The 129,191-nt window shown below is 37.0% G+C and overlaps 6 protein-coding genes and 1 long non-coding RNA gene across 7 annotated transcripts; 5 read left to right on the top strand and 2 right to left on the bottom strand.

Moving 5' to 3' along the window:
- Window positions 1–10,183: 10,183 nt before the first annotated feature.
- On the top strand, window positions 10,184–23,109 carry LOC100892869. Its single transcript, XM_030988450.1, has 7 exons — window positions 10,184–11,279; window positions 11,851–12,093; window positions 13,718–14,413; window positions 14,814–15,041; window positions 15,600–15,733; window positions 16,189–16,429; window positions 21,588–23,109. Exons 1-7 carry the CDS (start codon window positions 10,466–10,468, stop codon window positions 21,674–21,676), a joined length of 2,445 nt encoding a protein of 814 aa, XP_030844310.1. The 5' UTR covers window positions 10,184–10,465; the 3' UTR covers window positions 21,677–23,109.
- LOC115925143 lies at window positions 17,300–17,595 on the top strand. Its single transcript, XR_004064561.1, has 2 exons — window positions 17,300–17,357; window positions 17,548–17,595. It is a non-coding gene; the product is annotated as an uncharacterized LOC115925143 (long non-coding RNA).
- A 7,275-nt stretch (window positions 23,110–30,384) lies between the features above and the next one.
- Window positions 30,385–45,577, bottom strand: LOC115924994 (adhesion G-protein coupled receptor G6-like). Its single transcript, XM_030988100.1, has 12 exons — window positions 45,094–45,577; window positions 41,778–41,933; window positions 39,677–39,949; window positions 38,854–38,960; window positions 38,249–38,395; window positions 37,724–37,906; window positions 36,565–36,948; window positions 35,978–36,118; window positions 34,438–34,562; window positions 33,458–33,741; window positions 32,540–32,606; window positions 30,385–30,895 (listed from the first exon to the last, which is right to left on the bottom strand). The coding sequence occupies exons 2-12, from the start codon at window positions 41,857–41,859 to the stop codon at window positions 30,385–30,387; spliced, it is 2,304 nt and encodes a 767-aa protein (XP_030843960.1). The 5' UTR covers window positions 41,860–41,933; window positions 45,094–45,577.
- Window positions 45,578–48,704: 3,127 nt separating this feature from the next.
- On the top strand, window positions 48,705–56,303 carry LOC753036 (A-kinase-interacting protein 1). Its single transcript, XM_030988449.1, has 6 exons — window positions 48,705–48,816; window positions 52,916–52,968; window positions 54,022–54,150; window positions 54,691–54,771; window positions 55,153–55,260; window positions 56,005–56,303. The coding sequence occupies exons 2-6, from the start codon at window positions 52,957–52,959 to the stop codon at window positions 56,149–56,151; spliced, it is 477 nt and encodes a 158-aa protein (XP_030844309.1). The 5' UTR covers window positions 48,705–48,816; window positions 52,916–52,956; the 3' UTR covers window positions 56,152–56,303.
- Window positions 56,304–71,637: 15,334 nt separating this feature from the next.
- Window positions 71,638–75,448, top strand: LOC105445329. Its single transcript, XM_030988099.1, has 3 exons — window positions 71,638–72,451; window positions 73,023–73,265; window positions 74,706–75,448. The coding sequence occupies exons 1-3, from the start codon at window positions 71,638–71,640 to the stop codon at window positions 75,446–75,448; spliced, it is 1,800 nt and encodes a 599-aa protein (XP_030843959.1).
- A 430-nt stretch (window positions 75,449–75,878) lies between these two features.
- On the top strand, window positions 75,879–85,133 carry LOC105445330 (adhesion G-protein coupled receptor G6-like). Its single transcript, XM_011680752.2, has 10 exons — window positions 75,879–76,029; window positions 76,829–76,884; window positions 77,399–77,545; window positions 77,868–78,050; window positions 78,883–79,266; window positions 79,730–79,870; window positions 81,589–81,713; window positions 82,400–82,683; window positions 83,568–83,634; window positions 84,239–85,133. The coding sequence occupies exons 1-10, from the start codon at window positions 75,879–75,881 to the stop codon at window positions 84,768–84,770; spliced, it is 2,070 nt and encodes a 689-aa protein (XP_011679054.2). The 3' UTR covers window positions 84,771–85,133.
- A 23,420-nt stretch (window positions 85,134–108,553) lies between these two features.
- Window positions 108,554–114,625, bottom strand: LOC115924993 (low-density lipoprotein receptor-related protein 6-like). Its single transcript, XM_030988098.1, has 4 exons — window positions 114,523–114,625; window positions 110,265–110,516; window positions 109,757–109,931; window positions 108,554–108,785 (listed from the first exon to the last, which is right to left on the bottom strand). The coding sequence occupies exons 1-4, from the start codon at window positions 114,623–114,625 to the stop codon at window positions 108,620–108,622; spliced, it is 696 nt and encodes a 231-aa protein (XP_030843958.1). The 3' UTR covers window positions 108,554–108,619.
- Window positions 114,626–129,191: the final 14,566 nt, after the last annotated feature.

Raw genomic sequence — 129,191 nt, 5'->3', positions numbered from 1 at the left:
CATACACCCTCGCTCTCCTTCTCTCACATACACTCATACGCTCACACTCACACGCACCCACACACATAACAACAAGACAAACAAAAAACCAACGCAAACAAGCAAAACAACATAATATAACAATTTAAAGAAGATTAAGATGTACCCCGACTTCAATAATTTGTCTAGGCGAACATAATAGCTTTTGGCTTTGGGATATTGAAGTTTTCCATTTGTCGAGTTCAAAAATCCCATAAATTTATGTTTTTGTCTTAAGCGCCTTCTACCTTGGGATATTACTCAAACAATAGGGACTTTTAGATTTGCATGTCGACAGCTTTGACTGCAACGTGTGACGTCATTTTAAGGCACTTCGCATGCGTTACGTCGTCTCAGTCGGTGACCGAGAATGCGTCAACCTTGATTCTTCTAAATCTAGTACATACATAAATACATAATTGATATTTATATAGCGCCTTTACATGCTCAAGGTACTAGTATGCCGCGTGCGCATAACATATACAGTTCCTCAGGTAGACAAAGGAACATCCCTTCCCTGCTATTATGTAAAAATGTGTGGAACAGGTGTCACATGCACCTGTTCTACACAATAGCAGTAAAGGGATGTTCTTTTGTTGAGGGTAGAATGAGGAACTGTATATTTTGTCTTCTTTCTTTGTCCGTGATGTTCAGAGTGTTTCTTCCTGCATGTATGTATATCGTCGAGTGCAATCTAAAAGATTTCTAATTGTAGTCAACATGGGCAATTAAGTACGTTGACACGCATGATCAGTCGGCGTTCGTCGTGTTCTCGTCCACTCAATCTAAAAGTCCCTAATATGTTGGCTTGCATACCACGAATGTCCTCTAAACAGAAAAGACGCTCCCGAGTCAAAGATGATGTTAGAAAGTTGTTCGGCGTTCCACCATTATAGTGCCCATACCTTTTAGTGAATACAACTTTCAACAATTCATTACTTTCTTACTTTTTGTCTTATTTCCTTCAAAATTTTCTTCGGTTTGCTTCTCTGATTTGTCTGCTTTTCACTTAGAATAGTTGTTAGGGTAGGATTTTTCTTTAAAAGTTGATACTTCTTTCTGAATAACAGTCTTAGCTGGCACTCATACTGTTTCCACACTGGCAATATTTTGCTTAACCCCGTACTATAGTACTGTTTTCACACTGGCAATAATTTGCTTAACCCCGTACTATAGGTGGGGTTAAGGGGGGGGGGGGGGGGGTCTTAGCCCCACCTATAGTACGGGGTTAAGCCTATTCCACTTTCTGTTCAGACTGGTTTTTACCAAAGTGGGCTAAAGTTGGCTAACCCCACCTATAGTACGGGGTTAACTAACCCTGCAAAATAGCAGGGCTAACTCCGCAATTGTGGTGCTAACTCCTGCTAACCCCGCAATTGCGGTGCTAAGCAAACGAATGAGAACAGAAACGAAAAATAGTCCGGTACTACGCAATGGAGGAGCGTATCGCAGCTGGCCAGATGCGAAGTATGTCCTATCATAACATACACGATATCCGGGGTTAACGAAATGCAGTGAGAACAGCGGGAATTTTCTTATTCCGGAATAGGCGCTAGTACGGGACTAAAAACAGCGAGTGTGAAAAGCCAAAAAAATAGTCCGGGGTTAAGGATAGTACGGGGCTAAGCAAAGTACGGGGTTAAGCAAAACCAGTGTGAAAAGAGTATAAATAGCAGGGCTAACTCCGCAATTGTGGTGCTAACTCCTGCTAACCCCGCAATTGCGGTGCTAAGCAAATGAATGAGAACAGAAACGAAAAATAGTCCGGTACTACGCAATGGAGCGTATCACAGCTGGCCAGATGCGAAGTATGTCCAATCATAACATTAACGATATCCGGGGTTAACGAAATGCAGTGAGAACAGCGGGGATTTTCTTATTCCGGAATAGGCGCTAGTACGGGACTAAAAACAGCGGGTGTGAAAAGCCAAAAAAATAGTCCGGGGTTAAGGATAGTCCGGGGTTAAGGATAGTACGGGGCTAAGCAAAGTACGGGGTTAAGCAAAACCAGTGTGAAAAGAGTATAGGTGGGGTTAAGGGGGGGGGGGGGTCTTAGCCCCACCTATAATACGGGGTTAAGCCTATTCCACTTTCTGTTCAGACTTGTTTTTACCAAAGTGGGCTAAAGTTGGCTAACCCCACCTATAGTACGGGGTTAACTAACCCTGCAAAATAGCAGGGCTAACTCTGCAATTGTGGTGCTAACTCCTGCTAACCCCGCAATTGCGGTGCTAAGCAAATGAATGAGAACAGAAACGAAAAATAGTCCGGTACTACGCAATGGAGCGTATCGCAGCTGGCCAGATGCGAAGTATGTCCAATCATAACATACACGATATCCGGGGTTAACGAAATGCAGTGAGAACAGCGGGAATTTTCTTATTCCGGAATAGGCGCTAATACGGGACTAAAAACAGAGAGTGTGAAAAGCCAAAAAAATAGTCCAGGGTTAAGGATAGTACGGGGCTAAGCAAAGTACGGGGTTAAGCAAAACCAGTGTGAAAAGATAGCAACTGATACGTGTTTCCTCGAAATAACAGAACGAAACGTCATACATTGTACCATTTTCATAGGAAAACAATCGTTTCCGGTTATCTCTCTCTCTCTCTCTCCCCCCCCCCCCCCTCTCTCTCTCTCTCTCTCTCTCTCTCTCTTTCTCTCTCTCTCTCCCTCTCTACACAGGGTATTTTATCCCCTTTGCTTTTTAGAAATCCATTAACAAAAATTAATCATGAACTCTCTGATTGGACAATGATGTGTCATTCCTTCACGAGGGGCGGAGCCTAATAATATTTCCTCTGCAAATAGCATGTCCATACAATGAGAAATACACATCCTTATAATAATGGAATGCTTCGAAACTCTTGGGAATAATCACATTGAGGTACTGAAGTGAACACACTGCGTGTGAACAAGGTGAAGCAGCATCATTGTCATCCAGTAAAAAGCTCAGGTAAACAAAATCTTTTAAATAACATCATATAATATATAGAATTAACGACTAAATTATTCATATCCTTATCGAGTGTTTTAAAATTTTCATTTAGTATGTGATTTGTCCCGATTTATGTTTCTTGATAATTTACATACATGTATAGGGCCCTATAATTTAACCTGTCCACCCTTCATTCTTAAGTTCAGTCAAACCCTCACGAATAAACATTATATTTACAATGGGTATGAGTATATTGTTTCTCTCTCTCTCTCTCTCTCTCTCTCTATATATATATATATGATACATAACACAAGCTGAAAATAAATAAATTATTCCGCCATGAAGCTGAATAAATGTCTTTGCGAAAATTCAAACATTCAGACGTTTCACGGAATGATTTATCTTCAACTGGTTAAACCTATTCATTTGTTGTTGTTGGAAGTATTCCGAAGCCCACAACTAATTTTTACTACAACATTGTATAGTATATTATATGTTTGTGTGTGGAGGTGTGTGTCTTTGTGCAATTCGAAAGGAGATTAGGGGATCGTCACATTTTCTTTCGCATTGTATTCATTTTCAGGAGAGTTGCCAAAACTGCGGTATATGTTGTTTTCGTATATTTATGTATATATCATATATGGCATGGAATTTATTTCATTCCTCATAAAAATCATATACAATACACACGTAGCATAACCAATTGAAATTTAATATAAATAAATACATGTAGAAGGGTAATATTACAGATAATAAGAATACAATGAAATTAACAAGGAAATAGGTTCAGAGAGCAAATTTATGTCGAATGAGGGGTCAACATAAAGAGTATAAAGAGTAATGTTTTGATAGAGTTATCCTCCCAGTATATTTAGGTACCATTTTCATACTGGGAGGATAACTCTATCAAGAGATATCATGAAACCCATGATTAAATATTCATACTTCAAACGATACAACTTTTAAAAAGTGGGACATTTTTCTGACTCGTAGAACGTAATAACAACAAAAACGGCAGCAACTGAAATTTTTCTCCCCGGCATGTAACGGTTTATATCACAATATATATGTATTTTAAATTTTAATCTTGTATATGCCTGCACATTTCAGATTATTGCTGCAAACCATGTTGTTTAATACATATGGAATTTTGAAAGTTGTAATCACTCTACATTCATTTTTTTAAATAACACAGTTTTTATAACATCATCCCCAAATCGGTTGAAAAAGAATGTCACAAGTAGCCATTATTATGGATGGATAACCTATTATACTAACCTTTTTGCAATTGAGCTTTTGAAATTATTTATTTAAGCTCGATCTGACAAATTATCATGCAATTTGTTCCACTTATTGTGGGAGGTATGTATTCATTACCGTTCACTATGACGGCTTACATTAGAACCATGGGGACAAGGTAAATACATAGATGTTTATTGATAATTAATTTCTGTCTGTGCGTGTATTTGCACGTGTCATGCGCATTGCTTTCGAGGTCGTATAAGTCGATTTTTGCACTCTCGCAAACAATGCCTCCTGTTCATCCAAGCGTGAACACATACCACACAAATATGATACCAAATGATTTGGGATAAAACACTCTTTCATAACATGTATAATAATTTACTGTTCAAAGAAGATTTTTTTAAATAATTAGCAATTTTCTAGGTGTAAACGTTTTTTGGACTAACATGGTATAGGCCTACAGTCTTCGAAATATATTAGACCAGATCCATGTTATGTACATCATTTTGTCGAATTGGTAAAGTCCAACCAATTTACTATAAAAAGCCGATATGTCTTACAAGAAACCACTGTCACCATCTTAATCATTATCCCCATCCTCATCAAAATCATCATCATCACCATCATCATCATCATCATCTAAAATTACCCGTCTCTTCATGTAGAGCTAGTTTGTGAAACATATCCTGCTCCGGATGTATCACTGTATGAACACGACACAGAATTAAAGTTAATCTTGGTCGAACCAAGTTTTACGAAGGTGTATGAACATAATATTCTTTCATAACGTATTGATTAAGATAGTTGTGACATGCGAAAGCGAGAACAGCTTTAGGTTAAATCATGGAGCTCCTAGGAGGTTTTCTCTCTTTCATAATCTATGTGGGCGAGGGAACTATTCGAGGTTTTATGAAATGATTGAACAATCAGGGGGCGTTTCACAAAACTTGTCATCAGTGACAAATGACAGTTTTTGTTATAAGCTACTAAAATCCTTGCTTCTGTTTGGCTATCAGCAGATTTGACACTGATTTTTGTTTTTTTTTGTCATTGAAAAAAGGCTTTGTAAAACGCCCCCATCCCCCCCCCCCCCCCCTGGAGCTCGCTGACGTAATGATCTATCTGAAACTACCTTTATATAATTATATATACATATATTTTGTATACGTTTTTATCATATGGTTACTTACGCATTGGTAGATATGTCAACAAAAACTGCGGTATATAAATGCGTCATTAGAATATTTTGTTTTGTGAATATATGTTTCGATTCTGGTAACTTGTTTATTATGGATGGATAACCTATTATACTAACCTTTTTGCAATTGAGCTTTTGAAATAATTTATTTATGCTCGATCTGACAAATTATCATGCAATTTGTTCCACTTATTGTGGGAGGTATCTTGCACTGTGACGGCTTACATTAGAACCATGGGGACAAGGTAAATACATAGATGTTTATTGATATTAATTTCTGTCTGTGCGTGTATGTGCACGTGTCATGCGCATTGCTTTCGAGGTCGTATGAAGCGAGCCAAGGGTATTTTATTGGAATAAAAAATATTAGTTTTCCGAATTCATGAGTGAAGTACGTTTTAATGAGTAGTGATCATAATGCATGTCCGGGTTCACACAAAAGCGGTCTATTTTTATAGGTATATCAAAATTTGCCCGTGTACGGTTTATATCTCCAAATGCATAGTATACATGCTAAAGCTGTGAAATTGTCTTCAAACAGTTCGGGGGGAAGGGAAAAACCCCAAATGAATTTTCTTTTCGTTTCTGTAGTTATGATGGACGTGACCGGCAACTTCTATATCCTGTTACAGTTTGCTCCGGACCGACATAGCCTTGGTCTAATTATGTTTTTGCCTATTCATTGCAACCAAAAGGTTGGAAATCAAATGCAAATAAAAGATAAAAAGCGATAAATAACAATGGTAGAAATAATTTAGGGGTGATATATACTGAATTTATATAGAGTAAACAAACTATGTGGCATATGAATAAATGAATTAATAACAACGTGGTTAGCTCGCTGCGAATGAATGAGTTCAGGTAGAGATGAAAACTTTGAGGTTTCTCAGTGCATTTAATAACCGGAACAAATGACCTCATATTCTAAATATGAATATTTTTATGCTATATTTCCATTATAATCATTTCAAAATCTTCAGGTACATGTTTACATCAGGTCATAAGTACTATATATGTACATGATCAGTCTTTCCTAAATGGCTCTAGGCACTTTTTTCACAGGTCGACTTTATCAAACCTCCTTAATAATTCAAACATTGTGAGTCCAAAAAAATTACACTTAGAAAATTGCTAATTATTTAAAAGATCATCTATGAACAGTAAATTATTATTTGAATTATTTGAATTGAAACTAGAGTTAGGGTTAGGGTTAGGGTAATATACCGGTTTTTGATATGTCCTGTTAATGTATACATTTAGGGTTACATATAATATTTGATATGATTTTTTTTATTTTATTTCTGCATTTTTCCAATTTATATAATAACAAAATAACAAAGAACATATAAACGTAAAGTATAATACAAAATATACATACAATGATAACTTTTCATGTACATTTTTTTTTTTTTTTTTTTTTTACATATGTACATATAATAACGAAACTTAACATATTATTATGAATTTAAAGTATTATCCAAACTATCAGTTGAAAAAAGTGCAGGAGACCGCAATCATAAGCGAAGCTTGACTAGGATGGCGGCCTCAAAAAGAAAAAAAAATCTTAAGGTAAAACTTAAAATTAAAAAATGTTTAAACGTTCTTTGTGTATTATTTTTAAATTATTTTAAAATAATTCCATAAATTGGGGTAAAACAAAAATATTCCACCTATATGAGCGACAGTGTATGAAAAGGTCGGAGGCTATCTTATTGATTGTTTGTATCGTCACTATGGTCAATCAAGATGGAATGAAGCATTATCTTTAGGCACCAGCATTGGAGTTTGTACATTGCATGGATACCATTTTAGTTCAGTCGACAGGGTACACACATTCGGTATCATTTGACTATCATGCCATTGAACTGAAGGTAAAATAGAATAATAAGAGAGAAATTAAGAGGGAGAGAGAGAGAGGAAGAGAGAGGGAGAGAAGGGAAGCGAGAGAGAGAGAGAGAGAGAGAGAGGGGGGAAGAGAGAGAGAGAGAAGGGAAGAGAGAGAGAGAGAGAGAGAGAGAGAAGAGTCCTCTTCTATTACTGAGAGAGCTTTCTCGTGTGGAGAGTGACAGTAAATGACAAATAAGTACAAGAATGTTTTGAAGTTACTAACCACTTTTCTGTCATCTATGCGCTTTTTTTTTCTTTTTTTTACAGAAATTAAGAATTCCGTTTTCGTACAAGAATTTTATGAAGTTATGAATCACTTTTATGTCCTGTACGCTACCCAATAAACAAAATCACGTGAAAATCACATCAATATCAAGGTATCGTCTTGAGGAGAGTTACGTTCTTCAAACACCGGACATTTACGTAAATGTGTTAATACGTTTATTGCATTAGGTAACCTAAAACACACGTACACTAAATCACGCAATTGTCACTGCAATATCCCCATTATAATAACGTGATTATCCCTACCTTGGAGACCATGGTTTGTAAACCTAATACTCCCGTGTTTGTTTGGTTATGAAATTACATCTTCATACACGAAATTATCGCGTCACAGAAACACGTGAAGCGTTAGTGATAGTTTTAGTCAAAATATCTGCGTGAAATTCACGTGAATATTACGAGGCTGACTTGAGATGAATCATGTTCTTCATTCACGTGGAATTTACGTCGAAGAGGAAGGATGTTACTGTAACCCGCGTTCAACCCAATAATTACGCAAATGTTACACAATAAATGAACCAATATAATGACGTTCTCATCCCGTTTCTGAACATCGTGTCTTGGATCTTCCATAATTACCTCCAGGCGCGCCGGAAGCAGTTTGGGATTAGAGGGGGTTGGGTGGGGGGGGGGGGGGGGGTGGGTGCAAACATCCCAGAAGAGAAAGCTAGTTGCAACTGGTCCAGTTGATGAACCATTTAATGCCAACTGGTAACCCTGGCAATTGAAATGGGCTAAATGATCCAGTTGATCCAGGCCAGTTATAATTCAACTGGTCTAGCTGAGCCATTAGAACCATTTGGTAAAACTTCCAACCAGTTGAACAGCAACAATACTTCAATACTGGTACGTCTGTATTTCCAATGCAAGGGCATTGGTAATAAGTAGACTTACATAATTGAATTATTCGAATAAATTTCGTATACTTCTACTTTATTGAAATTATTTTAGTTCACAGTTAATGTTTCCCTTATTCATGTTTAACTAAATGTAATTTATACGAAGTAGCGAAATGTCCTAATAACTGGTAATTTATATTTGTAGTATTTTCAAAATGAATTGCAAATAACTAAATCATCAGTAATTAAGAAATATGCTGTAAATTCAGATAAATTGTTTAAAAAGCATAGATCTGCACGCACCCCATATTCAATATGCAAATGAATTGGTGTCAGCTGGGTCAACTCGAAATATGCCAACGCTCAGTCATCAACTGGTGCAACTGGAAATATGCACACTCCAGTTATCAACTGGTGCAATGAAAATATGCCAACAGTCAGTTATCAACTGGTGAACATAGAAATATGCCAACAGTCACGGGATTATCACCACGGAACTTAAATGGTAACTGTGAAAACATCAAGACACCCAAGAATAACTCATTTTCACACATGGAAAACACGGAATACCCAGCTTATATTAATAATCCGTTTGAGTCACGCGATCATCACCGCGGAACTGCTGACAACTTTGACTACCATTTAAATAGGTGTTTTAAGACACCTAATCATGACTAATTTTTCACACATAAAAGTCACGTATGCCCAGCTTAGATTAATAATCCGTTTGAGTCACGGGAATATCACCACGGAACTTAAATGGTAACTGTGAAAACATCAAGACACCCAAGAATAACTCATTTTCACACATGGAAAACACGGAATACCCAGCTTATATTAATAATCCGTTTGAGTCACGCGATCATCACCGCGGAACTGCTGGCAACTTTGACTACCATTTAAATAGGTGTTTTAAGACACCTAATAATTACTAATTTTTCACACCTAAATATCACGGATTCACAGCTTAGATTAGTAATCAGTTTTAACTACGTGATCATCACCAAGAAAGTTATGGTAACTTTGAAACCATTTAAATAGGTGTTTTAAGACACCTAATAATGACTAATTTTTCACACCTATAAGTCACGTATGACCAGCTTAGATCAATAATCCGTTTGAGTCACGAGATCATCACCGCGGAACTTATGGCAACTTTGACTACCATTTAAAAAGGTGTTTTAAAACACTTAATAATTACTAATTTTCACACTTACATATCACGTTTTCACAGCTTAGATTAGTAATCAGCTTGAGCCACGTGATCATAACCAAGAAATTTATGGTAACTTTGAAACCTTTTAAAGAGGTGTGTAAGACATCTCATAATTACTAGTTGAATATAACCAGAGATTCACGGACAGAACAATAAGACGATTAGCCGGTGTAAGTAACGTGATTATTACCATCAACTTTGGATAACCTGTGAAACCAATCAATAAAGGTGCTTACAAGACCAAATAATTACGTTTTTATCGCCACCATCGGTTAACTGACAAAAAACTCGTTGCTTGGTCAAGTGGTTATTTGGTCATAAACACTTGATTTACAGAGGTAATTGGAATCACGTTACTCCAGTCGCGTGATAAACTGGTGGTTTTTAAGTTAGATGAAAACGTGAACAGGAGTACCTTTTTTGTTTAAATGAAGGCACGTGTCGATAACGTTTAAATCTAGTTCAAAAGGCACTATACTTTAAAATCACTTAAAATACACTCCCAAAAGAGGTTACTTTTAAGTGTTCTGTTTATTGGGTATTTATTCTAATACAAACATTAATAAGTTCATTTTTGTATACGAAGTTAATAATTACTTTTCTGTCCTCTACGCCCTTTTTCTACAGAAACTAAGGATTTTATTTTCGTACAAGAATCACTTTTATGTCCTCTTCACTATTTATTTTAATGCATAAACTAAGGAGTTCATTTCCGTACAAGAATTGTATAAAGTTACTAATCACTTTTCTGTCCTCCGTGCCATTTTTTGTTATATACAGATACTAAGGAGTAAATTTTCGTCAGAGAACATCACAGCGTTAGATCAAAGAGCTTGTCTACCATGAAGGCGTTTCTAACCGTCCTTGCGACCACTTTGCTGGTTGCCATAGTATCGGGTCAGAATACTACGCCACCAGAAATGGAAGATGAGCCATTCGTCAACCCAGGAGAGATCGTTCCTGGGCTTACAATCCCATATCTGATCAACGCTGCTGGCGGCATCTGGCAGCAGGATCGTGTCATTGATTCCATGGCCTATGCTTGCAGAGAGGTCCTACCTTATATAGGTTCGGTAATACCAGAGGTAGACCAGAGAAGTCTGTATTGGGGTCCGGTCTGTGATGACGTCATCGAAGCTTCTGATGATCTAGATGCCTTTGACGCAACGGGGTGGTGTGATGATGACATAATCCCTATGATAATGATCACCAACTTGACGTCCCAGGGCAGTGATGGAAGATATCGCAGACAAGCAGGACCAACCACGGAATACCCTGAATCCATGGATAATCCCCTGGATATCATTGAAATCCTGACCAACATCACCAGAGACCTCTATGGAATCGACATCAACATGATCATCAATGACCCATCTACAATCAACACCATCTGCACCAACGTCAAGGAGAATTTCTTGAGGCCATCTCTTCAAGATTTGACCTCTCAGTTCGCGGCTGAGTTGCTGAGTGCGTTGCTTCCCCGGGCAGCTCCACTGTGCCAAGACTGGGATGGTTTCCTCCAGGACTTCGGGATAAACTCTGCCTCTCCAGAGTATCCTTTGATCCAGGATTTTGCTCGTATAGGATCTCAAGCTATGGGGTACGACAACAGGGAGGAAATCTGTCAAGCTATCACTCAAACACTCTCCGTCCAAGGTAAGAGTTTCATTTAATGATAAATTTGGGTACTAGTCATGATATTATATTGCTTTAGAAGGAAGAGTTGATTTACTGACACGTTTTTTGGAATAATGAAAATGAAAGAAAAATGGCATAGAATTTCTACCCCCGCATCTCATGGGTACTCTTTACACCCAACCTGTGGCATTAGAATTTGGGGCCTAACTTTTTAACTCGTGTCATAATAGTGAATGTATATGAGAAGATAAACATCAGTCCATTTCAGGAGGGATTTCTACTTGATAAACTGCCAAACTGCTATCCAAATAACGATGAGGATTACAAAGTATTTTATATGGTCAATATCAGAAATCCAACCTTCGCTTTATTAGTTTGATCACAATTATGCAATATACAAGAGAAGCTAGCATAACGTGTGTTTGTGCTGTTAAGATTACTCCAAAAATTATTGATCTTATTTCCTGATGAGTTTTAAATGTCCTTTGCAACGATTAAAATCTTCTAAGGTCATATTTAACCACACCCAAATTATTGTTTAGTTTGTTTGTATATTTATTTTTTTTTTATTTATTTCGTCACAATACAGGTGACAATGGTGAAGCGAGACGGTCATTCTCAACGGATTTAATTCTCAGCCTTTTAGAAATCCCGACAAACTCCGCCAGGTGTTCAATGCTGGCCAATGGAATAGTCTATGACGTCATCGAACCAGTCATCAACATCGGCGACGAAATAATGATTACCGATGAACAGCTTTACCAGTACACGGGATTCCAAAGACCGAACCCCCTTGATTCGCTCTGCATCTTCGTAGAGAATGCTTTCACAAGTGAGCTTACCATCATGATTATGTATTTATTCACTTATTTATCAGGAGAGTGCATTTATCGTATCATTCAAAGAAAAAGAAAGGGCTACACATGCAGAGTTAAAGGGTCACTCTAACCAAAATGTGCTAAAAAATGGAGAGAAAAAGACATGTAGAATAAATTTTGACGGAGATTCCGAATATGACAATGATTTTCCTTAGAAATCATCAATAATTCTGGAATCCATTAAAAAAAATGACGACTCAAAACGCGCAGAAAAACAACCCAGTTTCAGTAATGACGCATTTGACGTCACTACAGGCGTCTTTCCGGTGAAAATGTCTTTAAAAAGCTAACTATGATGTTAATTGAAAACAAGACATTTATCCGAAACATAATATGCACTTGATAATCCCAGTACGTTTCTGGCAATTTCGTCATTCCTAATTATGAAATTATGAAGTTATCAAATCGGACATGCCCGCAATGATGTCAAATGTGTCATCAAACCACGTGACCGTATTACCTTTTTTAGTGGGGCGTAGCCCAGCAAGCATGAAAACTGTGAAAATGGATGGCTGTCATCATTTTTTAGCCCTCTCTATGTCTGTCTTAAGGACCTCTAGTGGGTCTACGTAGCATGCGCAGTGCAGGTTTGCGAATCCAGCTGCAAGGCCACCCAGCGAGAATTGCCTGGAGGAGCCAGAGCAGTGAGCATAAACAGTACACCGTGGAACTGCGATAACGATGAGCGTTTACGATGAGCGTTTCAAATCGCTCATTCTGCCTTCAAGATTGAGCTTAAACGCACCCTAAATCGTAGATCTGCCTCTTCCTAAATTAATAGACCGGTTTACTAACATATTCAAATCGAATGAATACTTTTTAAACAAATGTTGTTCTTGACAACTTGACAGCTTGCCCGAGGCTTGCCATACAAAGCAGCATCTAACGTATCCTGACTGGATTCCAAGTATTGTAGTTCATTCATAGATAAAAGGTTAATAAACAATTCGTCACTATTATATGTCCCCTAGGATAGAAACATCCATAAATTTGAATATGTTAGTAAACCGATATATTGAGTTAGATTTATTTTCATGTGATAATTATTATTGTAATCTTTGCCAATGATCTATAGCCTGTGAATGTGGTACAGTTTAAGTTAAGTATTATCACGATTACAAATATTTTCGAAAAACAAATGTAGGCTCACATTGAAATGCGCCAATTATAGTGACTAATTACGCAAACCAAACATGTTTCTAACGGCTCGTCCAGACAAGGCGCGGCAAAACTTTGGCTTAAAAAAAAAGATTATGTTTACATAAGGTGCAATACGTTTCACATGTCTATATGTTATGACACATAGCTCAGTTGCCCTTCATATACACGTAACCCCCCCCCCCCCCAAAAAAAAAAAACAACAACAAACAAACAAACAAACAAACAAAAACAAAAACAAAAACAAAAACAAAAACAAAAAACAAAAAAACAACGTTAACAACAACAAAGCCCCATATCCGAATAAAAAGCCCTAAGGGATAAACAATAGGGTCTAGAACTTGCCATTGAGCTGATTTCTTGAAAATCCGAGCGATCGTTTTTGTTATATTTATTGTTTCTCCTCCTTTCAAACCCCAGCTGTGGTGGATCTACCAGACCCAGTTCCATTCCGGTTCATCCCAGACACTAATCTGACTGTCGAGTTCTTTATCAACGCCGCAGGAGGAGTATGGATCCAGGAACGTACCATTGATTCTCTAGCCTTTGGATGCACTGAGTTCCTGCCAGATCTTGAGTCCATGATACCCGATTTCCGCACGTTCTCTGCTTTTTATGAGCCAGTCTGCAGAGAGGTACTTGTAGCAGCCAACGACCTGGCAGTCTTCGACGCAGAGAGTTCCTGTACTGATTTAACAGCTGTTTTTACTGATTTGATATCCACGGACGACGGCTACAGGAAGCGGAGGCAAGCAGATATGGCGGAGGAAGATATGTTTGATTTCATCGGAATCCTAAGTAATACTACCAAAGACCTCTACGGCTTGAACATCTCCGACCAATCCACCGTATGTCCCAATATCAAGCAGTTTCTAGAACCATCATTACCCGAAGTGGCCACCAGGTTTCTCACTGAGCTGACCAGCGCAGTGCTTCCTCAAGCAGCCCCCTACTTTTGTGAAGATTGGGAACAGTTCCTTTCAAGTGTCGGGATCTCCAAGACATCGCCCCACTATCCAATCATCTACGATTTGGCAGATATAGGATCTCAAATGCTTGGACATGACAGCAGGGATGCTATCTGCGAGGCCATTCAACAGGCTCTATCATATGGACGTAAGGCATTTAGGATCAATACGGACTTTACACTATCACCCCAATAGCATATTGATGATATCGGACCAGCCCCTTCCGACAGGAAGCTTACACTCAGTATGGGGGTGTTTTTGTCTGTCCCGAAGCTTGTCAAATATAAAGCCGTAACTTTTGCCTTAGGATTTACAAAATGTATGCTTCACATAGGACTAACAATATGTCTTTCATATTATTATATAACATAATTCTTAAAATAATTCTGAAATACTGCATATAAGTTTTTACATATTCATCTTGTAGAGTCAAAGACATATTGTTGCATTTGCGTCGCATGGAATTTCGTTTGGTATCTCTCTATATTAGTTGTCCGATTGTTCCATTCTTTAACATATTTTGTATTCTATTTCGTGTGTACACATAGGGGCAGACCGGAAGGCCTTAGGGAGGGATGCTCTTGAGAGTTTCCTCGATATCTTCACCGACGTAGAGAGATGTATGATGATTGGGAATGACGCAATTGATGACATCATCGAACCTCTCTTCGGGATCGATGTTCCTGGGTTTGAAGTCACGAGCTACCTGATCTCTCGATACACCGGTTACAATGGAGTTAAAGATATCTGCAATGCACTGGAGACGGCATTTACCGGTGAGTTTAAACGATTTCGTACCTAGGGTGGCCACACCTGCCCAAGAATGGGAGATGCCTAGACTAGCAAAGGTGTCATGGTGTATTAGTAGGCCTATAGTGGTTGAATCTCAATCAAAAGGTCGAGGGTTCGAATCCTAGCCTAGGATTAATACGACTAACGTTCTCTGGCAAGCCATTAATCCAATTGTCTGCCACTCTCAACCGGGCATTAAATAGGTACCCGGTATGATGCGAAAGTCATTGTGGTTTACTCAGCATCTTTGGGGCGTCTATTTAATAGGGACTTCTAGATGTGCGTGGACTGCTACGTGTAACATCCTTTTAAGGTACTGTCAGTCACATGTGACGTCCTTTAAAAGAACGTCACACGCAGCAGTCCACTTTGTCAACGTGCAAATCTAAGAATCCATAATGAGGCATGGCCAAGGGGTGCACTCGGGTGAGAATGTGCATATTACATGGTGTGCAGGTAAGCCTGCCAGTGCATAAGAACTCAGCATAAAAGTGGATTTCCTTATGATTGTATTATTTTGTCTTCACCGTTATTGTATACAGTGTTATCTGGGAGTACTCTGACACTGACCATAACCGGTGAAACCCTTAATGGCGAAGAACTGATGTACACAACTGACCTGACCAACATGGCCTCCCCTGCTTTCAAGAAACTTGAAACAATCTACTGCGGAGTGGTACGTAAACATTGTTACATGTCATTTTTCCGAAGTCCATTATTCTGAAGGTTCGTTTTTTCTGAAGGTTCGTACATATTGAGAGAGGATTCACGATTCCGAAAAAAATTAAAGGGTTCAATACAAATGGTTCATACTTCTGAAAATGAGTTCCTGATATACTATCGAAATTTCACGAGATTTGTATCTGAAAAGATGGCCGAAAAAACCCGAAGTTTTTATATTGCTATGCACTTCCTAATTCCGCAATAATGTACCTTCATTCGGAGATTGCAGAATCTTTTCTTATTTGTAATAGATGAAAAGCTCAGTCTATTAAAGTAAAGTTTCTATGCCTCCCTCTAATTTTCTATCACCCTTTTCTCTCTCAATATGTTTCGTATCACACATAAAGTGAACGAGGTCCATAAAACCCATTTAAACAAGAGACTGTGTCGATATCGTTTTCTTGACAGGCCACGAATCATCTCGAGCGGGAGCTAGGATCAGATCTTCGTAGACTGGACTGTGTAGCCAATTCGTTCAATCCTGGCAGCATTGTCGCTGAATTAGAGATTCAAGTCTTTGCTACCACCCAAGATGTGGCTGATTCTCTCGCTGAAGACGTGGCTGAGCTGTCTACCGGTGAAGGTCTCGTTCTCTCCTCCGATGGGGACTCCATGTCCGTATCATCGTTCTCGGCTACTCCTAATTCCGGTAGGCTAGTCCATCTTTAAAATAGTTATAGTCATATCGATGTGTGGTGCAGTGGTCAAATGGTCTAGTGGTTACGCCCCGGACTGTATATAATGATAACAATACTAATATTTCGCGTATATAGCGCTTAATACAATGTCTCTAAGCACTTTAAAGATATACTATAACCCCGGTCATTGGATTCAGTGCTTACCCACACACACTGTGTGCGCAATCTCCACTCCCTGGGGAGCATTCTAGCCAGGTGTTACTCGACGCTCAAAAACTATTCGACCAATATCACATGGTTCATGGTTCGCGATACAAGTCCCGGCTGGAAATATTTTTCCTTTTGCGAGACATTAACATTAGGAAAACATCTCATTTGAGCTCTGCTCACCAGTTCACCACTTTTCCTGGAGCTACCATAATCTGATAGGAGCACTGACCACTGATAAAGGGATTACCAGTAGGGTCCATGGGGAGAGAGACAGTGGTCAATCATAGCCTAGTTACTGATAAAGGGATTACCAGCTGGTATCTGATATCCAGTCCAGATTCATAGTCTTCTTATCGCAGACCCTACACCTATATTTATAATAGGCCTGGATTCAGTGTGTCTAAAGTCTCACTTCATATTGTTTTTTTTAGCAAGTACTAGCTATTTAAGTTTCTTTTACGTATAGAAGAGAACATTGATGTGCTTGGCAATGGAAAAATGCAGAAGGAAAATATAAAGGGAGGATAAAATAGGGAAAGACGGGTGATAATAAGGAAAGATGGAAATGGAGGGAAAGAAGGAAGAGAAAATAAAGAATAGCATAAGGAAAGATGGAAAAGGAAGATAAAAAGTGTAAAAAGAAATACATAAGGAAAGATGGAAACAGAAGATAAAGAAGGTTAGAAAAAAAAAGAAATACATGAGAAAAGATAGAGAGAATAAAACAAGGTGACAATAGAGGAATACATAGGGAAAGATGAAAAAGATAAAATTAGGAGAAAATAAAGAATAACATAAGGAAAGATGGAAAGGGAAGATAAAAGAAGGTTTAAAAAGAAATACACAGGGAAAGATGGAAACAGAAGATAATGAAGGTTAGACATAAAGAAATACATGAGAAAAGATGAAATAAAACAAGGTGAAAATAGAGGAATACATAAGGAAAGATGAAAATTAGAAAGACGGAGAAAATAAAGAAGGGCATAAGGAAAGATGGCTAAAGAAGATAAAATTAGGAGAAAATAAAGAAATATATAATGAAAATTAGAAAAGAGATGTTGAAAGAAGGAGAAAAATAAAGAATAATATCAGCCGAAAGGTATTATAGAACAAAGGTGATAATAGTGAAAAACATGAGGAAAGATGGAAAGGAAACATTGAGAAGATAAAGAAGTTAATTGGACAAATAAACTTTAAAAAAACCACCAACCAACAAGCGTTAACTGGACCAAACTTTGATTGGTCATGTTGCTGCATAATAACCTAAAAAGGGCGACTTGAAATAATCGCACTGTCACAAGTATTTTAGTTTTTCTGCATAAATATAATCATTACCTTAAAACATAAAGGTTAGATGGCTTATGTATTGAACCAAATCATTAATAGGCAAGCTTGCCCATGCAGTACCTCTTTGATCAAACGACACGGCAAATTTTTAAGAACACTAAAAGAAAATACACTGAAAAACGGCCGCTCAGAGTGCCGGGCGCATTCACGATACTGCATGTGGCAAGCTGTTCCGAATTGGGTGGTGGAGTAACGCCTTTAACAGAGGCTATATTTGTCGACCTTACCCGACTTTCAAATGGAGAATCTCACTTTTCGGTGAACGGGGACCGAAATACCCCACTTGCGTGTCTGGTATTACAGACCGCTTTCTTTCCCGATATCTTCGCGTACACCAAGCTTCGTGAGAATGAGCAATCTCAGAATCTGGATGAATGTTGTCCTTGTAGTGTGAGGTTCATGAGTAATTATTGTTATAAACTACGACATATAGTATGGATGATAATGTTTGTCAAGTTTATTGCGGACTATGTCATCCTCATAAAAGTATTAGATCAAGTAAAAAGGCTTCAATTAAAATAGTTAAACATGACCAGAAATCATTTCGATGTTAAGATATTTTTGACGCACTTCTCGTCATGATATTAAATTTATAACATACAACGAAACGAGGACATCATAATAATAAAGACGTTCGTTGTGCAGATATGTATTTGCTTATTAATACATACAGTGACAAAAAGAATAATGCGCTATAATCATGAGCAAAAAACCAAGAGGTTTTGGAGAAAGGTAAAAAATCATCCGAGCAGTCAATTCTTCAACAATCTTTAGTATCAGAAAGCGAAAAGGTTTAACTGTCGTGATAAAAATGAGCTTGTCATAGAGATTTATTATACAAGTAAGCATCGAAATGTTTCTTTAACGAACTGCTATAAAAATTTTAAACCAAATACACTTGTGCTGAAATTTCATATCCTCAGTATCGAGAAGCATAATGTTCCATTATGGTTGCATCAACTATTGTAAAATAGATTAAGTCCTTCGATGTCTTGTAATGCCCTAATTACTCGGCTAATTATTATCTTTCTAAAGGATTGTAGATTTGAGAGTTTCTGTTTCTTTCGTGTTACATGCAATGGACATTCAATCATCACGGCTTGATGTGTTGCGGGGAAATAAATATTGTATCCTATACGTATACAGATCATATTAAATCGAATAAAAGTTTGATGAAATTCAATTCTTATCTTGCCAGAATCATCATTTTTTTAAATACCGTCTTTATAACGAATTCCAAGAAATATGCCGTCTGCCTAAACAACCACCCCCCCCCCCCTATTTCAAATTTGACGTCTGAGCCCCGGCCACTCCCTATTTTCAAATCCTTGATCTGCCGTTTGGGGGGGGGGGCAAGAAATAGGCAAAGAAAGTTGAGTAGACCTTGAGATTACGCACGGAATAAATGTAACGAAAACAATATTTACAACATTCTATTCTTGCTTTCATACCTCAAAAATATTTAACGGTCAAACCAACAAAATGTATGTTTTCCCGGCCTTTCCTTATAGGCCTACGCCTACACCATTTTTCTAAACGCGTTCGAGTTTATTTCGTCTATGCGAATAAATTTGGTGGCGGAGTAACGCCTTTAACAGAGGCTATATTTGTCAACCTTACCCGACTTTCAAATGGAGAATCTCACTTTTCGGTGAACGGGGACCGAAATACCCCCACTTGCGTGTCTGGTATTACAGACCGCTTTCTTTCCCGATATCTTCGCGTACACCAAGCTTCGTGAGAATGAGCAATCTCAGAATCTGGATGAATGCTGTCCTTGTAGTGTGAGGTTCATGAGTAATTATTGTTATAAACTACGACATAATTTTAGTATGGATGATAATGTTTGTCTTTCCGGACCGCATGACCGTTACCAAAATCGCGGAAAAAGGGGTCAATTTCAAGCAATGTCCGCGGACAAAATATTCCTCGAAATTAAGAAAATAGGGGGGCACATGTGTCCCCGAAATTGATAAATAGGGGTCAGGAAGAGGGAAAAGAGAAAACCGGGAAGGGAAAAGAGAAAACGGGGAAGAAAAATTCTCGGAGCCGAGTCTTGTCCTTGAAATATGGTAAAATAGGGGTAAATTTGCGAAACTGTCCTTACTATCTTATAAATAGGGGTATTCCAAAGTACGATTTTGTCCTTGTTTTGACGTAAAAAAGGGGGTTAAATTTCACAAAATGTCCTTGAAATTGACCGCAAAAGGGGGTTATATGCATTGGTGGTAACGGTCATACGTGTCACTCTTTGCAGGGGAGTGACCCCACCGGGACTATGTCATCCTCTTAAAAGTATTAGATCAAGTAAAAAGGTTTCAATCAAAATAGTTAAACATGACCAGAAATCATTTCGATGTTAAGATATTTTTGACAATTTTAGACAATATCATATTATTTAATTGTGTCCATGTACTATATCGAACTAGACAATTATGATGAAACTTGAAAGGAACATAATTATAACCAGGAAGTTCCTGATATAACTATGCTTATAAAGTGAAGCAAGGAAGATGAAACTGGCATCTCCCATGTATACCGGTAGCTATGAGAAAGGACATAATCCGAACCTATATGAGACTGCGAATAAGACTAGAACATCATGGAGGAGTTCCAAGCAGTACTTATCAAGGTTGGGCTGGCGATGTCCTGGCAAAGTTTGTTTATACTGCAGATTAGGGACTCTAACTCTCTCTTGCTCTGTGGTGAGCTTACCACCAAAATGCACCCCACTTTCGGGTCCAAAGTGGGGTGAAGTTTAAATGGACTGTTTTCATCATGTCTACATATGCCACTCTCCATCCAGGTGTTAAATTGGTACCCGGTTGGAAGCGAGCGTTAGTGTTGTTGGATTGGCATGTGTGCGCTTGTAAAGTGGCGCATGGCCGAACTACTCCTCAGGGAGCGCAGCGTGTGCACCGTCATGTGCGGATCTGGAATTGAATCCAATGACAGGGGAAATAATGATAATAACAATTTAAATGGCTCAGAAACGTAGTAAATAGCGCTTTACAATATGACTATTATTCACTATGAATATGACGGACAAAGAAAGAGGTCAAAATATACAGTTCCTAAGGTACACAAAGGAACATCCCTTCACTGCTTTTATGTAAAAATGAGTAAAATAGGTGAATATGCATGTGACACCTGTTCAACACATTTTTACATAATAGAAGTGAAGGGCTGTTCCTTTGTCTACCTGAGGAACTGTATATTTTGTCCTCTTTCTTTGTCCGTCATCTTCATAGTGATTATTCCTTCGATCAAGGATTTAATTTATTATATACATTTATTATGGGGTACGAATTACACTGATATAAAAAAAGTTCACCAAACTTCGGTCGAACATGACAAACTGACCTTTTTTCAAGAATTTAGATCGATAAATGATATTCAATACAAGCAATTAAGAGTTTTATTTTGGTATATTGGTTAAATATAAATACATGAACACAACATCGAAGGGCCTCCACCGGTCACCGGACTCTAAACTCTAATTTTAAACGCAAAATGTACATACTCAAATTATTATTAAAGTTTTATTCAAGACAGGTCTTGAGAGTATTCTTTTAATTATGTTTCACTTTCTTCATCTCTCTTGAATTCCAGCTACTACCAATGGTGGGCGGGGCTTGTTAACTGGAGCTATTATAGGCATTGCAGTGGGCGTGGTCATAGTAGATGTCGTGGTTCTATAACTCATTGGATACTTCGTCGTTCGCCGCCCAGGTCAAAAACGTTCGACGATTGCCTGAGAGTACTGCATTATTTGGTTGGTTTGTTTGAATGTGTGTTTGCTTGTCTGTTTCTAGTTTGTGCTGAACTCAATGTTTTTTGGCTTCAAGCACATCACGCCATGTTCAGACTGAAGCCCTTGTGTATCATCACCCCTTAATGCACTATTATGTTAATGCTACGTTGGTATGTAAAGGTAATATATTGTTTAATGTTTTGTTTGTTTGTTTCTACTTTGTGCTGAACTCAGTGTTCCTTGGCTTCAAGCACATGATGTAATGTTTAAATCAGACAATATTGTCCATACGGTTTGTAAATGCATTGTCAATCATTGTTTTTTTTTATGTAAGATGAAACAGTAGCAAATAAATAATTCAAAATCAGTTACAGATGTAGATGAAGAATAATTTTGAAATCATATCATGATTTTTAATCGAAAAATTTATTAAGAATGTAATTGCTAATAGCACTTGTAAATGCATTGATTTACATTGGTATGTAGAGGGTGTATATAGTTTAAAGTCCATACGTTTTGTAAATGCATTGGCAATCATTGTTGTTTATGTAAGATGAAACAGTAGCAAATGAATAATTCAAAATCAGTTACAGATGTAGATGAAGAATAATATTGAAAATCATATCATGATCTCGAATCAAAAAAATGTATTAAGAATGTTATTTCTAATAGCACTTGTAGGGGCACTGAGGTTTATAATCACATGATGTGCCATATAAATACACCATATTATTGTTAAGTTTGGATACCATCATACTTCATCTCTGTAATTAAGTTTTGGAAATGTAAGACATAAAGGCGTTAATTCAATTTAAAATACGATAACATTAGAATCATTAGATCCCTTCGAATGTTAAAAATTGATATAACTCTTATAATTAAGAGCAAAGTAGGAATTTTGAATTCCTTAAATTGTCCAGATATTTCAGCCATTTTATTGAGAAATACTCCCTTTTCAGACTTATATACAGTCCAATCCATTATGGTATGAAATTCATCCCCAACCCTTCCTAAGTTACATTCATTACAAGTACTTAATGTGAAGGTATTTTTTCCAGTCGTCTATGTCTTCCAGTTTCTATCGCCTAGATGAACTAATTCTCAGTCTGCAGATATTTGTTCGTAATTGTACGGTTTTTAACAGTTAATACATATGATTCTGTTTGTATACTCTGCTTAAATAGTATATAATTATATTCTCAATTGATCGTGTTCTTGCCATGTACACACTCATTACATAAATCAATTTAGAACTGGCATTGCCAAAATCTTTAATTTTGGTTTATATTTCTAATAATTGTGTTGCTTTTTTAATATTAGGGAACTTGTACCCGAATTATTGGAATAATTTAAATAAAACTGTCTTTGATATATTTGCTAGATTAACCCTCGTGTCCTTGAATGTTCCATAATTATTAAATACAAGACCTAAATATGTTGCCTGTTTAACAATTTCAATCTTTTAACCATTCACCTTGAAATTTTGATCTTTCAACATCTTTCCGTTCTTGTTACAAATAGTCATGTTCATTTTGTCAATATTAACATTCGACAGCCATTTATTACAGTACACATAAAGTCTTTCTATTATGTTTGCATTTCAATTCTTGACTTTGATATCAATACAATGTCACCTGCATGCATTAAACATTTCACTAAACTTTCCATTCAATTACACGGGATGAGTATCAATAGTTCCCAACTCATGTGGCAGGTCATTTAGGTATAGCTTAAACAGGGTGGGACTTAAAGTACAGCCTTGTTTTACGCGACAATTGGTTTCAAAATACTAGGTTATCCTTTCATTCACCTTTACACTCAGTTTAAGGTTGTTATACATGTCAGTAATAATTTCGTAAACTGGCCTCCAATTCCACAGGTCAACATTAGATAAAACAGTCCTTTCCTCCAAACACTATCGAAGGCTAATATAGTACCGAAGCTGTGACATCATACAAATCTATTTTTTTGATTTCTCAATGTTTTCTTCATTTTCCAAAAGAGCATCACACATTTTGAATATGTTAAGTATTTGCTGAGATATGACTATCTGAATAAAAATATTCCCTATAGAAACTCAGTGTTATATCGCTCTTATTTTTGATGACGTTACACTTCACCACTCTTTTTCAGCAGATCAACAAAGCAAAAAATAGACATGACTCTTTTCACCAGCCTTGTTTGTTCAATTGTGGTTTTAAGTGTTAATATATGGTCTGACGTTCTCAAAATTGCATCATATCTAGGTGTTTCATTTACTTTAAGTTTGTTGATACATGTAAAAACCTAAGTAGACTCAATGGAAAAATACAATAAGCTAAAGGTCTTTGTCAGATTCTCTTCATTTAATAGTTGACTCTCAATAACTGGATGGTATGTTACGGTAAGTTTAACAACAAATCTAACCCTTAGGGTTCGACTTAAAATGTCAATTGGTATTGAGAGACAACATAGAGTCTTTTAAAGAAGTGTATTAATCTTTCTCAGATCACCTGGTCGGTCAGATTTTACCATCTACCAATCTACCTTTCAAATGAATTTCAAATACAGAGAACTCTCTTGAATACATTGGATGGTAGTCTCGAAAGCGGAATAACTTTAGTCCATGGTTTAATCCACCAAATAAGTATGGAATGCCAAGTGTCCATATTAATATATTTTTGAATAATTTGATATGTCCCTAAATTACCATGATAACATAATTATATCATAGTTATATTGTTGTTTATTTATTGTGTTATTAATTTCGTTTTAATTAGTGACAGATTAAATTATTCAAAAATATATTCATATGAACACTTGGCATTCCATACTTAGTCGGTGGATTAAACCATGGACTAAAATTAGTCTGCTTTCGAGGATACCACCCATTCCCTCTGATGTGTAAATTATGCAAAAAATTGTATTAGGTAACATGCTGTTGTAAAAAAAGGCTTGCATCCAATAAAAAAAACATTGCATGCTCGATCTTGTTATTGGAAGCAAGTCAGATTTTAACCTACGATATATTGCTTGCTAGGCAGCGACTTCATCATCAGGCCACCACTGGTCCATTACACGGTCATGATTATGAAAAATACCTCACATCTCCTGTAACATTGTGACATATTTATTTTGATCAGTCTTCCTTTAGAGCAAAAGCTTTGAATGTAAGATTTCCTGGGAGAAATTTCAATTGTTCTTAAAAACAAACCTTGTCAAGTTAGAGCACGCGATGGCGGCTTCAAGAGGAATCGTGAGAGATATCAATTGTTGTAATTCAACTGAAACTTATTAATAGATACGAAAGTAAATATTTTCCAAAATAAATCATGGCAACAATATTAGTCTAGATATAAAAAGCCTATTCCTTTAAAAAAACATTTTGCATGCGTTTCGATTTTAAAGTTTAAAGTTTTATTTCAATTCGAATCCATAAAAAACAAATAAGATACTGATTATATACAATATAGAATACAGAGAACACACACAAAATGGAACAATGTTTACAATGACTATGCGTTTACAAGAACTTTGGATAGTACTACCCCGATTGCGAGAAAGAGAGAGAGAGAGAGATAGAGAGAGAGATAGATAGAGAGAGAGAGACGATAGAGAGAGAGAGACAGAGAGATAGATTGAGAGAGAGAGATACACAGAGAGAGACAGAGAGATAGATACAGAGAGAGAGAGATAGATAGAGAGAGAGAGAGAGAGAGACGGCAGAGATAGAGTACACAAGAAACAAGAGAACAACGATCATAGAATAATTATAGGGGCGATGGATCCCTGTGGATACCAGCCTTTGTCGTTAGGGTGTTCAACCCCATGTGAGGAGAAGAACAATTATGACTGAAATAAATGTTGAGCAGCGAAAAAGAAAAATTGACATGAAAATTGAATGGAGGAAGAAAAAAGGGTGGAAAAAGCGACAGAAAAGGGAAAGGTGAAGATGGAATAAGAGTGAAATAGATAGTGTGTGTGTGCGCGTGTGTGTGTGTGCGTGTAATTGTGAGTGTATAGTAGAGAAAGTGAGTGTATAGTAGAGAAAGAGAAAGAGAGAGACTGACAGTTATATCTTGTTCTGTAAAGATTTACACATTAAGGATAAAGAAATAAAGGTTTTCCCAAACCAAAAACCATGGGTCAGGAAGAATTTGAAGGATTTGTTTGTGCAAAGAAACAGAGCTTTCTCACACCAGAATGATGATGAACTCAGGGACATTAATCTTAGCATTCAGAAAGAAATTGTTGATGCGAAAGGAAAATATAGAGAACAATTAGAGAGTAAATTCAGATCTAATAATCCACGTGAAGGTTGGAAGTGTATGCAAACGATGACAGGTTATAAAAAGAAGCAGAAATCTCCACCAGTGTCAGAATCTAGCTCTGTTTATGATACAGCCAATGAATTTAATACGTTTTATGCAAGATTTGATGACAAATGTTTTGATGCCGAAAGTAATAGGATTGTAAATACTTTGAAACAGTTCAATGATACACCCACTGTATGTCAGTACAATGATGTTGTCAGGTACTTCAAAAAGACTAATCCAAGAAAATCTATGGGACCGGACAGTATCTGTGGGAAAGTACTCAAAACATGTGCCTGGCAATTAGCCACCCCTTTTGTCACTCTTTTCCAAGAATCTCTGAACCAAAACCATGTCCCATTGTGCTGGAAATCATCGACAATAATACCAGCAGCCAAAACACCCCAAGCATCTGAACCCAATGACTATCGGCCAATATCCCTCACCTCATTGGTGATGAAATGTTTTGAACGCATTATTCTTCAGAAGCACATTCTCCCACAGATACTGCCTGAAATAGATCCTCTACAATTTGCCTACCAACCACGCAAATCTGTTAATGATGCTGTGTTATTGTTAATTCACTTGGTTGCACAGCATATTGACACATTGGGTCGTTATGTTCGTACAACATTCGTCGATTTTTCATCGGCTTTCAACACAATACAGCCCCATCTCTTGATGAATAAGCTTACCGCTATGAATGTAAAACCCTCTCTAATACTCTGGTTTCATGATTTTCTAACAGGCAGAATTCAAAGGGTAAAATTGCATAATGTTCTGTCTGATTACGTTACTACGAGTACAGGTTCCCCCCAGGGTTGTGTGCTGTCAGCACCATTATTTATCATGTATACAAACGATTGTATCTCGTCAAATGATAATGTCTCAGTTGTCAAATATGCTGATGACACAGCTATCATTGGCATGATCCAAGGCAACGATGAACGCCAATATCGGGAGGAGCTATTCTTGTTTGAGAATTGGTGTGAAGAAAATTTCTTGGTACTAAACATAGCTAAAACGAAAGAGATGACTTTCGATTTTCGTACAAACAAAGGTCAAGCAAATCCAATCATGCTTAAAGGAGAGGATATACAGAGTGTCAAGAGTTTTAAGTACCTTGGTACAATAATTGATAACGAACTCTCATGGAAAGACCAATGCCAATCTCTGTATGCAAAGGCTCAACAACGAATGTACTTCCTACGAAAACTGAATTCGTTCCATGTAGACAGAACCATTCTGATGTTATTCTACAAGTCAGTAATAGAAAGTGTAATGCTTTTTAGTTGTGCGGTTTGGTACGGTGGGTGCAGAAAGGATAACCTTAAGAAACTGCAGAGAATATCCAATCATGCTAGCAAGATGACTGGCGAAGTAACAGATCTGAAACAGGAATGCGTGTGTACAATACTGAAACAGGTATCCCAGATTTTGGAAAATGCTAACCACCCCCTTCATCACTGCTATACCCTAATGCGATCGGGGAAGCGGTACAGATCAATGAAGGCTCGAACCTCACGATTCCTTAATTCCTTTGTCCCGCTTTCCATTCGTAAATACAATGAACAACTCCAGTCAATTTGAATAAGCCTGTATCTTGCCACTTCGCTAGTCATCAATTTGCATTGTACCCTTTCCTTTCCTTTCCTTTCCTTTTCAACCGAATGTACCAGTATCACGAGCAAATAAATAATTAATACCCTATGATGCCATATGTTATTCCAAGTTGTAGTTATATACCGTTTAATTTATGAAGGAAAGAAAGAAGAAAGGATTCAGCTATAAAACCGTGACAAAGAATGATACATGCAATAAATACTGTTGATGATGATGATAATAATAATAATAATAATAATAATAGTAACAATAATAATTATGATAACGATAATAATGATGATGATAATAATGATAACAATAATAATAATAAAATATAACAACAATACTACTTCCAAATTCTACGCAATCGTACATTTTCAATAGTGTTGGAAGTCCTTTTATTTATCTATTTTACTTTTCTTATATAATTCCACTTTGTAAAAACGACTTAATGTTTTCATATGAATTTGTCATTGTACATGTTTCCATATGAATTTGTCATTGTACATGTTTCCATATGAATTTGTCATTGTACATGTTTCCATATGAATTTGTAATTTGTCATTGTACATTTGCTACTGTATATTATCTATTCGCGTATATTATTTTCTATTGTATATTGTTCATGTGCCTATGTAACGCCAACAAATGAATTTCCAAATGGACCAATAAAATTAATCTGAATCTGAATCTGAATCTGAATGAATCTGAATAAGGGTTATAAAAACAGTAAAAGAGAGATAGAGAGAGAGTGTGTGTGTGTGTATGTGTGTGCGCGTGTGTGTGTGCGTGTAATTGTGAGTGTATAGTAGAGAAAGAGAAAGAGAGAGAATGACAGTTAAGGGTTATAAAAACAGTAAAAGAGAGATAGAGAGAGAGTGTGTGTGTGTGTGTGTATGTGTGTGCGCGTGTGTGTGTGCGTGTAATTGTGAGTGTATAGTAGAGAAAGAGAAAGAGAGAGAATGACAGTTAAGGGTTATAAAAACAGTAAAAGAGAGATAGAGAGAGAGAGAGAGAGAGTGTGTGTGTGTGTGTGGGCGACATCATTACCATAAACATATTGACTCAAGACAATCCGTCGTAATGTTGCAAGGTCATTCATTTTAGTAAACACAAAAACATCACAGTATTGTTACCATGTTGGTTTATTAGCTTCATACCAACAGTCAAGCCAAAACGGAAGAAGGAAGAAAATCAAAGCGTTCTCTGTTTAATCATTGTTGACGGCTGTACGTCAAATCGGTGCTCCTGTGAAGATTTCCCTGCAATCAATTTCCTACCGAAATCGAATTCATAACGCAAATTCTGGAGGACTGTATCATAACCGCAACCATATTAGTTACTCAATGAAGACAATCATTTCGGATCACCAAAGCAATGTAAAACATGCACAATTTGACAATAAGGACTATTCTTATTTGTTTGTTTTACCTGACTACTTAGAAAGCATATGTAGTAGTTTGAAGTTTGAATTTTATTTATTCCACATTTACATCGAAAAGCAATTCAATTTTTTTTACAAGCTTATATTAAGTCAGAATAGATTAAACACACAAAACAAGTTAAAGATTTCAAATCAAGTATAATGTACGGAAAATAAGTATATACGAAGTTTCGAAATATATAGATTTGACAGGCAAGGTAAAACAATGTAACATGTGAGGAGCCTAAATAAAAAGCATAGCTTGTATGTGAAAAAGGTATTATAGGAGACGAAAACGGAGTAGTGTAGTATGAGATTGTAATGACATACACGAAGAGTGAATGTGAGAAGGAAAGAAAAATAGAATAAAGAGAATAGGAAATAATGAAGGAAGAAGAAAAAGAAAACAAAAAATAAGTGGAAGAAGAAGAGGCAGAAGAAGAAGAAGAAGAAGAAGAGAAAGCAAATTGATGAAATCAATGGCATTGTAAAAAGAAAAGAAAAGACAGCTTTAAGTAATCTCCGAAAGCCCTGGTAATGAGGATTAATGCCTTACAAAAGGGCACTGGCGCATCGACTTGGTTTCAAACCCGGGACTTCCCGGTTAAGAGACCAATGCTCTACCACGGAGCCATATAGCCCTTCCGTATTCTCTTTTGCAGAAGAAACGATAATTCGATCAAGGATGGAAGGGGAAAGGGAATACCTGGTAGAAAATATGGACCACATTGGTAGCAGCATCATGAATATTGTTTCCCAATGGGTTATAGTTTTACCTCCCATAATTTAATATATAAATCTTACATTCTCAAATTACTATTTATGTTTCATTCATAATATTTGTTAAATTAATTGGTGAAATTCTCAATTGAATCTGTATAATAAAATGATGCTTTCGTTTTGCACGTGAAACATAAAACTATCTGTTCTGTTTGCAGCATACGTATAGGTTACCTTCATTCCAATTATACCATGCGAAAAAATCATAATGTATATCATGAACATGTTTAAAAAATGCATCTTCTTCACTCACTCGTTAAAAGGGGAATAATCCTATTACACAAAAACCCTCCAGTTAGAAGTCCACCGCCAACAGTTCGAATAATACTAATCAACGAAAATTCAGTCAACTACAAAAAGATCTGTAATAGAAGAAATAAGTGATGTATTAATAGAGCGGTCGGAATAAACTGCTAAAAATTCATCGAAAACATACTTGCATGTTTGAATTTTTTACAACCCTTTGGTCCAATCCACAATCTATCAGTTCTACATGGTATCTGCACCACTCTGTACCACCATTATCATACGAAGCTCTAGAAAGTCTATCCGGCGGAGCTAGCCTCCTGTCTCTGGGCGGATTTCCGCTGGAGTCCGAGTTGGGAAAGGGCCGTCCTTCAGGTCTGATGAGCTGTTCTTGAGCGTTGAGCTGGGTTGTCCAGAACCGGAACTGACCGCAGAGGGCGTCGTGAAATATTTAGGTAAGCAGCATTTGAACTGGGAAAGCCATGCCATGCGCACCTGAGGCTGTCTAACGCAATACAGCATGAAGATGAAAAACCCCTGAAGAGAGTTCAGTACAGTGAAGATTCCTTGCACAACCGCACTGGCTGGTTGTATGATGCTCAGGTAACCAAGAGACCACGTGAGACCCATTAGAGTCAAGATGCAAACTGCGTTCTGGAAACGTCGAATCCGCTGGCGCTTCTCCGTCTTGTCCAGGTGTTGTCCTTTCATAGTTTTGTTTAGTCGCATGAGGACCCGAACATAGATGACAAAGTTGAAGATCATGACGACACCAATAGGTATCAGGAGCCCACTGATCACAGGCCAAAATGCAAGGAAGCAACTATAACACAAAATTGAAATGTAATAAAACATCATCTTAACAGATTTATATTTCTGAATTGAGTGTATAACACGATCACCAAGACTTGAGATAAATGTGGGTCACCTTTAGAAATGTGCGACATTACACTGACATATCACATAATGTAAATAATAATATTAAAACAAATAATAAGGACAACAATGTTACAATAAGAAAGCCCCTTTTCATTAAATACTGAGCGCATATACAAGAAATACTTACAAAGAAACATAAACAGGGAACATTATCATACAAAGCTTTACAAACGGAGAGGAACATTACAACAAATTATAAAAAGATGTGTTTTCAGACACCTCTTGAAAGCAGTGAGAGTGTGGCAACTATTTAGTGGAGGGAGTAAGGAGTTTCGGCCCTAAATTACATAGGCGGTACGCGCATATTTTTTTTTTACACAACAGTACTGTTTAGCCACTTCAGTCAAAGATACTGTGCAAACGACTAGAGACAGAGTCTAACATTACCCTCGGCAGTTTCGTTGGATTTAGCTGTACCAAAAACACCTCACTGGCTGTACATGAGTACGTACTCGTTATTTGTTTCGGGTTAAATCTATCCTCTCTTCTCTTTCATGATGTATTTCTGTGTTATCCTTCAATCTTTCCTCTTCTCTTTTGTCATGTATTTCTTTTTTTCTCTTCAATCTATTTTCTCCTTCGTTATATATTTCTTTGTTTTTTCTTCAATCTGTCCTCCAGTTCTCCTTCGTTATGTATTTCTTTTGTTCTCATTTATTCTAACCTTTCTTTTTTGTTTTATGTATTTCTTTGTTTCTCCTTCAATCTATCCTTTTCTCCTTCGTCATCTATTTCTTTGTTTTCATCTGATAGATTCCCTTTCTCCTTCTTTATGTATTTCCGGATGTACTTCTCTGGTTTTCCTTAATCTAGATCTATGATCCTCTTAGCTCTTCAATATTATCTATTTCTATGTCCTTCCTTTGACTTATCCTCTTCTCTTTTCTTATGTATTTCCTTGTTTTTCCTTCTCTATATCCTCTCCGCTATCCTTGTTTTCCCCTATAGCTATTATCTTCCCTTCACTAGGTGTACGTGCTTGTACATATATAGTGCACTGACGACTTAGACTCTTTCACCAGAGCACTTCTTGGAATGTTTTCGCGAAAATGGCTAAACAGTTGTGTAAAAAAAAATATGCGCAGGCGGTACAACAGGCTCATGAAATGGCCCTTTACTTGACTTTCAAGTTCTTTGTGATCGTGTGAAGTCATGATGCCAATATAATGGGATGTTATCTCTTACAGAGTGTCAAAGAACACGAAATTCAGTCAGTCACAACCAGGTGATATTAGATTATAAAACACAACAGTAACAACAGTACAAATCAAAAAACAAATACGTGTTCAGAATGTTAGAGGATTTTTGATAAGAAATCGATAATTTCACCATCCAGTATTTTACGCATGCATATAATTAACATTCACCTACATGAATATGTATATGGTTAACAACATATCGCATTTGAGATATAAAACACCATTGCCTTTCTAATGCAGAAGTAATTCCCCCCGCACTACCTTCGACGACTGAAGAATTTCAATATCCCGATGTGTTAAAAAAAGATATTCTGCATGAAGAAACTTACAAATCTGTCTGTGCGTAGTGTTGTCTTGAAGCACCCGCAGTAATCCCGACTATTAACAAAGGGCAACCTACAAAAAGAACAAACAATTTGAGAGTGGTCAAGTTTTTATTCGTCCTTTTCTTCCTATCCCTTTCTTTTCCCTCTTATTTCTTCTTTCTTCTTTATTTTTGTCTTTCTAATTCCTTTATGATTTTCGTTCTTTCTTTCTATATTTCTTTCCTTTACGTCTCTCAGCAAGTGACCTACATATATAATCAACATTTGCTCATCCTTTCAAGCCTCGTCATTGATTCTTGTTATCTGTTATGTTTTTAAGCTTGAACAATTTCATGGAATTAGTTTATAAGGTGTAAAAATGAGGTTACGTGTTTATGCTACTTGATTGTATGATTTTTTTTCTTGTTTTAATGGATTTTCAGGGCCCTATGAAAGACCAACTTTTGTTGAATGGGATACCCTGAAGAAATATAAATGAATGAAATATCTAAAATGAGATGAAATAAGCGAACGGGTTCAGGAATTTCTCCAGAATAGTTCTACTACATATAAGGGGCTTCAAACAAGCACTTCTTTAAATTGTATTCCCTTGCCAACAATCATGATAAGTGTGAAAAATAAATTTCCTACATTAACTTTTCAGGCGAGGAGAGGTGGTAGGTGGAGTCATGTTATAATAATCCGTTTTATCGGCGCCCCAACGGACAAACACATGATCTTCGTAAAATCTAGTAAACCCAAATACTCGGAAAACAGTGAACAACGCACAATGAATATTCTGCCCTCTCGTTCAAAGTCTGTGGATACATTTATTTCATATGTTTGCATATGGAACGAGGGAGGGGAGGGGGAAAGCCTACGTTCCATCCCCTCCTTCTAGTGACGCCCTTGTATTAATTCAAGGAGCAGATGAAATCTTACCCCATGCGATCAACGAAGCTTTCTTCATAGACCGTGGCAAATAGTAATGGTGGACCAGTACGAGGAGATTATGCATGTTGTAGCCCTCAACGGCCATCCAGAAAATAGCTGCCAGGATGAAATATTGGAGGAATGCAGCCAGGATCGAGCAAGGGAGAGGGGAGAGCTCAGTCACATCCCGTTTAGTGTCCACTGATATCATGACTATAAATACCACATAGAGTCCTAGTAAGGCACAGCAGAGGGATAGGAGAATCTGGTTGGGTTTCCGGTCTCGAAGCTTTCTGAGAGATGAAAAAGAAAACCAGAAGATACTCTGTGAATGCTGCATTATCATAATAGAATAACTAAAATTCATGAACAAATTTACAATTTCTTTAAATCCTCTAAAATGACCTTCAATTGAACATGTGGAAGTCTCAAGTTGACTTGGAATAACTTCTTTGCAGGGGAGAAATATTTGATTTGTTTCAGTTATGGTTCCGGTTAGGGTTAGGATAATCACATTTCTGTTCTCATTACGTTTAATACCATTGACAGCCTTTTTTTTCGAAACAGTGTACATTGGAGGCGAACAATAATATCGTCATCGTATTAACATGTGGAGGTTGTTATTTTACCCGACTGCTAAGAAAGCATAAATGCTTGTACGTAAGCAACCAGACGGCCGACGGCTTTATGTCATCTCCGAGGGACCTGGTAATGAGGATTAATGCCTTACCAAAGGGCACTAGCGCATCGCCTTGGTTTCGAACCTGGGTCACCGGATTACAAGACCACTCCTCTACCTACTGAGCTATCGCGTCTCCTCAATTTAGACATGTATTTCTTTTTATCAAATGTTGATGTCTAAATTAAATGAAACAAATACGATTGTATGAGATTACGCGGGTTCAAATTCTTCTCCATGTGCTGAACAAAAATGGTTTCTTATTATTTATAAAGACAATAATAATTTGGCACTGGATATTCGTACTCACTTGTTTGTGGCAAATGTAAAGATTGTCATAACAAGGCCCAATATTGAAATCAGGCAACCAACATAGCTAACGATCTCGAGGATGAAATCTGCTTCACCTGATAATTGTTCTCCTCCATAGATATCCTATAACGGAAAAAAAAATGAAGGCTTGAAATTAACTGAGAAAACATGACGTTATTATCTATTCTGAAACACAAAAAAGAGCCTCTATTTTGGGATTCGAATTTCAAATCTCACGTTGAACTTATAGGCGTAATAAAGAAAAATGATAAAACAATAATTGGGTCTTATTTACTCCGAGTAGCTTCATTAGTATTGCACGCTGATTCTTTATACGATGGAGTGAGGAATTAAACATAGGAAAAGCAGTATTTTAACTAGATCAAAGAAATAGAATCAAATACATAATTTTATTCTATGGAAAAAGAACATTGTATGTTTAATAAATATTATTATCATCCCAGTGTTTCCCGGTATTCAAAAGAAATCCCTGGGCACCTTGTACAATGATGGAAGCACAGGAAAGGATCGAATCTTGGAGACGACCTCTCGTATGTGAGTCAATAGTCTAGAATCTGGACGATTTAATAGTTTTAATATTAAATCTCCACCACCTTGATCTCCGCCTACTTTCTGCAATCCGAAGACGACGTGATCTCTGAAAAGCCTAGCGGAAAAAAATCCGAGGCTGGGCGTCCGAGATCGTTGAGTACGCCATCTTCAGCGGCTTGCAGGAAATGTGGGCGACACAAATATGAAATAAGAACCGGCCCGATTATTGACTAGCGAGTCAAGGGCCTTTACTAATAGATCACAGTGCTCCCAGACTAATGAAAGATTGGAACAAAATGCTGATGAACATATTATACGAATTTGGACCCCTAGAAAGAATAGAGCCATCAAATGAATGGCTCTTAATAGAGCCAAAAACAATCAAATACAAATAATGTACATTATTAAAATACAAAGAATACATACCTAAACAAAAGCAAATAAGTGAGAAAGGGGGAGATAAGATGATAAACCAGTACTTGGAGGGAGGGGATACAAATGTAAAGTTTCTTGTGGGGGTAAATCCCCAAACGAATCATATCTTACTGTAAAGATAGTGAATCAAAATGGGAGCGGTCATTCCAATGACCATTGCTGAGCTACCATGAGAGTTGCATTTTTCAACAATGATTTTTTTTTTTTATAAAATAAATTTGTTTTGAAGCTTTAGAGTGATACAGAGTTTAAAATGTTATTGTTATCGGTTAATCAATTACAGAAGACTTGGCCTCTGTATTTTACTCTGACTTGTTTGTCTGTCGGTAGTTTTAAAGAATATAGAGTATAGTTTATGTAAGCTTCTGGGGTTGTATTTATGGATGTAATCATTTGCTAAACACTAGTCACTATACCTTTGAGGCAAAGACCTGTTAACATGTTTTAGCATAAACTCTTGACTGGCAGACTTAGCCTGTTCAATTCAGTAAAAAGATTAAGAATGAATCAGTTTACATGAAGATATTTCGGACGAAGAGTTTAACACGTACCAAGAGAATTCCGAAGTTAGTCAGATGATTACACTCGCATTCGATCCTGTCACTGGTGTCATTACTCGTCTTGTTACATCCACGTTGAGACCAGGCTTTGTCGTCAAAGTCCCAGAATACACACTGAGCATTGGTCCCATTCTGAAAATAAAGATAAAGTAGAAATTAAACGAATTAATTTATTTTTTTCTCTAAAATGAAGTAAAATATAGTTCATTGTTATTGTCAATTGTTTTTTTTTTTTGATGGATCTATGAAGTTCTTTGTTGCATTTGCAAAATATTGTTTATGCCAATCACCCTATGATATCACAGTCCAAGGTTTACACCAGATTCTCTTGATTTGTCTTACATATCCTCTTCATCTCTATTTCATTACCTCCTTCTCTCTCTCTCTCTTTCTCTCTCTCTTTACCATAGGTATTTACTATCATGAACCTATTAATTCCTCAATCCATTTCTGCCAACTTTAAGTTTTCTCTGCTTATCATTTCGTGTCATTTTACAACGTAAATATATCCATTGAGTGACGCGATACAATTCTGTATTCGCTATAAGTTCAATAAATTAATTGTCATATCTTCTTACTGGATTTAGAGGAGTGAACGATATCCTGACTGGTTCGCTCAAATCCTCCACCTTTTCGTTATTGAAAGACGCCGATATGATCCTAGAATTCAAGGGTCCATTGTTCTCTTCTACATCTTGGTTGAACTGCGCAATCCCCGTATCCTGGAACATAGATGGCACGCGATACGTCGTGATGACGAGACGCCCTCTGCGTCCAGAGAACCTGTCCGCTAAACCCGATGGAATAAAGAGTGTAGCCTGTGCCTGGGTGGCTTCTGGCTCTTGCGTTAGGTCACCTCTTTCCACCTTGAAGTCTTCGTCAGAGATGCTCTCACCGTCATCAGTTACAGCCATGAAGACAGTATAACCTTGGCTGATGTCCTCGGGGGTCACATCAAGTACCTGAAACGGAAAGACCGAATGAGAGTGTTTTTAAAATATATAGCCAGTTCAGGTATGAACAGATAATTATCGACAGCTGGTCACAGAAACAGTCCCTGCAAGGGAGGACCCAAACATGCCATTAAAATTGGTTCGCTACTGTTCAGATGAAGTTATGTACGGCTAATCTGTAGAATATAAAATTAATCAAATATTTTTCTAACTTACATCACATAAGAAATTTGTGGCACACAAATTATGGAAATATGAAAGTGTGCAATTATATCGGATAAAAGTGATATTGCATGACAGATCTAGAAGCTAGCCTGACTTTACAAGAATCATTCCATAATCAAAGAAGTTGTGTCAGCGTATTACTTCAAGAAATTTGCATTGGATCTAGTTATTGTTCCATTCGTGTTACTGGTAGTGAGGGGAAAGGATACAAAGACAAGAGAACAAAGTACGTTTTGCGTCACGATCCAACTCGATATGTCACTTTTCTTCAGTACCCATTTGCACTACGGTCAAGGATCAAGTTTCGTTTTGTTTTGTTTGTCAATTACTGAACGTGATTTTGAGATTATTTAAATTGGTTGAGATTCACAAAACTCTTATCAGGCATGGCGCACAGGAAGGTTTATTGAGCTGATAATCATTTTGTACAAACACCTAATCCCTCATTTGAGTGGTATGACAGCCGAAGTAGAATGTCACATATATTGGACATTTTCAAAACACCCATGTCATGTGTACTTCTCTTAAACAATTGAAAAGTACAGACTGTCTGCCCTACCTCAGCAGCAACATTGGTTTCCACAAACCGACTACTTCCATTTCCCACTTCTATGACAGCAAGCTGTGCTTCGAGAGCCAAGACTACACGGCTGGGCGAGCTATTCTCTTCCTCGGCCATACCAAGCTGTTCGTCAGGTAAGGCTGCGATGTTATTTACAATTCCTACCATAGATTTCGCCACCTATTGTTCAAGAAAATGAAATATAGTATGAGTACAAGTAAAAAGTTTTGATTGCATCGTGACAGAATAATGCTGAGATCTTCCTTTGTAATTGACTTATGTAAGTATCACATTGAAAACCCTAGTAATCACTAGACAGCACTTGAATCGAGACTATTATCATGTAAGAAATGTACTAAACATTATGAGACAATGAAAAGGGGACCGTAAACTTGTTTATTAGCACTTCTACATATGAAATACCGGCTAGAGTAGTTTAAGCATTCAGCTGATAGAAACAGGTATGTTTCTTTAACCATGATTGAATAAATAGATCCAAATGAATTCGAAACAAATACCCACCTTTGTTTCTGTAGAATTTATTTCATTTATATCCTCAAGAAGTTCTGCAACTACATTGAGCCCCTCTAGAGAGATGTTCTGGCCCATGCTTGTGACGTTTTCCAACTCTTCAGCGACATTTGCTGCGTTATCTAAAGTGATTTCTACCTGCGAAATCAAATGCAGATGTTATCAAATAGAGAGAGAGACAGACAGACAGAGAAGAAGAGAGACAAAGAGAGAGCAGCAGAGATAGAGAGAGAGAGAGAGAGAGAGGAAGAGAGACACAGAGGAATGAGAGATAAAGGGAAAGACAGCGAGAGAGAAATCGAGAGAGAGAGAGAGAGAAAGAGAGAGAGAGAGAAAAGGCTAGCCAAATATGACTAACTTGTATGATAAAAATGCGATTTTTTTTTTTTTTAAACCATAGACCTTGGGTTTTCCTCACGAACTAAATAAAAAGTTGTTTATTAAATTTCAATTTAATTTCAGTTTCATTTATAATTAAATTCCCTTGTCAGTCCAATTCCATTACTTTTTCAATTTGATCCCACTTCCAATTTCATGTTTATTTGCTAACAGCGTCGTTTCAAAATGATGGTCCTGAAATTCAAGAATATACTGACGTTTCTTAAGATCTCAAGAATCTCTTCAGCAGTTAGGTTCTTTCCGCAGCTCATCTTACAAGCATTGGTATAACAGCCTTCACATGGACCAACTGTAGCCTGACCTCCTGCAAAAAAAGAAAGAAAATGTATATAATATTGATACATATTTTTGTCCCGGCTATTCATAGAGGTTTCGTATTCGAGTGTTCTGACGTTATCGTGTTCATTTTTTTACGTATTAGCCCATGAAAATATGCTACTACTACTTTAACAAAGTTATGAAGTCTTGGACTGTGCGTGGGGAAAGGCCTCCATCCCTACACACAATGCTCTACAAGATCTCCTTTTAAGTGGATTTCTCAATGTCCTTTGAAATTCGACTTAATTTATGATAATATTATGCCTTTGTATCTTGAATCTTAAATGCTTTGATTACTTTTAGACAATTGATAATGTACAATTACAAATTAATTTCATTTTCTATATTATAAAATTATTATCAAATGACGTTAACTTTGCAATTGCAAACGTCAATTGATATCAATTTTATGTGAGCATTCTTGTTATGGTTTGATTGAGTTATGGAAATACAATTATTTGAAATAGATAATATCTTGTTCATGGATTAGATAAAAGCACTACACGTGATGAAAAATATTTATAATAGACACCAGCTAGAGGACAGAAAATATGAAAAATATGAAAAATATCAATAATTTGAAGAAAATTAATAGCTAATTAGATTTTTTTTAAATATATAAATAACTAATGTATTAATTAATTATTCTAAACTGTAAAAAAGAAAGAAAAACAATTCAAATTGGACGAATTTCTGACAAACCTTCGCACGTGTAGGCTACCTCAAGGTACTTATATGTTCCAATGCACGGATCACCAGCAAGGTCATTCGTTGCAGTAATGCTGCATTGTGATCGGCCGTTACATTTTGAACCGATAACAGCCACTACGTCTGATGCACAAGACGTGTCTGATACTTGTGGGTTAGGACAGGTTGTGGTGTCACTTCGTCCGTAGACAGCGGTAGCAATGTTGATCAGGCCCTCTTCGCAATTGATTTCACCCGTCGTCCTCTCACAGATAATTATCTTAGTTTCTGAAGAAGAAAAGAGAAGACCACTGGCTTAAAGTAGCATGAACAGTATGATCCTCGCCCTTAGTTCACAGTTGTGTTTACATTCAGACCCTTCGGAAATACGAAGGCGAGGGACGAATAACGTGGAATATCATAACCATTATTCTAAGTCATGATATGCATACACTAGTTGCAAATATTTAAATATCTAGACATAGAATTCGTCATGGAGACAAATTAGGTGATTTTGTTTTGCTCCCGAAATTTTTAAAATCGAGCCGGCCGAAATATCGCTCAGGGGGGAGGGGGGGGGGGGGGGGTAGTGAGCACATTTTTTTTTTAGCCCTTGAAAATTTAAAAATTTGCATCCCCCACCCCTTGAGCTTAAAATTACGTGTTTTTACATGTTTGTTTTTCCCAGGGGGGGGGGGGGGGCCTGGGGCAAAGTGGATTGTTAATATTTTTTTAAGTTCATATCATTTAATAAAACTGATTATTTGAGAAACATTGTAAGTGTCATTTGTTAGTGGTAGTCCTAAGGTAAAAATGTAAACCAAATGTTTTGCTTTACTTTATTTTGTAATCCTGTTCTGGTTGTTCTAATTTTTGGGGTCCACTTTGCCCCGGGTTCCCCTACGGCCCTGTTACCATTAAATTTATGACAGGAGTAGGCGGTCTTAGGAGTATCGGGTCGTACATACATGTAGCAACAAGAAAAGCAATGTTAGTGGTCGAGAATCGAGAGGAGAAACTGTGCAGATGAGAATTGTAAGAGAGATAAAGTATTGATGGAGAATAAAATAAGAACCATGAAAATTCACCAAATCTGACCATGATGAGGCTACAAGGTTAGACAGGCTCAGGATAATGACAGAGGAGGGGAATAGAAAAAAATATTGATAGTACTTTCATAATCAATATAGATACGATATGAAATTTACAAATGTCCTATTTTCCCCGATATGAGGCGAAGGGTAGCCTGAATACAAAATACAGTGATATTTAACTGTATTGTGATATAAAATTGTACATGTTCTCGGGTTTCAGCCCCCCCCCCCCCCCCACATTTAATATTTAATATCGGACCTCGTAGGCCTATGACTATTGTAGTGAATGTAATGTAAGGTGTTAGACTCTTTTGAAGCTTATCTGCCGTAGTTTATAGAAGAGATTAGACTGCCCTGCAAGGTCACTGGACAGGTGGTTATCTCATCAACTTAGCTCTCAGTTAACATAAGAAAAAGAGGATCATGGGGGACCACTGGTCAATGATTAGGCATTGTTTGTTATATAGAGAGCGCAAGTAGCTACAAGTAGTGCAGTGGGCCTTTAATTTCAAATAATTCGATGCTATTTTGTCCTTCCCATATTCCCATTTTGTTTTCTAATAGAAGGAAACAAACATCTTCTCATCTCAAACAATAATGAAGGGCAGACTTAGTCATGGACGTGTTGAATCAGGATTTGCAGTGTTCAGTTATTTCACTTTTCAAATTATTTTTCCTGCAATAGAGAGTTTAAACCACACATCTTGGAAGCATCAGAAATCGCTTCATGTATTTGTATTGTATTTATTAAACATCATTGATGTACATCAATATTCTGTTTATAGACATAGTTATAATCACTTTACAATGTAATGCAACAATCGATATATAAAACATAATATAAAACATTTACAACACCTTTCTAAATAAACAATAAGTCATGCAATACGAGATATGTAAATGAGAACTAAAACAAAAGCATAAGATTGTACACGACTACTTTGTTATAACATATAGTATCTAAAATTACCCCTCATTGCAATTATGTTTTCATGTATAGCAAACATGTTTCAGTAACTAACCTTGTCCACTAACACTGTACATTGTGACAGCGACAAGAAATAATGTCGAGATAAACATTTTCCCTCCACACAGTCCCGACATGATGTATCCTGATACAATTGTCAAAACTTTGGCGTCAGATGGCGGGCTTCGATAGATCAATGGTGTGCTAAATCCTGCAAAAAATCAAAGTAAAGTAAAAGTTGCTTTACAGAAAATCTTTATTTACATACAAACAGACATATATAATAAAAACTAAAGAATGGAGGATTCGGTGTTTAAATCCAACAGTTTTAGTATGTCGACTTACTTAGCGTCTAATAATCAAGCAACGTAGGCCTACTGTGCGTCGAAAATTCGTTACCAAATAAAACTTAAATTATCTTCTCTTCTCCATTTATTGGGTAATATACCAATTCGTGGACCAATTGTCAGAAATAGCCTATATATATATATATATATATACACTGTCGTTGATATAGTTGACAAATTTTGTTTTACCCCAATTTATGGAATTATTTTGACAATGATTTATTCCTGATAGATCTAGATAATAGTATACATTCTCAGATTTTATTGAATAATAATTTGCCAGTGTTTGTTTTGCGTGACTGCTAAAGCATGTGTATGCTAGTATGCTTATCAACTAGGGGACCTACGCCCTTAAGTCATAACTGACAGTAATGAGGATTAATGCCCCACAAAAGGGCACTAATATAGCACTTCGACAGGGTATTGATTCGGGGCCCACAGTTACGAGGCCGTTGCTTTGTCACTGGACCATGAGTGTACGAAGCGGGGGCTAGGGTAGGGGGCAGTTCCAACAAATAAAAAAACTAAGAAAATTCAATAATTTTTTCAATAATTCATTGAATTTTCCCCCGGTCCCCAACATAAAAGAATCCTCTGTAAGGCCATATATAATGGCTTAAGGCATGGGCAAATTATTATTTAATAAAATCTGAGAATTTATACTATTATCTAGATCTATTAGGAATAAATCATTGTCAAAATAATTCCATAAGTTGGGGTAAAACAAAAATATTCCAACTATATGAGCGACAGTGTATATATATATATATACATAATTATTTATATGTATATGTATGTGTGGGTGTGTCTTTCTCTCTTCCCCGTCTTTCTCTCTAAATCTCCCCCTCTCCGTTGTATATAATGTATACCTTTTAAATAGATCTCTGGGATTTTCGAAGACTCTGTTGATCCGGAGTTTATCTGAGGTGACCTCTGTTTCCGGATGAGTAACGAAATATCATGAGACTTCGAAATAACAGGAAATAACACCTACCGCGTATTCGGTCTAGGCTTACTTTGTGAAAATATGGGAAAAGTCCCCAAACATGATCTGGCAAACAAACTTTACCATCTTTACTGCAGGCCTACTTGTACTAAGCAGATGCTCTAATAGTTTGCAGACACAAATAAAGCCTTGTCAGTCGCTGTGCGTTACAGTGTCTGCGCAGTGAGACAAGGCTCAGGGCATACTACAAAGGCTCTACTGAGCTGGTTTGATGCAGCAAGAGACTGGCAGAGCTAGGGTCTTTTTAATGCTTTAGGATTTGTGGTAAAGTGTCAAATAGGAGTCTGTGGCTGGTTTCCTTGAGTGGATTCCTTGACCACGACGAAAGTAAGAAGGGCATTAATACTCCGTTTATTAAAAGTAGGCCCGCATATTAAGTCAAAATCCCTCCGGTTCAAGTTTTGTTTATAAAGACTATCAAACTTTTCAGACCATCACACTCAACTGCAAAGTTTTAATTTTAGTTTGAATTTGAGATTATCAACAACAACAATTAGAACATGTAAAAAATAATGTTTCAATCATGATAACATAATATATAACAATATATCACAAGATAAATAACATTAGACATGATTAAGATCAACATTGTTTGCCAAAGTATGTTTTTATACAAATGCAAGAAAATTACTGTGATTTTTATTTAGGCAGTTGTCCATGTTCTTTGCCCTATGTGCCATATCTGTGCTCTATTACCTGACAGTATTCAATTAAATAGTGAGGAAGATTGCCATTTAATAAGTCATAGATGAAGGTTGAGACAGATCGAAAATAAAGGTTGTAAACATTTACAATGTTTATCTTTTGGAATAGGGTTCCAAATGGTTACCTCTTAGGCTAAAGGTTATCGCTCTCATCGCCATAATTCCTGGCTAGACCATCATCCATTAGAATTCGTGTAGGCACCCTACCTTTCAGCTGGGGCAAGCCACGGACTTCCCAGTGTTTATTTTCCTTCCCGATTCTTCCTATTTCCTTTTCAATTTTGTCAAATGTTTTTTCCCGATTTTTCCCGATTTTTCCCGATTTTTCACTTTTTTTTTCATATCTCCTCTAATCTCTCTGATTTTTACAAACTTTGCTTGACATGGAAACTCCTCCCCCCCCCCTCTCCCCGCTCCCGTTTATGCCACTGTCATCATAAATAGCTAAGCGTTGCTGTGCCGGAAGTTTTGCAAAAGTGAAAGTCCGTTCATACAAGCATTGCGGTGCGGCATGACCGCAGTGCTGTACCGCAATAAAGTTTAAAATATCTTTTTAATTGAAATGCCATGACTTCGCGTTGAGTTGCGTCAAAAAATAATTTATATATCGGCAAGCATAAAACAATGTACCGCTCATAAACCGTCGCGTTTCGAGTAAAAATTCAGCTTAAGTCTAATGGACCGGTCAAATTACATATGTTTGGAAACTCGAAATTCAGTCCTTGTTTTCTCATGGTCAGGGATTTAGGACAGTCGGTAAAATGTGTACACTCTTTCTTTTCAACTATAGAGCAATAATAAAGCCAAAATGATAAAGATGTGGACAAAAGTATTCACCAAATCGCGTGAATTGAGTTTGAATTTTAAATTTTCTTGGGCTAGGGAGAATGTTTCCCAGACAATCGACATCAGATACATTATATACCTTAATAAAATGAAGGAAGTTGTTTGAACATTTTGTGAGGGGCAATACAAATATATAAAATAAAAGATGTATACAAATTTTAACACATCAAGATCTATGATAAGATTATTGTACTGTGTGACGCTATATTTCATTTATTATGCTTTGTTATTATTTTGATTGTCATCTACCGCCAAAGAGAACGACTTATTCTAATTTGTTATGTTATATAGACATTCAAAACTTATAATAAACCTTTGAACTTCATTATATATTATAAAAGTGCACCATTCAGAATCATTTATTTGTGTGTCCTATAAATTACAATAAAGAGGGAGGGGGATTCTGCGACAATCAAATCAACTCTACTGGCAAATAGGTTTGTGTATATAATTGTTTGTATAGCTTACCTGTATAGCCTCTGAGATGGAGAATCCTTTGTTGAAGCTTCGGAACTTCTAAAGACTTCAATACGACAGATTCGAGAAATCAAACAACGATCACTTCAAGTGAATTCCATAAAACGTGTACGTAAATACGTGTCATCATAAATCGGACATACCAATACCAAGTTTTCTTCTTTTGTTTCTTCCCAATTATAATAATTCCGATGTTTCGAAAGTTCATAAATGTCCGCAAGTGGTTATTTTTGTGTTCACATATGGTATATAATCCAGAAACGCATTTTATTTATGTTCGTTCAATTAATGTCAACGGAAATTATGACCCACATTCAACGTGATCTTATATACTACAACCAGCGCTACGGTCTCATACTTTCACTTTCACATGATGATCTTGCTGTTTCCTTAGCTATGGGAAGCAGGAAATTCCGCAGGAGATAACAAAATGAACAATTCAAACTGGATTTATTTGATGATAGGGATACCCGTAACGGAAATAAACTCAGATCCTTCAGAAAATAAAAAAATACAATCAAGCAAAACAAGTATTTATCCCATATATAAATTTCAGAAAAAATATCACCAAACAACGACTGAGCGCACACAACTGAATTACCCATAAAACGGGAAGATATAAAAGATCAGGAAAAACGCCCCCTTATACGATTCTATATAGACGGCAATATGAATCTAGTAGGAGATGAATTCCATATAATTATGAAATGTGATGAATATAAAGATTTACGGGTAGATTTTTTTTTTAATTAGCAATTTGGAAGAAAATTGTATTAACTTACATATCATGAGATTAGACAATAAAGATATGATAGATAGTATCTCTTCGTTCACGAAAAACATAATTGCAGTAGGTGAGGGGTAACATCAAAATTCTGTGTAACAACAAAATAAAAATAAAATAAAAAAGCCTTATTGAATTTGATAAAAGATAAGTGTACAACCCTATTATTTTTTCCGTATTTCTTTTATGTATTCGACCTAAGGGGGTCGCATTTATAGGTACTATTACGTCATAGTTGTAGGCGAAACGATTATCCATTGCATTCCATGTACCTCATTTACCTATTTTGTAAGCATGGGTTATAATTTATCAGAAAATTGCTATATTATGTTTTATATATCTAAATCTTCGGATGCATTATGGTACATTATATTATTTACGTTATGCATTATGTGACATGTTATTACAAGAATAAAAAGATTCGTTTCTACTGTATCTAATTTTCCTTCTGTTTTGCTACACTGCATTGTAAATTGATCTATCAACTTATGATATATATGTTAACAAACAGAATATGGATTAGTTACATTCGTTGTAAATTGATTTATATGTTTATAAACAGATTATCGGTGAACATCAATGAAGTTTGTACGGGGGTAATTTAAGCCTCGTCCATTTCTAAACGAAGAAATACATCGAATGGCCATGGTTTGTGTTTAAAAAAAGAAAAAAGAAAAGAAGAACAAAAGTATTGATGGGCAGCCTTGTTGATCTGTTTTGATTGCCGGTTCTTAAAGAGAAAGTTCATTGATTTAAAAAACTAACTTTAAAGCTTATCTGTACTAGTTTACAGGAGGGATTAGAGCACTCTGCAAGGTCACTGGACAGGTGGTTATCTCATCAACTCAGCTCTCAAATAACATAAGAAAAACAGGATCATGGGGGACCAATGGTCACCGATTAGGCATTGTTTTCTATACAGAGGGAGCAAGTAGCTACAAGTAGTGCAGTGGGCCTTTAATGTCATTATTGCAAAGGTGACACTTTGATTGGCCAAGGTTATCAAAAGCCAATGCTTCGAAACATTCGAAATAATGATTATTAACACTTACAAAACGCTTAGATACAGCCCCGACATAGCACCTGAAGAGCTCCCCGGTCGTTGCTGAGATTATGACGTCACATCTTGAACATGACGATGTCCCATGACATCTCACACAATTTCAGTGCCTGTTTCATTCATCTTTTCTTCAGTTATTTCTCTTACTTAAATACCCTCAGGCAAAATGTTTAATCTATTGCCTCACTCTAAACCCCGTGCATGGTATTATTTTGATAAAAATGCAAGGATAAAAAAAAAGGAATCCGTCGCTTGTAAACAAAATAAGACGCCATTGTATTTTCAGCTGCATACATCGCGGCATGTTCGGCGTTTCAAGAGGGAACAAAATGACGTCCATGCTATCATTCCAGATGTTTTTTTTAATTTGAAAGTGTGGTTTCTTTGATTCAATTCAATTCAATTCAATTCAATTCATTTAATTTTCCTCTTTCAATCGTTTATATTTACAATGATGGTACATTTTAACATATTCACATATTTATATACATATAGATCAATTTGCACAATACAATACATTACAAAAATAAAAATGAAATTGAAAGGGAAGGAGGGCCGAAAAAAAGCTGAGCTTGTAGGGTGTAAGCCCCCCTGTAAAAGTAATTATTATGAATTATTATTTTATGAGAAAAAACAACAACAATAACAATAACTGATTCAGTAAAACGCAAAACATTGATATCATAAATACATACATCTAATTTATAAAAAGAAACAATCAAAGTTGCATAAAGTAACACTACAACTTATATTTGATTGGGGAATGCAATAGCCTAGTAACTATTCAGGAGAAAGCTTTTATGTCTCCTTTTAAAAATTTGTATCGAATTACACTGTATATATCATTTGAAAGAGAATTCCACAGTTTTGGACCTGTAAAAACAAATGTTCATCAACTCCTATCCTGTGTATACAAACAAAATAATTTAGTTATCAGAATGGGGGTCATATCCCTTTTTGAATGGTGTAAAATTCCATCACATTTATATACACTAAACTCATTATAATTTGAGAAATAAAAGCATTGCAATTATGTTCATTCTTTATGGGATGTCGTCTGCTTGGCCAGGGTTGGTTCATAATAATTGTGACGGCATTAAAACATTGTTATTTTCTGGCGAATCTCTCGCATATCCCAGATGCTATGGATGTTGTTTTATATGTATTTTTATAAACCACCCGATTATGTAGTTGACCTAAAACTTGTGTGATGGCCATCTGTTGGCTTACCAGTCTCTAGTAATACGCTATTAGCCATATTTGTGATTTTCTATGAACCCGCACTTTAAAGACCGTCACCACTACTGGGCCAGAAGGGATTAGACCACACAGAGAGCCATCGAGGTCACTATGACAGGTGGCTATCTCATTAACTCAGCTCTCATTTAACATAAGAAAAAGAGGATCATGGGGGACCAACAGGCACCGATTGGGGAAGTTTTCTATATAGAGGGAGCAAGTAGCTACAAGTATGGCAGTGTGCCTTTAAAGGAAGATAAAAAAAGAGAGAAATTAGGAAAGCCAAATTAATTAAGGGTCAAAGAAAAGAAAAGGATAGAAGAAATAGAAGGAAAAAAAGAAAGAGAGAGATAGAAAGAAAGAAGAATAACAGGGAAGAAGATGAAGAAGAAAAAAAGAAGTAGAGAACAAAAGAAGAAGATGATCCGGAGGAGGAGGAAAGGGAGAGGGTGGGTGTTTTACATAGTTACCATGCATAATTATATTGAGAATGCATTAATAACTGTCTGGAATGTAGGCTAGCCAAGCGCGCGTATCGACGCTCTGAACAAAACAAAAACAAATAGCTTTTCCATCATCCCATCCAGGCAGGTCAGAGCTGAGTTCAAACTTGACAAAGCATTGTGTTTGGGTAAGAAAAAGATGTGACAATTGTTTTTAAAATGCTGAGATTGGGACAAACAATCATTTAACGGGAATGGAATGGTGACAGGAATGCATTCTATACACGTATTCACAAGAAAACTTGCATAACATTACGCATTTTTTAGGACTTCAGTCCCATGTGCTGAAAATCATGTCTGATTGTTGTCGAGTTCTTAGAATTACGGATACGGGCGTGTGCACGTGTGTGTTTGCAGGTGTTTGGATTGAGATTGTAAATAAAGATTGTAATGACTGTTCACTGATTACTAAATATAACACTATTTTTATTTTAGATACGAGGAAGCAAGGTTGCAAAGACAATAAAACACATGACGAATTGTATTCCCTTTTCTTTATTATAATTTTATTGAGGTAGGTCTATTCTTCACTAGAAAAGTAGAAAGTATCAAAATAGTCTAGATCTAGATCTACTATTACTAGTCTAGTCTAGTCTAGATCTACAGCAAGTGTATTCGGGCAAATAAAATAACCATTAAGATTAAGAATGACATGAAAATTGTGGATATTACTTGGCCAATACTAGACTATATGAGATGTTCATGTAGACCACATGAATAGGGAGGCCAATGCCCAAATCTAACTTTTTAATTACTAGACACTAATTTGTTTATAATAAAAACAAAGATTAAAAGAAAGTATTTTCTTTCACTAAGAAAATTCACCTATCTGCCAACTCGAGAAGTTCCATCAAATAGGAGATATCCAGCTCTTTTTATCCAGCTTCCTTCTACGCCTATCCATACGTAAGAGCCTTGAAACAATTATATTTCATGTCGCAAAATTACGTTCATAATTAGACAGGCCCGAGGGGATTGGGCGTGTCATTGCCCGGACAACAAGTTTAAAACTTCGCGCGAAATTCCATTCATCATCAGCGGTTAGCCTTGAATCGGACGCACACACCGACACAGCTAGGTAATTGCATTGCAAGCCGCAGTCCTGAAATCGAGCCATGGAGGGACAAAACATGAACTGACAGAAAAAAACACGTAGATCTACGTGATTGTAGTCAATATAATCCTAGAAAAGAATTAAAATTAATAAGTAGGCCTACCTTAAGGTGATATTCCAAATCCAATAGTATTTCCTCATGAGTAAAGATCAATCTGACACTGCATTATCAACGATCAAGAAGTTACGAGGTCCAATTAACATCCATCTTGCAGCGAACACAATAGGACAGCAGCATGCATAGCGCATATCCATGCAACGTACGTGTACTAATATTTCTCTCACTCTCTCTCTCTCTCCCTTTCGCTATACGTAACATACACACTCACTAACCATGTATCATACAACACACACCTTCAAATCATGGCTTTCATTTCAATTCTCAATTGGAGTATAGACTGCTCACGTAGACTTATTTTTTTACTGAAATATCTTTTTTAACACTTCTCATACATTACTGCACAACACTCGTATCTAGTGCTGTGAGAATAAGGTACTAGGGTCTATAAATAAGACTGTTTTGCGCACGATCTGACAAGAGCTCAGACATATGTCGCTATACCCTTTATTTTTGGCACGAACAGTGACGTCACTGTTCACAGTTTTCCTTCTCATTTTAAGATGGATGTAGCTATAGGGCTCAATCCAACGCAAGATTAACAGAAACATCGTACTCTATCTACTTTTGAATGTTCAGTTTGTAAACATTTGTATTTAAAAAGATATAATCTTTTTTCTTTATATTTTCTAGTTGTTAGAAGTGGCAATTGTGAACATCTGAAATGTTGATCTCTATCAAAAGTTCTTTACTCAAAACGGATCCCATATTTTTAGGATCTACCTTCTGCCAATGAGAAGGTTTTTAGTGAGCAAACCTCTACGTCCTCTAGGATTTTCTTAGGCGGTTGTGCGCGCCCATCATGGTCTTCTGCTGCAACAATTATTGGATTAAAATACGTCAAAATCTGCAAGATCGTCAACAAATGGTGAAAGACTGTTACAGATCCGTGATTATAGTGTATGTTGTGAAATGTATAATTGTATTTTCTTTTCTTATTTTCATCAATTTTTATTTTTACATCATTTTTTTCCCTCTGCTAATTTTTTGAAGTGGGCGACGAGCGCACAAATCATAGGTGTAGAAGCCTTACGCCCGGGCATTGGCCTCCCTAACATGAATAAATGCAGCGAATGAAATAAGTTTTCTACAATTATTACAAATAGAAATGTCGTCCAAAATCCAATGGCAATGGAAATGATGACTGGCGCTGTCGAAGAACAACGAAAAGGGCTCACGCGATGATGTGGAGGCTTTAAGGCAGAAACACAAATTCATTCTCTGGCTGAAGAGTCGTAAAGAATGCGATGTCTGCGCTGACACTCATGAAGTTGATGATGCTCGAAATGTGGACAAAAAGAGAAGTGAAGTCTGAAGAAGTGCTGCGCTTGGCACTCGAGGAGGAAGCAGTGAATCCCTGATGCATCATAAGCATTGGTCTTGCTTTTTCATCTCTAGTCTCTATAGAATTTACACACAAATGTGTTCGTGCACACGAACAATTTTTGACAAAGATGATAGTCATACATGTAGATTTAAAAAAATGAAATTAAGTCTTGTGAATACAAATACTTTAATTAGATTTTTCTCAATTTGTACTCAGGTTTTCATGAATAGTCCATACATGAACATTTAGCTCCTATCGTGGCAATGAAAATGCAAAATTGTATTTATTGAGCAGTTGTCCAGTCAGACAAATACAGTACATGTAGTCTTCAAAAAGAAAATCAAACACTCTACCTTCAAAGTTTCACAAATATTCTAAAAATATTTCAAAGACTTTAAAGGTATGTGTGAGTGTTAATTAAATTACGAAGACAACAAATTATGTTAATAATAATCATAGTAATAATATGTTTGTTTTATTATATAGAGCTCTCACACAATTGGTTTCACTGCGCTCAATACAAGGTATGAAGACCTTGGGAAAATCAGTTAAATACATAATAAATCTTCAAGTGTCTAGAGTGAGTGCTATACGGATGATCCGGGGCAGTTGATTCCAGGGGGGGGGGGGGGGATCAAGGTAGACATTAGACAACCTCCCACTATACTGTCTGCTTGATTAATATGTTGTGTTTTATGTTGTTCTTGTTAGGCTGACCAATCTAAAAAAGATTATTTCTGCCTGGCTGTACTGTTTTTTTGTAGTTGTTCATCATTGATGATTGGATAGCGCTGTTTCTTTTCCTCTTCAGTGGGTATCATCATGTACTGTGCAGCTTCGGATTATTTGATGGTGCGGGCAATAATTTAGGTGTCGACCATGAACATGACCATGTGATTATGCCATGTTATTCAACACCTACGTGGATCCTTGTCATTTGATTGGAGGATTGTTGGTCACATAATATTCAAAATATGTTATATTGCACGACCGTGCATTTTTGGTTATATGCGCCGTGCATTTGTGGTTACATGCAGACTGCGTACCTCTCTGCCATGCGCGTATCCCTGTGTGTATCTGAAGCGAAGGCAATCTGAATGTAATCGAGAAGGCTTGACTTCAACTTTAATTTATCTTTCATATAAGGAGTGAAGCATAATTTATTGACTAACGTTCTATTAGATCTTCTTTGATGTTGTATAAAACAAATACTGAATGTTTTTCATTCGTTCAATAGTGCGAATATTTTCATTTGTTGAGATTAATATTAATTCTATTCAATTCGGCTGATGCCTCGTTGAATAGAATGTTAATCTTTCAACTCATGAAAATATTCGCACTATTGAACTCATAACCATTCATTATTTGTATATTATATTATCTGTTTGTTTGATTGTTGTTGTTGTTTATTTTTGAATTTATTTCTCTTGAAGTGTGGTAATATAAGGAATCAGCCTTGACAGGCCAATGGCCTTTGTTCATCCCTCACATCCACCACCCTTCATCCTTCTTTCATAGTGCCATGTCAATGAATGTTTTTATATTTATATTGTTTAATTTAGACTGATTTGTTTGTATATCTTCCGACGTGTTTTTAAAGAGATGTGAAATAAATTAAAATTGAATATTATTATTATTTTTGATATTATATCCTGTTATTTTATACAGTTGTGAAATCTCAAGAAACTGCAATCCAGAGCCATCACATAATGAACCACTCAGTGAGTATAATTTATCATTATTATATTCTTTTTCTTTTTGAAGTAGAAGTGAAGAAACTGGGCATACCCACAATAACAAGAACAATTTGTGGAATAATGTGGGCCTCATCGTTGCGCCATGTGTTATTTGATAGTACTCTCTGTCTTTCTCTGTGTAAAGCAAAAATCAGGCACATGCAGGCCTGATAAAAACCCAATTTAAATCAGTTTCCTGATTTTATTTTTTTTTGTTTTCCTGATTTTTTTTTAATCACAATTTTATCCTGATTTTCCTGATTTTTCCCTTATTTTCTCTATTCTTCCCTATTTTGCTCACTCAAAAAGGGGGAATGTTGTTAGATGCCCTCCCCCCCCCCCGAATCCTCTTGTTTTTGTTTCACTCAAGTGCTCACTATCACCCCTGCACATGACTTCACTCTCGTCTTCCTGTTCAACAGGAAGCTGAATGCAACATTTAAGGCAGTTCATTTCCACAGTCTGATCACTCTGATGGTATCTTGGAAAAATGTTATTTTAAAGCCAGCAGTTCTTGCATTCTGAACAACAAACTTGTGGGAATTAATGTCAGAAATTATTAGCCGCGGAGGGGATTTATAATCTCTCTCTCTCTCTCTTTTTCTCCCTTACTAAGTTCGATTCAGTAATCCATCACTTAAATGCTGTCTCTCTTCCTATTCCTATCTCTCTTTCTTTCTCACGGCAGGCTTGTGCCAGGATGTCTTACACACTAAGTAGCAGGTCTTAGAGAGAACTAGAAGGAGAGAGGTCCCCCCCCCCCTCTCACTCTCTACTTCTCTTTCTATCCCTGTCCCCCCTTCTTTTAATTGGTACTGTAATAATTCACAGGTTGTTGCTCCGTCGTCCCTTCCTTACTGTGTTGGATTCTGTAATAAGTCATATATTGTCTCTCTCCCTATCTCTCTCTCTCTCTCTTCCTCTCTCCTCTCTCTCTCTCTCTCTCTCTCTCTCTCTCTCGCCCTTCCTCTCTCCCCTCTCTCTCCTTCACTGTAAGTAATCACTCATGTATTATCTATTTCTCTCTTACACACACAGCATGCTGAAGACTGGATGTCCTGCACACTGTGCAGAGCGAACCACCAAGGACAACAGGTCTTAGAGAGAGCGAGAAGGAGAGAGGTCACTTGGCCCGAACCTAGAGAACAGGGGACCCCTCCTGTTCAGGTCAGTAATAAAGATTTAATTGTATATACATGTAGCACCTAATATGAAATATTGTAGAGGTATGGAGGATGTCTAGTGGATACATCACTGCACTGAGGATCACAGGGTTCACGCCCCACGGTCATGAGTCCCGCCTTGGCACTAATGTCCTTCAGCAAGACATTAGGGACTTAGATTCGCATGAAGACAATGGGGATTGCTACGATCGACGTCCTTTTAATGCACTGCCTTGAATGGAGGTCACACGTATCAGTCCACGCAAATCTAAAAGTCCCTATCAATCAACAGGTGATGAAAATGGGTACCCTGTAGGAAAAAAATTCCCCTAATGCTCCGCTAATGTCGAGGTAATAATAGTACAGGGCTTAGAAACATTGGCATCGACCGCTATAAAAATGTTACTATCATTATCATTATTAATCGGTTGTCTTTACATTATTTTTTTGTAGATATTGCTGTTGTTGCTTTTCTATTTTTTTTGTATTTATTATTATTATTCTTTTTTTAAATCTCCATTTTTCATTGTTGCAATTTCTCCAGGATGCTCTGACTTACACCACTATAAATGAAGCCTTTGGCAGCATCCTGCAGTATATGACTTCAAGCAGCAGACAATGTAGAGTAAGTTTTGTACTTTTAGATGGGAATCCATGACCCTTCTTACAATATGTTACACTTTGATTTAGTTTTTTTTTGTTATGCTATGCTAAGAAAGCATGTGTATGCTTGTTAGTAAGCAACCTGTATTTTTGTTCAATACAAGATGCAAAACATGAACAATAGCATCAGCAAACTTCATACATAATGTGCTGAAACAGCAGACTCTCACAGAGAGCCTTGATGGGCCAATCTAGTGGTTCACTGCATCACAGAATGACTAAATCACAAAACAGGCAATACAAAGGAACAAACTAATACCATTGTGAACGATTTCTCTCACGTTTTTATAAATCCTCATGTATTACCTCTGTAACATCTATCTTGTGTCATTCCTTTTGACAGAGATACTACTCCAGCATTCCAGCGTCTACCCATAATGCACTGGACAAGCGGCATTGTGGGAGATTTCATGCTCCGAGATACACAGAGCCCCGGAAGACGACACACCCAGTAAGTGGACCTTCCCATTCAGTAATGGATTACAATATCATCATGAGTTTGTTTGGAATGAAATCAATAGGGTGGATTCACTATAAACAGTGCCCCCACTGGCATGCCATGACAGGTAATTTTACGGTTTGAGATTGACATATTTAAACCGGTGCAGCGCAGCAAAACGCAAGCCACCGATCAAATTGACCAAAGTGATCTGACCTGCGTAAATTCATTCAATGAGATTGACTTGTCCTGATATCAGTGCACATTTCTGTATTGAATTTGGACGCGAAAATTCCATTCATCAATTGGTTCTGACTCGAATTTGGCCTGATTTTCTTTAAAATTAATACACATGGGCATTTTGGGCCAAAAAGGTTACCAAAATTATTTCAAAATTCTTGTCGAGGGCGGTCATCTTGACTATATTTTCAAGCATCAGGACAACTTCTCACAAAGAAAAAGCCCATCTAATCTCCTTTGATGATAATAATGATTGGAAAAATTACCCTTGACCAAAGATGGCTGTAAAGGTTTAAGCGAAAAAGTCACTAAAGTGACAAAAATATAGGTTCAGTAACACAAATTTTTAAGCATTCAACAGGGACAAATATGGATAATGTTAGGCCTCGGCCACAAATTCCATTACGAACACCGTAAGAACGATTATCAGACAATGGAAATTCGGGTAGACGAATTATCCTTCGTACAAACCTTTGTGACCGTAGCATTATTTTTCTCTTTTTCTTTTTTTAACAGCTGCAGAAAACTGAAGATGTTCACATCCAAGTCCAGCCTGGGACTTACGCCGTGACGGCCGGAGGCTGGGGCAGAGGCAAAGGTCAACAGACGCACGTCGTCCATGTCAACCAAGGTCAAAGTGTCAACCTTGATTTCACCATGTGACCTCGACTTCGTGAATCCACCAACGGCAGCTGATTGTATAGACTTTTTTTAGAAACTGATTGCGCTGGTGGTTTTATAGACTGATTATAATAATAATATCCCATGTTTATATAGCGCTCAATACATCGATCCAACGATGTGCCTATTAAAGCGCTTTACAGATATATTATTACCCCGGTCATCGGATTCAGGCTTACCCGCACACAATGTATGCACATTTTCCACTCCCTGGGGAGCATTCCAGCCAGTTGCCATTTTACAAACGCACACTTGCTCGTCCAACCATATGAACTTTTGCATCCTACTGGGAGCCAGAAGAAAGCTTGTCTTATCGTCTTCCCCTGTCCCTGTATCTATCTGCGCATGTGATTAACCTAGCTGTGCAGTGTAAGAGGAAGGCTGCCATCTACTGTCGAACATCGTATTTGTGGTAGGGATAATCCTCTATGGAATTGAATTTCAATATGTGTGATACACACGTCTGGCATATAGTGGCGAAAATTAAGTATTGATGTTAATTTTGTAAAAGCTGTTTAAATCATGAATGAAATTCAGCAGTAATGTTTGTTTCACAAATAAGATTAGTAACCCTTATTCCTTCTGTTGTAATCCTATTTTTGCACAAAAGTAATGGTTTCCAACCCCTTAGTTGCAAAAATGTCTGATTTAAGAACAAAGTAGAGAACTTTTATTTGCAATCTTGTTTTCAATTAATCTTTTATCCACGTTTTTATAATCACCTCTATTAAAGTTTCTAGGCAGGAACTTGTTGTACCCTTTGTCAAAATTGAGTGAGTTGGTTCACTTTTGAATATATGTTATTTTAAGGCTACAAATGGCTCTCCATACTTTTTAAGTCAAACTTAGAGTTTAGTTCAACTTAGGATCTTTGTGAAACACCCCCCTGGTCATGCAATATTGTTGAGAAAAGAAACTGGAAGCAATCGGGAAACGCGAAAGAGCATAAAAAATAATGTCCGAATGTTGAAAACCAATTGAATATGTTAAGTATTGGCTGAGATATGACCATCTAAATAAATATATCATCCTTGTTTTCACGAAGTGACGGTAGTGAGGAAAATCGTCACGCAAAGTGAATGCAATTTTTTTTTCACTACCGTCACTTCGTGAAAACAGCGACGATATGTCATATGGGAACTCAGTGTTATAGTGCTCTGGTTCCTAATGTTATGAATATGACTGCAGTTGAAGAGTCATCCTCTGCAGTGTTTTTGTTTTCTGTGAAATTCTTCCATCTTCAAATGAAAGGAATGGAAAAGCTTACACCATTTTCAATTTCCCACCTTTCCTAGAACTCACCCTTCTCTTGAATATACAGGGTGTATCATAATAAAGGATATTGAAGTTTAATGACGATTTATATGAAAACTACTGATTTCATAATCAAGCACTTATGTCTGTTGTAAAGGACAGAATGTCCTCTTTTTAATGACACCCCAATCATACTTCTACTGTCACAGTTGACTGAATAACAAAGCATTGCTGTCCACCATGTCAAAGGTGCACTGTGACAAGTTAGCATTCAAAGATTAGTGCTTGTGTCAGCCCAGACATATTGAAATGCTGAACAATGAGTGGATTATGTGTCTAAGAAGGAAATGTTATCAAACTTGGCACAGTGCACCTTTGACATGGTGGACAGCAATGCTTTGTTATTCAGTCAACTGTGACAGTAGAAGTATGATTGGGGTGTCATTAAAAAGAGGACATTCTGTCCTTTACAACAGACATAAGTGCTTGATTATGAAATCAGTAGTTTTCATATAAATCGTCATTAAACTTCAATATCCTTTATTATGATACACCCTGTATATTGGGTAACCTTGTATGGGATTATTTCCCCTCGGTATTCTGTTTCTTAAAGGTAAAGACCAGTATTGGAAACGCCCCCCTCTCAAAAAAATGAAATGGAAGCTCTTATTACCAATCATGTGAAAGAATATGTTTTGATCCGAATTTTGCTGAGAAACCACCTACTTTGATATATTTGGTAAATTATTATATCTATTTGGACCTGATAGATATACATGTAACGCATGTGTCGCACACGTGTGCGTAGTCCCATATACATCTTTCTGTGTACAGTGCTTGTAACTTTACCAAGACTGGACCAAATTTCTTATCATTTTGATGATTCCAGAACCTTGCAGTACACACCAACACTTATATGCTACATGATCAACCTTTTTTTACAATGCGATCGCATGACCATAACTGGTCTTTATCTTTAAGCCCTCCCTCCCCCCCCCCCCCCCCCCAATGCTTGCTTTAAGTGACAATGCACTCATGAGACACCATGCATGTGGGCATTGGAATTCAAGTGTAATGCAAGCATAACAATTTCAACAGAGATGGTGACATTTTCATGTTTTTCTTGAAAACAACAAGCCAAATAATAATAATATAGATCATTTAGGAGCGCTGAAAACAAAAAGTACTATATATATACAAAAAGGACTTTTAAAGATAGTTAAATCGTAAGAAGTATGTTTTAAGGCCCCACTGTCCTACTTGTAGCTACTTGCTCCCTCTATATAGAAAACTTCCCAAATCGGTGCCTGTTGGTCCCCCATGATCCTCTCTTTCTTATGTTAGTTGAGAGCTGAGTTGATGAGATAGCCACCTGTCAGTGACCTGGCTGGATGGTCTAATCCCCTCTGGCCCAGTAGTATTGACAGTCTTTAAGGGGTCTTTATTGATAGAGGCAAGACAGCTCAATTCACCGATGGACAGTTAGATATATTGCTCCATGAAGTTCAAGAACATGCTTTATACAAGCATAAGATTAACTTTTGTACAAAAAAAATGTAGATTTTAAAATGTGTATAAATTTTTAAAAATATATGCCTGTTTCTGTCTCGTTTGTTTATTTATTCATTCATTAATTGATTGATTTGTTTATTTGAATGAGATAGTGTAAATTTATATAATTGATACAATTGAATCAGTTTATACGAAGGCAAATGTGATTTTTTTTGTTTTTTTTTTGTTGAAACTCTGTTTGATTTGAGGTTGTTACTGAATGTGTTTTGAAGTTGATGCACCTACTAGTAGGTTAGGAGTGTTGAAATGTCAGTGAAAGTGAAAAGGAAAAGAGAGAGAGAGAGGGGAGGGCAGAGAAAGAGAGAGAGGAGGGCAGAGAGCGATAAAGAGAGCAAGATTTAGACGGAGAGGGGAGGAGAGAGAGGGAGAGAGAGAGAGAGGAAGAATGATAGATGGGGAGGGGGGGGGGGCGGTCTGGGGCTGAGGGGAATATATTATGGAGGCATTGGAGGAGTGGGAATAATAAACCGAAATATATTTTTGTTTTACGTTCATAGAGTTTAACAGAAAGAAACAATAGAGGCAAAGAGGTCGAATAAAAGATAAACGAAGAGAAAAGGGGCAATGTAAACAGAGAGAAGATCGAGTATGTTTCAAAAGATAAATACAAGAAGGCGAATTATTGAAATGGAGAATGAGAGAGATGCATGTAGAAAAACGGGAGAGGTGAGAGTGGGGCTTTCATACCAGAAAAACATTAGCATGATAAAGAGAGCAAAGAGTTGTTTTGCCTCAAAAATCCTTAAAGTTACTTTATTACAGTCTAGTGTTGCCACGATTAGATTAGATTACTGCTCTGTTGTATGGTCGAACAGATTTCATTCTCATACAACTAAGCTGCAAAAAATTCAAAAGAGGGCCGCAAGAATAATATTGAACAAGACATGACACACCGTCGGCTGGTTTGTTCACAAGTCTTAAATGGATGACACTAGACAAGCGGTTTGAGTTAAGTCGCGTTATGATGATATATAAATGCGTTCATAACTTAGCACCTTCTTACCTTCAGGTAGGCTTAATCAATCCTAATGATGTACATGAGCATCATACGAGGCAAATAGACAGTGGAGGTTTACGTGTGCCTAGATTTCACACTGATTGTTATAAGTGTAGCCCAATTGTTTCTTCTATATTTAAATGGAATAAGCTAGATAATTCGTTGAGAACGGCTTCCTCTGTAAATTCATTTGATAAGAGATTGTTTAAACAAAGTTGTAATTTGTGAATGGCATGTGCATGTTCTGTAATATTTACATGACTTATTCACATAATTGCGACTTAATTAATATTTTCCTATTGACATTACTGTTTACTAGGTTAATGATATATGTTTATTTTGCAAACGAGTGTTATTTGTGTAACTGTTCTGTATAAATGTTATAAACGATGTAAATGTGTTCATTCAGGGCCCCATGGAAGACCACTACTTGTTGGTGAATGGGCTACCCTGTCAAAAGATTAGAAATAAATAAATAAATAAATAAAATACCTCATTCTCTTTTTCTTTCTTTCTTCTTTCCTCTTCTCATGCTATCTCTCTCTCTCTCTCTCTCTACCCCCTCCCCTATCTCTTTCTTACAGACGGACAGACACACAACCTAGTTATTTATTGATTATCTTCCGCTCATCCCCCTTTTTCATCTCTCTCTCTCTCTCTCTCTCTCTCTTTCTCACACAGACGGATAGACACACTCCCTAGTTATAATCTTACTCTCTTATCCCCCTTTTTAAAAATCTCTCTCTCTTTCTCTCCCCTCTCTCTCTCTCTCTCTCTCTCTCTCTCTCTCCCTCTCTCTCTCTCTCTCTTTCTCTCCCCCTCTCTCTCTCTCTCTTTCTCTCTCTATCCTCCTCTCTCTATCTCACACAGATGGACAGTAGACACACACCCTAGTTATTTATGTTTTATCTTCCGCTCACCCCATTTTCCCCATCTCTCTCTCTCTCTCTCTCTCCCACTCTCTTTCTCTCTCTCTCTCTCTCTCTCTCTCTCTCTTTCTCTCTCTATTTCAATGTTGATATAACCCCTCACTCTCATACACCCTCGTTCTCCTTCTCTCACATACACTCATACGCTCACACTCACACGCACCCACACAACAACAAGACAAGCAAAAAACCAACGCAAACAAGCAAAACAACATAATATATAACAATTTAAAGAAGATAAGATGTACCCCGACTTCAATAATTTGTCTAGGCGAACATATGGCTTTTGGCTTTGGGATATTGAAGTTTTCCATTTGTCGAGTTCAAAAATCCCATAAATTTATGTTTTTGTCTTAAGCGCCTTCTACCTTGGGATATTACTCAAACAATAGGGACTTTTAGATTTGCACGTCGACAGCTTTGACTGCAACGTGTGACGTCATTTTAACCCTAATAGGGCCGGGCTATTTGAAGTCTTAGTAGGGCCGGGGGGGGGGCATTATGCCCCCCCCCCTTAAGATCTCGGCCGCGAAGAGGCCGATCGCCGCGAAAATTTGCACGCATGTCAAGTGAAGTGTAAAGAATAATATGATCATTTCAATTTTTTGAAAAATTCACTCATTTGCATATTTATGGTAATTTATGCAAATAAAGTCATACAAATCACATTTTTACCCATAAATCATATATTATTCATATTTAAGCATTCTTTTTCACTAGATATATTCATTAGACCATTCTGAATAATAATACGACAAAAAATTTGGAAGAGCCAGCTTATTTCTTATGTTATCCCTTGTTTTGATAATTTCTTATGTATTTCATTGTTTTTTTAACTTATGTATTTCATTGTTTTTGTTGTTTTATTTCATCTTTTACTACAATTCAACTATTTTGACTCCCAAAACAACCACCTAAACTTTAATCAAGACCCAATAACCCATGTTTGATCTGTTTTTAGGAAAAATGACTTTGCCATAGGTTTTGTACACAAATCACGAAAATGAGCGATTTTCAGGCTGACATGCAAGGACAAAAGGTCACGTGACCTTGTAACCGTAGGTCCGATTTTCAAAAAAATTATTTTAAAAGTTGCGCAATTAGGCTTGAAAGAAAAAAGTCAGCGAGCGGCGGGGCGCCATCCATATGCGTTCCCGAGCAATCAGAAAAATTGTGGAGGGGGGGGGGGGCCATAATGGCCCCCCCCCCCCACCCCCGGCCTTATTAGGGTTAAGGCACTTCGCATGCGTTACGTCGTCTTAGTCGATGATCGAGAATGTGTCAACCTTGATTCTCCTAAATCTAGTACATACATAAATACATATTGATATTATATGGCGCCTTTACATGCTCAAGGTACTAGTATGCCGCGTGCGCATAACATATACAGTTCCTCAGGTAGACAAAGGAACATCCCTTCCCTGCTATTATGTAAAAATGTGTGGAACAGGTGTCACAGGCATATTCACCTGTTCTACACATTTTCACATAATAGCAGTAAAGGGATGTTCTTTTGTTGAGGGTAGAATGAGGAACTGTATATTTTGTCTTCTTTCTTTGTCCGTGATGTTCATAGTGTTACTTCCTGCATGCATGTATATCGTCGAGTGCAATCTAAAAGATTTCTAATTGTAGTCAACATGGGCAGTTAAAGTACGTTGACACGCATGATCAGTTAGTCCAGCCTCTGTACCGTTTTCGTTTAGCGCACCCAATCAGCTGATAAAATAACACACCCTCAACGTTGAAAGTAGACCTAGCCATTCCTCTAAAACGAAAATTTGGGGATTGCGCGATCAGTGGAGAGACCGCGCTGTGTGTGGGGGATAAAAAGAACGAACGGACTGAATTCAGTGAATTCTTGGACGTGAATCAATTATTACACCCTAATCAGTCTGGATTTAGACCTAAACATTCAACAGCTACTGCCCTTGCAAAACTTGTAAATCAATGGTCGTTGAATATTGATAACAAAAACATTTCTGGAGTTGCCTTCATAGATCTTCGTAAGGCTTTTGATACTGTTGACCATGAGCTACTTCTACATAAACTAGCTTGTATAGGTTGTAGTAATAGGACTATTTATTGGTTCAAATCATATTTAGGGGATCGACAACAAGTGACCCAATTCAAAGGAGCCAAGTCGCATCCATCAACCATCAAATTAGGTGTGCCACAAGGTTCAATTCTTGGTCCCCTTTTATTTTCAATATATGTTAATAGTCTACCTGAATGTACTCCTGAAGGTATCATAGATATGTATGCTGACGATACGACACTTACCGTCAGTGCAAATGATGCAACTGTTGTGGAAGAAAAATTAACTGTTGCGTTAAACAGAGTCATGGCATGGATTAAGGAAAATCGTCTTGTTCTTAACACTGAAAAAACTTGTGTCATGTTAATAGGCTCTCCTGCTAATCTCAAGAAAATTGAATCTTTTACCATTTCATTAAACGGCAATTTGATCAAAAGAGTTCAATTCACCAAATGCTTAGGACTTTTGATAGATGAAGAATTGAAATGGTCTAAACAAATCGAAAACGTAAGTAAACTTACCCAGAAAAACATTAGCATGATAAAGAGAGCAAAAAGTTTTTTGCCTCAAAAATCCTTAAAGTTACTTTATAACAGTCTAGTGTTGCCACGATTAGATTACTGCTCTGTTGTATGGTCGAACCGATTTCATTCTCATACAACTAAGCTGCAAAAAATTCAAAAGAGGGCCGCAAGAATAATATTGAACAAGACATATGACACACCGTCGGCTGATTTGTTCACAAGTCTTAAATGGATGACACTAGACAAGCGGTTTGAGTTAAGTCGCGTTATGATGATATATAAATGCGTTCATAACTTAGCACCTTCTTACCTTCAGGTAGGCTTAATCAATCCTAATGATGTACATGAGCATCATACAAGGCAAATAGACAGTGGATGTTTACGTGTGCCTAGATTTCACACTGATTGTTATAAGTGTAGCCCAATTGTTTCTTCCATATTTGAATGGAATAAGCTAGATAATTCATTGAGAACGGCTTCCTCTGTCAATTCATTTAAGAGATTGTTTAAACAAAGTTGTAATTTGTGAATGGCTCAGCCGTACATACACTACGTGCATGTTCTGTAATATTTACATGACTTATTCACATAATTGCGACTTAATTAATATTTTCCTATTGACATTACTGTTTACTAGGTTAATGATTATATTTATTTTGCAAACGAGTATTATTTTTGTAACTGTTCTGTATAAATGTTATAAACGATGTAAATATGTTCATTCAGGGCCCCATGGAAGACCACTACTTGTTGGTGAATGGGCTACCCTGTCAAAATATTAGAAATAAATAAATAAATAAATAAAAAATCTGGACTAATGATCAGTCGGCGTTCGTCGTGTTCTCGTCCACACAATCTAAAAGTCCCTAATATGTTGGCTTGCATACTACGAATGTCCTCTAAACCGAAAAGACGCTCCCGAGTCAAAGATGATGTTGGAAAGTTGTCCGGCGCTCCACCATTATAGTGCCCATACCTTTTAGTGAATACAACTTTCAACAATTCATTACTTTCTTACTTTTTGTCTTATTTCCTTCAAAATTTTCTTCGGTTTGCTTCTCTGATTTGTCTGCTTTTCACTTAGAATAGTTGTTAGGGTAGGATTTTTCTTTAAAAGTTGATACTTCTTTCTGAATAACAGTCTTAGCTGGCACTCATAGCAACTGATACGTGTTTCCTCGAAATAACAGAACGAAACGTCATACATTGTACCATTTTCATAGGTAAACAATCGTTTCCGGTTATCTCTCTTTCTCTCTCCCCCCCCCCCCCCCCTCTCTCTCTCTCTTCTCTCCTCTCTTTCTCTCTCTCTCTCCCTCTCTACACAGGGTATTTTATCCCCTTTGCTTTTAAGAAATCCATTAACAAAAATTAATCATGAACTCTCTGATTGGACAATGATGTGTCATTCCTTCACGAGGGGCGGAGCCTAATAATATTTCCTCTGCAAATAGCATGTCCATACAATGAGAAATACACATCCTTATAATAATGGAATGCTTCGAAACTCTTGGGAATAATCACATTGAGGTACTGAAGTGAACACACTGCGTGTGAACAAGGTGAAGCAGCATCATTGTCATCCAGTAAAAAGCTCAGGTAAACAAAATCTTTTAAATAACATCATATAATGTATAGAATTAACGACTAAATTATTCATATCCTTATCGAGTGTTTTAAAATTTTCATTTAGTATGTGATTTGTCCCGATTTATGTTTCTTGATAATTTACATATACATGTATAGGGCCCTATAATTCCTCTGTGTGGCCATGCCTTGAACCATAATGCATGGCCCTACAGAGGAATTTTTCCTGTAGGGGGCCGGGGGAAAATGCAATGAATTTTTGACAATTTATTGCATTTTCTTCGTTTTGGGGGATTTGTGGAAGGGGCCGCGTACCCTAGCAAACACTGCGTACAGTCATTCAGGGGCTAAGCAGTGGCCTCGTTACTGTGAGGCCCCAGGATAAAAATCGTATCGATCAGCTATATATTAGTGCCCTTTTGTGAGGCATTAATCCTCATTACTGTCAATTATGACTTAAGGACGTAGGTCCCTTAGCTGATTAGCATAGTAGCACACATATGATTAAGCAGTCACGCAAAACAAACACTCGCAAATTAATATTCAATAAAATCTGAGAATGTATGCCATTATTTAGATCTATTAGAAATAAATAATTTTTAAAAATCCTTCCCTAAACTGGGGTAAAAATAAATATTCCACCATTATGACCAACAGTGTATATATATATATATATGATACATAACACAAGCTGAAAATAAATAAATTATTCCGCCATGAAGCTGAATAAATGTCTTTGCGAAAATTCAAACATTCAGACGTTTCACGGAATGATTTATCTTCAACTGGTTAAACCTATTCATTTGTTGTTGTTGGAAGTATTCCGAAGCCCACAACTAATTTTTACTACAACATTGTATAGTATATTATATGTTTGTGTGTGGAGGTGTGTGTCTTTGTGCAATTCGAAAGGAGATTAGGGGGTCGTCACATTTTCTTTCGCATTGTATTCATTTTCAGGAGAGTTGCCAAAACTGCGGTATATGTTGTTTTCGTATATTTATGTATATATCATATATGGCATGGAATTTATTTCATTCCTCATAAAAATCATATACAATACACACGTAGCATAACCAATTGAAATTTGATATAAATAAATACATGTAGAAGGGTAATATTACAGATAATAAGAATACAATGAAATTAACAAGGAAATAGGTTCAGAGAGCAAATTTATGTCGAATGAGGGGTCAACATAAAGAGTATAAAGAGTAATGTTTTGATAGAGTTATCCTCCCAGTATATTTAGGTACCATTTTCATACTGGGAGGATAACTCTATCAAGAGATATCATGAAACCCATGATTAAATATTCATACTTCAAACGATACAACTTTTAAAAAGTGGGACATTTTTCTGACTCGTAGAACGTAATAACAACAAAAACGGCAGCAACTGAAATTTTTCTCCCCGGCATGTAACGGTTTATATCACAATATATATGTATTTTAAATTTTAATCTTGTATATGCCTGCACATTTCAGATTATTGCTGCAAACCATGTTGTTTAATACATATGGAATTTTGAAAGTTGTAATCACTCTACATTCATTTTTTTAAATAACACAGTTTTTATAACATCATCCCCAAATCGGTTGAAAAAGAATGTCACAAGTAGCCATTATTATGGATGGATAACCTATTATACTAACCTTTTTGCAATTGAGCTTTTGAAATTATTTATTTAAGCTCGATCTGACAAATTATCATGCAATTTGTTCCACTTATTGTGGGAGGTATGTATTCATTATCGTGCACTGTGACGGCTTACATTAGAACCATGGGGGCAAGGTAAATACATAGATGTTTATTGATAATTAATTTCTGTCTGTGCGTGTATTTGCACGTGTCATGCGCATTGCTTTCGAGGTCGTATGAAGCGAGCCAAGGGTATTTTATTGGAATAAAAATATTAGTTTTGCGAATTCATGAGTGAAGTACGTTTTAATGAGTAGTGATCATGTTATGCATGTCCGGGTTCACACAAAAGCGGTCTATTTTTATAGGTATATCAAAATTTGCCCGTGTACGGTTTATATCTCCAAATGCATAGTATACATGCTAAAGCTGTGGAATTGTCTTCAAACAGTTCGGGGGGAAGGGAAAAACCCCCAAATGAATTTTCTTTTCGTTTCTGTAGTTATGATGGACGTGACCGGCAACTTCTATATCCTGTTACAGTTTGCTCCGGACCGACATAGCCTTGGTCTAATTATGTTTTTGCCTATTCATTGCAACCAAAAGGTTGGAAATCAAATGCAAATAAAAGATAAAAAGCGATAAATAACAATGGTAGAAATAATTTAGGGGTGATATGATACTGAATTTATATAGAGTAAACAAACTATGTGGCATATGAATAAATGAATTAATAACAACGTGGTTAGCTCGCTGCGAATGAATGAGTTCAGGTAGAGATGAAAAATTTGAGGTTTCTCAGTGCATTTAATAACCGGAACAAATGACCTCATATCCTAAATCTGAATATTTTTATGCTTTATTTCCATCATAATCTTTTCAAAATCTTCAGGTACATGTTTACATCAGGTCTTGAGTACTATACATGTACATGATCAGTCTTTTCTAAATGGCTCTAGGCACTTTTTTCACAGGTCGACTTTATCAAACCTCCTAAATAATTCAAACAGTGTGAGTCCAAAAAAAATTTACACCTAGAAAATTGCTAATTATTTAAAAGATCATAAATGAACAGTAAATTATTATACATCTTATGAAAGAGTGTTTTGTCCCAAATCATTTGGTATTATTTTTGTGTGGTATGTGTTCACGCTTGGATGAACAGGGGGTATTGCAAAAATCGACTTGCGCCAAAGTTGCTTATATGATGTCTGAATAAAACAATTGGGATTTGGGTTTTAATTCGGTCTTTGCAGATCCAAATAACATCCCTTACAAAATTAATCATGCCACACATATCAAATATCTAATATCAAATATCAACGAACTTCTGTGCGCGTGTATGTGACTTTGCTTCTGCAAAAAAGCATATCCAATGCATTTTATTGGATACATTTTAATTCATTCCCTCACTCCGCTAATTCCAACATAATACATACTGTATATAGGCATCACTTTGGCGCAAGTCGATTTTTGCACTCTCGCAAACAATGCCTCCTGTTCATCCAAGCGTGAACACATACCACACAAATATGATACCAAATGATTTGGGATAAAACACTCTTTCATAACATGTATAATAATTTACTGTTCAAAGAAGATTTTTTTAAATAATTAGCAATTTTCTAGGTGTAAACGTTTTTTGGACTAACATGGTATAGGCCTACAGTCTTCGAAATATATCAGACCAGATCCATGTTATGTACATCATTTGTCGAATTGGTAAAGTCCAACCAATTTACTATAAAAAGCCGATATGTCTTACAAGAAAACCACTGTCACCATCTTAATCATTATCACCATCCTCATCAAAATCATCATCATCACCATCATCATCTAAAATTACCCGTCTCTTCATGTAGAGCTAGTTTGTGAAACATATCCTGCTCCGGATGTATCACTGTATGAACACGACACAGAATTAAAGTTAATCTTGGTCGAACCAAGTGTTACGAAGGTGTATGAACATAATATTCTTTCATAACGTATTGATTAAGATAGTTGTGACATGCGAAAGCGAGAACAGCTTTAGGTTAAATCATGGAGCTCCTAGGAGGTTTTCTCTCTTCCATAATCTTTGTGGGCGAGGGAACTATTCGAGGTTTTATGAAATGATTGAACAATCAGGGGGCGTTTCACAAAACTTGTCATCAGTGACAAATGACAGTTTTTGTTATAAGCTACTAAAATCCTTGCTTCTGTTTGGCTATCAGCAGATTTGTAACTGATTTTTGTTTTTTTTTGTCATTGAAAAAAGGCTTTGTAAAACGCCCCCATCCCCCCCCCCCCCCCCTGGAGCTCGCTGACGTAATGATCTATCTGAAACTACCTTTATATAATTATATATACATATATTTTGTATACGTTTTTATCATATGGTTACTTACGCATTGGTAGATATGTCAACAAAAACTGCGGTATATAAATGCGTCATTAGAATATTTTGTTTTGTGAATATATGTTTCGATTCTGGTAACTTGTTTATTATGGATGGATAACCTATTATACTAACCTTTTTGCAATTGAGCTTTTGAAACTATTTATTTATGCTCGATCTGACAAAAGATCATGCAATTTGTTCCACTTATTGTGGGAGGTATCTTGCACTGTGACGACTTACATTAGAACCATGGGGGCAAGGTAAATACATAGATGTTTATTGATAATTAATTTCTGTCTGTGCGTGTATGTGCACGTGTCATGCGCATTGCTTTCGAGGTCGTATGAAGCGAGCCAAGGGTATTTTATTGGAATAAAAAATATTAGTTTTCCGAATTCATGAGTGAAGTACGTTTTAATGAGTAGTGATCATAATGCATGTCCGGGTTCACACAAAAGCGGTCTATTTTTATAGGTATATTAAAATTTGCCCGTGTACGGTTTATATCTCCAAATGTATAGTATACATGCTAAAGCTGTGGAATTGTCTTCAAACAGTTCGGGGGGAAGGGAAAAACCCCCAAATGAATTTTCTTTTCGTTTCTGTAGTTATGATGGACGTGACCGGCAACTTCTATATCCTGTTACAGTTTGCTCCGGACCAACATAGCTTTGGTCTAATTATGTTTTTGCTTATTCATTGCAACCAAAAGGTTGGAAATCAAATGCAAATAAAAGATAAAAAGCGATAAATAACAATGGTAGAAATAATTTAGGGGTGATATATACTGAATTTATATAGAGTAAACAAACTATGTGGCATATGAATAAATGAATTAATAACAACGTGGTTAGCTCGCTGCGAATGAATGAGTTCAGGTAGAGATGAAAATGTTGAGGTTTCTCAGTGCATTTAATAACCGGAACAAATGACCTCATATTCTAAATATGAATATTTTTATGCTATATTTCCATTATAATCATTTCAAAATCTTCAGGTACATGTTTACATCAGGTCTTAAGTACTATACATGTACATGATCAGTCTTTCCTAAATGGCTCTAGGCACTTTTTTCACAGGTTGACTTTATCAAACCTCCTTAATAATTCAAACATTGTGAGTCCAAAAAAAATTACACTTAGAAAATTGCTAATTATTTAAAAGATCATCTATGAACAGTAAATTATTATTTGAATTATTTGAAATGAAACTAGAGTTAGGGTTAGGGTAATATACCGGTTTTTGATATGTCCTGTTAATGTATACATTTAGGGTTACATATAATATTTGATATGATTTTTTTTATTTTATTTCTGCATTTTTCCAATTTATATAATAACAAAATAACAAAGAACATATAAACGTAAATTATAATACAAAATATACATACAATAATAACTTTTCATGTACATTTTTTTTTTTTTTTTTTTTTTTTTTTTTACATATGTACATATAATAACGAAACTTAACATATTATTATGAATTTAAAGTATTATCCAAACTATCAGTTGAAAAAAGTGCAGGACACCGCAATCATAAGCGAAGCTTGACTAGGATGGCGGCCTCAAAAAGAAAAAAAAATCTTAAGGTAAAACTTAAAATTAAAAATTGTTTAAACGTTCTTTGTGTATTATTTTTAAATTATTTTAAAATAATTCCATAAATTGGGGTAAAACAAAAATATTCCACCTATATGAGCAACAGTGTATGAAAAGGTCGGAGGCTATCTTATTGATTGTTTGTATCGTCACTATGGTCAATCAAGATGGAATGAAGCATTATCTTTAGGCACCAGCATTGGAGTTTGTACATTGCATGGATACCATTTAGTTCAGTCGACAGGGTACACACATTCGGTATCATTTGACTATCATGCCATTGAACTGAAGGTAAAATAGAATAATAAGAGAGAAATAAAGAGGGAGAGAGAGAGAGGAAGAGAGAGGGAGAGAAGGGAAGCGAGAGAGAGAGAGAGAGAGAGAGAGAGGGGAAGAGAGAGAGAGAGAAGGGAAGAGAGAGAGAGAGAGAGATAGAGAGATAGTCCTCTTATGTTAATACTGAGAGAGCTTTCTCGTGTGGAGAGTGACAGTAAATGACAAATAAGTGCAATAATGTTTTGAAGTTACTAATCACTTTTCTGTCTTCTATGCGCTTTTTTTTAATTTCTTTTTTACAGAAATTAAGAATTCCGTTTTCGTACAAGAATTTTATGAAGTTATGAATCACTTTTATGTCCTGTACGCTATTTATTCTAATACAAACATTAATAAGTTCATTTTTGTATACGAAGTTAATAATTACTTTTCTGTCCTCTACGCCCTTTTTCTACAGAAACTAAGGATTTTATTTTCGTACAAGAATCACTTTTATGTCCTCTTCACTATTTATTTTAATGCATAAACTAAGGAGTTCATTTCCGTACAAGAATTGTATAAAGTTACTAATCACTTTTCTGTCCTCCGTGCCATTTTTTGTTTTATACAGATACTAAGGAGTTAATTTTCGTCAGAGAACATCACAGCGTTAGATCCAAGAGCTTGTCTACCATGAAGGCGTTTCTAACCGTCCTTGCGACCACTTTGCTGGTTGCCATAGTATCGGGTCAGAATACTACGCTACCTGCAACGGAAGATGAGCCATTCGTCAACCCAGGAGAGATCGTTCCTGGGCTCACAATCCCATATCTGATCAACGCTGCTGGCGGCATCTGGCAGCAGGATCGTGTCATTGATTCCATGGTCTATGCTTGCAGAGAGGTCCTACCTTATATAGGTTCGGTAATACCAGAGGTAGACCAGAGAAGTCTGTATTGGGGTCCGGTCTGTGATGACGTCATCGAAGCTTCTGATGATCTAGATGCCTTTGACGCAACGGGGTGGTGTGATGATGACATAATCCCTATGATAATGATCACCAACTTGACGTCCCAGGGCAGTGATGGAAGATATCGCAGACAAGCAGGACCAACCACGGAATACCCTGAATCCATGGATAATCCCCTGGATATCATTGAAATCCTGACCAACATCACCAGAGACCTCTATGGAATCGACATCAACATGATCATCAATGACCCATCTACAATCAACACCATCTGCACCAACGTCAAGGAGAATTTCTTGAGGCCATCTCTTCAAGATTTGACCTCTCAGTTCGCGGCTGAGTTGCTGAGTGCGTTGCTTCCCCGGGCAGCTCCACTGTGCCAAGACTGGGATGGTTTCCTCCAGGACTTCGGGATAAACTCTACCTCTCCAGAGTATCCTTTGATCCAGGATTTTGCTCGTATAGGATCTCAAGCTATGGGGTACGACAACAGGGAGGAAATCTGTCAAGCTATCACTCAAACACTCTCCGTCCAAGGTAAGATTTTCATTTAATGATAAATTTGGGTACTAGTCATGATATTATATTGCTTTAGAAGGAAGAGTTGATTTACTGACACGTTTTTTGGAATAATGAAAATGAAAGAAAAATGGCATAGAATTTCTACCCCCGCATCTCATGGGTACTCTTTACACCCAACCTGTGGCATTAGAATTTGGGGCCTAACTTTTTAACTCGTGTCATAATAGTGAACGTATATGAGAAGATAAACATCAGTCCATTTCAGGAGGGATTTCTACTTGATAAACTGCCAAACTGCTATCCAAATAACGATGAGGATTACAAAGTATTTTATATGGTCAATATCAGAAATCCAACCTTCGCTTTATTAGTTTGATCACAATTATGCAATATACAAGAGAAGCTAGTATAACGTGTGTTTGTGCTGTTAAGATTACTCCAAAAATTATTGATCTTATTCCCTGATGAGTTTTAAATGTCCTTTGCAACGATTAAAATCTTCTAAGGTCATATTTAACCACACCCAAATTATTGTTTAGTTTGTTTGTATATTTATTTTTGTTTTATTTATTTCGTCACAATACAGGTGACAATGGTGAAGCGAGACTGTCATTCTCAACGGATTTAATTCTCAGCCTTTTAGAAATCCCGACAAACTCCGCCAGGTGTTCAATGCTGGCCAATGGAATAGTCTATGACGTCATCGAACCAGTCATCAACATCGGCGACGAAATAATGATTACCGATGAACAGCTTTACCAGTACACGGGATTCCAAAGACCGAACCCCCTTGATTCGCTCTGCATCTTCGTAGAGAATGCTTTCACAAGTGAGCTTACCATCATGATTATCTATTTATTCACTTATTTATCAGGAGAGTGCATTTATCGTATCATTCAAAGAAAAAGAAAGGGCTACACATGCAGAGTTAAAGGGTCACTCTAACCAAAATGTGCTAAAAAATGGAGAGAAAAAGACATGTAGAATAAATTTTGACGGAGATTCCGAATATGACATTGATTTTCCTTAGAAATCATCAATAATTCTGGAATCCATTAAAAAAAATGACGACTCAAAAGGCGCAGAAAAACAACCCAGTTTCAGTAATGACGCATTTGACGTCACTACAGGCGTCTTTCCGGTGAAAATGTCTTTAAAAAGCTAACTATGATGTTAATTGAAAACAAGACATTTATCCGAAACATAATATGCACTTGATAATCCCAGTACGTTTCTGGCAATTTCGTCATTCCTAATTATGAAATTATGAAATTATCAAATCGGACATGCCCGCAATGATGTCAAATGTGTCATCAAACCACGTGACCGTATTACCTTTTTTAGTGGGGCGTAGCCCAGCAAGCATGAAAACTGTGAAAATGGATGGCTGTCATCATTTTTTTAGCCCTCTCTATGTCTGTCTTAAGGACCTCTAGTGGGTCTACGTAGCATGCGCAGTGCAGGTTTGCGAATCCAGCTGCAAGGCCACCCAGCGAGAATTGCCTGGAGGAGCCAGAGCAGTGAGCATAAACAATACACCGTGGAACTGCGATAACGATGAGCGTTTACGATGAGCGTTTCAAATCGCTCATTCTGCCTTCAAGATTGAGCTTAAACGCACCCTAAATCGTAGATCTGCCTCTTCCTAAATTAATAGACCGGTTTACTAACATATTCAAATCGAATGAATACTTTTTAAACAAATGTTGTTCTTGACAACTTGACAGCTTGCCCGAGGCTTGCCATACAAAGCAGCATCTAACGTATCCTGACTGGATTCCAAGTATTGTAGTTCATTCATAGATAAAAGGTTAATAAACAATTCGTCACTATTATATGTCCCCTAGGAAAGAAACATCCATACATTTGAATATGTTAGTAAACCGATATATTGAGTTAGATTTATTTTCATGTGATAATTATTATTGTAATCTTTGCCAATGATCTATAGCCTGTGAATGTGGTACATTTTAAGTTAAGTATTATCACGATTACAAATATTTTCGAAAAACAAATGTAGGCTCAAATTGAAATGCGCCAATTATAGTGACTAATTACGCAAACCAAACATGTTTCTAACGGCTCGTCCAGACAAGGCGCGGCAAAACTTTGGCTTAAAAAAAAGATTATGTTTACATAAGGTGCAATACGTTTCACATGTCTAAGGGATAAACAATAGGGTCTAGAACTTGCCATTGAGCTGATTTCTTGAAAATCCGAGCGATCGTTTTTGTTAATATTTATTGTTTCTCCTCCTTTCAAACCCCAGCTGTGGTGGATCTACCAGACCCAGTTCCATTCCGGTTCATCCCAGACACTAATCTGACTGTCGAGTTCTTTATCAACGCCGCAGGGGGAGTATGGATCCAGGAACGTACCATTGATTCTCTAGCCTTTGGATGCACTGAGATCCTGCCAGATTTTGAGTCCATGATACCCGATTTCCGCACGTTCTCTGCTTTTTATGAGCCAGTCTGCAGAGAGGTACTTGTAGCAGCCAACGACCTGGCAGTCTTCGACGCAGAGAGTTCCTGTACTGATTTAACAGCTGTTTTTACTGATTTGATATCCACGGACGACGGCAACAGGAAGCGGAGGCAAGCAGATATGGCGGAGGAAGATATGTTTGATTTCATCGGAATCCTAAGTAATACTACCAAAGACCTCTACGGCTTGAACATCTCCGACCAATCCACCGTATGTCCCAATATCAAGCAGTTTCTAGAACCATCATTACCCGAAGTGGCCACCAGATTTCTCACTGAGCTGACCAGCGCAGTGCTTCCTCAAGCAGCCCCCTACTTTTGTGAAGATTGGGAACAGTTCCTTTCAAGTGTCGGGATCTCCAAGACATCGCCCCACTATCCAATCATCTACGATTTGGCAGATATAGGATCTCAAATGCTTGGACATGACAGCAGGGATGCTATCTGCGAGGCCATTCAACAGGCTCTATCATATGGACGTAAGGCATTTAGGATCAATACGGACTTTACACTATCACCCCAATAGCATATTGATGATATTGGACCAGCCCCTTCCGACAGGGATCTTACACTCATTATAGGGGTGGTTTTGTCTGTCCCGAAGCTTATCAAATATAAAGCCGTAACTTTTGCCTTAGGATTTACAAAAATTATGCTTCACATAGGACTAACAATATGTCTTTCATATTATTATATAAAATAATTCTTAAAATAATTCTGAAATACTGCATTTAAGTTTTTACATCACCTTGTAGAGTCAAAGACATTCTTTTGCATTTGCGTCGCATGGAATTTTCGTTTGGTATCTCTCTATATTAGTTGTGTCCGATTGTTACATTCTTTAACATATTTTGTATTCTATTTCGTGTGTACACATAGGGGCAGAACGGAGGGCCTTAGGGAGGGATGCTCTTAAGAGTTTCCTCGATATCTTCACCGACGTAGAGAGATGTATGATGATTGGGAATGACGCAATTGATGACATCATCGAACCTATCTTCGGGATCGATGTTCCTGGGTTTGAAGTCACGAGCTACCTGATCTCTCGATACACCGGTTACAATGGAGTTAAAGATATCTGCAATGCACTGGAAACGGCATTTACCGGTGAGTTTAAACGATTTCGTGCCTATGTTGGTCACTTCTACCCAATTAAATGGAATTTTAGATTTGCACGTCGACATAGTGGACTGCTACGTGTGACGTCCTGGCAGTCACTGGCAGTGCCTTAACCCTAAAAAGGCCGGACTATTTGAGGTCTTAGTACAGCCGGGGTGGGGGCCATTATGGCTCCCCCTTAAGATCTCGGCCGTGAAACTGTCGATCTCCGCGAAAATTTGCACGCATGTCAAGTGAAGTGTATAGAATAATATGATAACTTTAATTTTTTGAAAAATTCACTCATTTGCATATTCATGGTAATTTATGCAAATAATTATACATTATCAAATGTCTATAAGTAATCAAAGCATTCAAGAAACAAAGGCATAATATTATCATAAATTAAGTCGGATCTTAAAGGACATTGAGAAATCAAGTTAAAAGCAGATCTTGTAGAGCATTGTGTGTCGGGATGGAGGCCTTTCCTCACTTTTTAACTTTGTTAATGTAGTAATAGCGTATATCCATAGGCTAATCATAATAATAATAATAATAATAATTTGTTAAAGTCCACTTCAATTTTTTTTTAAGTTAAACCAAAAATGGTAATTCTTTTTGCCCAATTGATCGTGAGCCCGGCAGCCACTGAGCAGCGCCAGATCGACGTTGCCTATCCTTTATTGTTGAACGCCAAACAAGGTAGTAGCAACCTCCCGTCTTTCAACGTCTTTTGGTATGACGCGGCCGAGAAAAAAAATCTGTATCAATATTTAATATATATATATATATAACTTTTGTTTTTCAGAGGTGGGCTGCGGAAAGAACTTGACTGCTGAAGAGATTCTTGAGATCTTAAGAAACGTCAGTATATTTTTGAATTTCAGGACCATCATTTTGAAACGACGTTGTTATCAAATAAACATTAAATCGGAAGTGGAATCAAATTGAAAAAGTAATGGAATTGGACTGACAAGGGAATTTAGATATAAATGAAACTGAAATTAAATTGAAATTAAAAAAACAACAACTTTATATTTAGTTATTGAGGAAAACCCAAGGTCTATGGTATAAACAAAACTTTCACGTTTTATTATAAAAGTAAGTCCTATTTTGCTAGCCTTCTCTCTCTCTCTTTCTCTCTCTCTTTCTGTTCCTCTCTCTCTCTTATTATTTTCTCTCGCTCTCTCTCTCTCGTATTCCCTCTCTCTCTCTCTCTCTTCCTCTTTCTATCTCTCTTCCTCTTTCTATCTCTGTCTCTTCCTGTCTCTCTCTCTCATCTATCTCTCTCTTTGTTTCTCTCCCTCTCTCTCTGTCAATCTTCCTCTCTGTCTGTCTCTCTCTCTCTGTTTGATAAGTTCTGCATTTGATTTCGCAGGTAGAAATCACCTTAGATAACGTAGCAAATGTTGCTGAAGAGTTGGAAGACGTCACACGCATGGACCAGAACATCTTCCTAGAGGGTATCAATGTGGTTGCAGAACTTTTCGAGGATATAAATGAAATAAATTCTACAGAAACAAAGGTGGGTATTTGTTTCGAGTTCAATTGGATCTATTTATTCAATCATGGTTAAAGAAAAATACCTGTTTCTATCAGCTGAATGCTTGAACAACCGTATGGTTACTACGCTATACTTTCCGGTATTTAATACCTAGACGTGCTAATAAACAAGTTTACGGTCCCCTTTTCCACGTCTCATAAAGTGCTGTTCAGTAATTACTAGAGTTGTCAAGGTGATACTTACATAAGTCAATTACAAAGGGAGATCTCAGCATTATTCTGTCACGATTCAATCAGAACTATTTACTGGTACTCATACTATATTTCATTTTCTTGAACAATAGGTGACGAAATCTATGGTAGGAATTGTAAATAACATCGCAGCTTTACCTGACGAACTGCTTGGTATGGCCGAAGAAGAGAATAGCTCTCCAAGCCGTGTTGTCTCGGCTCTCGAAGCACAGCTTGCTGTCGTAGAAGTGGAAAATGGAAGTAGTCGGTTTGTGGAAACCAATGTTGCTGCTGAGGTAGGGCAGTCAGTCTGTAGTTTCAATCATTTTAGAAAAGGACACAGAAGTTTTGAAAATGTCCAATATATTTGACATTCTACTTTGGCTGTCATACCACTCAAATGAACGACTGAGGGATTAGGTGTTTGTACAAAATTATTATCAGCTCAATGAACCTTCCTGTATGCCATGCCTGAAAAGAGTTTTGTGAATCTCAACCAATTTAAATAATCATTAAACTTGATCAAAATCGCTTTCAGTACCTGACAAAAGAAACAATTATAAACGTCACACAGCCAACTATACATGGGAATCGATCCTTGACCGTAGTGCAAACGGGTACTTAAGAAAAGTGTCATATCGAGCAGGATCATCGAGGAATACGTACTACAGGTGTTTGTTCGATTGTCATTATATCCTTTCCCTTCACCACCAATAACAATATACCTAGCTCCCATACAAATTTAGGCTGACAGAACTTCTTTGATTTCGGAATGATTCTTGTAGAGTCAGACTAGCTTCTAGGTCTAGTTGCTTTTCTGTCATACATCATAACTTTTCTTCGATATAAGTGCACGCTTTAACATTTCCATATTTTGTGCCCCACACATTTCTTATGTTATGTATGTTAAAATGTTTAACTAATTTTATTTTTTACATATTAGCTATACATAACTTCATCTGAGCAGTAGCGAATTAATTTCATTGGCCTATTTTCAGGCTCGTATTGCAGGGACGGTTTTTGTGACCAGCTGTCAATAATTATCTGTTCATACCTGAACTGGCTATTGTTCGCGATTCCACATTATATATTTTAAAAAAACACCCTCATTCGGTCTTTCCGTTTCAGGTACTTGATGTGACCACCGAGGACATCAGCCAGGGTTATACTGTCTTCATGGCTGTAACTGATGACGGTGAGAGCATCTCTGACGAAGACTTCAAGGTGGATAGAGGTGACCTAACGCAAGAGCCAGAAGCCGCCCAGGCACAGGCTACACTCTTCATCCCATCGGGTTTAGCGGACAAGTTTTCTGGACGCAGAGGGCGTCTCGTCATCACGACGTATCGCGTGCCATCTCTGTTCCAGGATACGGGGATTGCGCAGTTCAACCAAGATGTGGAAGAATTCAATCGAACCTTGAATTCAAGGATCATTTCGGCGTCTATCAATAACGAAAAGGTGGAGGATTTGAGCGAACCAGTCAGGATATCGTTCACTCCTCTAAATCCAGTAAGAAGATATGACAATTAATTTATTGAACTTATAGCGAATACAGAACTGTATCGCGTCACTCAACGAATATATTTACGTTTTAAAATGACACGAATTGATAAGCAGAGAATACTAAAAGTTGGCAGAAATGGATTTAGAAATTAATGGGTTCATGAGGATACACAAATAGTAAAGACCTATGGTGAAGAGAGAGAGAAAGAGAGAGAGAGAGAGAGAAGGAGGTAAGGAAATAGAGATGGAGAGGATATGTAAGACAAATCAAGAGAATCTGGTGTAAACCTTCGACTGTGATATCATAGACTGATTGGCATAAACAATAATTTGCAAATGCAACAAAGAACTTCATAGATCCATCAACAACAACAAAACCAATTTACAATAACAATGAACTATATTATACTTCATTTTAGAGAAAAATATTAATTAATCCGTTTAATTTGTACTTTATCTTTATTTTCAGAAGGGGACCGATGCTCAGTGTGTATTCTGGGACTTTGACGACAAAGCCTGGTCCCAACGTGGATGTAACAAGACGAGTAATGACACCAGTGACAGGATTGAATGCGAGTGTAATCATCTGACTAACTTCGGAATTCTCATGGTACGTGTTAAACTCTTCGTCCGAAATATCTTCATGTAAACTGATTCATTCTTAATCTGTTTACTGAATTGAACAGGCTAAATCTACCAGTCAAGATTTTATGCTAAAATATGTTAACAGGTCTTTGCCTCAAAGGTATAGTGACTAGTATATATGAAATGATTCCATCCATATCAGAAGCTTGCATAAACTATATTATATATTCTTTAAAACTACCCAAGGACAAAAAAATGTGAGGTACGGAGGCCAAGTCCTATGTAATTGATCAACCTATAACATCAACAACTCTGTATCACTCCAAAGCTTCAAAACAAATTTATTTAAAATAAAAAAATAAATATGATATGATTAGTTTGGTGATTTACCCCGACAAGCAACTGTGCATTTGTATCCCTTCCCTCCAAGTACTGGTTCATCATCTTATCTCCCCCTTTCTCACTTAATTGCTTTTTTTAAGGTATGTATTCTTTGTATTTTAATAATGTACATTATTTGTATTTAATTGTTTTTGGAATGGGGAAAAATAACTTAAATGAAAAAGACATGTTTGCCGTGTATGGTAAATAAATTATTAACCAAGATTCGAATAAGTCCCACGTATGAGTATGACTCATTTGATTAATTGGGCGCGAATTTTTACAGCAGTTTTAAAGTTGTTATTATTTTACGGTTTATCAACTACATTTCAAAATGAAAATGTCGTGACCCAAAGTTTCGTGTCCTTATCAACATTTTACGAAGTGGGTATTTTTTCTTAAATATTTTTGGCGTTTGTTTGGTTTTGTCCGTATAAAAAACGTACATGCATACATAATTTCTATTAAAATAAAAAATAATGATAATTACTTAAGCATTTAATACGGATGGATCGCTCTATTCAGAGCCATTCATTTAATGGCTCTGTTCTTTCTAGAGGTCTGGATTCGTTCATTTCCATCAGGATTTTGTCCCAGTCTTTCATTAGTCTGAGAGCACTGTGGTCTATTAGTAGAGGCCCTTGACTCGCTAGTCAATAAAAGGCCGGTTCTTATTTCATACCTCTGTCGCCCACATTTCCTGCAAGCCGCTGAAGATGAGGGACTCAACGAACTCGGACGCCCAGGCTTTTCAGAAATCACGTCATCTTCGGCTTGCAGAATGTAGGCGAAGATCAAGGTGGTGGAGATTTAATATTAAAACTATTAAATTGTCTAGACTCTTGAATATTGACTCACATACGAGAGGTCGTATCCAAGATTCGATCCTTTCCTGTGCTTCCATCATTGGATAAGGTGCTCACATTGTCCCTCTAAACCCAGGGATTTTTCTTGAATACCGGGAAACACTGGGGTGATAATAATAGTTATTACACATACGAGGTTCTTTTTCCGTAGAATAAATCATGTATTTGATTCTATTTCTTTGATCTAGTGAAATACTGCTTTTCCTATGTTTAATTCCTCACTCCATGGACCTAATAACTTATTAGGTTATTAGGTCCATGCTCACTCCATCGGATAAAGAATCAGCGTGCAATACCAATGTGGCTACTCGGGGTAAATAAGACCCAATTATTGTTTAATCATTTTTCTTTATTACGCCTATAAGGTCAACGTGAGATTTGAAATTTGAATCCCATAATAGGGGCTTACCTTGTGTCTAAGTGGACGATTTCAGAATAGATAACAATGTCATGTTTTCTCAGTTAATTTCGAACCTTTATTTTCTTTTCGTTATAGGATATCTATGGAGGAGAACATTTATCGGTTGAGGCAGATTTCATCCTCAAGATCGTTAGCTATGTTGGTTGCCTGATTTCAATATCGGGCCTTGTTATGACAATCTTTACATATGCCACAAACAAGTGAGTACCATTATCAAGTGCCAAATTATTATACAACGTTGTCTTCATAAATAATAAGAAACCATTTATGTTCAGCACATGGAGAAGAATTTGAATCCGCTTAAAATTTATATTCGTTTTTGTTTCATTTAATATAGACATCAACATTTAATAAAATAAATACATGTCTAAATTGAGGGGGCGCGATAGGTCAGTCGGTGGAGCAGTGGTCTCGTAATCCGGTGACCCGAGTTCGAAACCAAGGCGATGCGCTAGTGCCCTTTGGTAACTTAATCCTCATTACCAGGTCCCTCGGAGAGGACCTAAAGCCGTCGGCCGTCTGGTTCCTTACGTACAAGCATTTATGCTTTCTTAGCAGTCAGGTAAAATAACAACCACCACATGTTAATACGATGATGATCGCCTCCAATGTAGATTGTTTCGGAATAAAGCTGTCAACGATATTAAACATAATGATAAAAGAATGTGATTATCCTAATCCTAACCTGAACCCTAACTGAAACAAATCAAATAATCCTCTCCTTCAAAAAAGTTATTTCAAGTCAGCTTGAGACTTCCACATGTTCAGTTAAAGGTCATTTTAGAGAATTTAAGGAAATGGTAAATTTGTTTATGAATTTTAGTTATTTTATTATGATAATGCAGCATTCACAGAGCATCTTCTGGTTTTCTTTCTCATCTCTCAGAAAGCTTCGAGACCGGAAACCCAACCAGATTCTCCTATCCCTCTGCTGTGCTTTGCTAGGACTCTATGTGGTCTTTATAGTCATGATATCAGTGGACACTAAACGGGATGTGACTGAGCTCTCCCCTCTCCCTTGCTCGATCCTGGCTGCATTCCTCCAATATTTCATCCTGGCAGCTATTTTCTGGATGGCCGTTGAGGGCTTCAACATGCATAATCTCCTCGCACTGGTCCGAAATTATTATTTGCCACGGTTTATGAAGAAAGCTTCGTTGATCGCATGGGGTAAGATTTCATCTGCTCCATGAATTAATACAGGGGCGTTACTAGAAGGAGAAGATTGGACATGGGATGTCCCCTCCCTTATTCCGTCGGCAAACATATGCAATAAATGTATCCACAGCATTATTTTTTTAATAGATATATTAACATCAATTGCCACACTTTGAGCGAGAGGGCAGAATATTCATTGTGCGTTATTCGCTGTTACCGAGTATTTGGCTATACTCGGTTTTCCGAAGATGCGTATGCCCGTCGGGGCACCGATAAAGCGGTTATTATAACATGAATCCACCTACCGCCTCCCCTCGCCCGAAAAGTTAATGTAGGAAATTTATCTTTCACACTTATCATGATTGTTGGCAAAGGAATACAATTTAAAGAAGTGCTTGTTTGAAGCCCCTTATATGTAGTAGAACTGTTCTGGAGAAATTCCCGAACCCGTTCACTTATTTCATCTCATTTTAGTTATTCCATTCATTTATATTTCTTCAGGGTTTCCTGTTCAACAAAAGTTTGTCTTTCATAGGGCCCTGACAATCCATTAAAACTATATGCATTAAAACAAGATAGAATCATACAATCAAGTAGCATAAACACATAACGTTATTACTACACCTTATAAACTAATTCAATGAAATTGTTCGAGCTTAAAAACATAATACAAAGTAAAAATCAATAACAAAGCCTGAAAGGATGAGCAAATTTTCATTATATATGTAGGTCACTTGCTGAGAGACAAAAATGAAAGAAATATAGAAAGAAAGAACCAAAAACAGAAAGGAATTAGAAATACAAAAATAAAGAAGAAAGAAGAGGGGAAAGACAGGGAGAGGAAGAAAAGGACTAATATGAACTTAACCACTCTCAATTTTTTTTTTTTTTTGTAGGTTGCCCTTTGTTAATAGTCGGGATTACTGCAGCTGCTTCAAGACAATACTACGCACAGACAGATTTGTAAGTTTCGTCATGCAGAATATCTTTTGTTATTAAACACATCGGGTTTTGTATTCCTCTGCCGTCAAAGATAGTGCAGGGGGAATTACTTCTGCATTATGAAAACAATGGTGTTTTATATCTCAAATGCGATTTGTTGTGAACGTTATAAATAATGAAAGTTAGTTCTTAATATGGGCATGCGCAAAGAACTGAATGGTGAAATTATCGATTTCTTATCAAGAAACCTATAACATTCTGTATGTACTTTGTTATTATTTTTTGTTATGATTTTATGCTATGATTTTATAATCTAATGTCACCTGGTTGTGACAGACTGAATTTCGCGTTCTTAGACACTCTGTAAGAGATAACACCCCATTATATTGGCATCATGACTTAACACGATCGTAAAGAAATTGAAAATCAATTTAATGGCCATTTCAAGAGCCTATATTACCGCCTAATGTAACATTGGCATCCTTAATATTTGTATTAATATTATGTAATATGTCAGTGTAATGTTTGCACATTTCTAAAGTCTTGGTGATCGTGCTATACACTTAATTCATGAATAAAAATCCGTTCAGATGATGTTTTATTTTATTTAAATTTTGTGTTATAGTTGCTTCCTTGCATTCTGGTCTCTGATCGGTGGTCTCCTGATACCTATTGGTGTCGTCATGATCTTCAACTTTGTCATCTATGTTCGGGTCCTCATGCGACTGAACACTAAAACTATGAAAGGGAGACACCTTGATAAAACAGAGAAGCGCCTGCGGATTCGACAATTCCAGAACGCAGTTTGCATCCTGACTCTTATGGGTCTCACGTGGTCTGTTGGTTACCTGAGCATCATACAACCAGCCAGTGCGGTTGTGCAAGGAATCTTCACTGTACTGAACTCTCTTCAGGGGTATTTCATCTTCATGCTCTATTGCGTTAGACAGCCTCAGGTGCGCTTGACATGGCGTTCCCAGTTCAAATGCTGCTTACCTAAATATTTGACGACGCCCTCTGCGGTCAGTTCCGGTTCTGGACAACCCAGCTCAACGCTCAAGAACAGCTCAGCAGACCTGAAGGACGGCCCGTTCCCAACTCGGACTCCAGCGGAAATCCAGAGACAGGAGGCTAGCTCTACCGAAGAGACTTTCTAGAGCTTCGTATGATAATGCTGGTACAGAGTGGTGAAGATACCATGTAGAACTGATAGATTTTGGATTGGACCAAAGAGTTGTAAAAAATTCACACATTTAAGTATGTTTTCGATGCATTTATAGCAGTTTATTCCGAACGTTCTATGAATACATCACAGATCTCCTTGTAATTGATTGAATTTCCGTTGATTATTATTATTCGAACTGTTGGCGGTGGTGGACTTCTAACTGGAGGGTTTTTGTGTAATAGGATTATTTCCCTTTTAACGAGTGAGTGAAGAAGATGCATTTTGTAAATATGTTTATGATATACATTATGATTATTTCGCATGGTATAATTGGAAGGAAGGTAACCTATAAGTATGCTGCAAATAAAACAGTTTTATGTTTCACGTGGAAAACGAAAGCATTATTTTATTATATACAGATTAAATTGAGAATCTCACCAATTAATTTAACAAATATTATGAATGAAACATAAATAGTAATATGAGAATATAAGATTTATATATTGAATTATGGGAGGTGAAATTATAACCCCTTGGGAAACAATATTCTTGATGCTGCTACAAATGTGGTCCATATTTTCTACCAGGTATTCCCTTTCCCCTTCCATCCTTGATCGAATTATCGTTTCTTCTGCCAATGAGAATACGGATGCGCGATGGCTCCGTGGTAGAGCATCGGTCTCTTAACCGGGAAGTCCCAGGTTTGAAACCAAGTCGAGGTGCCAGTGCCCTTTGGTATTGGCATTAATCCTCATTACCAGGGTTTTCGGAGATTACTAAAAGCTGTCTTTTCTTTTCTTTTTACAATGCCATTGATTTCATAAATTTGCTTTCTCTTCTTCTTCTTCTTCTGCCTCTTCTTCTTCCACTTATTTTTCGTCTTCCTCTTCTTCTCCTTCATTATTTCCTATACTCATTATTCTATTTTTCTTTCCTTCTCACATTCACTCTTCGTGTATGTGATTACAATCTCATACTATACTACTCCGTTTTCGTCTCCTATAATACCTTTTTCACATACAAGCTATGCTTTTTATTTAGGCTCCCCACATGTTACATTGTTTTACCTTGCCTGACAAATCTATATATTTCGAAACTTCGTATATACTTATTTTCCGTACATTATACTTGATTTGAAATCTTTAATTTGGTTTGTGTGTGTAATCTACTCTGACTTAATATAAGCTTGTAAAAAAAAATTGAATTGTTTTTTTATGTAAATGTGGAATAAATAAACTTCAAACTTCAAACTACTACAAATGCTTTCTAAGTAGTCAGGTAAAACAAACAAACAAGAATGTTCCTTATTGTCAAATTTTGCATGTTTTTACATGATCTGATTGTCTTCATTGAGTAACTAATATAGCTGCGGTTAGAGTACAATCCTCCAGAATTTGCGTTATGAATTCAATTTCGGTAGGAAATTGATTGCAGGGAAAACTTCACAGGAGCACATTTAGCCTTTTGACAAGGCCTCGTGACTCTGGCTATGTCCACCCTAATTAGCCGCTGAGATGAGTCTAGAGACCCGGGGTGAACGCGCGATCGAGTGTCTTTACTTGGCTGGGCCACTCGCTCTGGCGTTCACTCGGGTTTTTCGCGATTAGTCTCTTTTAAGTCACTCCGCGTCTTTCAGACATGAGGCCTTGTCTAAAGGCTAGAACTCATTTGACGTACAACCGTCAACAATGATTAAACAGAGAATGCTTTGATTTTCTTCCTTCTTCCGTTTTGGCTTGACTGTTGATATGAAGTTAATAAACCAACATGAAAAAAAATACTGTGATGTTTTTGTGTTTACTAAAATGAATGACCTTTCACCATTACGACGTATTGTCTGAGTCAATATGTTTATGGTAATAATGTCGGCCACACTCGCTCTCTGCAATGTTTTTTGTCAACCTTCACTATCCTTCTCTCTCTCTCTCTCTCTCTCTCTCTATCTATCTTTCTCTAATATACACTCACACTCACACGAACACGTGTGCGCGCGCACACACACACACACGCACACATACAACAACATAACACACAAAAAAGCCCAATGTAAACAAACAAACAGAGCACATCAAAAAACACTAACAACAACAATTTAAAGAAAACAAAAGTACCCCGACTTTAATAATTTGGTCAGGCGACAATCTGCCTTTGGAGTTAGGGATAAGTCTCCCATTTGTCGAGTACAAAAATGCCACAAATTTCTGTTATTCTCTTAGGCACTTTCTCGCTTGAGACATTACACAAACTATATTGTGGAGAGCATATTACGAATGTCCTCTAAACAGAAAGACACTCCCGAGTCTTTAATCTTTAAAAAGAATTTTTTTTGCCATTATGTGTGTTGGAAGATGTGGGCAATTTGTCACGCGCTTTGTCATATAGTGCCCATTACCTTGTAGTGATTCAAACTTTCAGAAATTCATAACTTTCTAACTTTTTGTCCGATTTCCTTCCAAACTTTCACCAGTCTGCTTCTCTGGTTTTTCTGCTCTTCTTTTAGTCTAGAATAGTTTGCTGTTAGGGTAGGATTTATTGTTAAAAGTTCGTACTGCTTTCTGAATAGCAGTCAGGCACGTATACTTGATGCTTTCTGATGCATATAAGAAGTTACGTGTTTTTATTTTTTAGAATGAAATTATGCCCGCTTTGATTTTCTTCCTTCTTCCGTTTTGGCTTGACTGTTGATATGAAGCTAATAAACCAACATGAAAAAAATACTGTGATGTTTCTGTGTTTACTAAAATGAATGTCCTTGGACCATTACGACGTATTGTCTGAGTCAAATTATGTTTTGGAAATGATGTCTCCCGAATTCTCTCTCTCTCTCTCTCTCTCTCTCTCTTTCTCTCTCTTTCTCCGTCTCTTTCTCTCTCTCTCTCTCTCTCTCTCTCTATCACTGTCCGTATGTCTATCTGTCTGTCTCCCTCTCTCTGCCTCTTTCTATCTCTGTATATTTCTCTCTCTCTATCTCTGTCTGTCCGTCTGTTTCTCTTTCTCTCCCTCTGTCTCTATCGTTGTCTGTCTTTCTTTTTCTTTCTCTCTCTTACTTTCTCTCCCCCCCCCCTCTCTCTCTGCCCCTCCCCCCTCTCTCTCTCTCTCTCTCTCTTTCTCTCTCAATATTGTGCTTTTTGCCTGTGTCTTTGCCTCCCTCTATCTGTCCTGTAAACCTACTTTTCGGCCACATTACAGTATAAACATTGAAGATTTTGTTTGAGATTCGTCTCTTTTATTGGTTTCTTGTACACTTTATAATACTCGGTTATCCAAAATCTGCCCATGCAGAACGGTATTCATTCAAACACAAATGACCTTAGATTTCGGAATAAATGTAAGTGTGTTTACGTCCAAGTGTTTAAAGGAAACCTCAACCTAAGAAAAAACGTTTGCTTATTCTGGGAGATTTTTTTGTGCATTGTCTCGAAATATTTTGTTTTCATCAATTTTTTCCCCTCACTTTTTCTTCTAAAATTTGGTTTGTCCTCGGAAAAAAGGAAACCCCCACCCCTACATTTTCAAACCAAGGCTATTTAATGTAACAGATATTGACTGGCAGGGGGTATTATTTAGACCGCTCACCATATTCTCCCTCAGCGCTGCGCGCTTCGGGAAAATATAACCACTTCAGAAAATATAACTCCCTTCAGCGGTCCAAATAAAGTTATATTACACACCCCGCCAGTCAATATCTGTATAATATTTAAATGAATTAGTTACAATAATTGTTCCCTTGATATATATTTCACCAAATGTTATTTCTTCTCAGCTGTGATATTTCCTCATTGAAAAGTAAAGGTTTTGTTATTGATTTAAAAAGTATTTAATAATAATAATAATAAGAACAATTTATATAGCGCTTGTGACAAAAGTTTCAAAGCGCTGTACATGTTTGTACACAAATCAAAATTACTTCAAAAAAAAAATCAATATTACTAATGGAATTAACGTTACTCAAATTACCAAGAAAATAAAATATTACTAACATAACTTAACATATTATCATTACTTAAATTAACAAGAAGATCAAATATTACTAACAGCTAAAGACTGGTGTATCATACATAGGCCTATAAGAAAAACATGACGGAGCTGATGTCATGCCAAAAGGCATCACACCCTACCAAGAATATCTTTATTTATATATCTCTTGTACTTTTTCGTAAGGGATATTGTACATCAAAGGGCAGGAATACAGTTCATTTTGGGGGATGAGGTTTCCTTTAACTGTTACAGCATTGGACGTAGTCTGAATCGTGATTCAGTTCATATTAACGAGGAGGGCGTAATCAGACTCATGGCCTTTGTTTTTGTAGCTGTAGCCTTTGGCCGCGCCCCAAATGGTCACCATGGAAACGAGCGCCACGATGCCGACCACATACGCCCTCGTGCCGAACATTCCTCGAGATTCTATTTGAGAGGGGGGGGGGGGGGGAGAGAGAAAAAAAAGGAAGGGGAGAAATAGAAAGAGAGAGAGAGAGAGAGAAAAGCGTTGGGGCAGATTTTTTTTCTTCAAAGATAACACAATTAATAACACGATAATCATGGTAGTTTATCTCGTAAAAAGGATGTATCTAACTGAGCGGTAAATGCTGAACGTTGCGAATTTTGGATTCGCAAATTTTACTGACGGAAGTTGGCGACTATAGTGACTGTAAGCAAATGTTAGCGACAGTTTTTGCGAAGATTAGCAACTATGGGTGCGTTTAATCGACACTTTTTCACCCTAGAATCACAGTTTCTAAAGACGTTTAGTTTAAAACGCAATGCGTTCAAGCGATTTTTTCGTCGGTCGTAAAAATAAACGTGTTTGAAAACACAAACATGAAACGCTGAAAAAGATGCGTTTTGTATCATGATTCTGCAGGATCACGGTCGCTAAAATTCGATTGAACGGACGGAGTTTTCAATCATGATTGTATGACGGAGCCTGTTCCGGTTTGGGCAAAAACCGCGCGCCTGCTTTTCATGCAATTTGCGTTTACTATACCATGCTCTATATCGTGGCCTGTATACTGTTATGTTATATCTTTTTCTCTTTCTGTATTTCCTTGTTATTCTTTGTTTCTTCCTTCTATTCTTATGTTATTCTTTGTTTTTTTCCTTCTGTCACCTTCTCTTATGTAATTCTTTATCATTTATAATTCTATCACTTTCTCTTTTGTTATTCTTTGTTTCTTCTTTCTATTCTTATGTTAATCTTTGTTTTTTTCCTTCACTCACATTCTCTTATGTTATTCTTTGTTTTAATCATTCTATCACTTTCTCTTTCTGTCTTTCCTTATGTTATTCTTTGTTTCTTCCTTGTATCACATTCTCTTTTTGTCTTTCATTATGTTATTCTTTGTTTCTTCTTTTTATTCTTATGTTATTCTTTGTTTTTTTCCTTCTATCACCTTCTCTTATGTTATTCTTTGTTTTTTATAATTATATCACTTTCTCTTTTGTTATTCTTTGTTTCTTCCTTCTATTCTTATATTAATCTTTGTTTTTTTCCTTCTATCAGCTTTTTTAATGTAATTCTTTGTTTTAAGCATTCTATCACTTTCTCTTTGTGTCTTTCCTTATGTTATTCTTTGTTTTTTATAATTCTATCACTTTCTCTTTTGTTATTCTTTGCTTCTTCCTTCTATTCTTATGTTAATCTTTGTTTTTTTCCTTCAATCACCTTCTCTTATGTTATTCTTTTTTTTAATAATTCTAGCACTTTCTCTTATGTTATTCTTTGTTTCAATCATTCTATCACTTTCTCTTTCTGTCTTTCCTTATGTTATTTTTTGTTTCTTCCTTCCATCACCTTCTCATTCCTTGTTTTATTATTGCGATCTATGCTGAAAACAGCAGTCGACAGTCGGCCGTAAACAATTCCAAAAAGCGCGCGCCGAAGTTGACCTATACTTCCTGGGTCAAACTGCGAGTGTGATCCGCAGTGGCTGGGCTCGAAATGAGCTAGAATCAGCGTTGATGAAAAATCGCTTGAACGCTAACCGCAGTGACCTTGTTTTTTGTAATGGCGTTTTGATTTGTGATTCATGTTTGTGATTCTAGCTTCGAAAATTCGATTGAACGCACCCTATATACCAACCCTTTGCCACTATTTGTGAATGTTTGAGACCTTTTGCTAACTCCTGGTACTCAATGGGCCAATTTTATATAGGAACTTCAACCTGTATAATGGAAACGTGGTCACTAGCATTGGCAAATCAAAAAGAACTTCAGCGACACCGTCTTAAAACCGTTTGCAAATGCTTACGACTGTTTGCGGAAGAATAAATTTGAAAATAAATTTTGAACATTTTCAGAAAAACTGTTTGCGGCAATGAAAGCTGTTTGCGAACTGGTTTGCAACCTTTTTACTACACTGGCGAAACCCCAAATTTGCTACGTTCGCAAGCATTTGCCGGTAAGTGAACGAAATTACATTTTGTTTGCTTCTTAAAGGCAGTGGCGGATCCCCCCCCCCCCCCTGAGAAAAAAATCATGTAAAATCACGTGATTTTTACCTTTTTTTAGGGGGGGGGGGGGTTTGGCCCCCCCCCCCCCTGGCGCTCAAGGGGGGGGGGTGCAAAATGAAAAATTTTCGAGGACCAAAACAAAAAAATGTGCTCCGCCGACAATTGTTCCGCCGACAATTGCTCCGCCGACAATTTCTCCGCCGACATTTGCTCCGCCGACATTTGCTCCGCCGACATTTGCTCCGCCGACATTTGCTCCGCCTGTCAATATTTCTTTCATAGCTTATTTTTATGTTTTGTGCGATTTGTTTTGTTGCTGTTATTCAGGGCCGTAGCCAGCATTCTGAGAAGGGGGATGCGTTTTAATTCCCGTATGTTTTATGCTGCGCAAAGATTCAATCAGTTTAATTTTGGCCCTTACAAGAAGTGGGTTATTGATGTAGACAAATAATGCTCATGTACCCTTTACAGCTCATTTTATATATGCTATTACCAAAGAAGAAGAAAAAGCCAGTTTGTCACTCAATAGTGTCTGACAGTGAAGTCTAGCAAATAAACAGGTTTCCTTCATAATTGGATATTAGGACACTGCTAACGTTTAACTTTCACATACATGACATATTCATAATTCCTGCAAATTTCTACAGAATTTGATGTTGGCTGCAAAAGGGGAATAGTATCTTTAAGGGGATGTTTTTTTGTTTGTTTTTGATTTGTTAATTTGGCGAACAAGGAAGGTAAAAATCATAGGTTATAATCTTGAATAGAATGTTTGTACATTACGCCCCTTAATTTGAATCAAATGGGCAAGTATTATTCCAGGATTTAGTGTTTATTCCTTGTTGGCGAGCGAGGTTAACGAATGGTCGAAATTCTTAGGCTTGCCATTTCATATTAAAAAGCATCTGCGTGACCAGCATCGCTAAAATCCTTGTTAATCACTGATGTACAAAATGTATTACGAACATAAAAAGCGTAGCAAACAAGCGAATTTTCATCCTTTTCATATAATAACTGAAAACCATCTGCCTTAATCACTAATGATTATTTTACGAGCATGTAGTATACTTCATACTCTATTTTATTTCTTGTTTTTTCTCCGACGTGTCCCGACGCCGCGCCGGCAAGATTTACCGTAATCTTCCTATATTCTATTTTGTGTCCCTTTTCCCTTGTCTTAAGCCTTTTCTTTTTCTCTTTTCTTGACCTTTTCTTTTCCATGTTTTCTTGTCCTTTTCTTTTCTTTTCCTTTCTTCCTCTCCTTTTTTCTCTGCAAAAGGGAGCATTTGTCTTCAACGGGGTACTTTAGGGGCGGAGCAAATGTCGGCGGAGCAATTGTCGGCGGAGCGAATGTCGGCGGAGCAATTGTTGGCGGAGCAAATGTCGGCGGAGCAAATGTCGGCGGAGCAAATGTCGGCGGAGCAATTGTCGGCGGAGCAAATGTCGGCGGAGCAAATGTCGGCGGAGCATGTGTCGGGTTACCCAACATCTATCATCATTACATGATAGCATCTTGTTCATTATGCATAATTACCGCCATCTAGCTGGTTGTTATCATTCATTAATCATGAAAATAGTATTTTGATCATCGATCGTGATAATTAGCTTGCTTCGATATGATTCCCATCGTGATCAGCATCTTTTTCATATGTGATGTCAGAGGGCGCTATGCATGAAATACGTGACCATTCATGTAAGATAACTGTTAGAGACAAATGTTAGAGGCCCCCCGTGGTACGCGTATGCATGTTCCCTATTTTTGACAACATCCCCTATCTCCGGTGTGAAATTCAATGGCGGGCAGGGCTTTGTCACGCGAAAAATTACCCCTTTACCATGAAATTTTGGAAACACGCAGACTACACAAACGTGTGTCATAAAAATAGGGCCTTACTTTTAAACTGTTACTTGTCATATTTAGAATATGGAGGCATTTGAAGAGCCATGCTTTTCAGTGAACATTTTTCTCTGATGTTCTTACACTCTTGCATAATAACAATGATAACGCTCACATATTTTTTCCTCTCCCACGAACTCAACCTTCTCTTTAAAAGGATTTTATATCACTAATCATTAATGGATTTCGAAGGTGATTGAACCAAAGCATTATTTACATCCCCAAAATCATACCAACAGCAAGTTGAATTTCCCCCGGATTTTTGGTACACACTGGCTTGCACTAAGCGATGGGGGCATTCTATTCACTGTGCGATAGCGTATTGAGAGAAATAGTTGCAACACGCGCACACGCATGCGATCAAAGGTCAATTCACGGAGCTCCAAACCACATGTCCCTCCCACATAGGGCTTAAAATGTGAGAAGGAACTACTTGAAGCTCCATGAATAAAACTTCGATCGTGTGCATATGCGTGTGTCACAACTATCTCTCTCACAACGCTGTGCGTTATTCTCCGTTTTACGTAGATTTGCGCTATTTTCGGTTTTCCGAACTTGTCTGACAAGTGATTTTTCGATTTGCACGTTCACTATAGTGGACTGCGACGTATGCGGTCACTTTTGAAGCAGTGCGCATGCGCATCGACGAGCTCATCGTTCGTATATAGCAGAATTCTCGAACGCGTTCGCCCTTGTTTTGCCGTTGTTTCCAAACTGTGACGATATATGTTCGTAAGCAATCTTTTGTAGGAACGAAACATCAAACTGAAGTCACAAAATTGACCCAAGTGACCTAATTCTAGAAGCGGAGAGTGGTGGAAGCGTGAATTCTCTTAAATTAACACATTTTCGTGTCTGTAATTTCTCTTAAATCAAAATTGTTGCAGAATAATTCATGAAATGAACACATTTTGTTTGTGCATCGCCAATCTTTTGCAGCATAATTTTCGAGATCAGTCCCATGCTCCGAATTCGGTGTGATGAATATTTAGCTTTTCGATCGAATTTCGCGCTCACTAAGCAGAATAATTCATAAAATGAACACATTTTATTCATGCAACGCTAATCTGCTGCAGCATAATTTTTGAGAACAGTGCCATGCACCGAATCTGGTGTTATATTTTAGCTATTCGATCGCGTTTCGCGCTCACTAATTAGCGAGCGTCGTAGTTGTGTAAAATCGAAAAGGTAACGAACAACAATCAGCGTGCCTCGTCAGCCCTGCTTAAAAATGACCGCATACGTCGCAGTCCACTTATGAAAGTGCAAATCGAAAAGTCCCTAGGTCTGACTGTTATAGAGGACACCTACCTTTGGAAGAGGCAGCATAACTGGCATCCGAACTGTAAATGGTTAATGGGCCATAGCTGATGGTGTGTCTGGTGCCTGAACTGACACTTCGACGTCGTACAGCAGACTCTGCGCCCTCACATTCTACACCTGACCTAGCAGCCTTAGCTTTGTCAGATCTGCATACTACAACGTCGCAATATATGTTAATCTGTGTATTCAAATTTAAATGGATATGTATCTTGCACCATATCCTTTTCATTCATGTTTTACAAAATACTCAAATTACATAATGCATACAGAGTCATTATTAAATAATTGTTTGTTTTACCTGACTACTAAGAAAACACGTGCATGCTTGTAGGAAAGCAACCGGGGACCACCGGCTTAAAGTCCTCTCAGAGGGACTAAATCTGATAATTTACGAGCACTTCAAGTGTATATATTGTCTAGGTATTCAAATTCAAAATAATTAATATTTTGCACGATGATTCTTTTGAATATTGTACATCAAATAACATCAAACCACGATTGCAAACGCTTTCGAAAATCAATCTTTTTCAAAGCCTTGTCCATTATTTATTTAAACGAACGAACATTACAAGTATACACAGATGTTGTTTGTTCGTGTATCCGGACAGTTGATTTAAAACAGCCATTTGAAGAAGCTTACAAGCAATATTTTGAATAAATCTTCTAAGACTTATGTTGGACAATACTATAAAGGACAAAATATATTCATGATGTTTAGTGCTTTTTGGTGTTTAAGTTTCGTTAAATCAGAAGGTCAAATGAAAATCTTTATCTTTGTTATGTTTCCGGACACTCAACCCTTATTATACTTATTTCGTAGTCCATGCATTTTTTTTAAAGGATATACGATAGTGTATTGAAATTGCATTTCAGTTGGTTTTCCAAAGTCCAAGCGATCGTGATTAAATATACAAAGAGTAAACTAAACTTAAGTTAAGAGCATGAATTAGGGTGAACAACTAAAATGATTCACATTAAACAAAATGTACGATCATGTTACATGTCGTTTTCCCGAAGATTCAAGATTCCTAATGTTTGTTTACTCCAAAGGTTCATGATTCCTAGAATAACCATTCGGAATTATTGGAATTATGAAACTTCGGAGTAATGAACCCTTTTTCTTTTTCGGATTTCTGAACGTTGGTTTATTTCCAGAATTGCGAACCCTTTTAAAATTTTCAGTAGTGTCTACTTTACGTTCGGAGTTATAAACTTCTGGTATGGAAAACTGTGTTTTAGGATTTTGAACTTTCGGAAAAATGATGACCCCCCCCCCCCCCCCCCCCCTTCCCTAAAAAAAGGGGGGGTGCATATGGAATATAGGATGTACGAACTATGGGACCAAGTGTATACAAGGAGATCATTTAAAAGGATAATAACAGCAATGAGAAAAAGGACCTAGAATGGTAATTAGAAAATAGTATGGTCGGCTTAAAGAGATCATAAGGACATAAAGTATACAACTTTGAGGTAATTGGGAAATGTTTAAAATTGGACGGATAGTAATTCTTTAAGATTTTGATATATTTGGATGCCCTTGTGGATGTATTATAAGCGTTAGAAAATTTAGCTCCTAAAACATATGCTATCGTGAAATTGAATAATCAAATTGACCGGTAAATTTCAAATATTTTAAATAGCGCCTAAAGCCATTCTATGGTAGCTGCGACCATGAAAATATCAGAATATGCAATTCTGATATATAGTTCCCAAACGGAAATATCAAATCGGTCGATTGTAGTTAAGAAACATTGTTTTAGAGCTAAAGTAATATCAGTCTTGAGAGGGAGATATACAACATAAAGGGTTTATTATTTAACAATTCCATCCCTCTAGACGTGATTTCAACCGCTACAGCGATCATTGAATTTTGTACAATCGCATATGCTTCCAATAATTTGAACCGTATTCATGACCCCATACCAAAACTTTATATCACCTGTAAGGACGTATGGGGTCAAAGAGATATTAGATAAACGATCAAAGAAATGCAGAACGTAAAGAGGTTTTTTAGGAAATAATTATATACGTTTATTTACCTTAGTGACGCCAGAGATTTCGTTTATAAAGCGGAACGCATCAAAAGAAAACCCTTCACGATCCAGTGTCAGATTGTGGAACACTGTGACTGTCTTTTCTGCAGAACACCTAGAAAGATAACAATCAATATTGGCCTTAAGTGTGATACAGGGGTACATAGCATGGCATTCTAAAATCCAGTTTAATGGTGTAGCGTATGCCTAGTTATTGAGGTAAAACGTGTGTCATGGGGGAGGGCACCTGACGTCAGCCCCGTTCTGATGTGACACGGCAAAATCGCGGCGGTGTTTGTTTATAAAGACGTTAAGTGAAATTCGCTTAACACTTTCTATTTGATAACACAGAACTCAGTTAAAGGTCCTATGTCCCATTTGCAGGCCAAAAAAATGAAAAAGTTAAATTCCAACTGCATTTGAAAGATAATACTAATTTAGAACTTCCCTAAAAAAGGTAGGGCTTGAAAATGTCTTCAAGTGGGAAAATAATGACTATTAGTTGTCAAATCGATTTTAGGGCTATAGAGCCCAAAAGTAATAGTCTTGATTTTCAGACAATTGTACCGAATGGTCATACGTTTTATGCTGCGCAAAGATTCAATCAGTTTAATCTTGGCCATCACAAGAAGTGGGTTATTGATGTAGACAAATGCTCATGTACCCTTTACAACTCTTTTCATGTATGTTATTACCAAAGAAGAAAAAAGGCCAGTCAGTCTCTCAATAGTGTCTGACAGTGAAATTTAGCAAGTAAACGGGTTTCCTTGCATAATTTGAATATGAGGACACTGCTAACGTTTAAATTTCACAGATAGGACATACATGACATATTTATAATTCCTGCAAAGTTCTGCAGAATTTGAGGTTGGCTGCAAAAGGGACATACATGTAGTACCTTTAACTCTCAAAAAGGCCGGGCTATTTGAGGTCTTACTACGTGCTACGTTTGAGGGCTTACTACGGCCGTGAAGCGGCCGATCTCCGCGAAAATGTGCACGCATATCAAGTGAAGTGTATAAAATAATATGATAATTTCAATTTTTTGAAAAATACACCTATTTGCATATTTATGGTAATTCATGCAAATAAGGTCATAAAATCACATTTTTACCAATAAATCATAATTATTCATACCTAAGCATTCTTTTTCACTACATATATTCATTAGACCATTTGGAATAAAAAATACGACAAATTGTTTTTGGAAGATCCAGCTTATTCCTTATGTTATCTCTTGTTTTGATAATTTCTTATGTATTTCACTGTTTTTTTAACTTATGTATTTTATTGTTTTTGTTGTTTTATTTCATTTTTTTTTTACTACAATTCAACTATTTTGACTAAAAAAAAAACACCTAAACATCAAAAAAGTCCCAATAACCAATGTTTAATCTATTTTTAGGAAAAATGACATTTCCTTATGTTTTGTACACAAAGCGCAAAATTGAGCGATTTTCGGGCTGACATGCAAAGACAAAAGGTCACGTGACCTTGTAACTGTAGGTCCGATTTTCATTTTTTTTTTTTTAAAGATCCGCAAGACTCGAAAGAAAAAAGTCATCGAGCGGCGGGGCACCATTCAAATGCGTTCCCGAGCAATTGATAAAATCGTGGGCCTTATTAGGGTTAAAATGTGCGGGTCCTTAATCGCGCTCGCAGTTCGCCTAAATTTACGAACGCCTCGCCTTTTTTAAATATTGTTTTATTTTGCGGTTTACCGCGTCATATATAAACGAGATTTTACTGAGATTGACCTGATGATGGAAAATGCGAGGAACTAGGTCATATTGTGGGAGGAAGGTGGTGAAGACGGAAGTTTATACTATTTTCACGTTTCCTTCCCTCTATATGGTACATTCCGGCCCAGTATATTTTCGCCATATAGAAGGAGCGTATAGGTCTACCCTGAACCCCGTATCATACATAAACCTTGTGGAAAATGAACTGTTTCACATTGTATTGACTTTCTGGCGTATGGGCTGATTGCCGTCGGATATTTTATCTCGATTTACTAAATCGAAATAACGCCTCGTCTGAGCGGGCATAATTTGGACGTCCTGAGTAAGACTTACTGGCCTTTGATGAGATCTTGTTGGGGTTCATCATGACCCTCCTCTGAAGCCCAGCAGAACTTGATGAAGACACCGACAACGGGTGTGGAGTCTAACACAACTCCGAAATAGAGCTTGGTGCCCAGCATCACCCGACCATCGGCGACCATGCCCCCGTCATCAACGATCTCCTCGGTTTCAAAGTCATCAGCAGTAAAGCGGGAAATCTTGAGACTGAACTTGCCTAGCTCTTTATCATTGATGTCGATTTTCCCGATTTGGGGCTGGAAATTTCCGGTCAGTACTGAAACCTTATTCAAACAGCATTCGACTTTGATTTGTTGTTGGTATTCCCGGGTGATGATTGCGCCGTTATCACCCGCCCCTGGCTTGGCAAAGGTGATATAGTTCTGAAAGATTATGTTGTCATCATCTTCCTGCAGTGTAGATAAACAGAAAGGGACTTAAGAATAACATGATAGTGTTTTAGGGGGACAGGGAGAGGGGGGGGGGGTCGACCCAGGCTCCTTTGAGAAACCTTAATGACATACATGTACCTCTAGTACACAAGTCCAATAAATTAATGTGCCCACCATTTTTGAGAGAGCGGAGGCACAAAAAGATATCGATGACAAGTCTGGATTGAAAATGTAATCAATTGAAATGTAATCAAGAGGAAGTTTTTCATTGTTACTATATGCAGTGCCACATGGTCTCAGGCACACCTTTGCGTATTTGGCTTGCGTATTGCCGCGTATGTATTGCAAGCCATTTAAACATTTATTCCTATTTATTGATATTATCAAGAAATGAATTCTTGACATCAAGAAATGTTAGAACGGCTTGCCATAAATACGCAGCAATACGCAAGCCAAATACGCAAAGATTTGACTGAAGCTGTGACTGAGGCACTAGTATAGTATTAATGACTGCTTTGAGAGAAATAGTTGTTTTTATACGCTCAAGGGAAGGTTAGAATTGTGCTATTGCCCGAGGCGTGCCGAGGGCAATAGCCCAATTGTAACCTTCCCGAGAGCGTATAAAAACAACTATTTCTCGAATATTAAAGCAGTCATTAATACTTTTATATGCCGAAAAAAAAATAGACTAAAAAATAAAAAATAAAAAAACTTTTGTCGAAGATGGGACTCCAAGTGACCGGGAGTCACTTGGTTACCTTTCAAAAAGTATAATAAAACTAACAATTTGGCACTTTCTTTGAACTTTTGTCGAAAACAACATAGTAATCTAGCACAATGTCGTCTCTTTTTGTGTTGAAGAAGATCAACATGGCGAGTTTCAATTACACTTCGGCAGCTCTCGCAAGCTGTGGTCAGGCGGCTTAGGGATGGGCGGCTAATGAATATAATAATGGTTAGCTTTCTTCTGGCATTGAACTTGTTTTGATTGGTTGTAACTTGTTGTCGGAATGAAGGAAACCTAAACGATTGACCAAAAACCGTCAGCGTCTTAATTGATTTTTTGACCTGGAATTCCCGGATGCACGCGCACTACTTTCCCGATGAAGCCATTTTCCCGTGACCCCTGCACCCAACACTGTGTGAGAGTTAGTTTGTGGTCAATATATTTTTATGAGATAAATTCAGGCAAACGTTTCCAAATGTCATGTAAAAGAAACCATAAAACCCAAACCAGTGAATATTATTGTTCACCAAACCGTAATCTTCCACAAACCTCGGTAGTAGTGCCGCACTTTTCGTATCCTGTGGCCATCTCGATGTGGGACGGATCAGAGTCAGTGGCAAGACAGTCCTCTGCTTGGGAGCGAAAATGGACATCTGACGCGTCACTGCCATCTGGTAATAGACGTTTATCCAGAACCACAGTCATTGAGGTACTGTCACATCTAACGTATGATACTGTAGATAGCAAATATAAAACATACATACATACATTTACGGTTGACACTACCAACAACAACGACGAATAGTATTCTACTACTGCTACTACCACTACTACTACTACTACTACTACTACTACTACTACTACTACTACTAACACTACTGCTACTACTACTACTACTACCACTACTACTACTACTACTACTACTACTACTACTACTACTACTACTTTTTCTACTACTAACTACTACTACATGTACTTCTACTACTAATTATTTTAATACTACTACTACTACAACTGCTACTACTACTTTCACTACTACTTCAAGTTGTTAATATCTGTTGTCCTGGAAACACTTTCTTAAATCAACTGAAAGACAACCTCAAATGACTTTCTCACAAGGGATGTATTCAATTTTAATAAGTATGTCTGATGTATTAAAAAAAGTGGCCCTGTTTCATGAAACTTGTGATCAACTGCCAAAGGTCTATGACAAATCTGCTCACAGCCAATCGAATGCAATTATTCCAGTAGCTTATACACCGATTCGGGCGACTTCTGGTGGAAGTGCGCCCTCATAAGGTGACGCCATAACTGGGGGGCGTTGTGGCGTGCGCCTGTAATCCAGCTTACAGTGGAAGTTACAAACTGATTCAGCCGAGGACGCAGGTTCGAAACTGAGTCACGTCTTTCGGATGGTGACGTTAAAGGTCGGTCCCCAGACGTAAATAATCATATCTGATTGATACACGTCTGTAAAAACCAAATACACACACACACACACGCGTCTGACTGTCAGCTGGATCGGAGAAGCCCCCCAGTTATAGCGCCGCCACCGGCGGGCAGGTACATAAAACCCCCAAACCGAATCGGTGTATACCAAGTATCGTAACTTGTGATTGATAAAAGTTTAAAGGCTAAGTCCACTCCAAAAACAAAATTGCTTTTAATAGATGCAGAAAAACAAGAGAATTAGAGCCAACAAACAATCGAGTACAATCGGATAACAAATAAGGACGTTACGATTTTTTTGTAAAGTATGAACTTAGAAAATCACTACATAAATTGCCAATTTGGTAATCAGTTTGTTACGTCGTTCCCTCATTGTTTATCAATTGCTTTATACATGTTTATCCCCCTAATTTCCCTATTTATCCCCCAAAACTTGATTTCCCCATGTCTTTGCCCAGGTTATATGATTTGTATCATTGTGCGTGCATGACATTTCACCAAATCTTTCATGAACTTTGAAAAAATTATACTATTTTCTGAATATTGTATATTCATAATCATTGATTTATATATAATTAGTTTTTCGAAATTCACATTTTCACGAGTTAGCTGAAACAAATTATTATATTTAGTGCATCCCCACAAAAAACATGTTACTATCATTATAATTTGGGTCCCGGTGTCAGGAAACATGATTTAGAGGGGGAAAATAGAAATGTATATTATCAGTATAAATAACACAATTAGTGGATAGTCAGGCAATAACGTCACAGACTCATGAGTGGTTTACCAATTCGTCTTGTGATTTTTCAAAGTTTTTCATGTCATTAAAAGCTCATAACTTTCTTATTACTAATCATATTTTGCATAAACTTTTATTGATTGGTTTGTCTCTATTGAAAGTAATTTTGTTTGGAGTGGACTTGCCTTTAATTGAAACGGGGCCGTTACGTGCATATGGATGGAATTCAAAAGACAATAATTGAGACAAATAATTTGGGACTTGACCTTTCAATGCTTTGTAAACAAGCAAAGGTATTTTGAAAGCAATTCTCTGCTTTATTGGCAACTATTGCAATTTAATTAAAACAAATGTAATCTGGGAACATTTCGACGAATTAGAATTAGATCAGAATGCATACTCACAGTCGTCTTCGCAAGTCGCGCCTCCTTTACCAATTGGGCAAGTACATCGTCCATATTCACACGTTCCTTCATTCTTACATTGATTCGGTTTGCAGAGACCTGCCGGATAAATAAAGGTCCTCGTTAGCGAGTATCCTATTTTTACCACGATTAAAGCCAGTACAAAATATGTATCCATTTTTTAGATATTGGATGGAATATTTGTTGCACATGGGCTTCTCTTACTTTCGAGTCTTTCACTAAACCACCTTAATAATGATTTTGTTTTTCTTTCTTGAGGGTACTTTAAAGCAAAATCCTTCTTAAAGTGTTGTTCGGATACGACATTTTCATTTTCTTAATCAAAACGTTAAGTGGAAGGCCGAAAGAAAGGATTAAATAATGGCCTGAAAAGACATAATGGCGCCTGAAGGTTCACGCATGAGAATAGTAAGGTGACCTCGCTGGCATGTCGGAGATTATGCCTACGAATTTTGAAAGAAATCGGGATCGAGCAAGGGACCTATATAGATAGGGCTCGCAAGCACTGTGTATAAAACCAATAAGATTTGGGTGCATGAAGAAGACGTGATGATGCGTGCTGTGGCACAAACAGTTGTCCATGCTAACACAATCATGCAGAGTATAAAATGGATGATCATTGGAGTGTGAATTTCAGTAAAGATCTGTGCTATGTTAAGGTAAAAATACCTTACAAATTTAAGACAAAATAGAATTGGTATGAGAAAGGTATGGCAATTTACGGTCTCTAGAGGTCAATTTTTTAAGGATTAAGAGATTTTTGACCGATTCGATTTCGGATTTAAGTTTCGAGTATGAAGATGGCATTTTAAAGGGCAGATTACGCATCGCAGATGAAAGAACACCTCTTGGACTATCAAGATGAATTTGATGGAAGTCTGTAGGATCTAGGATAGTGAGGGGAGATACGAAGGAAGACAGAAAGGCCTTAAAACGATCCAGAAACGGACAAAATAGCGCCTGGACGGTTACACATGAGTGATTTTAGAAACGGAAGAGTCAGGTGACCTAGATTAAATGACAAAGATTACGCCTACGAAATTTGATAGGAAATTAACTATAAGGAAGTGACCTATATACATTAGAATAACAAGCACTTCGTACAAAATGAAAAGGACTTTGGGCATAACATCAAGAAGAAGACAAAGAAGAAGAAGAATACGAATTCAGAACTCGAACAAGAACGAGACATTGACGAAAGTCGTCTATGCAACAAAGAAGAAGAAGAATAAGAATTCAGAACACGAACAAGAACAAGACATTGACGAAAGTCGTCCATGCAAAGAAGAAGAATCAGAATTCAGAACGCGAATTAGAACTAGACATTGACGATATTAGTCGTCAATGCAATAGCAATGATGATAATAATTATAGTAGTATGGGGTGATAACTGACCACTTTGCACTGTCACCGAAAATATGCAAACATCTGTATTTCCTGCCGCATCATTAGCATGATAGGCCAGATCGGTTTTGCCGAAAGAGAAATTGCCTCCATTAGTTCCTGATCCTTGAAAGATCATTGTGGGACAGCTGGACCAACTGTTGTTGAGTACGGGCTCGGTCCATGAGACCGATGGCGCATTCGAAGCGTTGTCGTCGATGTTGACAACGATGTTGTCAGGGCAACCATGGATGACAACGGGTTCATCGTATGTAGCTGTTTAATACAAAAAACATGGCTTTAATATCAATCCTCGAATCTAATCAATAATTAGATATATAAGTATATAATATATAATAATATTTGTATACTAAAATTTGTGTTGTTTGTATATCAAAAGAAAAATGGTTATATATATTATATATATATGTGTTTGAGCAGCGTGCATTTTACGCTGAACGCTGCATGCAAAAGGAGAGAGATCGCAAATATCCATAACCTTGAAATGCAAACATTGACTGCACATAGCTGTTGTACCTTAACAAAATAATTAATTTACTCCCTTTATAAACAGATTGGACATATCTATAAAAACATGAATAATTTGATCTATATATTGAGAAAAAAATAAATTAGTATCTAAATGTAAAACATATAACTTGAATACTAGGCTTATTCTAGTTATCAGGAAATCATATTCTTTGGAAAAAAACATGTTAATTTGTCTCATAAAAAGGTATTTATTGGTAAGTAGTGATTAACACGTTTTTACCCTGGTTTGTCATATGTGGACAAAATGAAGTATCCTTAAAAAGGGAGCCCCCAAGTTTACGCGTGAATTACTCAATAATCCCACGTTATATTTAGGTAAATGTTTACATGATTGGCATATTTCATATTCATCAGATGACATCAAAAACCTGAGCAATAAGTCACGTATTATCAATTTTACGCAGCATGACGTGACAGTGTCAGAAACCCATCGTCCAAAATAAGTGGATGCCTGCTACGTTTGGCTCATTTTGGTTTTGAAAACATATGAAATGATTTTGAACAAACGATTGCTGAAATACCATCATTTCAAAGCTCTCGTTTTGTACTTGCATATGAAATCATATGATGATGATGGAAGGATCACACATAACTAAGCAGGCGTCATCATTTTGAACTGATCATAGGCACATTGACACGTTCTTGTGATTTAGGCAACTGAACAAATGTCAATGTGCATTACCAATGACAAATTGTGCCTTCTTATTATGAATGATCCTTTCATCATACTCATGGTATCATACCAGACTAGAACTATGAGCTTTTGAATTATGTGTATTTGAAGAAAAAATTATCGTCTCCAAAATTGTACTTTCAAATATCATAGTGAACTAAATAAATCAGCTATTCGCCTTTTTTTTTACAATTTGATTTCCGACACCGCCTCTATATAGTTTAGTCTGAAATAGGTCATGCGTGATTCATTGATCACATTTTTGGTGTAATATGAAAGAAGAAAAGTCAAGCTTTTTAATTATGTATTCAGTAATAAAAAAGTAATTTGGAATCATTGAGTAATTTACCATTAAACTTTACTCTCTTTTTTTTAGGGATATCCTGTATAATAGTTATCCGATTTCACTATTTAAACATAAATCTGTCTGCTTTTTATGTATTTATTGAGACCAGGTAATACGCGTCTTCGCGTTCAAGTACGCCACTGCCGGTGTCACAAGCGAGACTCCTGAAATAGCCTAAACCCTAACCCTAACACTAACCCTACCCCTAACCCCATCCCTGAAACTAACCGTATCTGATGCACACTGTATTGTAAGATAATGGATGCAAATTATAGCTAAATTACGCTGGGCTATTTTTTTTTTACAGAAACAACTGAATAATTAATGCCTCCTGGCTGCGAATAGATTTGACATTGTGCACATTCAGATGTGTTCTCAATAAACAGACTCACTTGAGAACATATCTTTTTTTCAACATGTTATCTTTCGTGTGTTTCTTTAAAATAACATAGATAAAGATGAAATAACAAATTGATTTGCAAAACACGAGAGTTATAATTATGGCTCTCAAAAATTGTGTCGTTTGTATATTCATGTTTTATCAAGAGATCTGACTCGGCCTGAGACAAGGGCGTCTTACTGTTTGATATGATCCGAATCGTCGAAGGGTCGATGAGAAGCTCGCTGCCGCCCTTCAATGTTACCGTCCTGCCGTGAACCGTGCGCGTGGATAACTTCATATCATACACGACGATCACGTGATAAATGCCTTCTTGACCGTCTATAACTTCCCACTCTCTCCAGAACAGCCTGCTGCCGTACTTGCTGAGAGAAAAAGTCTGCTGATGGTTGTAAAATATGGTTCTATCCCCACTCCCGTCTAAATTTGTGACGCCTAATATACTCGGCCTCTTAAAGTAAAACAAGCGGGCTGGTATAAGAAATAGCGAGAAAAAAATATTATAAATGTAGGCTACACACAATTTGTGAATAAGACTATTAATCTTGTTTGTATTCAACGGTTCTTTTTGGCATTTTTGACCGAGATAAAAGACTAAAAATTACACACCCCTCCAAATGAAATATATATATAATCATAGACATAATTATGCCATAAATGGTTTGTAGTAAATAATTGCCATGCTCATATAGGGTAGGTGTGGGAATTGGAGACCCTTAAGCACATTTGCATAATTTACATAAACATGGAAAATGTTACACATACAGAAAGGTTTGTATTCTCTTCGGTATCTATTCTCTTTATTTGGTAACAAAATTGTGGTTATTATGTAACTGATTAATGAGATAACAATGATTAATGACGTCATCATTACCTACATGTATAGGTAATAAGGGACAGTTACAAATCAAGACATTTTAAATACAACTTGAATGAAAATGGGATTGTTATAGTAAGTTCAAACACTTTTTGAAAGAGATACATGCAGCCAATGAACTTACTGTAATTTTGAACCGATTTTAAAACAATGTGACCTAAAATATTTCCATACATGGGCAATTAAAGGTAATACACAGTTTTGGGAAATTTTGACAATTGGGTGGATAGTGGCTCTTCACAATTTTGATATATTTGGATGCCCATGTGGATGTATTATAAGTACTGGAAAATTTAGCCCCTAATGACTTCTGCTTTTGAGAAAAATGGAATATAAAAATTTACCGGTGCTCCTGGTAAATTTTGATAAATTTCACATAGCGCCTACGGCCGTACAATGGTAGCTGCGACCATGAAAATCTCAGAATATGTAGTTGTGATATATAATTTCCAAACGGGAATAGCTAATCGGTAGATTTTAGTCAAGAAACATTGTTTTATAGCTCAATTAATATCTTGACTTTGAGGGGTAGCTTTACAACATAAAGAGTTTATTATTTACAGTTTCATAACTTTAGACTCGATTTCAACCGCGACAACGATCACTGAATATTGTAGGATCGCATACTTTTGCTTCCAAAATGTGCATTTGAACCAAATTCACGACCCTATACCAAAACTGTGTAATACCTTTAACCAACCAGCATCGGGTCATTGACTGTCCTCGGCATACTCGACGATCACAACGAACGACCCCCATCTTGGACATGGTGTCCCCCATTGCATACACACATTTCTGATCAGACACCATTCATAATGTGCATTGCAACACCCATTCATAACACACAACGGCCATAAGTTTTCTGTGATGGTTGGCACACTTCATAAACTTCCTTTTAAAACTACTATTAAAAAGCCACCTCTAAACTTTGTATCTTCATACACCACAACATTCAAGTGAAAATTGTGTTTTTATATCAGAGCAACATTTTACGATCAAAATTGCTTCCCTTGGTCAATTTTGCCAATCTACTCGGAGAAAGAACGCATTGTAGTCTTCGAAATGAATTGTATATATGCAGTAGTGTTGTTGAAGGCCTCATATGGCGCTATAGCAATATTTGAGCCAACACGGACAGACAGTGATGAGTACAAGCTTGGTGGTCTCCAATTCCCTTCACCTACCCTACTCTATAAAAGTGTACTCAATTTATTTAGAATAAAGGGGACATTCATGTTTATGAGGTAAACTATTTATATAATATGGACTGGCCTTGAGGGAGATATCACATATATTTCCTAAACTAGACTCATATTGCCCCGAGTCAAAGACGAGGGCAATATGGGTATTGTGAGGGCAATATATGTGGTATCTCCCGAAAGTTAAGCCAGTCAATATTGTTATTGTTATCCAAATCAGACATCTAGAGCAAATACATATATCAACCATGACAATCTCATAGAACTGAGAAATGTTTGTCAAACCAGCACTGTGCATCCAGAGCTTGACGAAATGTTCTATACACTGCGAACAGTGTACCTAATTTGGTGTGATTATTACGTCACAGTAGAGTGCGCGTAAAGTTTTTGTTTCGATTTTTTTTCCCCAATTTTTTTTTTTTTCCTAGAATTATCTCGGAAAATTATTTTTCAGTCAATTTGTTTTTTGGCACTTCTTTATCTAAAATGTTGATTGTCCCCGAAATAAAATTGAACAAATTCAGTGGGGCAAAAAAAAAATATGGACCCCCCCCCCCCCCCCCCCCCCCCCAAAAAAAAATAAATAAATAAAAGAATTAAAAAAAAAAATTAAAAAAAAATCAATCAAAATCAAAATCAAACCAAGGCTATCTAATATAGCAGTTACTGACTGGCAGGGGGTATACAACATTCTTTGGACCTGAAGGGAGTTATATTTTCTCTTGTGACCATATTTTCCCTCAGCGCTGCGCGCTTTGGAAAAATATAACCACTTGGGAAATATAACTCCCTTCAGCAGTCCAAACAATGTTATATTACACCCCCTGTCAGTCAATAACTGTATAATATTAAATTTCCTATATCGATACTGATGTGTGATTGTGAAACGGGCATTATGTGAAACACAATAATAATGAAGTATGTATCTCACTTGTTTCATCAGCACATTCCTCAGTGACCATGGTATGAGCATAAAAGCTTCTCACAACCTTAAGGTTAGTGCCGTTTAGTGTTGTCTTGACAATTTCATTGACGAAGCGTGTTGACCAGACAAGATACCTTTCAAGTAAAATAATCATAACTTCGAAATTAGAGGTGTTGCGGTCTGGATTAACTGATACCTGGTTCGAATCATGTAATGATACTAATATTCCTTGGTAAGGCATTGACCTTTACTTTCCGCCCTTACTCCGGTGGGTTAAGAGGGTCCAGGAAGGAAGAAAGGGAAGGAATCCCTTGGATTCTTATTCTTAACTTGCAGTGGCAGATTAGCTAAAGTCCGCATATCTTAAATACGATACTCACGAAATCGCAGTAGAGTTATTTTTAAAGAAGCTATGCTAAATAAATGAACATACTGTTGATTACAGTGAGCTTGTCTTTCATTCGAACCAGTTGATTCATCCAACCACTTAAGAATGGTATTTAGAGAAAATCGGCTGCAATTCGCAATGTGAACGATAAGGAGATTATGTAAAACTTCACTAATATTAACATGAAACTTAGGCTCTTATCTACACTACAATTCGTATAGTAGCCAAGGTTTTATTCTTTAATGTGTACTTTCTGAAGCCAAGTGCTTTTTCAAACATGCCGAATCTTGCTGTTTGCTGCCTCAAGATCATCAAAACGAAGATATGTCAACGTGGATAATGAGAGGTGAAGGATTGGCATCTACTGGGCCCCGTAACACAAAGGTATGTAACCACTTACAAATTTGAAACAACGATTCTGATGGGTTTGAACAATATGCGTATTAAACGATGATTTTGTTTGGCCATTGCCATCCTATAATAATGAGAATAATACTTTTGTTTATCCAGGGAAGCCTCACCAGATTAATGTCTTGCCAAAAGACGCTAGTTCCGGGATTGGATTCGAACCCCCAACTCTCGGTTCGATAGTCAAGTGAATGAATCACTATATGCTTCGCACTTCCATTTTGCAATTGATTCCTACTTTTTTGTGTTATGGGGACCAGATTATCCCCAACCAATGAACATTTCTGTCTTAACTTAACTAATATTTACCCCTTGACGGGGTCCAACAACATTCTAACAGCTTGACGAGGTTTCGAATTGCTCGGATAAGCATATATTTCCTCTACCAAACTACCGTTGAGATTGGCACGTGAGATAGACGCAATATAATAATTCGACCAGTAGATCTTCCCGTTCACCAGATCGAGGGCGATAGAAGAAGGACCTGAAAATGAATTTAACAATAGATACGTACATTTATAAGGATGCTAGTAATAATAATAATGATAATAATAACAATATTTAACATCGCTACTATGTAATTGCCAATGAAACGTTGCGTTTTATCAGGAGGCATTTTTACTTCTTGTTAACACGTTGTATCGTATTTGCATCTGGTTTATATGCGCCAACTTTAAATTTCAAATTAACAATGACACAAAGTATCCGCAAAGTATATTGCGTAATTACCTTACTATGATATATGATAACAAGATAATGACAATTCATTGAAAAATGAAGGGAAAGTTGCTCTTGCAAAGTAAGCCTATTCGCTCACCGTCCGTAGATACAATGACATCTCGGTTCGTGCCGTCAAGTTGGATTCGACTTATCTTATCCCTCCTGAATTCATTCCAGTACACCATTTCATTCCCGGGATCATAGTCAATTCCGTGTATTTTAGTATTGTCTGGGAGACGTATCAGGGTATAGTGGGTGTCCATGAAGTTGGTATCATCTCGTGGTTCCGGCAGGGAAGCGTAGAGGATTCCAGGGGTAATTTCATCACCAATAAATATCAGAGCAGTATCTGTATAACAAGACGAGTGTGAAGTATAAACAAAGATAGGAAGTTAAACATGGGAGCCAGGATTGCATTGCTTAATAAAAAGCTTATTAAAAAGGCGTGAATATTAAAGCGACATGGCAACATGGTTCAGATGAGAGAAAATGGTGCTAAGGTAGTGACTTCAATGCTGGATGTACAATAAAAGATAATCTGAAAGTTTGAGTGAAGTGTTTGATCTGATCAATTCCTTAATTCTCCCAACCATATTATTACAATTTGATTACATTTTAGGTGAATGTAAATCGTCACAAAGCAATGCATTTGCAATATATACAGACATTTAAGTATTGAAAGACTTTAAAAATCCTGTCTTATGTCTTTTTTTGTTCATGGAAAAACGGTTGGGAAAATTCAAAAATGGTCGGGGGAATTTAATGTTAGAAGGTGTTACACAGTAATGCCTTCAAAGAAAACCATAAATATCTTAGTGGTTTGAGGAAAAAAAATCAGGATTTTTTTGGATGTTAGAGGGTTAGTACAGTATAAGGAATATGATAAGTAACATTTCATACACAAATTACGTATTTTGTTCATCAACCTTCAACAATGCTACCGAGTCCCTTTAAAGCCTTTCTTTCTTTCTTTTCTGAAGTAGGTCACCCTTGCAAATAATCGAGCGAGTTAGTTCAACCTCACCTGGTAACATTAAACCCAGACGTTGTGTGTCCGGACAGGTTGTGTAACCGGACAGTTGATTTAAAACAGCAATTTGAAGAAGTATACATGCCATATTTCATAAATCATTTAAGGCTTATGTTGTACTAAGCTATAAAGGACAAATATCAATGATGCTTTATAGAGCTATTTGGTGAATATTTCTCGTTGAATTCGAAGGCAAAAGAGAGGGCTTTTTGTTTGTTAAGTGTCCGGACACCCCCCCCCCCCCCCCCCCCCCCCCATCGTAGTGACACGAACTGACTTGATGATTAAATAAATAAAAAAATGCTACTTATTCTAATACTAATTCTACTATGAAGAAGAACAACAGCAATAATAACAACAACAGCAACAGCAACAACAAGAAAGAGTAATATCTAGCGTAAACAGCAACTGAAAATTAGTTTTTACAAGAAACTGGTTACACTATCCAAACGTTACTACAACAGTAGAGTTACCTTTGTCTTTCTGTTTACTGAATGAAAGTACGTCATTTTAATGACGTAACAATATATCGATGATAACATTTTTAATCAAGACTCATTCACATTTGCAACGGGAAAAACAGCTGCGCGCAACAAGGTACAAAAACATCATAAAGCAGAACACTATCATATAAGTAAAGAAAACCATAAGCGATGTCAGACACAATTTTCCCAATCCATCTTGAATTACTGAGATGAAAGATAAATAATTCACTTACGTCGGTGACAGTCAGGTAACAGACATAAATTTCCCACGAAAAATCCCTTTGAATTTCTCGATAAGGGAGATTATATTTGTGGTCGTTGCAGGATTTCGCGGGATTTTTCGCGAGATAATTGATGACAGACAGCGAATTATCGAGCTGGCTATTCTCTAGATAGTTATTTTCTAGATAATTGGCTTCTGTCTGACACCGCCCATTATGGGGAACCTTGGTATAGCATATATTGCCGGGTTGGGATTTGAACCATCATGGCCCGGAGTGAGATGCAATCAAACGAACCATTTAACGACGACACCTCACACGAATAGGCTGAATATGCAAAATAGGGGAAAATACATTTCATTAATAGCCTCCAAGCATTAAAAACAATCACAGTATTAAACTACAATCGTATCAGAGCGATGTGCATGCATAACTGCAATCGTTTCAGAGCGATGTTGATACCCGTATTTTTACGTGACAGAAGAAAGAGCCTCTCTCGGAATAGCCAGTGTAATTTGATAAAGAAGTTGATCTACAGAATATAGGAAAGTAAAGATAGGTAGGCCGACAGAAAGGCTTTAAAAATGGCATGAAAAGACAAAATGGCGCCTGGACGGTCACGCATAAGAGATTTCGGAGAACGATGAGTCAGGTGACCCCGATTGGATGACTTTTAAATCGGACAAGAGAAAGGGACCAAGATTGGAATAACATGCACTGCGTGCTAAACGAATGGGATGTTGGAGTAAGATCAAGAAAAAAAAAGACGACAAAGTAGAAAAAGAAGAATTCAGAACGCGAACAAGGCATTGACAAGAAGTCGTCAGTTCAATAAGACTGCAAAACGCAAACGGAAACAAGACATTGACGATATGTCGTAAGGCAATGTAATTACCGGGATTCGAAGCCACTAATACTGACCTTACCGATTGAGCCAACGACGGGTTGATGATAAGGTTTAGGATACTTGGTCAAGGTTTTAAAAAAAGACGCAGTCCGCTTATTGAGAGGGCTTGATATTCTGTCTAGAGAATGATATTGAGCTCATTGCTCAGCATTGTATAAATATATTATAAAAAAGTGAAATCAATTTTATCTTTGAGCATGTTTAAAGGTAATACAAAGTTTTGGTACGGGGTCATGAATTTGGTTCAAATGAACATATTGGAAGCATATGCGATCCTACAATATTCAGTAATCGTTGTCGCGGTTGAAATTGAGTCTCAAGTTATGAAATTATAAAATAATAAACTTTTTATGTTGTATAGCTCCCTCTCCAGGTCAAGATATTAATTAAGCTTTTTTTTTTTTTTTTTTTTTTTTTTTTTTTTTTTTTTTTTTTTTTTTTTATAAAACCATATCACTATTAATTTCATTTCACCAAGGAAAGTCGCTCGTGGGCTTGATTTCCGAAGCCCACGCCAAAGCTATACACGAAATTGACTGGCGCAAATAATCTTTGAGATTGAAGAGCGCCATCTAAACGAAGAACCAACCAACCTCTAAAACAATGTTTCTTGACTAAAATCGACCGATTAGCTATTTCCGTTTGAAAATCAAATATCACGACCACAATTTATTCTGAGATTTTCATGGTCGCAGCTACCATTGTACGGCCGAAGGCGCTATTTAAAATTTGACAAAATTTACCGGGAGCACCGGTATATTGTTATTTTCAATTTTTCTCAAAAGCAGAAGTGTTTTAGAAGCTAAATGTTTTAGTGCTTATCATACATCAACAGGGGCATCCAAATATATCAAAATTGTAAAGAATCACTATCCACCCAATTTCAAAATTTCCCAAAACTTTGTATTACCTTTAATCTTGTTCTTGGAATATCGACACAAACTTGAAGACATGTTCAACATTAAATCATTATTTGTTTATCATTAGGCCTTGATACAGACTACGCCGGGTGCATATTATGCACCCTCCATCTTCAAGCACCCGTAATGGGGCTTTCACATATACACTCCGGGGTCTGGACGTCGAGTAAAAACAGACATTTTGGGGGAATTTTTGGCCGGTGTCTTGGAGGCTGCCGTAAAGCTCCTACGGGCACCGGGACAGTTATTTAAGCCGTACGGGGGACGTGGTGCTGACTTGCCTGCTCCCAATTCTCCCGGCGTTTTTATCTGCCCGTTAGGCCGTAGAAAGCCCGTAAAGGGTCCATAGGGCACCTTACGGGTCCCGTGCGGGCTCTGGATGGTGCCCGGACGATCCCATCACGATTTGTATTTGGTCAATTCTCATGAAAAATCTTTACGGGCGCCTTACGGTGCTCAAGGGTGCCGTACGTGTACCCTACGGCTTCCACACGGGCCCCACAAGAGCCCCGGGTGATATGCACAACACCGGGCGTATGCCGTTATCATACAAGAGGGTCCGGGCTCAATACTCGCTTCGGCGCTTCCATCCCTTGACAAGGTGTTTTGCCTAACTTATTTTGCCCTCCTCTACCTGTTTTAATTAGTTAGGCCTACATGATTATGATGGTGTCATGACATTTGAAGGGCCCGACATAAGAGCGGTATTAATACTGATGTGGCTACCCTGGGTATTTAAGACTAGTATTTAAGATGAAATCAAAAAAAAAAAAAAAAAAAAAAAAAAATTACCCGAATTCTGTGCCAGAGTACCAGAGACCCAGAGGACCAGAAGAAAGATCTTTACCACCCCGAGACGGTGGGGCGTAAACCAAAGAAGAACAGGCGATGACATCCTGATCATAATCGGTGTTCGATCACGCAGTTGTATGTCTGCAACCACCTGTATACAGAACAATTATCGACTGAATGAATATTATACTCAACCAAAAAGTTATGTTCCCCGGACAACTTTTGATATAAATCGGGGAAAATTGGATAAAACTTGTTTATAAACAAACAGTATTTTATTTACATTTTGACTGCCTATAAGTATTTGTGATGAAATTCATCATAAAATCTTGATCTTTATGGCAGAAAAAAGGATTTTGCTTCTAATAGCTTAATGCATGATTTACGAGCAGTTTCAAAAATCCGAATTAGAGTTATGCACCTGTACTTGAACTAAACAAACGAAGTGTCTGTACACGTACAGCGTGACACGTACATTACGAAACACAAAATCCAACAAGTACCGACTGCGATAACAAGCAGAATTTCACCATCGACATAATCAGTAGTTTACACATCACAAATCAAAATATGGCTACGAAACTTGTGCACACTTTGGATATATTTTATTTATGTTATTTTATTGAAATATATTTATTCATGATAACTAGAATCAGATATACATTGTAGATACAAAATCTATTTTACATCATGATCCTGAACAGGATAAAAATGTAGTACACGGAAATATAAATAATGAATATAACCAAAGCTCACAAGCAAAGGTATTAAGAACAGTATAAAACTAACATATACAAAAAATACGCATTAAAAGTAGTAAAAAGCAAAAAACAAAAAACAAAAACGACAATGTAATAATTGAAATTAACAGCGGAAAAAACATCAAATCACTTTAATAAAAGAAATTAAAATATCACCAATAAATATCAAGGAACTTACTTGTTTGGTTGAGCTCAGACTAGTAGTACAACAAAGCGACTTCAGTTGGTGGCTACCTTATTCGATATGACAACACACAATTGCAACTCTTGATACTGGGACTGAAAATTAATATTGCGATGTTTTTCTGTTTATTCCTTGAAACAGGCCAAAATTATCAATAATTTACACCACAGAACAATAGAGCAGATGCCATTTTATTGACGCAGAATGGCATTGATTTTGTTTGTCTACCTCGGATCGTAATATAGCTACAGTTGAGTCCAAAATTTTACATCCACCTGGTAGAAAAGCAATGTATATTATCACCACGTCACTCATTCCTGCCAACTTTTTACTTCAGGAAGACAGACAAGTTTCGTCTTAGTCTGTTTAATTTCTATAAGTGTATACATCACTCACCAGCCTTCAGTATATGTAACTCCTGTAGTTGTAAAAATGTAAGGTCTTTTCCTTTCAGGTGTTAATAGTTTTTCTGGCCTGGCTGTACACTTTTCAAGAATGTTTGAAGGTTGCAAACAGGGGCAGGCTAAGATAGACATTTGGTTGGAGAATTTCGTTTCGACCAGCCCACTCAACTTGTTAGATAAATATCAACCGCCCCTTAGGCCAAAATATTGAGCGCACTTTTGGCAAATTGACCATGAGATAGCGCTATGTGTGGCATGTGTGCCAACCACTTTAGCGGCGGTTGATTGTGGGGGGGGGGGGGGGTGGGGATATATATAGACATTTATTAACACAGACATACATTTTTGTAATAAGTATGAATAAACATATATCTCTTTTTTGTTTTGCTTGTTATATTACGTTTTTATTATATTTGTATTTAATTGCAATGGGCCCCATTTACAAGCTCTGCTTCTCAGGGTCCATAGCTTGTCATCATGTTATAATTGTACCAGTACCAGTGCCATTGTAAATTGTTTTTAATGATTGGCTGAATAAATTGAAATTGAATTGAATTGAATTGACTAGAAAACATAACCGATAGACTTTATAATTTCGTCAGTAAGCAATCAAAACAAATTCAAAGTTCCTTTCAAATAGAATTATGAATCCCGTCGACGAGAGACCAAAGAAAATTCCAACTTAAACAAATATAAATCAATATAGCATGAATCCTGTAGTTCTGATGCATTCTTGTTACAATAAAAAAAAATACCGAAATAAAATAAAGTTAAGACATTTATCATCATAAACCTGATGTTAGTTTCACTCAGTTTGATCATATTGGTGAAAATGTCTTGAAAAGTATGATTTCAAAATGTTCCTCCAAATCTTGTTCCTTGGGTCCCATGCCGGTATTGAAAAAAAATCTTCTCTGGACAGAGATGATATAGACCTGATTCTAATATACCCTTCCTAGGCAAAGTAATTGAAAAGGACGTTTCCAAACAAGTATCTGATTTTGTCAACCAGAATGATTTGCTTGATCCTATCATGGACTATGCAGTCAGCGTACAGAGTTGCGCACAGTAATGAGACTGTACTGCTTTCTCTACAGAATTTCGTACTCTGTGCCATTGATAACAAACAAACTGTTTCCTTGCTAACGTTGGATCTTTCCTCTGCCTTTGATACGGTGGGTCACACCATTCTTTCACATAGATTAGCCGAGGACTTTGGTCTAGGCGATAATGTTTCGTCTTGGTTCCGATCGTATCTTAGCAACAGGTCTAGTAGGGTTCACATTATTCTCAAATGACCAACATCTGAAATTCGGGATACCGCAAGGGTCCATTATTGGAACACAAGTGTTTACTTACTACATTATAGGAAACATCATAAGTCAGCATTCAATTCAACATCATGTATATGCAGATAATATTCAGATGTTTACCATATTTGATCCTACCAAGCCTGGGAATGTGGTATGTGCCTGGCTTGTCATGTCTAAGCTTAATTTAAATTCTAGCAAGAATTTGTCATCGCTCTATCACAAAGCCATCTGAATCGTCTCAATAATCTGTCTTTGTCTATTGGTGATCAAAACATTCCCATTTCCTCAACAATTAGGGACCTTGGGGTCGTGTTTGATGGGGAAATGAAAATGTCTGACCATGTCACCAACTTATGTCGCTCCCTGAACTGGCAAATATATAACTTAAATCGCATCATAAGGTACTTAGGTCGAGAAACATGTCATAATGTTGTTCGAGCACTTGTGCTCTTCAGGCTTGACTATGGCGGATGCTTACTTGGGGGTATATTAGTAAGAAGGACCTGGGTAGACTTCAACGTCTCCAAAACAAATGTGCCCGTTTAATCTATCAAAAACCGAAATGGTCCCGATGTTCCAGGAACTACACTGGCTCCCAGTTGCTGATAGAATACAATACCGGATACTTGTTCAAACTTTCTAATCTATGTCGACCACCCTTCCTGTATACATTTCCTCACTCTTTCAGCAACAGAGACCATCCTACTCTCTTAGGTCTTCATCAGCTCCTACCTTTGTCATTCCCAAATCCCGTAAACAGGCTGGTTTCGAATCCTTTCAGTCCTTAGCCCCACGTCTCTGGAACAAACTCCCCTCTTTCTTAAGAAACAGTACTTCACTAGATTTCTTCAAAAACAACTAAAAAAAAACTTACCTGTACAACTCCTCTTAAATTGTTGAAAATCTAAGAGAGCAGCGCATTGTAACCTTTGAAAAAGGCGCTATAAAAATCCAATTATTATCAGTTTTCAATTCAATCATTTGCTAGAATATGTTACGGTTAGCAAGGAAAACAAAAAGGGAGGGGGGGGGGTAATGAGCACTATTTTTTTCTTTTCATTTTGCCCCCCGTCGTTCGAAAAAAAAAAAACATGTTTTACTTTTGGGGGCCAGGGGGCCCATTTTTATTGGGGGGGGGGGGGGTGTAGTGAGCATTTTTTTTTTAATTGCTCGAGACGTTTGAAAAAAATAAATGTTTTACTCTCTTTTTTTTTGTGAGGGCCGCCCCCTACCCTAGCCCCCGCTGCGTACATTCATGATTCAAAGGCAAAACAATGGCCTTGTATAATTGTGAGCCCCATGATAACAAACGTGTCGATGTGCTATATTTATTATTGCCCTTTTGTGAGGCATTAATCCGGATCTATCAGGAATAAATCATTGACAAAATCATTCCATAAATTGGGGTTACAAAAATTATCCCACCTTTATGACCAACAGTGTACATTGCATTCTAGTAGATAATTACAATTGCAAAGAAAGATTTAGAGGGAAAACATTTTCGTTAAAACATGTTATTTTACTAAAATTTGAAAGAAATTGTATTTGAAAGATATCAGAAAGATCACTGAGAAAATATAATGATACAACATAAGATCAGTATATTTACCGATGGACCTCTCCCCCTTGCATTTGCTTGAGACTTGCTCCAGACATAAACATGATAATTATTAATGTTATCGTTAAAGGCATGCAGGTATTGCTCGTATCATAATTTGTGTACATAATTGAGAACAATCCGATAACAAATTAATGAAGAAATAAATATTTATACTTTCATGTACTAGAAATGGGAGAGTTTAACACGGTCACAATCGATCAACCAGTCAGCCGATATCAGTTTTGCGATATATGTTCTCTACTCTGAAGCATTTTGAATTATCTTAGGCCTAGTATATCTAAATAATTATTTTATATGGTATTTTTTAAAGTTTTTTTTAAACCCGGCATTTTTTCTCCGATTTTTCTGCCTTAATAGAATAATATTGAATTATACAGAGGTTGAATTTCACTTCAGTTAAATATAACATTCACTTTGAAAATAATGAAATACTATATGAAATTTGTAAATATTTCTTTTGTTTAATTGCCAAGACCTTCTGAATACACTCAGCCACTGGTGTAGTAAGGGAGTGAGAGGGTTGCCTTCCACACAAACAGAATTTATTGTTAATACAACAATATTAAGAGAACGCTCCATCTGTTGGTTATTGAACTTTTAGTTCGTATTTAATACTAAACAATTAAATCGCACCGTACTGTCTGGGTACGATAGAAATGTCCTTCATGATGAAAAGGCTTCTAATCGAAAGAGACACCTTCCAGTCTACTGTGAGTAAAAACGTCAATAATTTGCAGGAAAATCAGGTACACCACTTTCCCACGCCACATGAGTCTGACGTTTGTTACAGACAATATAATTGTTTATACTGATGCATAGTTTTGTCATAAAGTTTATGTCCAACCTAGTCTTGATGCTGATTAAAACAATTGAAATGCAAATCCTTGAAACTAACTTGTTTGCTACGTCCGCGGTTTCATAAAATAAGATGGTTTTGAATTTTGCAGAAATCTAAGGTCGGAAGAATATTTTGAAAGAAAGAAAGAATATCGAAGACGAAACAGAAATCCAACCCCAGGGAAATACATTGATTTCCTAGATACTTTTAGTTGCTGTCATCCCTTTTCGGGATTAATTGCGAATCGAACAAGAGTCACTGGCTAAGAACGCCAATGTCTTGACCACTGGACCAAGGACTCGGAGACGGGCCTGAATATAACAGGAATAAATACATATTTCAAAATTATAAATGTGAGATATAATTACGGCAACACTTAGTACAGTAAAAATGAACACTTCAAATTAACACTTTACCGGCACAATCTTATATATAAAGTAGATATGATCGACATGATTGATATTACATAACATAATATTATCAGGATAAAAATATGATATCTTTATGTTATTGCATTCATGTGATATCACCTGACTTAACATTGCACGAAATGATAACAAATATTTATTATAAGATACGATATCATGTGATGCAAAATTGCTAAGTTAATGTTTTATATGAAAAGATATGATATGATATGAATATGATATAATTATTATTATGATATGATATCATATGAAAAGATACGATGTGATATAGTAATGATGTGACAAGGTATGATTATGATAACAACAATATGATATTACTATGAGAGTTATACGATATGGATAGATTATGATATCATATCATATTAAATATATATACTATGATATCAAGTATATATGATGTAGTTTATAGATATGATAATTATGATAAGAAATGACATGATATAGATTGTTGATCAAGTTAGCTCAATCGGTAACATTTTAGTTTTTAAAACGAGAAAAGGTCGAATTCTCGCCGGTTTTTTAAAATATAAATTGTGTGTTATACTGTGTTCGTTATTTTATTTTCTGGTATGCGTATCAACTTGGGGAAAAGAGAAAAAAAGAAAATTTAAAAAAAGGGGGGGGGGGAGATGATGATGATAATGATGATGATGATGATGAATGTGATGGTAGTGATGATAATGATAATGATAATTTACACTTGTTATATGGCGACTTATTTCTGAGTAATATTTCTGATCCAATGAAGAGAGTATTTTTCGCACTTGCCGAAATAGATATTTTTGAGGCATTATTTGACATGTTCTAGATTGTAGTCTCAAGAAGCCAGAAAGGTATTTAGTCCCACAAAGGCTGAGGAATGGAAGAAAAGTCACAGTCCCCATATCATCCCTCCATGCGTGGTGTGGGTACATGGGGAGTGAGCCCAGAATGAGCGCAACCCAGGGCGAAGAAGAGATGGAAAAGAAAGACCTCCAAACTCTCTAAACCCCTCTCGCATCATTTTGACATTATGTAAATACAACCAAAGACGTCATTACTACCTATATTCTATCGGCTGTACCAAACTTATATGCAAATGAAGGTTGCGCCCTTCCGCACCTCATGAATGCTTTTATTTGACAAAGTTGCAAAATACGTAAATGGGGATAAAGCTTTTTCCTGTTTGCTGCCTACTTGTATTACACACAGCTGAAAATATGTAAATGATAGTGGGTTTTTTATCATTGCCTCTTATATGGATGTTAATATTAAAAATAGAACCAATTACAGATTGCTGGAGCGCACTTTTTGACTCTACTACACTGTGAAAAGGTTGGGCAATATTTTTTCAACACTTTGCCCAACGTTGTGCCAATAGTCAACCCAACCATCTATTGGGCAATATTTTGCCCAGTGGTATTGGTAAACATAAGTACCCTACTTCACACGTGCATAATTGTTTCGTATTTTGACCAAAATTTGGGCAAAGATATGACCCTTCAACTGCCCGACTACGGTAGCCCACTTGTTGGGAAAATCTTGACCAACTGTTGGGCAAAATACGAAAATATTGCCCAATAGATGGTTGGGTTGACTATTGGCCAAGTGTTGGAAAATATTGCCCAACCTTTTCACAGTGTAACATCACGAAAAGCGCTACCAAATATGGAGATGAATGTTATGCATATTCCTCTTCGTTGCCTGTTTTTATTGGATAAAGCTGTCCAATATTAAATTTGTGCAACACCTTTGTCTATTTCGATGCGTGCTTTTTCGATATAGCTAGAAATGATGGTGTATGTGTAACGCCCTTTCCTAGTATACCGATACAGATTTCTGAAGCGCTACCAAATGTGGAGATGAATGTAATGCTTATTCCTCTTCGTTGCCTGTTTTTATTGGCTAAAGCTGTCCAATATTAAATTTGTGCAACACCTTTGTCTATTTCGATGCGTGCTTTTTCGATATAGCTAGAAATGATGGTGTATGTGTAACGCCCTTTCCTAGTATACCGATACAGATTTCTGAAGCGCTACCAAATATGGAGATGAATGTTATGCCTATTCCTCTTCGTTGCCTGTTTTTATTGGATAAAGCTGTCCAATATTAAATTTGTGCAACACCTTTGTCTATTTCGATGCGTGCTTTTTCGATATACTAGCTAGAAATGATGGTGTATGTGTTTCGCCCTTTCCTAGTATACTTATGCTATTGGCTGCACCTGTCCAACTGGAAAGACAGTGGATACCCCCCCCCCCCCCCCCCAGTATGAACTCATTTGCATACAGCCAATCAGCTCATCTTGTCAATAAGAAGCTTTACGATCGATAACGAGGGATGCGAAGCTCTTTACACATAGACAGCGCCTTGTCTACGTCAGCATGGTGTGCGTGCATAGTCATATGGCATAGACTTGCCAATGCTTCAAGTTCAAGTTACAAGTTTCAAGTTTATTTATCTTTCTTTCATAACACACATTACAAATATGACATGAATATAAAAGAGTGAACAGAATATGGCGTTACAATAGAAAGATGAGGCGACCTTGGTTGAAAGCAAGGCTTGTGGAATTAAGGTCCCTCATGAGTAGTTTATGAGTATGTCCTAAAAGAACAAACTCATCAGATAAGAATAATGCGTACATTTAAATGCTTACAAAATAAACTAACTAAACAACTGAGAAAATATTAAACATAAATAAGTACAATAAAATCTACTGACTACTAAATAATGGCTATAAACGACAGGAACAGTGATATACTATGAGCAACAGGACTGAAACACAGACAAAAACTAAACATGACAGACAGATGAATAGATGTGAGAAACGGGAGTAGAATTATGCTGACCTATATAGCAAATAATTTTCTTAAATATTGATCACAACTATAAATCTAGACGATATCGACTCAAATACATTAACTTCAGTTTGCGCTTAAATACATAAATACTGACCGATTGCGCTATTCTTGGTTCAAGGGAATTCCAAAACCTAGGTCCAGTGGACCCCAAAATAGTAAGGGCGAATTGCATTCTGATATAGGACGATAATTATTCAAGATAAGGGCATCACCCTTTTTAAAAATGGGCACAACCTTTGCCATCTTCATTTTTATGGGTGCAACACCAGTGGTCATTGATAGATTAAATATATGTACGAGGGGTTGTACAATACCAATAATTACATTTGTTATCAACTCATTTGTTATATAGTCACAACCTGAAATTTTCTTATTCTTTAAAGAATGTACAATATCAAATAATTCTGCTACAGTCGTTGGCAATAAAAATAAACTATTATGATTAGGGTTTTCTAAAAAAAGATTGAAATGCTTTTTGAGAATCTGGAATGACACGCGACAAATTCTGGCCAATATTACAAAAATATTCATTGAATTTATCTACAATAACTTCTGGATCATCAACTACATTCCCATCATTTTTTAATTGACTTACATCAGACGCTTTCTGCTTTGGCTTAAAAACATTCCTAATCACTTTCCATGTCCCTTTTATATCATTATGTGTCGCCTGAAACCGAGCACAATAATACTGCTTCTTAGCAGCACGTATAATTGAAGTAAGAGTATTCCGATAAATAGTATATTTCCTATGAGAAGACTGAGATTTACTTATCTTATACTTATAGTAGAACTTATTTTTCCTGTTTATTGACCTAAATATAGAATTAGTAATCCATGGCAATCGAGGGGTTGTTCTACGATTTCTACTATTACATTTACGTCAAAGGTAATTTTTATCATACAGCAAAAAGAATGTATTTAAGAATTTATCATATGAGCTATCAACATCATAATCACGTAATACTTCTCTCCAATCACTTGCTATTAAACAACTCATCTCTAAATTTAGCAATACTGGTAGAATTCCTATTTCGAACATATCTATTACTAGAAATATTACGGATATTCCTACCAAAAGACATCCTCGCATATACTGGAAAGTGGTCAGACAAATCTGAAATTATAATACCCGCATCTGGTAAAGGTCGTACATTACTAAAAATGTTATCAATGAGAGTAGAAGACGTGTCTGTAACTCTGATAGGTTTAGTAATTAAGGGCAATAAAGAGAAAGATATAAACATGTTCAAAAAGTCACAAACGTATGCATTCACATCGTGCTGAAGAAGATTAACATTATAATTACCCATGACAAAGACTGTTTTATGTAAAAATATTGAATTTGATAACACAGTTTGCATTTCATTTATAAACAAATTCACATTACCTTGTGGTGGTCTATAAACGACCCCAATTATAACATTTCGTCTGCCTGGAAAAAACAATTCTACAAAGACACTTTCCATGAAAACATTCATTACATTAACTTCATTTAAAACTCGGTAATTCAACTGCGTGGGGACATACAATGCGACACCTCCTCCCCACCTATCTTGTCGATTATTCATAATTATATTACTTCCTGGAAGAGAAAATACATTTCCTTCGATTTCACTTGATAACCAAGTTTCAGAGATTCCTACAACCATAGAACTGTAGCACATGTTCCGCAAAAATACATTTAATTTTTCAAATTTTGCTTGCATACTACGAACATTAAAATGAAGAAAAGAAAGCTCGTTATCACCAGAATTACCTATCTTTTGAGAGAATTGGCTTTCTGTACAATAACTACAGTGACTCATGACAGCGTCATTGCCTTCACCAAGATCATACTCTAACGAGTCTGCGCTAGATTCAAAATAGTTGCGTATATCATCATCACTAGTAATCATTATTTAAAGATTCATACATGACTGTATAGAGTGCAATATGATTGACAATGATTGACATAGAAAGGCAGCCTACTAAGTGCAAAAGAAAAGGACATATATTATGTACAACAAAAACTGTTGAGTATACTTAAAAATATGCATTATAGGCATAGGAAGAACAGGATAAAACATGGAAAAGGTGAGAGAAAAATTGGTAAGAGAAAGAAAAACAGCGGAAGAGGGATAGAGAGTGAAAAAGATAAACAAAAATGAAACAAGCAGTAGAACACTGGAACATGTTTAATGCCAGCCAGAATTTGCCATGAGAAATGTGATATGGAACAATGTTGTATCGGATGGAGAGAAAAGAGAAGTGCGTAAAAGACAGAGCAAATTATAGATCTACACCTCTAATAATATCAGCTTAAGAATTGCTGTGAAAAATTATTACTTAGCACTATACATTAAAATTACTCTAGCTTTCAAAGATAGGCCTTATCGTCATTGCGAAACCACTATATAGAATATAATAGAATAGAATATAATTTATTGACTCTTTCGATCCCCACCGTGGTATGAGATTACAAAACATTTACATGTCATGATACTGATACATAATAAATAATACAAACATAGCTCAGGGAGTAAACTTACAACTCCCTGCATAGATTAATATAACAAAGAATACAGAATACAACAATACTAATGTATAACAATAAATAGGAATGCTCTACGTACCTAGGATTTGCTATAAAACATAAATACAATAGTACGTGCAAAATGACAAGCATACATAAAAAGTGAAGAATACCACATGAACAAAATAAATGCAAAAAAAAAAAAACTACATAATTGTCCTAACTATCTAACAAATTATAAGTTTCAAGATTTTTGTACACATGAGGAAGTTCTTAGAAGAGCTGGAGTGCAAAGGAAAATGATACGTGAGATGTTGATTAGGCAGTTGAAGTTCATGTGTCACATTACACGTAAAGAAGGCCTACATAATCTTGCTTTGACAGGGAATATTGTGGAAAGGAGGAGGACACTTTGGATGGACAGTCTACAGAAATTGTTGGAAGAGAGAGGAGTGAAAGAACTGGTAGTAGTGTTAATACCGAAAAATGTCTGATTGGAAGGGGGCAGCCTCCTCAAATGGTTCATTTCCAATTCGATTTCAGTGATTTACAAATGTTGTGAAATGACATAATTTTTAGTAAATTATACTATTTTATAAGTTTGTTGGAGAATGTCGAATTTCCAAATTTCCAAAGCGAGAAATATGCTTATCTAGAGGTCTACATGTCAAGGCTCGCGGAAAAGCGAACAGTGGGCACGATGCTACACTTTGCCTGATCGTAAATACCTTAGCCTTGGCCCCATGCACCCACTTTGAAAAACATTCAGCGTGGCCTGCATGTAAAAGTGGTGGTGATGCGGATTTTTGTTCAGCCCCCCCCCCCCCCCCCCCTCAAACGTTTTTGCTCATTACGCCACTGCTGGTCACCATTACAAACCGATATTTGGCTCGCATGATTTTGAATTCGCCCCCCCCCCCTCCCACTAAATTCCTGGATCCGCGCCTGCCCATGGCTGTGGCATAGCTTCTGGGGCAGATGGCCCCGAATATTTGTCTTTGAAAAAAAATATAATTATATAGAGACATCCCCCGCTCCTGTGGTGACGCCAAAAAAAAAAGGGAACTAAAATATAACACATAATCCTGTAGTAATTTGTTCTCCTTGTGGGAAGTCCCTCCCCACCACCATGCTCCAGACTCATCTTATCTAGGCTTCGCCACTGAGACATTTTGAAAATTAGGTGGAGAGTGATTCTTTACAATTTTGATATATTTGGATGCCCCTTTAGATGTATAATAAGCACCAGAAAATGTAGCCCCTAAAACACTCCTGCTTTCGAGAAAAATTGAATATAAACATTTAACGGTGCTCCCGGTAAATTTCGATATATTTCAAATAGCTCCTACGGCCATACAATGGTAGCTGCGACCATGAAAATCTCAGAATATGTAGTTGTGATATATAATTTCCAAACGGGAATAGCTAATCGGTCGATTTTAGTCAAGAAACTTTGTTTTATAGCTTAATTAATATCTTGACCTTGAGAGGGAGCTTTACAACATAAAGAGTTTATTATTTACAATTTCATAAGTTTAGACTCGATTTCAACCGCGAGAACGATCACTGAATATTGAAGGATCGCATATGCTTCCAATATGTTCATTTGAACCAAATTCATGACCCCATACCAAAACTTTGTATTACCTTTAATCTTTAATTTATATTACTATTATATATTATTATCATCGTCATCAGTATCATCATAATCAGCATTATAACTGCCAAATGTGTTTTTTTTTTTAATGTTTTTTTTATCATCATCACAGAATATAATTCAGTATCATTACGTATATTTCCAGTAAAATCATCTATTAACATGGCAACATAAAACATCCTTAGGGATGTTATCTTGGATGTGTAACGTAATAGAGTTTAACATTATAGTGTGTACAAATAAAAAGCTGAGGGCGTCACCTTCAGGTTGGAGAAAGTTAGTGATGCGTTCATCGGCCAGTCTCTGTCTCATTCAATCTTGTCGCACCTCAGCGATCGGGTGAGCTGCATCCAGATACTCCTGTGCAGCGTGCCAGAATCTCAGATACCGTTGCTCCTTGGAGTAGCCGTACCGCACCAGAAATTGCATCCAATGCCAACCCGCAAACTTGTCGGACAAGATAGCACTCACTATTAACCTATTCTTCGAGCGGAAGTCAGCTTATCCCAGATTGTATCCAGACAAGAGTGGTTTGGTGATATTAGAGCATAAGGTCGTGGAGTTTTTATAGCAGGAAGCATTTGTGTACGTCTCGGAACCAGTGAATCCATCATATCTATCCCTTCTTCCATTACCTCAAGCGCCTCTGGAAGATTGCAAACAAGCATCAACCTTCTGTCTTCTTCAGATAGTTGGTCTTCAAATGGGAGAAGAGAGTACGCCGCCCGTTTCCCTTATCGACTGATCATCATCCCATTTTCAATATTATCGTTGAATTTCTCGTGCCCGTCTTTTCCACCTAGGGAAATAGAGTGCAGCCGCTCCAGTTTTTTAGAGCTGTTTTGTTAATGTTAATAGGAAGCGGAGCCACCCTTCGACTTCTTCTCATTGCTAGGTTTTTAAGAGTGCTGAATAGGTCATCATCGCCACCTTGTAAGGTACCTAGATCAGGAACTGTAATATCACTTGAATGTTCTTGCTTCTGTCTTGCTCTTTTTCTCTTCAGAGCTCTCTGCTCCTTTAATCGTTCTCTCCTCTTCTTCTCTCGTTCTTTCTGTATAGCCTTAAGAGCAACAAAATCAGCTTCTAGCTTGATATCTTTATCTGACCCGCTTTTAGAACCTTTCTTTTTATTAACATCTTCTTCCTCTTTGTCGATGAAGACAGAAAAGTCTCCGAGACGGAATTCAACAGATTGAGACCGTGGTCGACGGGCCCCTGGATGCTTAGGCATTCCGGTGCACGTGGAACTATACCTGTGGCTGTTGCCGATGTTCGACGCTTCGAAAGAGATGTCATTGATCCCGACGAAACGGAAGCGTGTCCTACGGAAGTTGAGCTTGAGTCTCTGCTTGATGATCTTGATGAATCGGAGTTTCTGCGATATTTATTGAGATCAGCGATGGTTCCACCATGTTTACCCTCACCTTGATCTGGTTTATGCTCACTCTTATCTGTCGCCATTTCTTCTGATTGTTTTTTTTTTTCGTAGTATCGGTAGCATAAGTTAAATCAGTTTCGTCGGTTTCTGATCCTTCTGTCAAAATGGTTCGTGTAGCCGGGATGGGTGGTTTCGGGGACTTTTTGTGACCTTGGTCCGATTCATCACTTCTGCTTGAAGATGCCTCTTCCTCATCCGAAGTTCCATGCTTGCCGTAGTCTTTCTTTGAACATCCAAGGCTTGAGGAGCCACTTATTGAAGAACCCCTTCTAGCCGATCCTCTCCTTGACCTTCGTCCAGATGATAAAAACTCCTCTCGGATGCTGGTCTTTGGAAATCCAAATCATCACCCGCCATAGCACTTCTTCGAGGAGATGCACTGCAACAAGCTGTAGACCGGCGAGAGGAATGCTTTGACATCTTAGATGTTTTCCCATTGAAGAGGAGCGTGGATTCTAGCAAACAAAAGGCAACAGAAAACAATAATCAATAATGGGATTCTGTTTTCATCATGATATTTGTAGTTCCTCCATCAATAATGTAATTTGAAATTATGAAAATAATGTACATGGCTAATAAGAAGGGCAACTTTTATCAATAAGAACAGTGAAATAACATCGTGATACGATGTAGTCTGACTGGCAAAGTAAAACAATTGTATAAT

The sequence above is a fragment of the Strongylocentrotus purpuratus genome, unplaced genomic scaffold (genome assembly GCF_000002235.5).
Source record: "Strongylocentrotus purpuratus isolate Spur 01 unplaced genomic scaffold, Spur_5.0 spur5_scaffold_17, whole genome shotgun sequence".
Taxonomy (NCBI): Eukaryota; Metazoa; Echinodermata; class Echinoidea; order Camarodonta; family Strongylocentrotidae; genus Strongylocentrotus; species Strongylocentrotus purpuratus.
Note: the sequence above shows the minus strand (reverse complement) of the source record. Positions and strands in the feature narration are given on the sequence as shown.

What these genes read in the sequence shown, in the direction of transcription:
- LOC100892869 (XM_030988450.1), top strand. Translation starts at nt 10,466, where the DNA reads ATGAAGGCGTTTCTAACCGTCCTTGCGACCACTTTGCTGGTTGCCATA. An exon ending in AAACAATCTACTGCGGAGTG is followed by an intron (nt 15,734 to 16,188) that starts GTACGTAAACAT and finishes TTTTCTTGACAG; the next exon opens with GCCACGAATCATCTCGAGCG. An exon ending in CTCGGCTACTCCTAATTCCG is followed by an intron (nt 16,430 to 21,587) that starts GTAGGCTAGTCC and finishes CTTGAATTCCAG; the next exon opens with CTACTACCAATGGTGGGCGG.
- LOC115924994 (XM_030988100.1), bottom strand. Translation starts at nt 41,859, where the DNA reads ATGTCGGGACTGTGTGGAGGGAAAATGTTTATCTCGACATTATTTCTT. An exon ending in CTAACTTCGGAATTCTCTTG is followed by an intron (nt 34,563 to 35,977) that starts GTACGTGTTAAA and finishes TTTCCGTTATAG; the next exon opens with GATATCTATGGAGGAGAACA. An exon ending in TTTACATTTGCCACAAACAA is followed by an intron (nt 33,742 to 34,437) that starts GTGAGTACGAAT and finishes TTCATCTCTCAG; the next exon opens with AAAGCTTCGAGACCGGAAAC.
- LOC753036 (XM_030988449.1), top strand. An exon ending in AGGGGACCCCTCCTGTTCAG is followed by an intron (nt 54,151 to 54,690) that starts GTCAGTAATAAA and finishes CAATTTCTCCAG; the next exon opens with GATGCTCTGACTTACACCAC. An exon ending in CCCGGAAGACGACACACCCA is followed by an intron (nt 55,261 to 56,004) that starts GTAAGTGGACCT and finishes TTTTTTTAACAG; the next exon opens with CTGCAGAAAACTGAAGATGT.
- LOC105445329 (XM_030988099.1), top strand. Translation starts at nt 71,638, where the DNA reads ATGAAGGCGTTTCTAACCGTCCTTGCGACCACTTTGCTGGTTGCCATA. An exon ending in TCAAACACTCTCCGTCCAAG is followed by an intron (nt 72,452 to 73,022) that starts GTAAGATTTTCA and finishes GTCACAATACAG; the next exon opens with GTGACAATGGTGAAGCGAGA. An exon ending in CGTAGAGAATGCTTTCACAA is followed by an intron (nt 73,266 to 74,705) that starts GTGAGCTTACCA and finishes TTCAAACCCCAG; the next exon opens with CTGTGGTGGATCTACCAGAC.
- LOC105445330 (XM_011680752.2), top strand. Translation starts at nt 75,879, where the DNA reads ATGATTGGGAATGACGCAATTGATGACATCATCGAACCTATCTTCGGG. An exon ending in CGTTCACTCCTCTAAATCCA is followed by an intron (nt 79,267 to 79,729) that starts GTAAGAAGATAT and finishes CTTTATTTTCAG; the next exon opens with AAGGGGACCGATGCTCAGTG. An exon ending in TTTACATATGCCACAAACAA is followed by an intron (nt 81,714 to 82,399) that starts GTGAGTACCATT and finishes CTCATCTCTCAG; the next exon opens with AAAGCTTCGAGACCGGAAAC.
- LOC115924993 (XM_030988098.1), bottom strand. Translation starts at nt 114,625, where the DNA reads ATGTCATCGCCTGTTCTTCTTTGGTTTACGCCCCACCGTCTCGGGGTG. An exon ending in TACTCTGGCACAGAATTCGG is followed by an intron (nt 110,517 to 114,522) that starts GTAATTTTTTTT and finishes CTTGTTATACAG; the next exon opens with ATACTGCTCTGATATTTATT. An exon ending in TTGTTGGACCCCGTCAAGGG is followed by an intron (nt 108,786 to 109,756) that starts GTAAATATTAGT and finishes TTTACTTGAAAG; the next exon opens with GTATCTTGTCTGGTCAACAC.